Source organism: Marmota marmota, unplaced genomic scaffold (assembly GCF_001458135.2).
Source record: "Marmota marmota marmota unplaced genomic scaffold, marMar, whole genome shotgun sequence".
Lineage (NCBI taxonomy): Eukaryota > Metazoa > Chordata > Mammalia > Rodentia > Sciuridae > Marmota > Marmota marmota.
Window position 1 is genome coordinate 133144 of NW_026000057.1, and position 138708 is coordinate 271851.

At 41.8% G+C, this 138708-nt stretch overlaps 2 protein-coding genes and 1 non-coding gene across 3 annotated transcripts in view; 1 reads left to right on the top strand and 2 right to left on the bottom strand.

The window, feature by feature from the left end:
• Ucp1 (uncoupling protein 1) overlaps positions 1–798 on the bottom strand; it is an 8496-nt gene extending 7698 nt beyond the window's left edge. Inside the window, exons 1-2 of the mRNA XM_015484401.2 lie at positions 442–798; positions 1–121 (exon numbers count right to left, since the gene is read on the bottom strand). The exon at positions 1–121 is cut by the window's left edge and continues 78 nt beyond it. Coding sequence (XP_015339887.1) covers positions 1–121; positions 442–567 — 247 coding nt within the window. The 5' untranslated portion in view covers positions 568–798. The remainder of the gene's footprint in view (positions 122–441) is intronic.
• A 6585-nt stretch (positions 799–7383) lies between these two features.
• On the top strand, positions 7384–7489 carry LOC125619858. The gene has a single exon (XR_007351449.1). It is a non-coding gene; the product is annotated as a U6 spliceosomal RNA (small nuclear RNA).
• A 20400-nt stretch (positions 7490–27889) lies between these two features.
• On the bottom strand, positions 27890–108865 carry Tbc1d9 (TBC1 domain family member 9). The gene is made up of 23 exons (XM_048813850.1): positions 108817–108865; positions 104714–104801; positions 104352–104356; positions 90257–90367; positions 78441–78559; positions 69958–70186; positions 69292–69553; positions 66804–67011; positions 61507–61713; positions 60176–60346; positions 59476–59626; positions 54066–54280; positions 52149–52266; positions 50746–51031; positions 50344–50473; positions 41967–42065; positions 41754–41822; positions 38285–38525; positions 34912–34977; positions 33995–34081; positions 31059–31133; positions 30863–30966; positions 27890–30000 (listed from the first exon to the last, which is right to left on the bottom strand). The coding sequence occupies exons 1-23, from the start codon at positions 108863–108865 to the stop codon at positions 29284–29286; spliced, it is 3807 nt and encodes a 1268-aa protein (XP_048669807.1). The 3' UTR covers positions 27890–29283.
• Between the last annotated feature and the right edge of the window lie 29843 nt (positions 108866–138708).

Below are 138708 nucleotides of genomic sequence, written 5' to 3' on the forward strand. Positions count from 1 at the left end.
GCAATCCCGCAGGCAACCCACTGTACAGTTTCATGGGCCCTTCGGTTTTTGCCAGGGTGGTGATTGTTCCCAGGACACCTTTATACTTAATACCACTGGAGACTGGGAATTCGCCTTGGATCTGGAAATGAGAAAAGTACAGGTTAGGGTTAGTACTTTGGTGCTTAGAACTCTTAGGGCCCCCAACTTTTGGGGGGTTTGGCAGTAGTTATGGTCAACCCATCATCCTTGACCTTGGTTCAACTAGTCCCTGGAAAAGTTTCAGTTTCCCATCCCAAAGCATCCAATCCCAGACAGCCAAGCCGCTCTCCAAGGCTGCCACCATCCTTCCCTTATTGAAAGGGTGGTTGAGCCCAAACATTGCATCAAAGGGACACACACCATATCGGGCGATCCTCTCTCTGCCCCGAGACCCCCAGCCATCCGCCTCTGGCTCGCTACCTGTAGCCGGACTTTGGCGGTGTCCAGCGGGAAGGTGATCACATCCGCCAAGCAGGCTGACACTCCGGCTGAGACGATCTTGATGCCCATGGTCGGGTGCACGTCGGAGGCTGTGGGGCTCACCATCCTCACTCAGAAAGCGGGGCCAGGCGCCTGGCAAGAGCGAAAGGCTCCAACCTCCAAGGTGGAAGTTCTTTTCCCTCCCGGCCTGGGCAGCGAGCCCACTCTCTGACTTCTGGGACAGCCACCACCAGGGAGGTGGCAGTCCAGAGGTGACGGCTGCAGGCGGAGCGCAGTGGTGCAACCCAGCCCGAGCGTCTCCCCCCCGACGTTCGCGCCAGGGTGACCCGCTGCGCCCAGGCCGGGAGGGAAAAGAACTTCCACCTTGGAGGTTGGAGCCTTTCGCTCTTGCCAGGCGCCTGGCCCCGCTTTCTGAGTGAGNCCCAGGCCGACCCGCGGTGGCATATATAGCCGGGAAGACCTGGGCGGGGGGACCGGCAGGGGCGTGCTCTGGATGCCGGTACCTCCCACACCATCCTCGCCCAGCGCCTGCCCAGCCGCCCTTCAATCACTAAATCCTTGGCCTGGGACCCCACCGTCTGCGCCAAGCTCCGGACGTCACCCCGAAAGCGCATCTGCGACAAGCAGACATCCCCTTCCTCGCAGTAGGCGCACGGCACCCTCTATCACTCTCCTGCTGGGACCCTCGGCTGGGGAGGGGAGCAGGTGGGAGATCCCCCAGCGAGCGCGATCTCAGAGCTCCTGCTAAAAGGTCCCCGCCAAGCCTCCTAGAAGAGACAAGTGGCCGGCGCTGGCGGCATTCCTCATACTCCCTGGGCTCCTTGCTGGCACCTGGCAACGTTTTCTGCTTCCATTTCTCTCCATTTATTTTCACCATTCTCTTTCCTTCCCGACACTTTCCCATCACCAAAATCAGACTTGGAAAAAAAACATCCACGTAAAGACCAAGCTTTCAAAAAATAAATAAATAAATAAAATGTTTGATTACTTTTTGTAGGGAAAAGTCCAATGAGATTATAGACGCCCTAGAACGCGGTCAGCAAGTTGCTACAGCACTGTACAAAATGAGCTATCCCTTGCTCCTTGTAGGTACATTTCTTAGGGGACACAGTGGAAGGGACACAAGCAATAGGCAGGTGGCTTGGCTCCAGGTGCAGCTCTACCACCTTACCAGCTCCGAGACCCTGGGAAAGTCATCTTTACTCCGACTCTTGTTCCCTACTGTATAAAATGTGGTTCCAGAGCTGCCCAAGGTCTGAATCCTGCTAACTATAGTGATAACTCAAATACCCTAATGTGTGTTTTTGTGGCAGAAGATTTTCATACCTCTACCATTGTGCAAGGATTTATTTATATTTTGAAAACATCTGAAAATGCCCCTTAAAAAATGTAAGTGGGAAACCACAGGAAACAGGAGAAAGAAAGAGGGCAGGAAAAAAGATCAGGCCGCCATCTTTCAAGACCTCTCAAGATAAGATCCCATGGATATTACCATCATCCATAGTGAGTCCTGGGTCCTGCTGGTACTCAACACTGAATGCAACCCAAAAAGAGTGAATGGAAGTTGGAGTCATCAGAGGAGAGCAATTAAGACACGAAGCTCCTAAAGAATAATTCTCAAATCCTCTATAAGAAAAGGGGTGTGTTCTCTGCAAGAACCCAGTTTTATTTTTTGTTATTGTTGTTCGGTTTGGTTTGGTTTGGTACCAGGGATATAAAGCCAGGGGTGTTTAACCCCTGAGCCACATCCTCAGTCCTTTTTTATTTTTTATTTTGAGACAGTCTCACTAGATTGCTAAGGCTGCCTTTGAACTGGCCATCTTCCTGCCTCAGCCTCCTGAGTCACTGGGATCACCGTGTGCGCCACCTTGCCTGGCAAGAACCCAGTTCTAAGCAATTTCCAAGGGAGGGCACACTCCGAGGGCTTGCCTGAGGAAGGCCATGTGCACCAATGGGTGGACTCACAATAAATAAGAGAAAGAAGACAGAGAGGTTTCTCCTCTACAAAGACCTGTTGAAATAAAGAGCCACTAAGGCAAATGAAGATGCATGCGTGAAGATGTACAGCAGGGTATACAGGGAGGAGTGTATTCTGGTGGCCTGATGGACTGGGAAGTCAGTCATGGAGAGAAAGGAGGGGGAAGACAAAAAGTTGGAAAGAGATGCGCCCATAGAAGTCAAATGAGGAGCAGATCCTGAAAATCTATTGTAATTGTAGATTTATATTGTCACCTCATACCTGTGAAATGCTTGTAAAATGCTCTCACATAAATGTCACTTTTCATCTAATAGACAATACAGTTTTATGAAAGTTTAGATGTGGAATCAAAGATTTTTCAAAAGTAAATTGTTTAATGGGTAGCAGGTTCTGTGATGTAGCAAACTTATTGTCATAAGGCAGCTGGGAAGGGAAGGTGATCTTCATTTTTTTTTTTTAGTTGTAGTTGGGCACAATACCTTTGTTTTAATTATTTATTTTTTTATGTGGTGCTGAGGATGGAACCCAGGGCCTCATACATGCTAGGCGAGTCTTTTATCTCTGAGCCACAGTCCCAGCCCAGGGTAGGTGATTTTAGAGGCAAGGAGATGAAAACAACATTTAAAATCTTGAAATTATTTGGAAAGAATGGTGTTGTTACATGTGTAGCAGCTACTACAGGAAGTTGCCTATAATTTGCTAAGAGAGTGAGAACTTGAAGTTGGGGAGGTACTTGGGAGTTAGTGACATGGACGTGTTGAAAGGGGTGCACTTGCATGGGACTAGGAAAAGGGGACAAGGACCCCACCATAGAGGAACCCAGAGTTCTCCGAGAAGAATGGCATCCCAAAGGCACAGTTAGGATAAGAAACAGTAGCTTTCCCAGTACTGGAATCTGGATCTGAGATATATAATTAAAGAAAGGTTGAGTCTTGACCAGTGTTAAGTTTGGGATAAGTGTCAAAGGAACAAAACAAAGAAAATTCTATTAGATTTGGTTCTAACATTCTTTGTGACCTTAAGGGACCCATTGTTGTGGAGTTAAGCCAAGCAGAGATTGGGTGTATCCAATATACTCTAACTAAATGTATGAGGGGCATTACTCCTTAGTCACTCCAGGGACCCTCAAAACAAACTAGTTAGTCCCCAACTCTCACCTGTACCCTACTCCTGAATCTTTCATGGTGGTTCTATATGGAATGGTTTTTAAAAATATAATTGCAAATTCACAACATTCTTCTTATAAAAAAATGAGGGTCCATGTCCCTTCTTCTTGCCTCTGGCAGGTTTGTGAGTCCTTTGACCAATGGAATAAGACAACACCAAAGCTGTGTGGTTTCCAAGGTTGGGTCATAAAAGTCTTTGCAGCTTCTGCTTTATTCAGTGGGACACTTGCTCTCAGAGCCCTGGGTCACCATGTATGAAATCAAACTTCCCACCAGGCATATGGTACACTTCTATAATCCCAGCTATTAGGGAGCCTGTTTGCAAGTTTGAGTTCAGCCTGGGTAACTTAGCAAGGCCCTGTCTCAAAATAAAAAATAAAAAGAGCTGGAGATGTAGCTCAACAGTAAAGCACTCCAGATTCAATTCCCAGTACCATGTGGGGATGGGAATTAAACTTTTTTGAGGTCATCTTGCTGAAGAGGCCCCATGTAGGTATTTCTGTCCCTTCCAACCAAGGCACCAGACATTTAAGAGCAGGTATCTTGAACCCCACCAGATAAGCCCATCTGCCAGCTCATTACCACTAAGTCATCTCTGTCAATGCCAGCAGAACAGAAGAACCACCCAGTCAAACCCTGCCCAAGTTCATGAATACATGAGATGAAATCAAATGGTGTTGTCTTAAGGTAGGACAGGGTGAGTAGAACAGCAACTTCATTTATTTGGGGAGCTGGGAGGGCATGAGCTCTCTCTGCCCCTTCCTTCAACCCTACCATCATGATGAGGAACTGGATGATATGGTAGGTGCCGAGTCTTTAGGGTCACCGGCCTTCTGTGACACTGCAAAGGAATCTTAAATGAAGTCCCAGTACAATTGTAAGGAAGAAACAGAGTGCACCAAAAGTTGTTTTGGCTTGCATAAAACATGTGCTGGTCTATTTTAAAGGCAAAGTATGATAAACTAAAGGAGAAGGAGAGAGGATGACTACTAAAAGGGGTGTGTGTCAGAGACACAGTTAAAAATATTAAAAAATAGATCATGATACAGAACACATGAGGACAGGTCGGGAGAGAGGACCCGAGACAGGATGAAGAGGTTAATTTGCTTGAAAATGTAAAGAAGAATGACTGCATGACCTTCTGGGATATTGATACTGGGCTAGACTTCTCCAGGAGACAGCATCAGTGGAGCTCCGTGGTGACTGGGGACTGGGATGTGCCAGGTACAATGCTGGCTATGAAGGATCAAGGAGAAGTAGAACTGAAAACCTAGGCAAGGAGACCCTTCCAGGTCACAGAAGTTCAAGACAAAGGACGGTTGTGGATTCCCTGGAGCAGACTGACCTCACTGCCTCCGGGAGGTGCAGGGAAGTAGGAGAAAGTTTGTCTCAGGTTGGAGAGAATAGTAGGGGAGAGGGTGGCATCCTAAAGGGTCAGATTTCTGCTGTTCTGGCACAAGAAGTGGAGAGGTAAAGAAGTGCAGTGTGAGCAAGGGTCACCGGCCTTCTGTGACGCTGCAAAGGGGTGGCAGCAAATTCCGAATGGACTCGATTCCCAGTCCTTCTTTTAAAATTTGGAACATGAACAAGTGCATTTGCTCAAACTGTGGTGGGTCAATCAGGAGCCACTGGACAAAATGTGTTCATCTTAAATCCAAAAGCAAGACAAGCCATTTTTTGATTGATTTTATATTTTTAAAAACATGACAGCGGAATGTACTACAATTCTTATTACACATATAGAGCACAGTTTTTCATATCTTTGTATATAAAGTATGTTCACGCCAATTCATGTCTTCATACCTGTTTTGGTGTTTTTTTTACATTACAATTCTTATTACACATATATACCACAATTTTTCATATCTCTGTTTGTATATAAAGTATGTTGACACCCAATCGTGTCTTCATACATGTACTTTGGATAATGATGTCCATCACATCCAACATCCTTGCTAATCCCCTGCCCCCTTCCTTTCCCTCCCACCCCTCTGCCCTATCTAGAGTTTGTCTATTCCTCCCATACTCCCCTTCCCTACCCCACTATGAATCAGCCTCTTTATATCAGAGAAAACATTTGGTATTTGGTTTGGGGGGGATTGACTAACTTCACTTAGCATTATATTCTCCAACGCCATCCATTTACCTGCAAATGTCGTGATTTTATTCTCTTTTATTGCTAAGTAAAATTCCATTGTGTATATATGCCACATTTTTCTATCTATTCATCCACTGAAGGGCATCTAGACAAAACAAGCCTTTGTATCTGAACTGTGTTCAATGCTCTCCTCAGCCAAAGGTAGGTTGTATCATAGTGTAGTTATGCAGATGAATGATCAAATGGCAGAAGGAACGATTTATAAAGGAGGAAAAACAAACTTAAAAAACACATGCAAAAGATAAATTTGATACAACTAACAAAAAAATGTGCATCTTTCATCTAGTAAATTAATACCTTGTCCTTATCAATATAATAACTATTGTAACATTTATACATAGTATAAATTTGGAGTTAATATTACAAATATAATTAAATAACTTGTGAATGTTATAATTAAAAATTATGAATCTTAAACAGATAATAAGTATAACATCAATGCTGTATTAATGGTGGCTTTATAAATGACACAATTCTTTTGAAACCCATTGGTAGTATGCATTGAGTTAAGAAAACATCTAAGTTCTTTGATTCAGTAATACAGCTTCTGAATTTCTACCCTAAAATAATTCACCCAAATATAAAATCAGTGTATACAGAATGATGCATATCACACTTTAACATTTTTAAACTGCGATATGCATCATTCTGTATACACTTGGAATCTATATGTGCATATCTGGGATTGTCTGAAAAGCTGTGCATTATTGATGGTCCATAAGTGTCCTCTATTTGGAATTAATGTGAAACTGGGAAAGGAGACTGCTCTTAGTGATAGAGAAAGAGTAGGGAGAAGACAAGATTGGGTTTTCCTGATCTAGCTCATCCCAGAGACAGGGGGACTCCCGAACTGTGATAAGGAGAATATTCCATTTCTGTTCTGGTTAAGGTGGCAGATGGCCTACTATTTGAGAGAACAAAGGCCCTATGTTCAAATTCTGAGATACTGACTAGATAAGAATGATCAAATTACTTTATTCCACTGAACTTCAAATTGTTTGCTGTTTTGATGCAACAGCAAACAATATTCCTGCACCATTAGGTTGTTCTCATTAATAAGTCACTCTTTGAGGAAAGCACCTGATGTACTTATATACATGGGGTACATAACTCTCATAAAACATGAAGTATTATTTCATAAACTTAACACTTCTGTAACATCACCCACATGATACACTCTGTTCTAAGGACTGTACAGAATTTAACACACTTAGTTCTCATTGCAGCCTCGAGTTGCATACTCTTGTTATCCCCACTTTACAGGAAACTCAGAGGCTCAGAGAGGGTGGGTGATTTCTCCTAGGTCACATAACCAGGAAATGGCACAGAGGGTCTACAAACCTCTAGATTCAGCTCCTATGTGATATCCAATGTGTGTGGCCTGATACTTTCCCATGATGTGAAGGTATATAAGGACTAGCTACCCTAGTAATTATTTAGGTAAGTCAAATCAAAAGTTTTTAAAGAATCACATGGAACATGTATTTTTTACTTGGTTTGTTGATATTATTAGGGGACTTTCAAAGACATCCATAAACATAATGCCACTTGTAGCTTAAACAGAACTTTTTTCATCTTTGGTAGCACCTGGTGGAAGAGATTTAGAGAAATGAGATTCAGTGCCAGCTTTGACAGCACATATATTCAGATTGGAACAATACAGAGAAAATTAGCATGGCCTTGTTCAAGGATGACACATGAATTCATGAAGCAGTCTGTATTTTTATTTTTACCACAACTCATATTTCCTTGAGCTTGCTAATGGTGCTTTGTGCCTTTCCTTAACTCCCACAAACCCTGTATAACCTTGGTAATGACCCTAAGGGCTGAGGAAGTTCCTGGAACCTGATATAATAGTTAAATTCCTACTTTAGAAATGCTTGACTTTCATAAAATAGCAACACCAAGAAAAATCTTTCAGTTATGCTGTGTATTATAACTTAGAGGCAGTTCCTGGGTTCGTTTGCAAGTTAATATGAGGGCGTATACAAGCTGTAGTCAGCAACTTACGAAGCTGCATTTGTTAACTGAATTAGGCAAGTATAGATCTTTATGTAAATTAGTGCTTTATAATACATATGATTGTAGTTGCTGTTCAGAACTACAATTAAATTATATGATTGTATTTAGAAAAGACAAATGAGATTTGTAAAAATGGAGACCAGTGAGGGGACCAGAGAATGAAAAGGAAAAAAATGACTCAGAACAGGACATGACAGTCCTCGGACCCTGAAAGGCATGTCTGATGCACAGGCTGGATTTGTTCTGCTGAGGTCCCTTCCCACCCTGAGATCCTATGAGCCTACGGTGCTATAGTCCAATCAGGGACAGTTATTATCTAGGCAAAGCAGGACAGGCTCCTGGATCTCTCTATGGAGAGCTCCCAGGAGCCACATGAAGGTGAAATGGGGACATTCCAGCTTCGAGTCAGCCTTGCAGCTCCTGGTGCTCAGTGGCTGCTCAGTCCCTGTTTGAACAAGGACACAGTTGCCAGGTTAGAGGTCACAGACCCACTCCAGGGCTCTCCTTCCAATCTCTAGTCCCTCCTTGCTAATCTCCCAGACAAGTGGACACTGTGGAGTGGTGTGAAAGGTGAAGGATTGCAGCCCAAGTGTGAACGTGACAGACACTGGGGGAAGGAGCAGAGATGAACTGAGGTGACTTTGGAAGAGTTCCTTAGAGTGTCTGTGCTTGTTGGCTGATTTCAGGCAGTGTACGGAAGTTGGGGGACAAGCCAGGAGACCGTCTCTGCTGGGACCCTGCCTCTGTGAAGAAACCCTCATGTGGCCATGGATTATTCCAGAGTGTCTAGGAAAGATGAGGTACAGACACCAGGAAAAAGATGGATTTGATTTCCTCTACAGCACAGTGGAGAGGGAATAAGGAAGAAACCACTACCTCTCACAGTTTTAACTTGCTGCTTGAGCATGTTAGCTAGAGGGCAGGTGACAGGGAACCTCCTAAAGGGGACCCAGAGTCTCCACATCTGAGATGCCCAGGGTGCCGTGGTTGAAGGAGGGAAAAACCACTGAGGAAGTGTGTATTCACGCCTCACAGTGTGCCCATACGTTTGTATGCTTAAAATTCCATGAGAGTGCTAGGCGCTGTGGCGCATGCCTGTAATCCCAGTGGCTTAGAGGATTGGGAATTCAAAGCCAGCCTTAGCAACTTAGCGAGGCCCTGTCTCTAAATAAAAAAATTAAAATGGCTGGGGATGTGGCTCAGTGGTTAAGTGCCCCTGGGTTCATTCCCTGATAGAAAAAAAAAATTCTATAAGAGCTTTTTCTTGTGAATTTCTTTATATGATGAAAATGATGATTTGGAAACACAAATATGATGATTTAAATGTCTGACTCTCACAGATAAGAATGAAGCTTTTTTTTTTTCCTATTATTGTCTAAAATCTGTAGAATGATCTTTTGATGGCTCTCAGGAGGCTTTCTTTGCCTGACAGAATGTCATAATAAAACAGATCACTTAGAAAACATTCTTTGGCATTATGTTTTGGGGTCACCGATCTTTTGGGGTGTTCCTCTTTGTTAAGATCCTTTGCTAAAAACACCCTTGTTTGCCATTTCTTGGTAGAGCACAAAGGGGATTTGTATTGGAGGCATCTCTCCATTGAGCAGACATCCTTGAACTCTTTGTTTATTCAATGAGTGCCTAATCACACATACCTTTACTGAGTACCCCCGGCAACCATTGTGCTAAAGTCCCGGGGGATGCACACCTGAACAGAGGGTTGCAATCCCATAAGGTAAGTGCAGTGTTAAACATGTACCCAGGTGTTTGGGGGTCAAAGAGGAGGAGTACTGTGAGCATTTAGGAGGTGTTTTAGTCAGCTTTTACCACTCTGTGACCAAAAGACCTGACGAGAACAACTTAGGGGAGGAAAAGTTTATTTTGGCTCCTGGTTTCAGGGGTTCAGTCCATGGTCAACGGACTCCACAGCTCTGGGCCTGAGGTGACACAGAACATCATGGTAGAAGGCCCAGTGGAGGAAGGCTGCTCGCTTGATGGCAACAAGAAAGCAGTGAGAGAGAGAGAGAAGGACCAAGGTGCCACAGGGAGGTTGAACCCTTCCAGAGCACGGCCCCAGGAACCCGCCTCCTCCAGTCACGTCTCACCTGCCTGCAGTTACCACCCAGTCAGTCCGTTCAATCTAGGATGGGATGACCCGTTACAGTGCTCATAACCCAATTATTTTACCTCGGAATATTGCTGCATTAGCAGGAGCTTTCGGGGGAGGGAACCTCATACTCAAACCATAATAGAAAGCTTCCCAAGAAAGTTACAGATGGACCCAAACATTGAAGACTGAGTGGGAGTTACCCAGGCAGGGGACAGGGCAGAGAAGTGGGGAGAACCGTGTTGCCTGACAGCTGTGACGGCACAGCCAAGATGTGGAGCCAGGGAGGGGCCTGGTGAGTCTGGATACCCAGACGCACATTGGTGATTCCGGAACAGAGCAGACAAGGCAGGAGAAAGCAGGAGTTAGGCTGGAGTCAGAAAATTCCAGAGAATTGATCCTGTTATCTCATAAATAACAAGGAGGTGTTTAGGGGTAAGCCACAAAGTGAACTTTATGTTTTTGGCAGATTTTTGGGTGTGAGGAGGGAGAGCTTGAGGGCCCTGAGAGGGAATCTGCCCGTGCCTCTCTCCTAGCCTCTGGTAGATCACTGGTCATCTCTGGAGATCTTTGGCTTGAAAATGTACCACCCCATCTTTGCCTTCGTCTTCCCATGGTGTGTGTGTGCGTGTGTGTGTGTGTGTACGTGTGCACAAATTTCCCCTTTCAATTAGGGGACCAGTCAAACTGGATTAGGACCCACTCTAATGAGCTCATCTTAGTTTCACTAATTATATCTGCTATAAGCCACATTCTAAAATACTGGAGATTATGACTGCAACATATGAATTTGAAAGGGGGGGACACAACTCAACCCTTAACAGGTGACAGAAACAAATTGCAGAGGCTTATTTATTTATTTAGCAAGCTTTGAGTCTGCATAGGTTCCTCTTTGGGAAATGAATAAACAGAGAAACAGAGAAAGAAGACATATAGTGGCTAACAGATCTTTTTTCTGGAACTGGAAGAAAATGTAAGAGAAATTGAGTGACCTGTTTAAAATGAAGAAGAAGATGAGATTTTTTTAAACAAAAGCAGAAAGTCAAGGGCGATCCTGTAAAGGTGAAAATTCAGAGGAGGAGATGGCAGAGAAGTTGAGAGAACAGGGACCTGGAGACAAGGAAGAAACCCGGGGAACTCAAAATGTCGACGGCCACATAGAAATCCGAGGGGGTGAAAGAGATGAGCAGACCCTTGTGTAGAGCCACTTAGTATCTTGAAAAGTTATTGTAAGAGTTCTTTCCTCCCTATATTTTCTTCTTTTCCTTCATCTCTTTCAAACAGATAACTGGTTCCCCAACCTCCCTGTTTTAGGAGATAGAGGGTAGGATGGAAAGACATGTTTCCTGAAAAAACTCTATTCCTAGCTTTTGTTTTCCCATAATCCTAGAAAGGGAGTTAATCTTTTTAATCAACATGTACTATTTCTATACATTAGTGGGGTGCAGCATACTACATTAACACCTTGTGTGCTGATCAAATCCACCCTCCCTTTAACCAACCTGCCCTTTCCTAAGCTCTAGAAATCACTATTCCACACTCAGGTTAACTCCCCTCCCCTGCCCATTTTAAACTTCCACACATGAGAAAGAATACATGGTACTTGTCTTACTGTGTCTGACTTATTTCATTTAATTATGTCTTCCAGTTCTATTCATTTTACTGCAAATGACAGGATTCCCATACTTTTCACAGTGGAACAACATTCCATTGTGTGTATGGATCACATCTTCCATATCCATTCATCCACTGAAGGGCAGCTGGGTCGATTTCATATCTTAGCTATTATGAATACTGCCACAATAAATATGGGCAGATATGTATCTCTTTGATATGGCTGATTTCATTTCCTTTGATTATACCCCCAAGGGGGGGGGTAGCTGGATCCATCGTTAGGTCTATATTGAGTTGTTATGAGGAACATCCTTATTGTTTTCCATAATGGCTGTATGCACTAATTTGCATTCCCACCAACAATGTATGAGAGTTTCTTTTCCCTCTACACCCTCCCCCAAAGTTATATTTTACTTTTTTAACAATACCTATTTTTTTTTTTTTTTGGTACCAGGAACTGAACCCAGGAGCACTTAACCACTGAGCCACATCCCCAGCCCTTGTTTATATTTTATTTAGAGACAGAGTCTTGCTGAATGTTTTAACGGCCTCACTAAGTTGCTGAGGCTGGCTTGGAACTCAGGATCCTCCTGCCTTAGCCTTCTGAGCCACTGGGATTACAGGAGTGGGCTACTGTGCCCGGCAACAATAGCCATTCTAACTGGGGTGAGATGGCATCTCACTGTGGTTTTGGTTTGCATTCCCTGTGGCATGCCCCTGAAGGGATGGGCTGTTTAAAGAGCTTCCTTCCACCCTTGACGCTGTAAGATCTACAGCATGACCTGGGGAGGAGGAAGTCCAATGAAAACTAAAACTAAATTTTCTACCAGGCCTTCAGAAATGAGCTCTGAATCAGAAATTAAGTAGCACCTCTGCCTTTGCCAATGTCTCAGAGGCGGGAATGGAATTTAAATCAGCTATTGGAGAAAACCTCCCAAATGTATAGAACATTGGACAAGAAAATAAAACTGATCAGAGGAATGGTAGTTATGGAAAAGTCAGCCACAAGATATGCAAAGCTCAGAATAGCATCCTCAAGACATTGGGTATAAAGCAGGTCAGGGCAGACTAATCAAAATTAAAAGCTAAAGAAGCTGGACAAGGCACCCTGCCACCGGCTCCTAGACTCTTTCTGAATGTGGCTCCAGCAGGCAGGGTCTCCCCGAGCTGGGCCAGTTGCTAAGGAACTTGGTCACCAGGTGATCCAGGACAGGTGCACTGGCTTTGGGGCACTGCGCTAGACGCCAGCTCCTGTCAAGCATCCTGTCCCTGCACCTCGGAACCAGGCGCCTCCACCTCCATCTCTCGTTGGGCAAGTGGGAGAGCAAGGACCCTCTTGTGCCCAGCCCTCCAGCCCACGCCCGCCACGTTGTGCACCCCAGAGCTCTGCCCCAGAAACCCTCCACGTTGAGAACCTACAGATCCAGGAGCGGAGCCCAGAAGCGTTGGGGCGTTAATATCCACAGCTTCCAGGCATGTGAATACTGAAATGCACAAAGTAAGAGAATAAGCAGCACCAAACAGAGGGAGTCCGAATGACCCAAACAATGCTATCTGGTATTAGACCATGCTAGAGAAGACAGCAAACAGGAAACAAAGCAATGCAATATGATTCCCTCTTTTTTCAGCAGGACTTCTGAAACTTAAAGGCAGGAGAATGCCTTTCCTGACAGAACTGCATTTCTTAGCACTAGAGCTATCAAGCAGCAGTGGCCGGATGCCAGCTCCTGGTTTCTTGAGATTATACTCAGGAAAAAAAAGAAACTCTTCATGATAGATGAGAAAATCCTATCAGAATATTATACAATATTATGCATTGTAATAACATTCATCAATTTTTAACTTTAAATACATCCACTGCTAAAGAGACTGGGGTATAAATACACAATGGAATATTACTCAGCCTTAAAGAAGAATGAAATTATGGCATTTGCTGGTAAATGGATGGAAATGGAGAGTATTATGCTAAGTGAAATAAGGCAATCCCAAAGAACCAAAGGCCAAATGTTTCTCTGATATGTGGATGCTAATTCATAATGGGGAATAGAGGTAGTTTGGACTAGACAGAGGGGAGTGAAGGGAGGGGAGGAGGAATGAGGGTAGGAATGATAGTAGAATTAATTGGACATTATTACCCTATGTGCATATATGATCACATGACCTGTGTGACTCTACATCAGGTGCAACCAGCTGAATGAGCAGTTATACTCCATTTACGTATGATGTGTCAAAATGCATTCTACTGTCATGTATAACTAATTAGAACCAATAAAATATACTTAAAATATATTTAAAAATAATAAAGAAATACATCCATTGTGCTGGGTGCAGTGGTGCACACCTGTAATCTCAGCAGCAAGGGAGGCTGAGGCAGGAAATTGCAAGTTCAAGGCCAGCCTTGGCAATTTAGCGAGGCCCTAGCAACTTAAGTGAAATCCTGTCTCACAATAAAAAATACAAACAAGAAGTGCTGGGGATGTGGCTCAGTGGTAGAGAACCCCTGGGCTCAATCCCCAGTACAACAACAACAACAACAAAAATCCATTACATTCTTTCAAGAATTTGTATATTTATGTGGTAAGTTATTAGTTTTCTATTCAAATTATGTCTTTTATTTAAACCTTTCACGTTGGTAAATTGTTTGCTTTTCTACCTAAATTTATCCCAGATCCACTAAGTTTACTTGTCTTGCAGTTCCTACATTTGTTTTAGAAGCTCCACTACATACTGAAGTCTGAATTTGAGCTTAAACTTTTCCATATTTTTCTATTAGGTGGCGACTCTCACAGGTCTGGCTTCTACAAGGAAAAAAGGCCAAGGGCCAAACTAGCGTATCCAGTGTTCTGTCTGGCTGGGAGAAGCTGTTACTCTGGCACAGATGGTCAGGATGGTACTGGGGAAGGCAGCCCTCTGCTTGCCATCTCTGGACCTTGAATGGGCTACTCAAAAGAGCCCTTGACTTGGAAGGCTTCCTCATCACTAGGTAAGAGCCCCACAGTCTCTGCCCAGTTCATTGCTTTGTTCGGGAGTCTCTTTCCCTGTTTCAGACTCAGTGTGTTCTCTTTTGTTCTGCTTAAGCATGTGCATCTGTGTTCCCAGTTTTCAATATTTCAGACTCTACCAGGGAGAGATGGGAATTTTTCTACTAGAGGGGTGCATGGAGCCCATTCATGCTGGGAGAACACTACTGAAGCCGATGTTGCTGTGCCTTCTCTCTGTGTAAGTAAAGCATCACTCCATCCAGGGCTGGACTGCCGTGTGTTCTCCTTGTCTACTCTGACGGCAAGATCCTCCCCTGGGGTCACTAACCTGTGCGAGGTGTTCTACTCCCTGGGATTGATAACTGGTGCACAGAATCTTACCAGGTAGTTTCCAGTATGAATGAACCTTGCCTTTTTTCTGCGATGATGCTGTGGATTGAACCCAGGGCCTGACATATGCTGGGCAAGGCCTCTACCACTGAGCTACACCCCCAGCCCCTTATTTTCATTTTGGACATAATTCTATGCTGTGTTCTTGCCCTAGTTTACCTAGTTTATCATTTAAAAAAAAACTGGACACTACACTATTTTAATAATAACCTTTTTTCTATACTACAGTGCAAATTTCAACCTGTATCAAGACGAACATCATGTATATATTGTGTATGGGTATGTATACATATATATAATCAATTTTCTTATTTTTATAGTTTACTAGTTTAGTTATAAAAAGCTCAGTTTTAAGAGGCCAAGTATCACATGTGAATATACTTATGAGTGGTCAGTATAGCTTTATTTAAAAAATTGTGTGTTATTGAATGAATGGAAAAACTTTGATAAAACACAATCTATTAGTTACTTGCCATGATAAAACAAAGCAAGAGCTTGTTACATCAAAATAGTGGGGGGGGGGCAAGTTTATATACTTTATGTTCAAAGATTTTAAAAATTCTAGAATATCCTGAGAATGATGGTTCAAAGCATTTTAAATGTTGATTTAGGATTGAGAGTACAGCTTAGTGGTAGAACACATGCTCAGCAAGCACCAGACTCTGGGTTCATTCTCTAGCAACACACACGCACACACACACACACACACACACACAGAACAACACAGCAATTTGATAAAATGGTATTTTTAAAAAAGAAGACATAGTACATAGAAAAGGGTAGTATAGCACAGGCTGTATTCCTTAAACCCATATTAGATTATCAGTGTCTAGAAATTAGGGTGTCTGGGAAAATTCACTGGTGAATGGATAAACAAACCATGGCACAGTTGTACCTGGATGAAATCCTACTCACAATAAAAAGGAATGATGTGCTGATTATGTGCAGCTACACAGATGGCTTATGAATGAATGATGCTAAGTCAAAGCAGCTAGACTCAAAAGGCTACACAGGGTGAGCACATTTACATAACATTTGGGGAAAGGCACTGGATAGAGGAAGACAGTTGATCATTGGTTTCCAGGGGGAGGGGAAGGGTTTTAATAAGAAGGGCTTGAATGAGGAGGGTTGGAGGACGTGGATTTCCAGTGGCTCATCATTATGGCGATGGTGGTTACATAATTCTATGAAGATACCATATGGTAGAGTTCATAGAACTATACACCAAAGAGACTGTTTTCACCATATGTGAAAAAAAGAAAGTTCAATGATAAACCAACCCTCAAATCAATTGTCAGATTGAGAACAAAATTAAAGAGACTTCTAGGACTCTGAATGATTCGACTATTGTCTACTTGTTGTAATTTGAAATGTGGGGAAAAAATAACATTGCAGACAGAGGGATATCTCTTTTTAACATCATTCACAAAATTACATGAAAAAGCTGACAATAAAAGTACTAGAGAAAATATAAAAGATTACTTTTATCGACCTGGAATAGGAAAAGCATATTAGAATCACACAAAATTGGTAAAAAGAAACAAGAAACTTCCGATCTATTTTGCTAGGTCACAACGTAAAACTTCTGAGAGTTAACCACGAATGCAGCTAAAATCGACTCAGTCAGCGATGCTTTCCACACCCCACCGCATCACGCAGGTACCTTTCTCTCCTGGGTGTTCTTTCTCACCTGCGTTGCACTCGCAGGCTGCGTCCCCTGCTTGGAAGGGCTTTCTCTCCTCGGGTTTGGCCAACTCCTCTTCACCCCTGAGACTCAGAGGAAGTATCACCTCCTCCAGTTCATCCTCCCTTGTGCAGTCCCCCGGCGGTGAGGTACCTTTCAGAGATTCCAGGTTCCCTGCACATATCCCCCACATGGCTCTTCCCATTTTTTGGGTGATTGTTTATTTGTGCACGTGTATCCTTGGGGGACTAGGAGAGTTTCAGCACCCAGATGCTACATCACTGTCTCCTTCCGCCTTACACCTGCCAGGCACACACAAGCACAACCCAAGTTTCAAATGAGCTAATTTGGTCCCATTCAAGCTAAGTAATTTGATTGGGACTTCTTAACAACTCAACAAAGTCCCTCTCTCCCTTAGATAACCTGTTCTTTCCAAATTTGCCCTTAGTAACTGGTAGTGACTATGTAGTTGACTATGTAGAGACAGTTGGCTTCAGTCTCTTAAGTGGATTGATTCACTTGATTTCATTGGTTATTTATGAACCCCAGATCTCTGGCTTGCCTACATTGTCATATATGGCCTGGCCTATAATCAACTAAATGATTTAGGTCTTTTGACTTCAGCCAGTCTTTTAAGTGTTAACCAAAACTTTGGCCAGCACAAATCAGTTTTTTTTCCCATGATTTTGAGGGCTCTGACCTGGAAACAGGCAGAGTTGCTAATATTAGAGAAATATATGAAGTGTAGAGCTTTTATATTATTGTGGCTATCATAAAAAAAGCAGAAAAATAATAAAAAGAAGCTTAAAAAGGTGGGAGAAGATATTTGTAATATTTGCTATCTCTTCTGGGCCTGAAAATACCGCTTACCTCCTCTCAGGCTCTTGGGATGGACATTTACAGTAGCCCTCCTCCCACCTGCCCTCCTGTCCCCAGGGCTGGTTCAGGCCCCACTACAGGTTGGCTGTCCTGGAGGCTGGATTCTAAAACTTTGCATAAAGTCAACAGGTGTGATAATTTGGAGTGGTCTGCTGCTTTCATTCCCCTCTTGGGTGTGAAACTGTATCCACCCCCATCCCTCTTTTTAGAGACTATGATTGTAAGTTCATTTAGAACAGGTTTTTGTTAACTCAGTTTTCCTTCCTATTTCACCCTTTTGAATATGATTTAGGAACTCCATCATATGTCTTTTGCTTAACAAATACTTTCAACACTCAATATGCTTCAAAAACTGTTCTAGGCCCTATAGATAAAGCAGTTTACTTGCCCTCCCCAAATTATATTAGGATTAAAGTAGAGGGGGGAAAAAGATAGTAAACAAGTAAGTAAATTGACAATATTTTAGGTAATAATCAATGCTATGTAGAAAAATAATGCAGAATAAGGGATGGAGAGTGACTGTCAGCTGTCATTTTGATGCACTACTCAGAACAAGTGTCACTAATAAGATGGCACTTGAGCAGAAACCAGAATGAAGTAAAAGAACAAACCTGAATCTAATTCAGGAGGTGATCACAAGTGTAGAACTGAACAGAGAGATGGGCTCCGAGAAGGGAATGACCACACAGGGATTCCAGGTGTATTACTGAGCACCTCCATGCCTTTTCCTTCCTCCCCTCGCACCTCGCCTATCTGTGAGGGTCCTTTCTTCTCTGGGTGGTTATTGATTGCTAAGCTGAGCTGAGGAGTACAAAATGAAGGGTCTGAAACCTGCAAGCACTACTTCCCTTCCAAGGCCAGGCAAATCTCTAGGATTCAGAGGCTGAGGTTCCAGAAATGGAGTGTCAATGACATGGGAGCTGGAGTATTACAGGGCCATGAACATGGCAGACAGGAAGATTTGAATTGGAATCCTCGCTGTACAATTTGCTCACTACATCAAACTAGGCAACTTCCTAACTTTCTTTTTTTTTTTAATAAATAATAATAATAAACACTTCCCTTCAGCTTTGTTATAAGACGAATAAATCACAGATTGCATGTAAAGCCCTTGCTGTGCAGTGTATCCACGCTAAATGGAAGCTGTTGTTATTGCTTCAGGTAAAAGATAAGGGCTCACTCAACTGCAAATCAGTTTGCTAGAACTTGAATGGGAACAAGGGCAAAGAGCAGAGGAAGACAAGACGGAGATGAATGATTAGTGACCAGTGAGGTCTTTGACCGTGCCCCTCCAGGACAAACTGAAGTCCAGTAGGACTCAAGTACCAAGAAGAGTTAGGGGATCATGGCCCTTCACTCCTGCCCCCCAGGAAACCTGCAGAAGGCCCAGGTTTTCTCAAAGGCTTCCTGGTTACGATCTGACTGCCTCCTGGGACTGACCTTGCTGGGCCTAGGCCCAGCCACCAGGCTGCCTGACCTTGAGGGCTGGCTTTCCAATCCAAGACAGGATTGAAGACAGAGAGCTAGTCAGCCATTTCTGAATCTCTTTAGGGAGGGCAAGAAATGGGAGGCCATTTACGCAGGCTCCAAATGATGTGGCAACTGTGGCTAAGTTTAAAAAATCCTTTGGGATTTCTACTTGAATTTGCTAAATAAGCACTATCAGTATTGACTTGAAGAAAGGGTCAAAAATCTTTGTTTCACACAGAATGGTTTGCACTATTATGTGAGAAAACCACTCTTTTCTCAATGCTCTTCATTGTAGCCTTTGTTGTAAGTCGAATGTGATCAGTCTGTCCGTCTCACCTGTGCCACTCACATGTTGCCAGAATCATCATGGCTTTAAAATAAAGTTTTGGTACTTCTATAACTCCACTAAGATTGCTTTGGTTCTTCTAGATCCTTTGCATTTCCCATTAATTTTAGAACCAGGTTTCATTTCCACTAAAATAAGGCAAAACAAAATTAACATTTACTATAGGTTTGCTTGGAAAGCTGAGCCAAATGTCTTTATAATATTCAGTCTTCCAATCCATGAATATGAAATTTGCTTTCATTAGTTTTTCCCTCTTTACATTTCTTCAACAATATTTTATAATTATCAGTAAAGAGGTCTTCACACACATCTTGTTGGATTTATTTTGAGGTAAATCATGAATTCTGATGCTACTGAAAATGACTTCTAAATTTTCTGTCCATCCTCTCTCCTCCTCTTCTGGGTCTGCAATAATGTATTTCACACCTCTCCCCTAAGCCTCATTTATTTTATACTGTTTTCTGTGTTCTCTATATTGTAGACCTTTCTCCCTAAGTTCACATTTATTTGATACTGTTTTCAGTATCTTTTATTCCATTTTTTTTCTTTCTCTGTTTCTGTCTGGACATTTCTATTGACTTTTCTTTTTAGCTCATCAACTTTTTTTTGGGGGGGTGCATCTAACTTTCTGTACAATTTATTATCTGAGTTTTTAACTTTAGTTATTATTTTATCTGCTATGGAATTTTAATTCACATCTTACTCTCATAAAATTCTTCATCTTAAACAAATTAAATACAAACTTTTAAAAGCCTGTGTCACAAACGTCAATATCCGATCGTCTTTGGGTTTGATCCCATTGTGTTTTTCCCTAGTCTTGCACCAAGGTATGCTTAGTGACTTTTAAATTTAATGCCAGGTATTATATATGAAAAATGGCAGAGGCTCTGGGTGATGGTATCATCATCCAGAGAGGATCTACCTTCTTTTTGACACTCGGTGAAAGTAGACAGAGATCTCCCTGACAGAGGTTGAACTTGTTCCTGGGTGTCAGTCTTGATAAAGACTCTGTGTGGGGTCACACTCTTGGGATACAGACTAGCAGGAGCTCCAGCCAGCAGCCTGGGGTGTTGGCATCACCTCCTTGTCTGGCCCTGAGACCTCATTCTTACCTCCCTGGTCTGGTGAGAAGTTGAGGTCAACCTCTTGCTCGTGTGCTGCCTGGGAATCAGCAAACCCCCAGAAGGGAGAGGGGCCCTCAATATGCTTCAAGCCTCTTCATTTGCCCTCCATCCATGACATGAGCTCCATCTGTCCTCTGTGCCTTATCATTCTCAAACTCTGATTTTTGTCTGTTTAGCCTCAAGAGACTGTCCAAATATCTGATCAGCATCTTTGCCTCTTCATTTGACATACTAAGCTCTTTCCCCTGAACTGACAAATAATTGGAGAATTTCTTAACAGAGAAAGCTGAGCCAAATGACGTGGTCACCTCCACACACAATTTGTCCAGGACCTGGATCCCTGAAGTCCTTGCTTCCTTAATGACTTTCTTATGCAAGGGGGTTTTATTCAGTGTTTTGGTATCTTATCCAACTTTTCCAGTTGTTTTTGCAATAATGCTCATCTGCCACAGTACAGGTCGATTTAACTTATAGTAGCTCACTAATAATTATAAAATTGTTTTATACTGGAAATCCCTAAGGATATCAAAGGATCTAAAACAGGTAGAGTATTTGCTTTCACACACATCTCCTAAATTTTCTTTGTTTCTTCTTCTTTTTTTTTTTTTTTGGCATCTATGAGACACCCTGGACCAGTCTCTTAAAAGTGACTGGGTTGCACTGTACTCTGCAGCCATAAGTTTACACCTTAGTGCCTTTTGTGCAGACTGAGCAGTGTTTGCTACCAGCTAAAAACTAAGGGGACTGTCTTTAGTGTAAATAGTGAGAAGCAGCAGAGAAGTTCGTGTTTCCATGATCCAATGGATTCTAATGCTTCCTGGGGACATGGTGGCCTGTGGCTATAGCAAAAGCCTCTGTCCCCCATCTGTCTAGCCTGTGCTAGGGAAAATTACTCAGGACACACCTTCTGAGAGGAAAAACTGCTGAGTATCTTTTGTCAGGGCTGGGTAGAAATATTGGCCATCAAGCAGAGTTGTAGCAAAAGATTGCTGGGTTTGCTTTTTATTCTATAAAATTCAAGTAGAGTTTAAACACCCAGAGTCTCAGTTCCTCTCTTGGAAAAATTAGGCACTTGGGGGCTGGGGCCGTAGCTCAGTGGTAGAGTACTTGCCTTGCACGTGTGAGGCACTGAATTCGATCCTCAGTACCACATAAAAATAAATAAATAAATAAGATAAAAAAGCTTCAAAAAGTTTTCAAAATAATTAGGGATTTTGGACCGAGTAATTTTTGATATCTTTTAAAACATAAAAATGATAGTCTGTAAATGGGGGTTTTTCTGTACTGTGGGTGTAGAACCTCATTGTCTCAGTTACCTCCTGTCAGAGGAGGATTCAGAGCTCAGAATTCTGACTATTTGGATCTGTTACTCCAGTTACTTGGGCCCACACAGGGCAGACTGGAAGGTGGGGAATCCTCTGTCACCCATCAGCTCTTCCCAAGTGCCTGAGGTCGCTTGGATGGGCAAAGTGGGGCTACTGCAGCCGCATGGGTGCCGGGAGAAAGGCCCTGATGAGGACAGAGGGGCAGCTTCTAGAAGAAGGAGGGGTTCCAGTTAAGCCATGGCCCAAAACCATCCATCAGCATGGGTTAACAGAAGGGATGTGTTCTGGTGTCCAGAAAATAAAACCCGCATGTTCCAAGAGGAGTCTAGCCTTGACCTGTTCTGCTCTCCGTAGGACTTTCCAGGGTAACATAGGACCCAGTCGGAAGGGCACAGGAGTGGGAAGTATTAAAATGCTTGTCCTCAGCAGGCATCGTATGGCTCTTCTCTGTCCTGCTGCCCTGGTGGACCTGGCTCACTGATCATGGCACCTTTTGTTGGCGATTCCAGAGAATGCCCCAGAGTCACCCACAAAATACACAAGTTAGGACTTGGCATAGGAAATGAAACCCCTCGTAGGCTTCAGCTGGGTTTGGGGCAATGTAATGCCATTAGGGGTGTTAGAACCATTGATTAGACACCTGGAGGCCTACAGTGTTAGCTTAGGACCAGCCGTGGAGCCAGACAGCCCCTCTGTCCCTCGCTCCACCCTACCTACGTATAGTGTTATGGTCAACTCTTATGGTCAAATATAAATTGATTTCATACTAACGGGTAGCAGCCTCCATCATTGCCTATCTCACCGGGTAGCCTGTGCGTAGGGATGTGAAATTCCAGTTTACGCACCAGAGCACCACGTGTCAGGCAACTCACAGGCACCTTCTGCCTTGGGTGCCCAGGTCTAGGACTCATGGATCTGCTCTCAGGAGGACGGGAGGAAGGCTGTGCAGGCCCAGGAGGGGCTCAGGGCTGTCCAGGCAGGGACCATGGGCTTCTAGGTTCAGGCGAGTGTTGAATGAGAGAAGCCCAGCTCCCCTGATGGCCATCTCCTTGGTCCTTCAGGAGTGGCTGTGTAGTGGTATTCTGCCGCAGCCTTGCTGGCTGGGCAAATTAACGGGGTGGGTGTGGGGGGGGTGACGTGGAACTTGTGTAGATTGATACAGCAGAAGTGGGAGCCGTTTATTGTAGGACCGGAGGGGTATATATACATTCCACACAGCTTATCTTAATTAACATAAACTAGATACAGCAGTCAACCAATAAGGAATCTCCACACTTAATGGCTCACTGGCGTTACTTCACAAACCACTCCCTCTGGCAAAATGCCAGGCGCCGTCTTGACTTGTTTACAGACCCTAACAGTATTCCTTCCTTTCCTCTTCTGGATCAAAGGGTTCACTAAAATCTTGGGCCTGCTTTGCAATTCACAAAAGTTTCAATGGCCCCTGCCTTTAGGAGAGGAGGAGAGAAAGAAGAGAGTCAGGAGTCCATTTAGACAGGAGAGTGTGTGGGAGGATGTTTTCCTCTCCCCAGGGGCTCCAGAGAGCTGCGCTCTGCCTTGCTGACATCCCCACCACACTCCCACTCCTGGTGTTCTTCAAGCTCTCAGGTGAGAGACTTGAGACAGGGCCACAGTAGCTCTTTCCATTCCAAGCTCCTTATCTGTGGATGGGGAGGGAGGCCCAGGAAACACATGGGAGGTAAGCCAGCGCTATTACCTGCTGACACAGGCTCAGCTCACAGTGTCCCTCACATATCTCAATACCTCGGATGTCACATCCAAAGGTGACCTTCAGAGACCCCCTCAGAGGGTACAAGCCTCCTTTACTCCTGATGATTTTGAAATCCATTTTCCTCAGTGAGCTCACTGGGTCTTCTTCTCACATGTTTCTTGCTTTCTCCCTCTCTCTCCCTCTCTCTTTTTATCTATCTATCTATCCAAGTTTGGGGAAGAAAACAATCCCTCTTTCTTTGCTGGTGGTGCCGCCTTTGAGCTTTTAGTAGAAGGCTCAGACTGCATCCATTCCTCAGTCAGGGCCCAGGCTATATTAATTTTAAGGTCACACACTTGAACCCTTCAGTGGTTGTTTCATTTCATTGAGATCCTTCGGACATTCATTTCAGTTTCTTCATTCAAACCTTGAATTTTTTTTTTTTAATTCAGATCTTGAATATTTTTAAGGGAGCTTTTCAAAGAGCAACAGAATTGGCCTCCTCTGTAGAAGAAAGAAAGTGTGTCATCCAATCGAGTGCCCTGAGAGTGGAAGATCTTTCCAAGGTTGAAGGGTGACCTGATCTTTTCTGTGCATGATCGTGGAGCAAATGGAGAAAAACTGGCCTCCAGCCCACGTTCCTCCGAGAGCTTGTGATTGGCAGGGGAGGCCACCAGGGAGTCGCTGGGGTCCTGGCCAGCACCCTGAAGGGAGGGTGGCAGACATGGCTGGCTGTGGAGGAGGGCTCTGTGACCCCTGAGACAGCCTGTGCTGGCAGAAACTTGGCTCTGGCAGGACTAGGAGGGGATTTTGCCAGCTTAAGGCCATGAACTCAAGGGGAAATTACATTTTAAGCAGAAACAAAATTTTGTGAAAATATTCGATACTAGGTAACATGTGTGTCAGGAAAGACACCTTCTCCCTCTTGGTTCCTCTTCTTTTCCTCCATTGGTTTCCTGTGTTGGTCACAGAGTAAACGCTCCTTAGAGTTGCATGGAACAATTGTTTTGGCCAAAATCTTTGATAATGTCATTTTTGTTACCCTTGAATTCATAGCTCTGCCCTATTTTCTGCCCCAATTGTCTCTAGCATGAAGGGGCAATCTGTGCTTTTAGTTTTGATCAGACAAATAAAACTTGAGTGAGAATATATGCAATGTGGGCTTCAGATTAGGAGGTGACCATCCTTAGCCCAACACTGCCCCCTAATGGGATACAGTGACCTAGATGTTAGTGGGATAAAATAGAAGAGATGGTAATGAGGTTCTGTGGGATGCCACGGGAAGGGTGGGACCTATCAACAGACAATGACTGGATGCAAAGTGATGGAAAAAGAGGAGCAGAGAAGATGATGAGAAGGTGGGTGGGACTTAGTAACTGGAGGTGTGTCCTAAGCAACTTGTGTTCAGGAAGAGAGAGCACGGACTGCATTTGCTCAGTGTTATTGCTGCCATTGGCCACACAACAAATGAAATGGCTCAGGAGGGGAGCCTGATCTGGGAGAGCATTGCGGAGTCAGGAATAGAGAGAGTGGCACTGAACTCATGGAAGTGGGTGAGCTCATTGCAGGCAAGACCTGAGAGCGCAGGGCAGATACCTGTGGTGTTGTCACTGAAGGTTGGGCTAAGAATGAAGCCAGGAAAGTCAGTGGAGGATTTGTCAATATAATATTTCTTTTTCTTTTCTTTCTCTCTTTTATTTATTTGTTTGTTTATTTATTTATTTATTTATTTACTGGTACCAGGGATTGAACTCAGAGGCGGTTAACCACTAAGCCATACCCCCAGCCCTTTTTATTTCATATTTTGAGGAAGGGCCTTGCTAAGTTGCTGAGGCTGGAGTTGAACTTGAGATCGTCTTGCCTCAGCCTCTTGAGTTGCTGGGATGACAGGCATGTGTTATTGCATCTAGTTGTATTTGTCAATATTTCAAAGATATTGGCATCACAGAGACCAGGTGAGGGAGGAGAGGATTTTAATAAGGGAGAGTCAATAGAACTAAATTCTGCAGAAAGAAGAAATAAGTTAATTAGTAGCCAAGGCTGGGTGTGTGGCCCTGTGAGCTTGTGTAGCTCAGTGAGGCCCTGGGTTCCACCCCAGCACTACAAAAATAACAGCCACCACCACTAAAGAATCAGAATTCACTGGATCCGGCAGCAGGGAGCTACTGGTATCCTCAACAAGAGTGGTTTCAGTGCAGTGGCAAGTCCAACAGTCTTGCTGACCTGAGCCAAGGTTAGACCACAGTTGAAGAAACTCATGTAGAGGACTCTTGCATGGTGTTCTATTGCCTTATTGAACACAGTTAGATAAGGCAGTAACTACTGGATAACAGAGTGAAGAGATTGAGAACATATTCTCACTATCTGATGCCAATAAATCTACTGTGAAGATGGTGTGGAAGATAAAGGAGGATAAGTGTGCTGATTTCTTTTCTCCCAGCAAGAGGATAGAGGAAGGGAGGTTGCAGGTTCACGTGGGAAGTTGTTGTGGCGGGGCTCAGAGTTGACGGTGGCAATTGATGGCTCCAACCATTCCTGTAAACTCACCATCTGTTTCCAGTGAAGAGGGTGAACATGTGGGGTTTGGGGTTTTGAAGAGACTAGTAAAAAAAATTAAAATGTTTTGGGGAGTAGGAGGAGTGGATATGGATCAGGGATTGTTGATTGGCATTCAGGACTCATCAGAGGAGAAAAAGACATAAAATTGAAGCATGAATCTATAATGTGAAATTTCTTCCCCTGGCTCTCTACTAATCAGCAGTCCAGATGTGAGTGAAGAAGGCAGATGTTTCTAACAATTCATTAGGGGGTTATGGAGTGGCCAATGTGGGTGGTAGCCACACAGGATCAGGGAAATTGTATTGAGTTGGGAAGATAGTGGGTGAAGGGATAACCAGACAATCAAGCTGAACAGGAGCATCAGTGAGAGACCTCACAGAGAAGATAAAATAACTAAGTGTCCTGTGCAGGAGTCCTGAGATCTGGGAGTGACCCAGTTGGAAAGTTATGCATCATATTTCTCAGATACAATAGCGATAGGTAATAGATAATAGATGGTAATAAACCATCTGTCCAACACCTAAGGTCATAGGGATTCAGGAGATAAAGATTGGAGTCTTTGCTGAATTCTTTTCTTTCTTTCTTTCTTTTTTTTTGGTACAGGGGATTGAACCTAAAGGCATTTAACCACTGAGCCATATCCCGAGGAGCCCATAATCCCAACAACTCCAGAGGCTGAGGCACAAGGATTAAAAGTTCAAAGCCAGCCTCAGCAATTTAGCGAGGCCCTGTCTCATAAAAAGGGCTGGGGATGTGGCTCAGCGATTAAGCACCCCTGGGCACAATTCCTTGTACTAAAAAAGAAGGAAAAAAAAAAAAAGCCAAAGAACTTAAATGTTATATGGAGGAGTCATTGTAAAGCAGAAGCTAGAGTGAAATACTTGGATTCTTGGCACTCACCCCATCACTTCCTTTTCTTCTCAAGTTGGAAGGTGATGCTGGAACAAAAGAGCCTTCTTACAAGATAGGCAATGAAGAATGCACCATCAGAGCCCTTCCCTGGAGGTAGGAGAGGTCAGGTGGCGCTGGCCCCTCCCCTTGGGCTTCCCTGTTGAATTCAGGAAGTGGAGCTGCACTAAGACAAGGCTTCAGTCAGGCGTCCCCGCCAAGGCTACTCTGCTAAGATCTAGGGGTCCCTGAGAATGTCTTAAGCCTAGAAGGCAAGAAGCAGAACTCTAGCCACCCTTCCTAGAGAAGTTTGGCCTGAAGAGATCAGGCTGTAGAGGTGCCCTCTGCCTGCTGCCAGGGTTCCTGGCCTGTGTCACCTTGGGGGGAGGCTGTGTTGCCTGGGGCTGCTTGTGGTACTTCTACATGACTTATCCCCTTCCTGGCCAGACTCAGGTGCGAGGTGGTGCTGGAGGGATTGTGTCCCCACCCCTGTTCTGGGCACCCTCATTTCCCTCACTGTGGTCTGTTCTCTTTCCCTGTCAGGAGCTGTCCCTTTAAGTGCTCCTATGTGAAAGCTCCCCAATATTCCACTGCCCAAGGCTCTGGAGGTGGAGGCTCAAGTCCACTGGGGTGGGACACTGAGCTCACATCTGCAGTGTAACCATCTTGGAGTCAAATCAAATAAATGGCTAGATACTTGATTAAACTGACCAAATGGTTACTAATTAAACTGATACTTGATTAAACTGACCAAATTAGTGTACTAATCAGGATTAAATAGAAAAATTTCCAACCTGTTCTTACTTACCTGGGACAACTATTTTAAATCAGATGATAGAACACACTTCTTTTCCTTATTTCACATGCACTCATTAAAATGACACACGTTTTATTTCTTATCTCAAAATATTTGCCTATAAATATTAACTTAGTCAAACTGGTTGCCTAATAAAATTTTCCCTACCAACTTGTCAAAGAAATAACATCATTGCCTTAGGCAGGAACTCAAGCACAAAGATAAAAAGCCATATCTGAAGTATTTTATTTCTTCACATTTATCCTATTTGAGGTTAACTCTACATCATTTGACAGTTTAAAAATCGTTCTGTAAACAAAATAAAAAATTACAGCAGCAACAGCTAAAACGAGGACACAAGGTATAATAAAATAAAGGAATGTGTTGAAAGGAATATTCAGAAAAAGCAAAGGAAATGTGAACATGATTTTGAATTCATCAAGAAGGAGAAAAACCTCCCAACATCTGTAAAAAATGAAACCATAACAACAATAAAAAAAGAAGCAAGAATTCAAAGTGCAGGTGTGCTAGTTTTCATTTCCACATCCATTCAGGAAATAGAGCATACTATTCTTTTATATAAGGTGACAAGCCCTGTTTCAAAACATCTAGTTACATTACCTTGCAGGATTTTTTTTTTCAGTTTACATGATCTCTACATCGATTTAACAAAAAGATGGTCATATGCCATACACAGTACAACTTCTGGAATCTATGGAGAGTATGGAAATGGTACAGTCCATTGTTTTGGGTTTTTTTTTTTTTTTGCTTTATTTGCATAACAAGAAGCTAAAAATCCAGTATCAGAAGCATCAGTATTTCTACTCTTTCAAAAACAGAATGAAACAAAATGAAAAAGCCCATCCTGAGTTCTCTCCTCTCTGCTGCCACATGAACATTTTCTGTAACAAAAGACTGTTCCCTTTCCATGGATTTTGGCCAGATGACATAAATAATCAGAACCATTTGTTAATGTAAAATTGGTCTGGTATTTGTATCAAGTACTAGTGCCCTTGCCACCATGTAAAAAAATCAGTTACACTTCCATTATTGTTTGGAACCCCAAATGTTTTCCCCTTAATGGGGAACATCTGTTGGATGTGGTTTTTGAATAGAGGATTTTTAGGAAATATATTTCAAATCTTGAAAAATATTCTTAATATTTGCTAGAGTGGTGCAGGATATCCCCAGCCAACAAGACCTTCGCCAAGAACAGCTGCGTGTTTGTGGCATTTCCTTTTTCTTACAGTTCTAATTTTATTTAAAAGTCCGAATACAGAAATGACTGCTGCCTTATTTAGCATTAAACAGCACTATTTTTTTTAAACCATGTGTACAGTTCAACAGCAAGATTAATAAGTTATAACACACGTCACTGACAGATTCATCTGTTTTGGGGGGAATTCACTGAATAAGCGGTATTCTGGGAACCCCCCCTCCCCCAGCAAGAGAGTACAGTGTCTACATTGAGGTGTTTAGATATTTCGCCACAGTTTTTACTGTATCACATTATGAAAACACTAGGCTTCGAGCCAGATACTAACAAATATTTAATTTAAAAGGAAAAGAGACCCCCACACAGAACATAGGTCAGTCGCTCCCCTCCGCTGCGCAGGCGCCCAGTCAGCCCGACAGGGCAGAGATTTCGTAGTCACTGGCCGAGGTGAGGGGCTTGCCCATCATCCGGATGTTTTTTGCACTGGTGATCCTGGCCATCATGCACACGGGCTTGTCAAAGTACTTGACCAGGGCGGGCTCGGTGAGCAGCGAGGCGAGGAACTGCTCGAAGGTGATGGCCCAGTCCCGGTCCACGCTGGTGCTCCGGGGCAGCGCCGACGTGCCCTGGCCGCTGCGCACCAGCACCGTGTCCTCCCCGATGTCCTCACAGTGCAGCTTGTCCTCCTCGTGCGAGCCGGCACTCAGCACCGAGTAGGAGGACATGGAGCTGTCGTCCTTGGTGTCGTCGTCGGAGATCAGCATGGAGGAGCAGGCCCCGTTGTCGCGGGGCGAGGAGTCCTCCAGCTTAATGTCCTCCATCTGACCGCCCAGGGAGTGCTCCTCACCGTCGCCGGCCAGGCTGGCGGCCAGCGGCTCCGCGGACTCCACCACGTAGGGCGGCCCGGGCCCCTTCTTGGGGAAGAGCACGCCCGGGATGCCCTGGTGGCAGGGTGGCCCGCCGCCTGTGCCCTCCTTGGCCGGCGGGGTGATGAAGAGCTTGCCCACCTCCCCGATCTCCAGCAGGAGGCTGGTCACCGCCGCCGTGGCGTGGTACAGCTCCTGCTCGTTAGGGTCCTCGCTGAACATGTTGTACATTGTCTTGCAAAGCTCGATAAACTGTCCCTGGAAAGCGATCAGGAAGGACCCCAAGAAAGTGAAATCTGGTGGGTGGGGCGCCCAGAGACAGGACTGGTACCCCATTAAGCCAAGACTCCAGAGATCCCCAGAAAGTTCCCCCCGGAGGAGGAGGATGGGTACGACGTTTCTAGTCTCTTTATGGGAGTTTTCATTTTTTTTTTTTTAATTTGAAAGTTTCAACATCCATGAAAGTGGAACTAATAAGTAATAACCATCTATCCAACACCTAATGAGGAGATTGACTATGTCATGCTTTTGCTTCGCTGCCCCCTTGTCTTCCCTGTTGACATCTCAAAGAAACCCTAGACTTAGCTCTCTTCACACTTCCACACTTTAGAATTCATCTCCATTTTTCCAAGGTTAGCTCCCAGGTCCTCTCCCAGGACACTCCCCTCATCTCCCCAGGCAGAAGCAATGCCCCTAGCAGATGATTATCTGTCCTGCTTTTAGGAAACAGCGTTTTCATCCTGTTATAATTACTTACATCTTTTTTTTTTTTCTCCCTCATTACACTTTAGCTTTCTAAGGAAAACCTGTGTCAGACATCTTTATATCTGAGCACAGCAATATGAAAACAGCAGGGGTTTTTCTTCTGAGACTCTCAGGGTATTTTTTAATGATTGAGATGAGATGTGTGTAGTCTCAAAATTGAGTATTTTGGGGTTCAAATTTTCTCTGAGGAGATCATTTTCTTACAACTGAGCATATTTTTGGTGCATAAAAAGTAGATCCAAACAGATACTAATCAAATGCCCCCAGGTTACCATTATCTTTGAAGGGTGTTTATTCTACATTGATGATGTATGACCGGAAAAAACAGCTTCAGGATTAGAAAGTAAGAACTTACCTGATTTAATTTGGGTAAATCTTTTGCATTCTTTGATTTAGACTTATTTTCTGGAGTCCAGAGTCTCAAGTAATTACGATTTTCTTGAGAATTTGCTCTCTTCCCTGAAACCCAAATGTGAAAAGGTAAGTGTTTGCAGGTCAAGAAACAAGGGCTCGCTTGGCAAGAAGGGAAACACAGACGAGAAAACATGTACCTTTGTCCGGCTTCAGACTCACTGTAACAAAGCCATCATCAGCACTGTGTTTGCTTCTGCTATCCAATCCAACAACTTCCAAGAAACATCCAGAAGAAAAAATGTTGTGTTATACAATATTTCCGTGTTATGGAAAACAGACTTCTAGTAGGGCTGTCTGATTTAGCAAATAAAACAAATAACAAAACCAGCACACCCCGTAAAATTTGAACTTCAGATGAACAATGAATACTTTGTTGTAGTAGTTGTTGTTTTGGTATAAGTATATCCCTAATATTACATGGGGCATACTTACACTAAAAATAAATTACTTCTTGAAATTATAATTTTTCTGAAGGTCTCATATTTTATTTGACAGTCCCATTTCTAAGTGAAGGACTCCCCCAGATTTCTTGCTCACAGCTGGGGTTCTGTGTACAACTAAAAACTAAAGAGTTGAAGCTCCACAGTCTTTGGAATTTAATAAAGATGGTGCTTACTCCCATGAATGTGCTTTCTTTCCCTTCTCTGTGCTATTATCCTCTTAACTTTGTAGGTAGAAAATTGATTTTATCTTTGCCAGGCCCCGCAAAAGACCAGGAACTCACTGTTCCAAGGAAATTAAAATCTATGTTCATAGACGAAAGATACTTTTTTCTAAACTGTTATGTGCCATAAAATATTTCAAGATTTATAATTTGGCATTTCAAAAATATGACTTTTAAGGAACCCACTTGAAATTGTTTTCCGTTTTCTTCTTAAAACAGCAAATTATAGGGCACGTAAGAACTTCAAAAGGCAGAGGCAGTGGTCCTCAGATGAAGACTCAGTTTGCCATCTGCAGGATGTGTGGACTGCAGCACCTCTCTGGCCAGCCCAGAGGAGGCCGGTTGGCCAGGTAGGTGACCTTCACAGTAAGTGAGGTCAGACTATCCTCAGCAACTGTTCAGACAAAGTGAGGATAATGTAGTATGTGTCACCAGGAAATTCCTCTCCTCTGAATGTCGAAAATAATTTAATAAAAAAGTAGATATAAAAAAATATTTAATGTATGTAAGCCCATGAAGCAGATATCATGTAGACATTTCAAAATCATGCTTTCAGAGAATTTTTAGTGGAACTATCATTCTCACTGGATTTTTAGTCAGAAAAGCAGGACACAAAGCTCTATGTGTATAATTGATGATAACACACACATATACACACACACACAGTTTTTCAGACATTTAAAAACAACAACAGAGGCTGGGGATATAGCTTAGTTGGTAGAGTGCTTACCCCGCATGCACAAGGCCCTGGGTTCAATCCCCAGCACCACACACACACAAAACAACAACAACAAAAATTGTATAGGTCATTTGATGTGTGTGTATGTATGTGTGTGTATACCTGACTACGTATATTATGTGAAAAATACTGAAAAGAAATGTTTTAATATATTAAATGCTACCTTTGTGTGGTTAGAATTTTAAGACATCTTTAGCTTATCTTACATGTTCTATCTACCGTCTTACAATTTTCAGAGCAAAGCAATAGTGCTTTTGGAATGGGGAAAAAAAAAAACATTCTTTAAAAAGAATCTTTTGAGGCTATAAAATGCTATCAGCATGTGACCATTCCTGAAGCATTTCCCAAACAAGAGATTCCTTTCCAGAAATATGTATCCACTAAGAAAGATATAGCTAACATTTTGTAGTCAGAATATTATGGCTAACGATACTAAAAATATTGTAGATGTGTGAAGGCACTATGGGAAAAGCCTTCCTACATTATCTCCTTGGGTCCTCATGCACCTAATGTGACAATGATCCTCTCCATTTTCACACAGGGAAACTGAGGCTCAGAGATGCAGAACTGCCTGCACTGGCCTAAATAAGTGTCCGGATGTCTCCCCTCAACTTGTCAGTCCTAAGAGAAGTGAGTCTGGCTCAACCTCTCTATCCACTCACTTAGGTGCTTGCAGTTTAAGGGCAGGTCTAAGTTGTGCTTATTCTGGGATGGCAAGATTTAAGAGGCCAAAGAACTCAGGAACAACCTGATGTTTACTTTCAGACTTAGAAGAAGGGATGAAGCTGAGCAAGGAATTAGGCAGACGTCCAGTAGCAAGCTGAGGAACGGTGCTTGGACTCACCCAAGACAAGACAGCACAGAAGTGAATACACGCATTTGGAGATATATACAATGAGCTGCATCTCGCACACATAGGCCTAATAATCACACAGAGGAGAGGTTGGCACATTTCCTCTGTGAAGGGTCAAATAGTAAAATACAGTCATCCTTGGTTTCTGTGGGGCACTAAGGATACCCTCGTTGATACCAAATTCCACAGATGCTCATCTCTTATGTACAATGGCACAGTATTTGCATTAACCTATGTGCACCTCCGGTATACTCTGAATCACCATTAGAGACCTAAAATACCTAATAGTGTAAATGTTATGAAAAATGTTAATACTGTACTGTTTAGAAAATAATGACAGGAAAAAAGGTCTGTCCATGTTCAGTATAGATGCATTTTTTTCAGAATATGTAATATGCATTTGGTTGAATCTGTGGCTACAGAACCAGTGGACACAGAAAGCTGACTGTATTTCAGTCTTTGCAGGCCATATGGTCTGCTTAATTCTGCCACTAGAGCATTAAGACAGCCATAGGGAAAGTGTAAGTGAATGAGCACGGCTGTGTTCCAGTAAAACTTTATTTGTAGGCCCTAAAATTTAAATTTTATAGACTTTTCACATGGCAAGAAATACTTTATTCTTGGTTTAAAAATCCACTTAAAATATAAAAATATTCTTGGTTTATGTGCTATACGAAATAGACAGTGAGTGGGATTTTGCTGACGGACTATGACATCTGCACCTTCTTAACTGACTAGCTTCCAAGGCAAGTCTGTTTCTAAGCACAGAGGGCTCTGTAAAGAGAAGTAGAGTACTCTTGGTGAAAGGGTCTCCTACCATGTGTACACTCCGGAGTGACATCTTCAAAGAAGTACTGAGTTGCTTCAAAGGCAGAATCCGGCTCATCTTGATCAGAGGATGGCTCTGCAGAAGGAGGAAACAACTGTCATACTGTAGTGACATGACTCAATCAAAGTGTGCTTGAACTACGTGAGAAAGTGATGGGGAGAATGAAAAGCTAAAGTTACAAGAGTGGGGTGGAGGCCCATTACTGGGGGCCTGGGAGACCCTACCATCTCTAAAACCTTAGTGGAAATCACTCCATTTCTAACCCTATCTTCCTTTTTAAACAGCCTCATACCAAACTCTATGTTTTCCTTTTTATAAAAAAATCCCCAAATTTCATGGCATCATGCTTTATAAACCAATTTTAGGTCACTGTATATTATAAACAAAATCCCCAAATCTAAAGTTTTCCCTGTCTCTATCCTCAGTGCCAGTCTCTATTTTGTACTTCTGGTATTTGCTTAGATACATCCCAGCGGAGAACAGCCTTGTTTAACACTGAACTCAAAAGTTCACTATGGTGTCCACTTGTGCCTGCCAATGTGAAGAGGGGTCCCCTGAGACAGGCTCCCAGCACCTCCCAGTGTCATCTTCTCTCTCACATTCCTGGTTCCCCAAAGGTGACCCCATTTCTCTCGCAGATGCTCGTGCTGTTTTCTATTAGCACAACTCATACGTCAGACCATGGTCAAGCACAAGCTGATTCAGGAACTCACATCATCTGTCTCAGTGTGTCCACAGTGACCAATGAATGATTTTGCATACCAAAAAGAGGCAGAGTTGACACCAAAGGAAAAAAAAAAAAGAAAAAGAAAACCTGTGTGGTGTGTGTTTGGGGATGGGGTGGGGGTGGATTTCAGGCCAGATCCTGGTTTCTGGCACGTATGCTGTCTGTGTAGCTCACTTACCAGGCAAGACGTGCATCTTGTACAGAAGTCTGAGTTTCTCTGTGAGGTCCCCATGGCATGCGGCACCTAGAAGTCACATAAGTACCAGGGTGAACCAGGTTGTGTGTGCTAGTGATCCTCCCAAGCATTGTGCTCCAGGGGAAAGTCCACTTTGTAATACAAAGTGGAACCAAGACACTGTGTGACAACAAGTCTGTCCAGGACATATTTGGGTTAGGAGCTCTGGAACCAGGAGTCTTATTTTCAAATCCTTTGTACCTACTATGTGCTGTGGGAGAGTTAGCATTTCTGTACCTCAGTTCCCTTCTGTGAGGTAAGATCATAAAAGAAGATTCTACCCATGATCTTGACATCAGGCCTCCATGAAACACAAGGACTATGGGTGTTACACACATAGAGCACTTTGAATAGTGCCTGACATGTAGTAAGTACGGTTATTGATGAGGAAATTCGTGTAACTGGATCTCTACATCCTAAATAACCACGAGAATTCAGAAATAAACGCACAATAAGTTTGAGATTGCTTCACATTACTTATTTTAGAAATCCTTTTTAGTCATTTCTGAGTTCTCCTAAAAGTTTCTTCATTTTAATTTAGTTTGATGTATTTGCTGCTATGTCGTTATAGTTTCAATCTCAAGAATCCTTTCTTTTTTTCTTTAAAGTTCACATTTATTCCTGGAATTTGAAAATCCTTAATATATATTCTCAGAGTGCCTAAAGATGATCAGATTTGGAAAAAGAAGAGGAGGAATCCTATATCTTGGCAGAAAGGGACATGAAAGGTTGCCTGGGCCAACCTTCCACTTATCCTGGGGCTCTCCTGTCCCCACCCAGGGGAGGGTGCAGTCTCGCCTCTGCTAGACAGTCACAGAGAGCTGCTCCTTACAGCCAGAGGCGTCCAGTCCCAGGTGCACTCTCTCAACACTGAAAGTCCCTCTGCAACTTTTACTTTAGTCTAAATTCCTCTAACCTGTGGTCTCACTATAAGGTCCATGAACCCCATAAAACGTGACATTTTGTGATTATGTACATGTGTCACTTTTTGGGAAGACAATGCCCATAAATTTGTGTCAGATCCTAGAAGATGCATGACTGGAAAATGGCTCAGAACCACTTCACTTCCCCGTGGTCCCCTTGCTAAAGCCAAACAGAACAGACCCATGGCCTCTTCTAGGCAGTGATATTTCAGGTCTTCAGGGAAGCTATTCTGTCCTAAGCTATGGTTTCTGAGCAATTTATGTTCCCAGGTCAGGCATCTCCAACATTTCTGACTTTCTCATCTGACCCAGTTTGTATACTCTTTCCTTTTTTTTTTGTAGTGGGGATGTCTAGAAGTGCTCAACCACTGAGCCACATTCCCAGTCCTTTTCAGAGACAGGGTCTCTTTAAGTTGCTTAGGTCCTTGCTAAATCGCAGAGTTGCCCTTAAACTTGTAATCCTCCTGCCTCGGCCTCCTGAGCCACTGGGATGACAGGCATGTGCCACCAAGCCTGACTCTCCTCTGTCTTCTTACCACATCCTCTTTCTATGTCAACTCTCAATCATTATTTCCCTGGACAGTTTCTAGAAGATATTTCCCTTTGTTATCTCAGTAGTAAAAGGATGAGCTTTGGAAACAGGTGGGCCTTACTTTACCCCTGGGGCCAGTATGTCCTAACTGTGCCTCTTGGTCCAGCTTCATAACAGATTTCTTACTGATCGCCTGAAAATCAATGTCTCAGCAAATTACTTTTCTGAACTCTCATTTCATCAGCTGAAAAATGGGAACAATAACAGTAAGTAGACGGGAATGCTGTGGCTGAATGTCTCTAAAAGTCCCGAATGTCTCTAAAAGTCCCGTGTTGATACTTGAGCTTCAGTGTGATGGTGTCAGGAATATGGGGCTTCTGGGGTATGATTAGGGCCTAAGGAATTGGATGAATGGGATCAGCATCCTCAGAGAAGAGGTCTGAAGGAGGCTGTTTGTGCTTCTAGCATGCAAGGACACACAGAAGGAGCCACCTATGAGAGGAACAGTCTCTCCACAGAAACTAACTATGCCGCTGCATTGATCTTAGATTTCCTGGTCTCCAGAATGTAAGCAATAAATTTCTGTTGTTTATGTATTCCCTGGTCTAATTTACTTTGTTACAGGAGCCTAAGACAGGTAATCAAGCATAATAGTAACAGTACAAACCATGCCTCTAGGCTGCCTGGATTCAAACACCAAGTTTGTATCTGTGTCCCTGTAAGCAAATTAAAAACACATAAACCATTGGAGCATCGCCTGACACAGAGTAAATCCTGCATGACTGGTAGCCGCCTTCATCATTATTAATTCAAAGGGCTGTTGTTTGGATTAAGTGACACAGTTCAAGTTCCAAAGCTTCAGAACCGTTCCTGTCCTTGGCAGAGGTGAATTCCTCCAAGTCCCACCATAGGCACATGGAAAGAGCTTTCCAACGTGGACATCATTTAAACATCTAAGGCAACATTGCCATTTCAAAAACTCTCCACTTCCCCTGACCTTTGTACCTCCTAGATATTACTGTTCCAGAGTTAGGGTGCTCTTTAGAATCCTTGCTGGCTGCCTGCCTGCCCTTTCATCTTTCCTTGGGCTTATCATTTAAAGTATGTGGCCCACGGTCCTGGGCTGGCACAATTAGGGCTAAAGAGTTCTGACTCCATCCTGACAACCTGACATAGTGCCTGCTACACCCACCGCCTCACATCAGCTGGGCCAAGCATTTTTGCCCAGTTATAAATGCAGCAAGAATCCAATAAGAAAAAAGCAGTAAGGAGCCAGGCAAGAGGCTGGCGGACAGCAGCAGCTCAGGAGCTGCTGGTGAGGTGGAGGGCGTGGGCGTGTGTCCTCCATCCCCGGGAAGTGGAGACCAACGACTTCCATTCAGCCTGCAGTGATCTTGTGTTTCTTCAGCCCTTTATTAAAAACACTGTGAAATATTCTTAAGAAATTATATGTCATAAAATTGTGGATGATTGCATATTATATCAAATCAATGATAGTCTTTTGTCAAAGACAAGTTATACCACCTAGACATTACTTTTTCCTGGTCACCCTACCATGGGTGAGGTCACAGAGACTACGTTAACGTTTCTTGCCTTGTGCATTCTCTGACATGGTGTTTTGAACTTGGGCTGACAGCTGCCTAATGAAGAAAATGAATTATCCATATACTAGAGCCCTAACTAGAAACACGTTTTACAATCAGTTTGCAAGCCATGTACGTGCTTCTCTGTCCTCAAGACCCAACCTGCAGGGGTCGTGCAGGGTTGCGACCCAGAGAACAGCATAGAGGGACCCTGGGGTTCTTCCTCCATCATCTCTGTCCCATCCCAACTCAGACTTGCAATAAGAGCCCATCCTTACTTAGCCCAGAGACAAACTCTCGGAAGTTGATCAGGGAGTCGCCATTTTCATCTAAGAGCTGGAACAAGCGGGAGGCCAACACGTCAGAGTGAGTGCCACACGCCCAGGGAAAGAGAAGGGCGAACATCCCCTTGAACTGCTCGAAGTCGATGCGGTACTGCTCCAGGTAAGGCAGGCTGGGGTCATGCCGGTCCAGCGCGTTGCTGCTCCCGCCCCAGTAGCAGCTGGTCAGATGTTCTGCCTGAGAAAGAATGAGCGGGATGATTACCTTCTGCTACTGTGGCCCCCAAACACTTAACTATCACCACAGTCACACCGTCGTCCATCCGCAAGTGTGGTCTCCTGGCCTCACGCCTCTGCAGACACCTCCCGAAAAATGCCTAGTATAGAAGGGCTAGGTAGAACCACTCCCAGATCCTGCCCTGGAGAACCAGGCAGCCTCTTCAGGCACCAGGTCACTGGTGACTCTGGGAGAAGTATGAATGATCTATGCTAGGAAGGTGACCGAGATAAGTCTGTGGTAGAAATGTCTGGAAGGAGGGCCACCCCCACACAGACATTAACAGTCTGCTCTAGGTGGGGAGGCCAGAGGAGCATGAAGAGGAGGACTCTATTTTTACTTTATTCCCCAGTGTACTGTCTGGGCATCTCACCATGAGCAAATGCAATAGAATAAAACTCTTCCACAGCAGACGGCTCCCTGCCCAGAGGTTCTGAAGAGCGGGGGAATTCCATTGTGAGCATGAGTACTTCAATTCTGCACTCAGAAAAGGTGCTCGGAAGACCAATGTCTAAAGCAACCACCATTATTTACTGGGAACTGTAGCTAAAAATCTAGAAGGGAGTGGTGAGCAGAATCAGCCGGTTTTTTTTTTTTTTTTTTTTTTTTGCAATGCAGCTCCAGCAGATGGCAGACAAAAGGAAGCAGTGTCAAGGTCCCCCAGGGCCTTAGACTACCTTCCTGGCTACAGGGTGGAAGCACCACGTGATGGGGGTGGGCGGAGATACAGAGGCGCCAGCAGCCTGCTGGTTTGAGCCATACTCTGAACTATCCTGGGGGGAGCCCAGGAAGCCCCTGTGGATCAAATAGCCCCTTTCTGCTCAGCTGCATCACTGATAAGGGTGCTCAAAGCATTTCCCCCTAAGAGAGCCCCTGGGCTATTCTGAGCCAGGTCTGAACACAGTGTTGGTGCTTACAAGGGACCCAAAACAATCAGGAGGAAACAGCCTGCAAAGATCCTCTTCTCTCCTCATTCAGGGATGAGACCCCTCTGACACCACTTGGGGACTAAGGGCATGGAGATTGGAACAGAAGGGACAATATGGAAAGTGTACAAGAAAGACCAAAACAAAAGGCCCCAAACCACATAGTCTATCAAATCTGTATCAGGTGCAGCCATTTACCCAGGTTTTATCCCAAAGTTAAGCAGTGAGCTCCTTGGAAAAATGAAACATTCCTTTTTATTTGCAGGAAAACACCCAGAAATGGCTTTTTGTTGATGGGGGCGGTATTGGGGGTTGAAATCAGGGGCACTCCACCACTAAGCCACATCCCCGGCCCTATTTTGCATTTTATTTGGAGACAGGGTCTCAGTGAGTTGCTTAGCGCCTCACTTTTGCTGAGGCTGGCTTTGAACTCTCGATCCTCCTGTCTCAGCCTCCTGAGCTGCTGGGATTATAAGCATGTGTCACTGTGCCTGGCCAGAAATGGCTTTTCTCAGAACTAAAAAATCTGGCAGAGTCCCTGGCATACCACAATGCTCAATAAATGTTTGTGAAATGATTCTAAGCTAATTAAAATGTGTTGAAGACTCAAGAAAGCTTCATAACTGATTTTTTTTTTTTTTTAATTCCACAGTGCTGGGGCCAAGGGTCTCAGGTTCTCTTCAGGAGTGATACAGACCTAGGGAATTTGGGTTGGTCACTGTGCCTCCAGGGCAGGGGTTGTGAGCATGAGAAAAGCTTGCTTTCTTCAGGCAATAGTCTCAGGGTCAGATGACACACACCTAAAGGTGCACAGAGCAGAGTGCAGTAGCCCAGGGGAGAAGTGGCTTCCACGATCTCAGGATCTGGGACAGCCCCTGGCTCTTCTCTTCTTCCTGGCTGTCCTACAGCATCTTTCTACGGTCAAAACCTCTTGTCTGTTTGCCTCCAGGGGCTACTTCCACTCTTCCCTCCAGTGAAGCAGATTTCTTCAGCATCCCTTTACAATCTGACCTCCACTGGATCATTATATTTCCCTTATGAAACAGGGACCCCTTGATTTGGATAACCAGTTTACACTGAGCAATTAGCTACAGGTGCTTAACAGGTATAAAATTTTACTGAGCTGGTGCAGGATCCGTCACCCTCAGGTGCTGATCAGAGGTTGATGGGGGCATGCGGTCTACTCTGTTGGTAATGCCGCTGTAGCCTATCCTAATCGGCTGTGAAACTAGAGTCTCTCCATCTCTCCTGGCCTCTGTGTCCTCTCAGAAGAATTCAGGGACTCTAACATATTGATTATTAATTATTAATTTATATAGGTATTTGATACACACCTTTAGCACACTTTCTAGGGGAGGATACTTTACCAGGCACCAGGGAAACAAATATTTAATAAGACACTGGCGCCCTCTAGTGGCTAACAGGCAGGAAGGAATGTTAGAACTTTCTCTCCAAAGTCAACAATATCTAGAAGGATTGGTGTTTGGCCCTGCTGCTATTTCTTCCTCTGTGTTTTCTCCTGTGCCATCTTTGCATTGCTCTAAGTAGCCAGATTTAGTTCTGACAGTCAACTACAGATGGTGATAAAACTGGTATCTGCATCAAAGACAGTTTTTAAATATTTTCCCCTATCCATTTCCTATGATGTTAATAATAATGTTTATGACAAAACCTTTTTTTTTTCTAGAAGAAAAATATTTACATTAATTGAGTTATTAACATAGTATTTTCTTTCAAGGATCAAGGATGTGCTAGGTCCTGGATTCAGTCCCCAGCAGTGGGGGGTGGGTAAGAAAGTAGGGCTCAATACTAAAATTAAAATCCAAGAATTTAATCCATGATCCTTTTCCTGAAGCATTTAAACAAATTTGTTCTAGTTATAGATAAATTATCTTTTTAAAGGGCACTTTATAGGTTAATATAGGAAATTATAAATTTTGAGAATTTTAGGCAGATTTACTCTCATTCTTCTGACAAGTGTTAGAAGGCAAATAACCTTTTTGCTTGTCAAACAAAACAGTGATGGTATCATCTGGAGAGGAAAGAGCTAAGACATTAGCTTATGCTGGTGAGGAGAATCTGTTTATTTTCTTTTTCCGACTAAGTGGTCTGGTTTTGCACTCTTAGCTGTACCTTGCCACGTAGGCATATGAAGACTCATACCACCCCTTAATGAGTTAAGAGCAGAATCAAGAACTCACTGAATCATTAAAGCAAACTCCTCCATTCCTTTGGGCAGGCCTGGGTCTACTTTGAAACTCACCTTGAAGAGAGCATAAAGCTCTTCCAGCTCGTCAATGGTGAAGGAAGTTTCCGTCACAATGGTTCGTACCTATAAAAAAGAAAGAGCATGGTGAATTTCCCCAAAAGTGTCATACTGGGAAAGCCCCTAACCTCCTTCCTCCAAGTTCTATGAGCTGGCAGGAGCAGGAGCAAGGGTGGGGACAGCAGGCCCTGCTGCTGGCGCAGGACTCACCACGTTGCGCTTGGTCGTGTCCTCTAGCGTCTGGATCACTTTCAGTCTCTGTTTGAATCTCATCTGTTCAATTAAGTCTGCCCGAATGGTTCCAAATTTCTGCAAAGGAGCAATATCAGTGTTTCTGAAAAAAATCTGCTGCAGCACCGAGTATCATGTGGGCAAGTTGGCTGACACATTTGTGACACAAGGACAATTGACTTGTCACATGCCAGGCAACTGGACTACACTTCTATTGACCATTTAAAGCTGTTTGGTGACTCCAAAGAGATATCTGGAAATTCTCATGCATGTGACCAGCTGAATGACGTTTCTAAGTCAAACGTGTCTTCCATAAGTCAACAAATCACCAAGAAGATGATGAGCGAGCCATCTCTTCAGGTAAAATGCCTACCACTACCTGCAAGTTTGTTGAACTGTTTCAAAAGCCACAGTGAGTCTTCCTATCTGAAGGCAGAGAAAGAACATGTAAGATTTTACATCTCTTAGAAATGCAAAAGGAAAACAAACACACAAACTGCTTAAAGCCTGAGGCTCCACCCACAGAATCAATGGCTACAAGGGTTAAATACACTGGATGGATAAAAGCTACAGACAATACCAAGCGTTGACAAGAATAAGGTGCAACCGATATGCTCAGATACTGCTGGTTGGTTGGTGTATGAAGTGGTACATCCGTTCTGGAAATCTGTCTGGCAGCATCTGAACAGATGTATTCCTATAACCCAGAAATCCCATTTCTAAGTATGTTCCCAAAGAAGGTATCATAGGTCAGAAAGAATTCATATAAAGGGCTCGCAGGCCTTGGGATTTTATGTGTGTGAGATGTAAAGCCACAGAAGCTTTAAGCAGGGTAGTAGTATTCTCTCTCTCTCTCTCTCTCTCACCAGCTAACTATGTGACTAGACAGTTTAGTGGAGTCTTCTGATGCTCTGTAAAGTGAAACTCCAAAGCTGTTCTTGTAGAACTGTACAGTAACTAAATCCACATGGCTGTTCCTCAACAGGAACTGAATGCTGCTATTTGTCAGACAGGACGGTTCTCGGCGCCAGGTCTCTGCAACTCGTCACAGACAGAACACAATGGCCCCAAGTTCTTCTGGAGCAAATGTCCCCATCTAAGAGGAAGCTGTGGATTCTGAGGTTCAGGCTGGCTATTCCTGGAATATGTCTAAAGAAAAGCAAGTGAGATCAATATGGAGGGGCTTGTCCGCCACACCCCACTTCTGGAGGAGCTCTGACAGAATGAAATGCTAAAAAACAGGCAAATAAAAGTGGCTTGGCTTACCCTGAGGCCAAGAATAAAGACAAAGGTCTGGACACAATGCTGTCCCCCTGGCTTTGCACACCTAGGTTCCATGCAAAGAATGAAGGCACCAATGTGACGGAGATATTTTCCCCAATCAGCTGAATTTAGTGCTGGTGGTGTGCATATTAAAATTACTTTAATTTTCTAAAACCTCCCTTTCCTTAAGTAATAAACAAAACCATCCACCTTCGTTTGTATCCCTTCTCCTACTCAATTGTTTTTTTATCTGAAGAATGGTTCTGTGGCTTGTTTTCTAATCTAACTTCCTACGTCTCGATGTGCAGAGAGGCTGTTTTCCATGCAGGCAGGACTTCCTTCTTGCCTCCTGGCCCCTGGTTATTGACACCAACAGCAGGTAGGCAGCCCTGTTCCTGCCACCTCACCGACCCTGTGTGCAGAGGTCCCCCCCAACTCCAGGGACTTGGAGCAACAGCAAGTGGATCAGATAGAGGAATGAGGTGGAGACGAGTCCTCTCAGGTTGTGTTCTCTGGTTTCTGCCACCCCCACCATCATTTCTTCAATGTCAAAGTTTCTCGCCACCCCAATGCTGGCATCAGACCCAGGGCCTCAGGCATGCCAGACCAGTGCTCTGCCACTGAGCTGCATGCCCAGCCTAGCCACCATATCACCCCTTCCCATGCTGCGTAGTCAATTTGTGATTTAGGTTATCCTTGAAAAACAGGGACAGAATGAAAACAGATGCGCATCTTAAACAGAGACCATAGAGCCAAATGCAATCAAGTTCAACAGGCTCCTTCTTTCTAAATCTTCAGAGAGGACAGGAAATATCCAAATGTTACAGCTTACAAAAATAAAAACTTAGGCCATAGGTCACCGAATGATCTCAACAAGTTTGTCTATCACAGGAAATTTACTGAAACAAAAGAAGGCATTGTTTCTTTCTTTTTTCTTTTTTTTTAGAAAGAGAGAGAGAGAGAGAGAGAGAGAGAGAATTTTTTAATATTTATTTTTTTTTAGTTTTCGGCGGACACAACATCTTTGTTTGTATGTGGTGCTGAGGATCGAACCCAGGCCACACGAGTGCCAGGGGAGCGCGCTACCGCTTGAGCCACATCCCCAGCCCCGAAGGCATTGTTTCTGATATCCAAAGGCCTATGGTTTATTTCTGTTTTTAAAAAAGATGAGGTCACCAGGTGCAGTGGGGCACGCCTGTCATCCCAGTGGTTTGGGAGGTAGAGGCAAAAGGATTGTAAGTTTGAGGCCCAGCCTCAACAACTTAGTGAGGCTCTGTCTTAAAAAACAAAAAGGGCTAGGGATAGAACTCAGTAGTAATGTGCCTGGGGTTCAATCCCCAGGAACAAAGAGAAAAAAAGGGAGAGACAAAGACGTTCAAATTAGGCTAAAAAATGCCTTTAAGTGCTTCTTAATTTGTGAGGTACACAGAACAGGGCTCACTACTGTTAGCTGGGGGCTGAGCATCATCCCCCTAGAGAGCCCTTTCTATAATCAGAAAATCTCCAAACACCTTGTCCTGCAAGGGTCTCCACCTTGGAAGAGTGGACGGGAAGGGGAGAATCGATGGAGAGTGAGTGTAAGCTCCAGGAAGCAGAGACCAGGCTCCAGGAGAGGGATTCTCAGTGCACCTGGAGGAGGCTCCCCCAGACCCAAGGCATGCCAGGGTGGGGGCGTCTGTCTGCACATGTGGACTCCAGTGCTGGCGGGAGCCGATGCTCAGGAGTAGAGAAGAAGGTCAGGAGGAGGAGACAAGGGGCAGCAGGGACTTGAGGTGAAGTGAAGGCTTCGCTTTTGGGATCTTCATGTTCTAGAGCAGGCTGCCCTCTCCAGGGCACTCAGAGTTTTCGAGAAGTCGCAACTTGTGACTATATTCATAATAAGGAATGATCTCATGGTGCTTGGCCAGCAGGCAGGTTTACATTTCATATATTTTAATCATTTGTATATTTTATTTAAAAATCTATCACATGCTATTTCTATATTATATTTTACGCCCCTCAAGGTACCAAATCTCTTGAGGTCTTTTGCCTATAGAAAGGGCTAGAGAAGAAGTTCTCGGGTTATCACAGAAGGTAAATATGGATATTACACAGCTATTTTAATCAGTTTCAATGTAAAACATCCTGAATGTGTTGACTGACTCTTGGTTGTAGCTTCAACAAGCTTCTAATACATAAGAAAGAAGGAAAAGCATGCTAGAGACAGACAGGCTGGGATCTGAATCCTAGTTCTACCTACTGGAAACCCTTGAGCTAAAGTTCTATTATCTCTAAAAGGGATAAATGACATCATCCTATCCTCAGCCTTGTGGCCATTAATTCTGATAAGATCTGAAAAACTGATGTCCTGAATTATTATATTTTGGCTTGGAATTTATTTTTATTTTTTTATTGTTTTTTTTTTTTTATGGTGCTGGGGATTGAACTCACCAGAAAATTAGGGAAAATATTCCTTCTTCCTTGGGTTGGTGTAAGAATTCATGTCCTACCCAGGTAAAGCCACTACCATGGTAGCTGTTATTCCTAATATTGTTGACAAGAGGTAGAAGGGGGAACACCCATTTTTGCATCTGATAAAACCTGCTGATTACAATTTGCAACTAATAGTCCACTCACTTAACTTATATCCTTTTTTTAAAGGTTAAACAAACTTTTAAAAATTAAACTAGAAAGTCACAGTCATAGATTAGCAAAAAACATGTCAGTTGCCAAATATCTGATAGAGATGGATCAGGAAGGGCTTGTAAGTGACACAACACATTCTCTGGAGTTGTCTTTAACACACTCCAGGAGAAATCTAAAAAGGAAGTTGATGAAACAAAGATCAGGACAACAGGACAGGGGATGTGACTCAGTGGTAGGGCGCTTGCCTGGCCCACACGAGGTCCAGCACCGTCCCCAGCACCACAGGAACAATCAGGAAAATGTTGAGGACTATTGGGACTGAGTGATGGGCTACTGGAAATGTATTATACTAGCTTTTTAACTTGTACTGTGATGGGAAATATCTATATGATAAAAACAAGGAATGAAAAAAAAATTCACACTGGGGCTGGGCATGATGGTTGGCATGAGACAGGCACTTATAAAATCCCAACTAAAGAACTTCTAGCCAGATGTGGTAACTACAATCCCAGTGGCTCAGGAGGCTGAGGCAGGAGGATCTCAAGTTTAAAGCCAGCCTCAGTAAAATTGAGGTGCTAAGCACCTGTCTCTAAATAAAATACAAATAGGGCTGGGGATGTGGCTCAGTGTTCGAGTGCCCCCGAGTTCAATCCCCAGTACACCCCCCACCAAAAAAAAAAAAAAAACATTCTGAATAAATTAATAGAAAATGGCTATTTCCTGCGTCTGTTGGGTCTTCCTTTAAGACAATTACAGTACCTCTTTTGCTTGCCCACTCCTTCCAATTTGTTGCACAGGAAGCAGAAACAATGAACTTGAAGAAAAACTCTCTTCAGTCTCCCGTGGCTGTTGCCAATCCATTAGTGGTTTCAAGACTCCCCATATGCACAGCCACAATTCCATCTCCATTCTAATTCAGCACAAACTCCCTGGCTTTAATGCTAAGGAGACTTGGATCCTGGCCCTGACACTTTCCAGCTGGTGATTTGGAACAATTAGATCAACCTTTCTTAACTTATATAATCATTTCTTGCATTTGTTTCTTTAAACCTGGGAGGGCTGTCTAAGATGTAACCAGTCCCCTGCCCCACAGAGCAGGCTCTCAGCTAGGGGCAGCTCAGTGATCACTGACAACCAGACACACACTGCACCTTCCTGACTGCCTGTCTGTCTGCACAGGCTGCTTTCTGCACAGACACATCCCCAGATGCTCAACAGATTAAACCTGCCAGGCAGGGCACTTGAACATCCAGAACCTCTGTGATGGCTGTGTGTCTGCGGAAACATCTGGAAGAGTCACCTTAGAGCCTCTGTCTATAAGTTAAAACTTCAAGACTGCAGCTCTGTCTGCTTCTCACTCTCAGGGCTCACACAAAAGAAAACTAGAGCCTCAAGTCACCCAAATAATCTTTTCCACAGGAGCTTGAGAGGTCTGACAGACAGATGTCATCCATGTGGCATCTGTCACCACCTCTACCTACCTGGCTGATCAATACCAGACCAACCAGCAGCAACCTGGGGAGCGTGTGTGCCAGATCTCAAAATATGAGTGTGCTTTCAGCATTTCTTGCCTATTTTTCAACATTCATGCTAATTACCCCAAAGAACAGAAGGAAATTCGTTGCATACCTCAGAACACTCAGGTGTCCTGCCTTAGCCTTAGATGTGGCTCCGTGCCCTGTCTAGCCCAGTGAACCTCAATGCTCAGGGATATTTCCGATCTTGTGGGGAACTTAAAAAAAAAAATACTTATTCTTGGGCTTCATGCCAGAAATTCAGATTTAACTGACCTGGGATGGAGCCTGGCAATTTGTGTTTTTAAAAGCTTGGCTTCTGAAAAGTTTTAAAGTGGTTTAATGCACAGGCAGTACCCAAAGCCAACCATCTGACAGGAGGGGGAAAGAAGATGGGCAAGTTCATCTAGAAGACGCAGAGAGCCACTGGAAATGAGCAGGGCCGGCCATTTCAGCAGAGAAAACAAAAAATCAGGCACCGCACACAGCAAGGCCGGGTAGTGTAGGTGGTGACTTAAAGGAGAAGGCAGTCTTCCCAGGCAGAGGAAGGAGAGCACCGCGCTGCTCTACCCTGCAGGAGGGCGTCTGGCAGCCCAAGGTCACCTCAGGGACCAGCCAGACAGGAGGTAAACGAGAACAGCCCTTGCCTTTCCCTCAGTCTGTCACTGCGGCATGAGGCTAGCTTTTCTGCTGAATTTCCACATATCAACCTCCTTTATTACTCCGGTCCAGAATTCTAACAGCACATGTTCAGGTGATGCCTTTAGAAAAGTACCCCACAGCCACAATAGCCTATGGCCTGCGACCATATGGACTCTTTTTCTGAATGAATAAATCATCTAAAATCTCTGATTTAGTACTATCCACAAGTCCACTAGTCCCGGGACAATGATTCTTTTAAAACACTTTAGGATAATAACCAGTCTTGAAGACAGTGAAGTGAAACAGTGATCCTCAATCTCTACGAGTGGAATAGAAATCGGACAACCTTTGTAGAAAGTGGATGGTGTGCAGCAGAAGCTTGGAAATCGTGTTCATTTTTTGATCTACTGCAGCAAATTCATTTCTAGGATCCTAGGAAAATAATCAGAGATGTGGTATTTGTGTATAAGTTTACCACCAAAGGCTATATCATGCTGAACATTTGGAAGAAACCAAAGTAAATGTCCATTGAAAGAGGGGGACCAGTTAAATAAATTTTGTTAACTCATTAAAGCATAGTACAGATAATTTATTAAAAGCATGCCTCCTAACAAAATCTAATGTATTAGGGAATTTCTTTATTTGTCTGTCTGTCTCTCTCTCTCTTTCTTTCTATCAGGGATTGAATCCAGGGGCACCACTAGGCCTCATTTCCAGCCCCTTTTATTTTTTATTTGAGAGACAGGGTCTCACTTAGAATCTTGCTAAGTTGCTGAGCCTGGCTTCGAACTGGAATCTTCCTGCCTCAGCCTCCTGAGCCACTGGGATTATAGGTGTGTGTCATCTTGTCTTTTTTAAGGTGAAAAACAGAAATGTGACAAAGTAGCATTTAGTAGGACCTCATTTTTTAAGCATATGTTGCAAATATAAAAACAGACTTAAGGAAAATATGGTAAAATGCTCATAAGATAGTTATTTTCTTTCTTCATAGTCGTCTACGATTTCTACAATATGCTTGCATTTATGATTTTAACATGTAACTAAAATGTCATCAATAAACATGATGGAGTCTGAATGAAAATTTAAGAAGTGAATTATCAGTCTTTCTCCCATATTGGATTAAAGACATACATTTCTGAAAAGCTCTCTATATCCACACCAGTTTTAATTTTTGACTCAAAGAGAGACTTTCTACCTCACTCAAAGCTTCACAATTTCTCTTGTATCCAGTGTGTTGCTAGCTGGAATACAGAATCACCAAGCACAATCCCAAAACATCTATAGAAAGCAGAATATAATTCTTTCTCTTACTTGATAATCATTTCTGCAGAAATTTGAAACCAGCAAGTGTTATGGGCACTGAATCCTTGGGGCACCCAAACCACTAGTTGCTAAGGAGGCAGGTGGCACTGTGGTGCCGCTACCCCAGAAGTTTGTTTGTTTTATTCTGGAATTCGGTTAGTTCTATGGAGTTCAGAGTATACTAAACCAGAAGGCTCCTCCCTCATCCAGCCCATGCAACCCTGGAGGAATACTCGAACTCTGGTCCACTCCGGCCTGATGAAGGGTATTTTAAGAGTCTCAGACTATCTACTCCAGAGGAATCTAAGTACTTAGCACTGAACAGGAAATGAACTGAATCTCAGATGCTGCTATTAGACCAGGCTTCATGGTGGGCATAGCAAAGAACCAAAGGCCCAGAGCCTGTCATGCCATTTGCTGCCAAGGTATTAGACCCTAGGAATTCTACGCCCACTCCGTGTCCATCTCCAGAGACCCAATTCAGACCCTGTCAGCTAGCGGGTAGCTACTCAATTCCGACATCTAGCTCTCACAGCATAAAAGGAAGCAGGTAAGCCAGTGGTTAAGGCTGTGGTTCCAATACTTTTGTTCCCTCCAAAACTGGTGCTGAAACTTATTCCCCAGTGTGACAGGGCTGGGAGGTGGGGCCTCATGGGAGCTGGTTAGCTGGCCTCGTGGATTAACTGCTAATAAAACCTCTTGCAGGAGTGTGCTCTCCACTCTGCTCTTCTGCCAGGTGAGGACGTGGCGCTCCTCCCTTCTGGAATACGAGGTACCATCTTGGAAGTAGGAAGGCAGGGCCCTAACCTGCACCTTGGTGTTGGACTTCCCAGCCTCCGGAATGATGAGGAATGCATTTCTGTTCTTTATAAATTATCCATCTGTGGTGTCTAGCGATGGCAGCAGAAGACAGGCTAAGACAGGATAGCAATGGTGCAGGGACCCACATCAGCTTTGCCCTCCCGGCAACCTCGGGCACCATTCACCATCAGGCAGGAAGCAAGGCCCACCTCGTAGGACGTTCCAATGAGTCTGAAGATGTCTACCGCAGGGTAAGGCTCCACGTCGTCGCTGAGCAGGGAGTGGAGGTGAGGGATGGGGGGCAGCGTGCTGTCCTTGTTGGTCACGCTGTCCAAGTACCTGGAGAAGAAGCAAACCCATGTCACTGGAGACTGGCTGGGATTGTCCCACTACGGTTCCTCACTCCCGTTCCACAAACAGCAGTTTAGAACAGGAAGAAATTCCCTTCGCTTCAAAAGAAAAGCCCTATGGAAATAAATCCTCAGCCACAGAGATTTTATGATTATCATCAAGGCCATTAAGACTCAGGAAATGAGGGAGCAAGAGAGAAAGCACAGGGAAGAAGGCCAGAGAGGGTTTCCAAGGCAGGACGCGGCACAGCAGCACAGTACCTTCCCAGGACGGTCATGGCCTCGCCGTCGTCCTTGCAGCTCAACAGTTTGTCCACGTTGGCATCCAGCACGGCCAGGGCCAACTGGAATATCACTTTGATTCCTTCATAGAAGAAACAGTCCACGACCACCACTGCGCTCTCGAAGGGCATCACGCTGAGGAAGAGGGTGAGGAACCAAGACAGGGAGATGGTGGAGATCACACCCAGGTCCTGCATGCAGTCGTACAGCTGCGGCACGTAGTCCCGGGCCAGCTCCTCGAAGACACCCTGGTCCACCAGTGCGCCTGAGGGGGTGACACCAAAGGGCACAGGTCGACCAGCTGTACCTTCTCACCAGAGAACCCACACAAGTGGCTTCCCTGTGACAACCCGATTCATAACCATTCTGCCAGGACTGTGTCACTAGACCAAGTGTCAACGGAGCTCAGTCTCCAGGGTAAGTCTGGCTGCATCTTCTCCTTGCTGTTTTCCTTCCATGAATGAGCACTAACGTGATGACTCTAAGGGTTGTTGGAAAAACTTTACAAAATTTTCATGACACATGCTTAGCTGTTGTGTTGGTAGCACAACATTTGCTTAGGAATGAAATACACATCCAGGATGCTCCAAGTGTACCCCTAAGTAGTTTACTCAGTAAACTCTTCTTTATTTAAAAAATACTCTTTGGACGCATGCTCCTCACATATGACATCACTTTAAAAAAACAGGTGTATTTTTAAAACTTAAAGCTGCACACACTCACAAATGACTGACTGACATTTTTAGAGACTATTTTCCGTAAGTCATATTAGTGTACAAAAATCTAGAAATACAGACAGAACACAAGAGGGTAACATAAAGCATATGTTGTACTATACCAGGAATGAAGAGCTTGTCCTGCTAAAGTTAATGTCTGATACATGAAGGGGTTAGAAGGAGGCAATAATTCAATGGTTGTTTGCTTTGCATGAAACCAGTTCTGAAATATGCCTTAGGAATTCAGCTTTGGATAAGACTTTACATGCTGTGTTTCCCACCCCAGATAACATTTTTTGAATATCTCTGCTTTCCATAGGCTCCATCTTCTTTATTAAAGAGCACACAGACAGACATTTCAGTGGAAATCTATTTTTCCACTAATGGTCATGAGCCCTTGGGGTAGCTCTCACATATTATGCAGTGACACCACATCAAGTGTTTCCTAAGATAACATCTGTGACAGCAATATGTGCCACACATCCATGGGATTTTTTTTTTTTTTCCTTAAAACCTATATTTACTTAAGCTCTTTCATTTCCATCTTGGAAAACTGGAGTAGTCTGAAACTGCTGGCTAGTGACTAGAAGTGGAGCATTGGCTGTTATGACTCTAAAACCATTGTCCCCATGAGTTTCAGGCTGAGAGGGTAACACACCCACATACCGACAACCCTGGTGTTATAGTAATCCGGAAGCATCCGCTCACACAAAGCAACCAGCAGCCAGAAAGCCTCCTCCTCTTTGGCATAAAGAAGTAGCACTGAGGTGACAATATTCATGGCCTAGTGGAATGAAAGACAAAGTCATCAAATACATTTCGAAGACATCAAATAGATATTAAAATACAAGCAATTTTGTTAACCTAAAAAAAGATTATTGAGTTATTCTCATAGGGGCCATCAAACTCTCTGAAAAATTCCAGATGAAATTCTGAGGCTTTGCAGGACACATAGGGGCGCTGTCTGTATTCTGGGTTTTGTTTTCTTTTATGATCCTTTAAAAATGTAAAAACCATTAGTTCTTGAGCCAGTACCTCATCAGGGGATTGTTAGCACAAATATTCACCAGAATCCCTACCATAAAACATGTACAGGCAAACTCTCCTTTCAAAAACTTTGCCCCAAAGCTATCTGACAAAGCTTTCAACCTGTAAAAATCTCTCAGTGTTCTTAATCCTTAATTCAATGAGGTAAATATTTCCTTTTTAACCTTCTGTAACAGTTTCTATAACCAAGTACACATAGCTCCAGGCTCTCCTCAGAGAATAATGAAACCTTTCAAAGTTAAAGCCCTGGCCCATTATTTCCATCTGGATAAAGATGGTCCTGATAAGTAACTGTGATTTAAATTCTAAAGTCACCTGACTTTCTTAGAAGATATTATCAGAGAGCTCATAACCACTCAACAGCTAAACTACCTTAATAGTCCTCTTAATTAAAAAAGGAAGATCAAAAGATAGATGCAAATTCTATTCTATTAAAAGCTTTCTAACTACTTTGCTTTTTTTGATCTTCTGGAAACCCTGGAGTCTGTTCATCAGACTTCCTCAATGAAAATTTCTCTTTTGGTATAATGGGCTCTTTCTTGCAAGTCTTACTCAATATTTTCCCGAGTGAAATCATTATTAAAATTCCACTTGAGAATTAACCTGTCAACTCTAGTCCATGGCTGTGGTTATAGTCAATTCCTCAGTCATTCAGTCAAAATTGTTTTTTCCAGGTTCCATCCTGTAACAGGCTCTGGTATAGGAATTGAAGGAGGGGGATGGGAGACACTGCTTAGACAAGCCTTCCAGGGCATAAATGCTGGTATGAGAGAGAAAACACTAAGATATAAAGGGTAATTAATCAATCTGGGGGTATGTTTAAATTTAATGTTATTTTAAAAAGTTAAATAATGTGGTAAATGGAGAGAGAGGGGGAGTGTGTGTGTAGGAGGGAGACAGATGTATGGATGTAAGAGCAGGAGTTCAGCCTCCTTTAGCCCTAAAATGGGTGGTCCAGGAGGCCTCCATGATGATGTAGTCTTCCAATCTAAGGTCACATTATCTGGAAGCCTCCCAAGTGGTCACTTAGGTTCCAGTACAGGAAATGATTTTAGCGTGTGGGCAACATTTTGCCTTCTCTTTTTGTCATACTGAGTAAAACCAAATTGATTCTAATGTGTATTCAAGTACAACTCTAGCGTACACACGCTGTAATTTCCAAGGACGTTACAGTTTAAGAGGAACATGTGGCAATATATAGGGAAGGGATGTGTGTTTAGGATGCTGAGGGTAGACCCAGGGAGTGAGCTAGACCTTGGCTGACCCACAAAGGGCATCATGTCTGGCTCCTGTCTCTGGTAGTAGGCCTTGACCCAGGGTGACTTTGCTCCTCGGGGGACATTGGCAACGTCAAGAGACAATTTTGACTGTCACAACTGGGAGGTTTTATTGGCATCGAGTGGGTAGGGGCCAGGCATGTCATTAACATTAAAGCACAGGACAGCCCCCCCAGGAAGAGATTAGGTTGCCAACTGCACTGAGACTGAGGAGCCTTGGAGCAATATTTTCTTCTGTATAAACTCTCTGTGCACTTACCTGGCAATACCCTATATTGGGATTTCGAAATGCATAAGCTGTTAAGACCCTCCTCAGAGCAGCAATGCCCATTTCATTCTGGAAAGCTGGGTGCTCCGGAAGAGAGCGATGTAAGTCCCTCTCAATCTCCTCCGTGGCGAGGTTGTACTTCCCCATGGACTTCTCCACTAGGTCTTCATAGTACCCAGGATGTGTGGCTTTTTCGTTGATAGCACCTGGGCGAACACATAACAGATACAATATCCAAAAAGCGGAAGCCCTGCCTTGCTCTGTAAATTAATACTTTATGATTTATATCGTTGTAATTGTTGTCTAGTCAGCTAAACCTCTTCATTTTTCTGTCACTCATAGAAAATTGGCAAAAAAGATGAAATCATGTGAAAATATTAATCAGATGAAAAATGTGGTATATTTCTATCATGGATAGCCTAAGGTTGATGTCCTCTTTCAGCCCCAGAGCAAGGTGGCTGCATAAAAACCCCTTCAGGTAGAAGTTTGCAGGCTATAAACCTGTGCTCCAAGGAACTTCCACAATTTCAAGTGGCTGCTTAAGAGAAGAGGGGCAGTGACCAGAGTAAGCCAGGCTGAGTCCTCCTCTCACCACCCACTTTAACCACTGTAATAACCTGATAAAAGCTTTGCTTTTATTTCATGGGGGTTTTATTACAATTTTACTTGAAAATAAAGATGTCTCTCAAATTAAGTTTGAACACTATTTGCTAAAGGGCTAGCTATAAAGGACTTCGCATATGGAAGAGCAGGAAAGGCTGTAGTATACTTGGAGGGATTTTTGAAGTTGCAATCAGTGGTGAGGGTGTTCTTAGTAGTGATGAGCCTATTACCTGTGGGAGTTCTGCAGGAGAGGGATGGGACTTGGGCTATATAATCACCAGTTTAAGATGTTTGTATTAAGATTCTTGAAGACAGAAAAACTCTGTATGCAAATAGCTAAATTTAAATCTAGATATAAATTTATATTGCTGTTGGGGAAAATGGATTTTATCATGCTGAAGAATGAAATTGGACCCTTACCTCACACCATATACCACAACCAGAAGCACAAATGGACTAAAGACTTAAAGAAGAAGACCTGAAACCATAACACTGCTAGAAGAAAACAGGAGAAGTGCTTCTCAAAATTGGTCAGAGAAATTATTTTGGATATGACACCAATCACAACTCAAAGGCACAAGCACCAAAAGCAATAGAATAGACAAGTAAGATTATATGAAATTCTGCACATCAAAGGAAACGATCAGCAGAGAGCAAAGGCAATCCACAGGATGGGAGAAAACTTTTTCATATCAAATATCTGATAAGGAGTAAATATCCAAAATATAAAAAGATACAAGGAACTAATACAACTAATAGTTCACTCAACTAACAGTAAACAACAACAACAACAAAAATCCAATTAAAAATGAGCAAAGGAAATGAACAGACCTTCTTCAAAGAAGACAAATATCCAACATATATGTGAAAAGATGCTCAATATCACTAATGCTCAGGAGATGTAAATAAAAATTGTTGTAGAAAACATACAAATGAATTCATTGAGGCTCCAGGATATATGAGCAATACTAAAAAAATGAATTGCATATCTATATGCTAGCAGTAACCAATCTTAAAATGAAAGTGAGTAAACAATTGCATTTATAATATGAGCAAAGAGAAAATAAATATTCAGAATAAATACAATGTACCTTGCAAGCTATAAAAGATTGCTGGAGGATATTAACAAAGACAAAGTGAATAGAAAGATACCCCATGTCCATAGCTTAGAAGACTTAATATTGTTAAGACAGATAAACTATCCAAACCTATGTACAGATTCAACACAATATCTACCAAACTCCCAGCTGCCCTTTTGGTAAAAATTAACTAGTTGATACTGAAATTTGCAGAAAAATTTAAGGGCCCCCCAAATGACCGAATCAATGTTGAAAAAGAACAAAGTTGGAGGACTCACACTTCTTGATTTTAAAACTTACTACAAAGTTATAGAAATCAAGACTATGTGGTTCTGGCCTATAAACCCATCAATAGGCCAACTGAGACTCCAAAAATGAACCCTCTCCTTAATGGTCTATTAATTTTTGACAAGGGTTCTAAGCCAATTCATCAGGGAAAAGCAGAGGTTTTCCAACAAATGACCAAGAGAAAACTGGCTACCCATATGGAAAAGAATGAATTTAGATCATTACCTCACATGACATAAATATTAAAATGAATGAATCACAAAAACTGTAAGTCTTAGTAGAAAATATGGGCTGGCGTAAATCTTCAGCATATGAAAACAGAGTGATATAAGAAAAAAAACATAAATTGAACTTCACCTAACTTAGAAATTTTGTGTTTCAAAGGGCACCATCTAGACAGTGAAAAGTCAGCCAAAGGAATGGGAAATTTTGAAAATCTGATAATGGATTTGTGTTATAAAACGTGCTTAAAAACTCTTAGCACTCAATTAATAAAAAACAACCTAATTAAAAGTGGGCAAAAGATCTAAGTAGATCTTTCTGCAAAGAAGATATACAAATGGCCACCAAGCACATGAAGACATGCTCAACATCATTAGCCATCAAAACCACAGTGACAAATCACTCAACATCTAGGGTGACTACAATAGAATAGAAAAGAGCAAGTGTTGGTGAAGATGTGGAAAAATTGGAACCCTTATCCATTGCTGGTGGGATTGTGAAAAGGTGCAGCTGATTTGGAAAATGGCCTGGCAGTTCCTTAAAAGGTTAAAAACAGATCAGACAAACCAGAAATTCCACTCCAGGTACATACTCAAAAGAAATGAAAATACACATCCCACCCCCAAACTTACATTATTCACAGGAGACAAAAGTGCAAACCACCTCAATGTTCAGTAACTGACAAATGGCTGAACAAAGTGAATTACAACCGTATGAGGGGGCAACATTTGGTTGGAGAAGCAATGAAACACTGATACATGCTCCAACACAGGTGAACCTTGAAAGCATTACGCCAAGAGAAAGAAGTCAGTCACTAAGAACTATTGCAGGATTCCATTTATACGAAATGCCCCGAGTAGATAAATCTATAGAAATAAAAAGGAGTTTAGTGGTTGCCTACAGCTGGCTGCCTACAGCTTGGGGAGAAATGGAGAATGACTGAGAAAACATGGGGTGGCAGGAGGGGTTGACGACAGAGTTCTAAAATTAACCGTGCTGACCACAATTCTGTGAATATCTTAAAATCATTGAATTGTATACTTCGTTGAATTGTGAGTTGTATCTCAATAAGGCTTTTATTAAAAACCAAAAATATAAGTCATATATAAAAACAGGGTAAACATTCACAGTTCACCCTTTAGAATATAGAGTCCCCAACCCAATGGCTCGCCCAGATGGTCACGAAGAGAGCCAATCTGTCGTTCACACAGGCCCTGGGAGGGGAGCCTGGCTGACGGTAAATAACCTTGGCTTTTGCTCTGTTCTCATGGGGCTGTGCTGCACTGAGTCCAAGTCCTGGTGTAGTAGCCTTCAGGGTCATGGGAGGGAGCTGGGTCTCAAGGTGGGCTCACCTACTAGAAGCTGGGTTCCATGTGAACCCCACACTGGATGGATGGGAACATGAGCAATATGTAAACATGTCACTCTCTGGTCACACACTGCCCTCACTGTTAAAGGAGACACTGTATATAACCCACCCTGACTCTATCTCTGCAACAGGGCTGTGTAGGATTCCTGGGGCTTGTTCACTTTCATCTGAGATGTGGCTGAAAATAACTTCTAATTTGAATAGGGAGGATGAAAATGGACTTTTTCATTTACTCTGTGAGTGACCAGTTCACCCAACTCAAGGAAGACAGGAGTAGACTGTGTAGTGAGGCTCTTGGCTTCATTTGTAATTAGAGGTGAGTTGACTCAAATTAGGGCTTTTAAGTAATAAGGGGGGAGGGCTGCAGCTGGTCTACTTAAGGAAAATGAAAACGACAAGTAAATGAGGACAGAACAAACCCATTTCACACGAAATAGACAAAGTCAATGATTTTTTCAGGATTCTGTTGCCTTATTGCCCAGACATTTCTAGATCTCACTGTGTGACATTTTACCACTTACATGCACTTCAAGAAATACTTGTAAAAATTTCAAGGCTTTCCTGTAAGTCTGAAAACGATTCTTTTCACTTTAATGTCATTTTCTAAATTAAAGGGTTTAATAATGGTCAAAACACCTCAGGTTCAGATAAAATGATTCACATAAGCTTATTTAGAATGACTACTTTTAAGGCGTCAAATCAGATAAGAGCAACTGATTTCTATGATAAAGTAAAGGTTTGTGGAATTTGAAGGCATGCCCTGGTGTTTGAGATAGAAAAGATCCCTGGGATACTCTGGATGCTCAGGATGACAAGAAGTAGTGGCAGGTTAGCCTGAAAGATTAAAATATTAAAATGGAAAATTCCAGAAATTAATAATTCCTAAGATTTAAATAACTTTTATTATACAATATTGTTATACTCTGTTCTATTTCATTATTAGTTATTGTTTGTTAGTCTCTTACTGTGCCTAATTTGTAAGTTAAATTTATCATAGGTATGTGTTTGTAGGAAAATACATGGTAGACAGGGTTTGATACTACCTGTGGTTTCAGGCAGCCAGTGGGGGCCTGGGAGTATATGCCCTGAAGACAAGGAGAAATACTATCCAAGGCATATATAGGAAGCCACCTTCGTGGCCTCAGTGACAACCAAAGACCTCAGGAGGAGGCAAAAATCAAGAATGGGGTTTTCACCAGGTGTGGTGGCACATGTCTATAATCCCAGGAGCTTGGGAGGCTGAGGCAGGAGATTGGCCAGTTCAACACCAGCCTTAGCAACTTAGCAAGACCCTAAGCAACTCAGTGAGACCTTGTCTCTAAATAAAATATAAAAAAGGGCTGGGGATGTGGCTCAGTCGGTAGGCACCTCAGGATCAATTCTGGTATCCCACCCCAAAAAAGAATGGGGCTTTCTCATCCCTCCACTCTTTCTCTATTTTCCAGCCCAGTGAGGGCTCTCAAAAGAGGTACTTTCAAACATTCTCCGTGAAGTCAACACAGCCAGGAGAGAGGAGATTCCCCTGAATCACAAAACGCTGTACTCTGGCACATCCGGTTCTCTTTTTCCTACAAAGTCTCACTGAAGAAATGGAAGAGACTGAGGACTCAGGGGACAGTGGCACCAGCATCTATCTGGGCTGCTTACCTTGGGTCCTGGATTTTGATGAAGAGTAAAAGATTTTGACAGAATTCACAGATTCTGGTGGGCAAATGAGCTTTAGTTCTGAATTGGAGGTTTGCCTATTTGAAAGAACCCCTGGTGCAGGACGGAAGGTGGAGGGGAAGCCCGGGTGCCCTGGACTCAGATGCCCATGCTCCAGCCCCTGCCTAGGTCGTACCTGAGAGCAGCAGCCACAGCTCGCCCCGCATGCTCTCGGGGATGCCCTTCAACACCAGCTCCCGGGTTTTTTCTGTGCGGTACATGCAGATCCCCTGCCCATACTCAGCAAAGTGAATCTTCCAGGCTTGCTCTTTCAAGAACTCTTTGGCCTGAAAGACACAAGGAATGTTATTACATCCCCAAAGTACTGCGAGGCTGGTAAGGAGAGTCGAGATGGAAGGTCAGAACAGTTTCCCTATTGAGCGGGGTGGTCAAGTTCTGGGCAGAGCACGTGGGAACAAAGAACTCAAGATTTTTCTGGAATCCTCCCCCAATTCCACACATCCATCACAGATGGCAGTTCTGCCTCAAAGCTCTCTGACCCAGTCAGAATCCCACTTCCCCAAGATGGGTCAGTAGGATGCCAATCATATTTTTAGTTTTATTTCTATTCCTCCAAGTGAAAGTGAATGCATGTTTTTAAAATGTGTGCTGAGAAAGCGCGTACTTATTTGTTGGCTGATTTACACAGTAGTTAAAATAAAAAGAGTTAAAATGATTCTTGTCTCCTCCCTTAAAGCTGCTCTGAAACCTAACAGCATATTTAGATAAAAACTGCTTCACCATTTACACAGACATTTATGAGTTTATTTACATTAAAAACTATTTTTAATGGTCATGTTCTACCACAGTTTTGAGGAAGAGCAAAGAGTGCCCACCAATTTGGGGTTGAATTCCTCAGGAGACCGCCGCCGGTACATGGTCATCAGGGTCTGTGTGGCTGTGGGGACGCTGTTGCCATTCAGGTTGAACTGGCGTTCTCCGTCCGCATCGGAGCTGGTGCTTCTCTGGGGGCTGGAGGAAACGAGGCTGCTGGGCCGAGAGTACACCTGTTCATGAGGAGCAGAACAAGACATTGGAGGAATTTGGGCACAGAACCTACGTCCGCCGGGTCCTCTGAGTAGCTATCAGTAACTCCACCATGTTTTCCTGATGTTTCTTGCTACAGGAAGGACCGGGAGAAAGGCAGCAAGTTAACATCTTGTCAGGGATCAGACAGTGGCTGGGGTCATAGGCTGCAGCATTTCAATGCTCAAAGTTGGTTTCCTTTGTATTTTTTAAAATATTTTTTTGATTTTAGTTGTAGATGAACACAATACCTTCATTCTATTTATTTATTTATTTGTATGTGGTGCTGAGGATGGAACCCAGTGCCTCCCATGTGCTAGACAAGCACTCAACCACTGAGCGACAGCCTCAGCCCCTTCCTTTGTACTTTAAATGCATTTTTGGTAACAGAGTCTGGCTATTTGTCTCTCTGATTTGCATATATGATGATGCATGTGCTCTACTCCCAACAATACAGAGGGCTGAGGCAAGAGGATCACAAGTTCAAGGCCAACCCAGGCAGCTTGGTGAGACACTATCTCAAAAATAAAATAAAAAGGGCCGGGGACGTAGCTCAGTGGTAGAGCACCCCTGCCATCCATTCCCAGTAGCACACACGCATGCGCATGTACTCACACATACACAAAAAACCAACATAAGTAAACTGGGTAGGCAAGGACGGGGTTTTACATGTGACTTTACCATGTTTAAAACTTGTTTTAACAAGCAGTACCTTGCTCAGTAATTTACCTAGTCCCATGTCTTCTCAGTGCTCTATTTTCCTGGATGTGGGTCCAGGGCCTAATTCAATAGGGACGATGCAATTTGTATTTTATTGTAATAAAATCATCATGATGATGCTGAATTTCAGACATGAGACTTTATTTACTGACTTCTGTACCATTCCAAACCATGTCACTCTGTGGGCAAGAGTCACTTGCTATGTAACAGATAAATCACTTAATAATACCAGCAACTGTAGAAAAAGAGGTTTAAACCAAACTTCTTGAGTTTACCCAAGAGCCTGCTGAGATACTGACTGAGAGCAGGTGGCTTATCTTAGAATAGCTACAGAGATTGCAGAACTGAAAAAATAGGAAGCGAACACTCTTGGGCACAGGAATAGGGCAAACCCCAACACCTGCAGGTATTTTCTACAGACCTCATCGTCTGAACTGTTGTAGCTTCCGGCAAACTCTTTGTCCAAGTATATTTTGGAAGTCGTCTGCTGCAGGAAATCTGAGATTCTTTGCACTAGAAAGTCTCTATCTTTCAAATTGGCAAATAGGAAGGTCATCCTGTTCCTGGTGCTGATGGACAGAGGACTCGGGAGCACACTAGAGCTGTCGGCCTTCTCCACAATGGTCACCTAAAAAGAAACACGAAGCACAGAGCACTACTTTCCAGGAATCACCCCACAGCAGCCCACAAGTAGTGCTACAAGAGGAACACAGCCCTCTCACCACTCTGTGGAAACCACCCATATTTTCTGGAGCAAACTGAGATTCTTTGTCTCTTTTCCAATAAAATAAAATAGCTCAAAGCAAATCTAACTGGAATTTAGAGCAGAAACTAGAATAATCTTGCTGATCTTTCAAAATCAGTGGTTCTAAACTGGGAATGATTCTACTCTTTCCCACACACCCTGGAGACATCAGGCAATATCTGAAGGCATTTTTGGTTGTTGCAAATGGGAAGGTGACAACCATCTAGTAGGTAGAGGCTAAGGAAGCTGCTGAACGTCCAGCAGTACACAGGGCAGTGCCCAACACGAAGTCTGGCCCTAAATGTCACTAGTGCCAAGATGGGTCACTTGGCTGTAAATGAATTTCATTAAAATCTCAGGGAGTCATGAGAGCTAGGACTCTTAGCTGTCACACTACTCAGAGGACATGGAAAAAAACTGGTACTGGTTCCTTGTATCAAGCTTAATGTTAGGGAGGTTTTCAAGACCCCCATCAATCTTTCAATAAATGGATCACTGACCTGTAGCTTTGCATCCAATTTTCAAGGATCTATTCCTGGACAGACATGATATAAACAGTTTAACTGCAATGCTATTTGCACTAGCAGATTGTGTGTGTGTGTGTGTTCACAGGTGTGCATGAGTCTATGTGCACACATGTGTGTGACCACTGAAGTCACCCACAGCGGAAGAAAAGAAGGAAAGAGAAACATCTGTTTTAGCTTTGAACTGAAAACATATATTGGTGGTTTTTAGTAGGATTTACATAAAACTGGAAGCAAGGATAAATGCAGTAAAACTATTTCTTTAGCACATTAGGAAAAACTTCAAGGTGAGCTCTAAATGGTTTATTTATAAGAGCTCTGATTATGTACCTACAGCTAGGTCTCTTCTCCCCTCTTCTTTTCTATCTGAAGGCAGTCTAGACAGAGTTAACTTTAATCCACATATTGGCATTTTCATATGAAATATATCTTTTCCAAACAATACTTTAAAAACCCTTTCTTCTGCTCCAACCTAGGAAATATATTAAAGTACCTTAAAAAGTTGCATGGCCTCAAGTGCTGTGCATTATATGTGATATATATTAGATAACATGCATGTGATATATCAATATAGTTACATATCATGTATAAATGTAAATATCTGTTTTAAAGGAATCCGAGTTGCACCTGCAGGATTTTTTTTGTTGTTGTGTTTTGTTCTAATATAAAAAACTTCTAGAAAAACGGAGAAAAGAACCTTTTTTCTTATGAAAAGGATTTTCCCTCAACACTTGAAAAATGTTTATTTTAAAACTTCTGCTGGTTATTTGGGTCATCAGGCGTCTAGAACTAAATGGCAGAGGCCAAAGGATTAAAGGTTCAAATTTTGTGTCTCAAACAGACAGGGACATGGCTTTTGATAAAGTCAAATGGAAAGCGTCTTCTCATTTACCAGAATCATGACCACGGAAACAGGAAACTCCTACATAAAACATGGGAATGCTCACGTGGGTTATGAGACATTTTTCATTGACAAATGAGTTCTAGTAAAATCTATTCCATGAGCTTTGCCCCGCTGAGTAAAGGAAGCCAGCTGCCTCAGCATTTTCTACACTATAATGAGACATTTTCATTACCAACTGGGCTTATAAAACAGACTGGAACTCAATCAAGTCTTGGTGGCTCCTGATGAACATTTATGAGGCAATTTGTGTTGGGGAGACACTTCATCTGGACTCTCTAAGTGACGATAAGGAGGAGCCTCATCAGATTCCTGTAGCCTCCTGCTTCCACTACCCCAACAATTAATTCAAAAATCTACAGCCCACATGATTCTGCATAAATCTTCACCCTCTGTCAGTATGGCCTAACTGAATTCCATGTGTAGAAGTCTGCAGCCCAAGGGGGTGTCACATTCCACAGAGGCTCCTGCTGCTCCCTCAGCACAACTGGGCCCCAAAGGGCACCTGCTCCTGTGAGAACACTCTACTCAAACACCCACTGCTTTTCTAACGTTATCATTACCCACAGGTAATAAAACTTACATTAAGGCCTCTGCCTCCTCCATTAGTTGAGGTTTGGGGATTCACCATTAACATCCCTCAGCGATTCATTGGGTCAAAGGGAAGCACTGAGATCCTACCAGGCAAATTTCTTTAAAACTACACCTTCCAACCACTTCATGCTTCAGGTCTAAACCCCACCTCTGCAGACTGTCTTTGCTCTGATATACCCTGAATTGTGACTGAATGATCTCTGCCCTACTAGGGAAAACCAGCAAGCCAAAGAGAGGTGGAGAACAGCAGCAAGAGGTCTCTCAATCCTCCAGGGCTCTACTATTGTTTTCTAAATCTCACTCCAGTACAAACAGAGCTGGCTGGACCCAATACCCAGGGGCGCTGATCAGAAGCAAGGCAGATGTCTGGATACAGGCTTCAGGACCTCTTTGCACCTCTGGATAAACAGAGTGGTAACATGCTCAGAGTCTCAAATGACCCATCTGCAGTACATTCTTAATCCTGGAGTGGACGTCCTAGCCATTCCAGGTTGGTCGGCTTTGATACACTCAGTAACACTGGGTGAAGAAACTTACACACAGAATGAGATGAACAAAGTTATGCCTACTAATGGGCTATGGTAGAGACCATGAAAGAGGTTAAATTTGCTAGAAAAATTATGAAGCTATGTTCACAACCCCATGTAAGGACAACTAACTGATCTCTCCACTCCAGTAACTTATCCTGGCCTCAAAATGTGTTCAACACTAGTTTTGCTGACCCAGAATAAGAAGAACCAAATTTGTCAATTGTTTAACATTTTGCATTCTTTTTTTGGGGGGGGTGGAGTACCAGAGATTTAACTAAGCAGCACTCAAGCACTGAGCCACATCCCCAGCCCTATTTTGTATTTTATCTAGAGACAGGTTCTTACTGAGTGGCTTAGCACCTCGCTTTTGCTGAGGCAGGCTTTGAACTCACGATCCTGATCCTCCTGTCTCAGCCTCCTGAGCTGCTGGGATTACAGGCATGTGCCACCACGCCCAGCTGCATTCTTTTTGATCTGTTTAGCTTCTAGGAATTTGTAACTTGTAACTTAAGAAAAGTTTACATATTAATTTAGGTAAAAGAATATATCAATAATGTATATATGCAGTCATTAAAAATTACATCATAGAAGAATATTTAATTTTTAGGAAATGGTTTGAGATATATTTACTGTTAAAGGTCATAAATAAAAGTAAAAATTCCATATAACATGTTTTAGATCTGAGTTATAAGGCATTCACACAGCAATGCATAGAAAAAGCCTAGAAAGCTGTGTACTGTGCACAGTTAGTTAAGGTGATTGTCTTTAAATGGTGAAACTAGGGGTAAATTTTGTTTTCTTTTTATTTGTTTGTACTTTTGAAAAATTTCTGTGATAACAATACATTACTCTTAAAATAAAAAAGAAAAAATAACTCTAGGGGCATTTGCTTACTTAATTTTTAAAAGATATACAAGATAGAGAAACTTTAATCCTTCACTATAGGGAAGCTTTTCTTTCATTCTTGTTTTTTTTTTTTTTTTTGTTGTTGTTGTTGTTGTTGTTTTGTACCAGAAATTAACCCCTGAGCCACATCCCCAACCTTTTCTATTTTTTATTTTGAGACAGGATCTTGCTAAGTTGCTTTAGGGCCCCCCTAATTTGCTGAGGCTAGCTTTGAACTGAGCCACTGGGATTATAGGCATGTGCTACCACACCTGGCCTATTATGGGAAATCTTGACAAAGAGGCAATCTCCATTAAATGTTCAAAACTTTTGATTACCTTATCTTCCAGGAGAGGATCAGGTTAGGTTGGAAGTTGCCAGAAACTTGAGGGCTGCCAGCTCCTGTGTTTCCCAACCCCTGACATATAACTAGAAGTCCTTCTCAACTCAAACCTCACAGCCAACCCTCCAGATGACTATGGGACTAACCTCCTATCCCAGGCAGGATGAAATCCAGCTCCAAACCAGAGCAAGTATAATATCTTTTGGACTTTCCTGGACATGAGAACTGGCCTGGAAATTTCTTGAAATACAGATTGCAAAATCTGTAGAGATTCAGAGTCAGTGGATCTGGGGTGGACTGGGGAATCTGCTGCTAACCAGCAGCCTGGTAGTTCTAATGTAGGCTCCTGGTAGATCAGGTGGGAACAAACACTTGGCCTTCTAACCCACCCACCCACTTGCTCCTTTTGACCAGGCTGCCCATGGCCACAAGCCAGGCTATTCAGAACTGTATTTTCTTGTTTTTGTGTCTGATGCCTTGATATCTTTGGGTCTTTCTGACACCTGAGAGATCACCCTCACTCAGTGCTGGCCAATTGCTAGAAAATTGTTTTTTTCAAGCAAGCAAACCATCCAGAGCCCACACCCCAACCACCTCCTTTTTTTCTAGTGCTTATAGTCAGGGCCACTATTGTCCTGCCCAACTCACCCTAGGGCCAGGAATTAGACAACTCCTGACAACCACTATGCCTCAGAGCCCACAAAACTGTGCAGACTACACAATCCTAAGTCTGTCCAGCTGGTTTTTCCCCTCACAAAACACAATAAAGGCTCTTGCCCATGAGTTCCCTTATTCCTTCTGCCTCTTGACCCATCTGGTCCCTCCTATGTGGCCCTGAATGGCGTGGCCTTTCCTCTTGGGATCTGTGAATACAACAAGCAGTCTTTCCAGTAGCAGTCATCCCTTGATCTGTAGGCCTCTCCATTTTTGAATGATGATAAAACCCTTATTATTTCTGGAAGATGAGACCTCACAGGTCCTAGAGACACTTCCAACTGGGAAAACTGAAAGGGTGGCAAATGCCACCAGTGAATTAAGAATATTCACAACGTTAAAAACCAACCAACTACTGATTTAAAAAAATGCAAAACAACAACAAACAAATTGAAAAGCAAACCAAAAAACAACTCCTGGTTTACCCAGAGAAGCACATTATAAACGAACGTCCTAATGCATCCTTTCTTGCTGAAACTTACCTCTCGGAGTGGGATTATGAGGCTGCATAGGTTTTCCTCCTTGCTGGTGAAGCAGATGTAATTTGTGGAGACAAACATTTGGCCCAAAATGTGCATTTTGTTAAACGGAGTCCAGAGGGTGCAGTCTGTGTGGCCATCTAATTTTTCATCTTTGGGCAGCCGGAATAGGGCCCGGTATCTCTCACTCTTGGCCCTGGCATCGAGATCACTGGGAAGCAACAGTTAATTATAATTCACCTGAGACAAGAAAGAGGTTTCAATACCTTCTAAACAACACTGCAGTGGACGCTCCCTCAGCCTACCCGTCCCCTCCTTGACCTACCTATCCCCTGTTGTCACTCCGCTCTTCAGCTTTACGTTGGTGTTAATTCTAACTTAAGGACCCCAAAGCACAATAAAGTTATTTTACTATATTTAGGTCCCTTGCAGAGCCATTTGACAATCAATACCTGTAAATGTCAAAGAACCTTGGGAAAACAAAGCCTGAATAAAAAATTCATTCTGTCTAAAGAATGCAATAATTTTGAAAGAGGCTGTTAGAATTACTTATACCTGGAGCACTTTGGGGGACTTTGTCCTTTAAGAAAAGACTTAAAGAGAATGCAAACAGCCCCACGCCACATATCTGCTGGGTGTTGCTCTTTATCCTAATTGAACAACAGAACTACATGAAGAGACCAGGGCACAGCCCAGCTCTTGGGCAACTATGGCTTCCAACCTCGGCTGGGTCCTCTCTTGGCTACTCCCTAACGAGCGCCTTTTCCTGTCCATCATGTCATTTGTTTAAACCTTTCCCCTCGTGTCTACCCTCCTCCTCCCCGCCAGCCTATTTCCAGCTTCACAGAGCAAAGAGGGACTGACTGGGTGCAAAGCTTCCTTCAGTTCCCTCCCTTCTGTCCCCAGGATGACCTCCACCCTCACCAACTCTCTTTCTTCCTGTTTTAAAAGAAGAGGACACGACACACATAAGCACAACTTCCACACTCTACAAGATGCCACTTTTTACATGACTCATATTCTTACAGCCTTATCCCTATCTCCCTCCTGTCCCCCGACCTACCCTCACCAGCAACTTTCCCATCTGCCTCCTTCCTTCAATCCTAATGTTCAACTCTTTTCCATTCTAAATAAATAAATAAGCAAGACCCATCTCTTCATAACTGAATTTCTTGACAAAGCAGTCTATATTTGCCCAGTTGCCTTTCCCTGCCGTTCACCTGCTGCCCAGCTCACTGCTGGTGGTGACATCTGCCCTCTACCACTGTGTCAACACATCTCAAATCACCAAGGACATCTTCATAATAACAACCTCCTTGCAGACTCCAACTTCCACCAATGATGTCCAATTTTGCAGCGCTAGGGATTAAAGCCAGGGACATTCTACCACCGAACCACATCCCCAACCCCTTTTATTTTCTGAGACAGGGTTTCACTAAGTTGTTGAGGCTGGCCTCAAACCTGCCATCCTCCTGCCTCCTGCCTATCTTACTGGACTGATCTCCTAGTGCATGTCCTGAAGGCAACTCTACTCAATGTCATCAAGCTCAGCTACTCTGTCCCCAGGGCCTACTCTTCCTTCTGTCATTCCCCGTCTCAGGGAAGGGCAATTCCAGGCAGACAGTCCCACTTTGGAAGACATCAGCGTCTAATTCCCCCTCTCCCTAGTTTAACCCCACATCCAGCCTTCCAGGCTTTTCTGTAGCCTCTCCTCACCCCCTGCCTGTCCACTCCTAGCCATGTGACTGAATTACTTCCTTCTGTGCTTTTCTCTGCACACCATGTCCCTTCCTCTGTCTGAAATTTCCATCCTACTCCTCGCCTGGGGAACTTCTGCTACCATTTTTCAGAGCTGCTATGATTTGGAAAAGAGATGTCCCCCAAAAGCAAATGTTCAGAGGTGAAATTATCTGTAGCTTAATTAGTGGATTAATCCACTCATATGGATTAATTGGGTGTTGGAGGTGGGTCCCTGGGAACATGACTTTGGGATTTATATTTTGTCCCTGGTGAGAAGAACTCCCTCTGCTTCCTGCTTACCACGTCCTGAGCTGCCTTCCTCCACCACGCCCTTCTGCCACCATGTTCTGCTTCATCTTTGGCCCAGAGCAATGGAGTTGGCCATCTGTGGCCTGAGACCTCTGAGACTATGAGCCAAAATAAACTTTTTTCTTCCTCTAATATTGTTGTTAGGTCTTTTGGTCACAGTGACCACAAAGCAGAGTAAAACAAGAGCCATCTGGGTAGAGCTAACCACCCCCTGTGTGTGTGGGCCTAGGCCCCTCTGTCCATAGGACCCAAAGAGTTCCCATTACATTGTGTGGGAGCTGGGCACAGTCATCTCTTTCTAAAGTGGAAGTCTTTCTCAGTATTGTTTCCACACCCAGAAAAGTGTTCTAACCCTGGAAGCTGTTCACAGAAGGTTCAAGTTAACAAATGTATGGTTTCTCGGTCCTGCGGACAGAGAGACTCAAAGTCCCTTGCCACCTACCGTTTCAGGGCAGACACCTTTTTGGGAGATTTCTTCTTCAGTTTGGGCAGGGATCGATCTTGCTCAAAGCCTTCGTTGTCTAAGAGTTGCCTCATAGCTATGTTGGCAAGCTGCTCCATCAGCTTGAACGTCTCGTTGATATTGAGGAACACGGAGAAGAAATGTTCGCTGGAGCGTGTGCTCACTTTGATCCCGTCGGGCAAGAGCAGCGTGGCGTTCTTCTCAAGCTGAGTGATGTCCACCCACCGGATTACCAGCTTGGCTGAGCACAGGGAACAAGGCTGGGTCAACACCGGGCTCCAGGAAATCCTTCCAAGGTACTGACTGCTATCTCTCAACCCCTGAACTCCTCTGAGTTCCTGACTGCCTTGTTTGTTGGTTTTAAGAGTCAAATTGGGGCCACTTAAATTCTGAGATCAGAATTATCATGGATTTTCATCCATGTTTATTAAATTAATTATGCCTTTTGTGAACCTTTATTACTTAATGACAAAATTTCTTTAATACTGAATTGAAAATAAATGGATTCACTTGTTAAATATTCAAAAAAGGAAGTGTTGACTCGGTTATAGCTCTGGATTTTTGATATTTTGATTTGGTTTATGAGTACACCGAAAGCCTTAGTAGACTTTCCAAAGATTCCCTCTGAAATTCTAGACCACTCACCTTCCTTCCCCATAAGGAAAGAGTAGAAGCACAGGTGGTTAATACTGAGGTACATCCAACCCTGCCGGGGGACCTTCCCCTTCCAGTAGCTGCAAGAGTAATAGTTGACAAGCTTCTCTTCTTCAGGCATGCCAAACAGCCTATGGAATTTCACGATGGCCTCTTTAAACTTTTCTGTGTCATCGTCTTCCTTGATGTCATTGATTTTGTTATACTCTGCAATGATGCCCTAATCAGGAATAAAACACAAAGCATACAACCAGTATCAATATGACAAGCTGTACATAATAGAAACAAAGAAAGATTTCTAAGATCAGCATTTTTAAAAAATCACAAACCCTGTCCAAAGGTAACCCCCTAAATTTCAAGCCAATTAACAAGTGGCATTTGCATACTAAAAGAACAATAGAGATTTTATTATGTTTATGGGAGCCAATTATTTTCAAGTCACTCAGAATGCAGCTCATCATTTTAGTTTACAAATGGGGAGGTGTAAACATTTTGCCAGTTGTGTTGTGTTTACTAGAGCTTATCATGACAGAGTCTTCCCAAGTGCCAACTCCTACCTTTCTGAAAATCAACAAAAATCATTATGAGAGACAAGAAAGGAAAGAAAGACCAAATGCACGTCACTTAGACGCACAGGGCCATGGACTCCCTATCTCAGGACCGTTTATAACATCAGGGACCCTAGAGAAAAGGAACAAACTGTCACTGGAGCAAAAAAGGGGTGAATGTGAGAGCAAAAATGATACTAGACAGAATGTGTTGACAGCTGGACAGGAGATCAAGCATTTGCATAGCAAGTGACTGGCATACTCCATTGTTTCATTATTATAGCAGCTTACTATGCTATTTCATTGTTACTCAATTCCTTTGTAATTCTTTGAAAACTGGTTTCTACATTTTCTAATAGAAAATGCTCCCCTGAATCCCACCTTTCTCTTTGCAATGTCAGATCCCCCACCCCTCTTCCTTGTCTCTGCCTCAAGGCAGCCTGGGAATGCACATACCGGAGAGCACGACTCATATTTCTGTGATCTTGGGCCACCTCTTAATTCTCCTTGACATGATGCAACCCTCCTGAATCCCTAGGATGGAAAGTTGCACCTGCCTCATTGTCCCTAGAATTCCTGCCTTTGGGTTCTTACACTTCTAGTATATCCTTCATGTGCCCTACAAATCTATCTTCTTAAAACTAATTTTGACTAAGAAATTCTGATGATCAAAATCCTGACTGTTTCCCCACCAGTTAGCCTGAAACTCTAGGCCTTGTACAGTTTGGGTCTGTTTTAGTCAGCTTTTTCGCTGCTGTGTCTAAAAGATTTGATGAGAACAATTTTAGAAGAGGCAAAGTTTATTCAGGGGCTCACGGTTTCAGAGGTCTCAGTCCACAGAAAGCCAGTTCTGTTCCTCGGGGGCTCAAGGTGAGGCAGAACATCATGGTAGAAGAGTGTGGCAGAGGAAAGCGGCTCACGTAAGGATAAGGAAGCAGAGAAGAGAGACTCCACTTGCCAGATACAAAATGTACAGCCCAAAGGTATGTCCCCAATGCACCACCTCCTCCAGCCACACCTTACCCATGTTCAGTTACCACTCAGTTAATGTCATCAGTGGGCTAATTCACAAACCTAAACCTAATATCCAAACCCTAACAGAAATCAACCAACACTGAACCTTTTCAAATTTCATTGTACTACATCTGACCACAGTTTTGCATTAGCAACTCTGCCCCAGCCAGCCTTGAGGCATCTTCCAGGCCTGGACATGTGTTTGCTCACCTTCTGGCTTTTGATCCTGCCATTCTGTGTGCCTAAATTCTAGAATGAGGCTGTTCTGTTTCATTAATCCTACCACACCCCAAAGTCTGGTTTAATTCATTCCCACCTCCATGTGCACCTTCTCCCAACCATGATTCCTTTTCCCCATATTAAGTACTGTCAATTTTCTCTGCATTGGGTTGAAAATATGTCCTGAATTTTATTTCTAATACCAGATCCTCCTACACACCCCAACTTCTGTTACCAGAAGTTTTGTTCATGAATGATGGTAGGAGAGGGGGCTTTGGTTTTCCAAAATCTCCATCATGTTCAGTTCTAGTAAAAGTAAGAACATAAACAACAACCCTAACAGCAAACAGTGGACCTTTGCCAAGAGCCCCACAAGTCTCCAACCTCTTCTTCTAACAGAACCCTGCCCTCCCCCACCCCCACAGGCCCACCAAGCAGCCCAGGAATGAATGTGATGGCTTCCCAACTCCCTCCTATCATGACTTTCTGCCCACTGATTCTGGAAGGCCACTTTCTGAAAAACAGACCTGACCATAACATTCCCACCTTAAAAACTTCCCTAGACCATGGGTGAAAGAGAAGACAGGTCCACACCAAATCTCTTCCTATAAAATCTCCATTGGCCAGAGTCAACCTTTCTAGGTTTTGCAGAAATAAGCAAGTTCCCTGTGACATTAAACTGATCTTCAATGAGGTCCACATTCTCACCTCTAGGCTTTCTTAATTTATATGTTGGTGGGAAAAAAATTGCTTATATGTCCTTTCTATCACGAATTATGAATCCCCCAAATGATAGTGTCTTGAACATTTTTTATCACCGGTATCTAGCATATAAGAATATTCAATAAATTATCAAATGAGAACATGTCATATTTCCAAATTAAAATGTCACTTATGGGGTCACAGTTGGTTTTGATGTATAGTTCAGAGTTGCAGATTTCTAAATCTAAAATTGTTTCAGAGTTGACTGTGCTTAGGAAGGTACACACCAAGCTGTGGGCTCCTGGTCTGTCATCACCCAGGATGACAGTGTGGCTGGCATTATCAACGGCGATGACATTCCTAGGAAATATCTAAAATAGGATTGTTTTCTGTCATTACTTTTGATACTATTCCACCGACAGAGCAGAGATGTTGAGCTCTATGGAGACCAGGAGAGAACATTTCTGGACCCAGGCCTCCCAGGGTTGAGCAGGCGTTAGCAGAGGGATGTGTTAGGGACCAGAAAGAGCTAGAGGCAACATGCAGGCATCAGACCTCTGGGTGGGGAGAAGCCGGTTCAGAACGGAGGATGAAAAAGCTATTCCCAGTTGGCAAATACACCTCCAGCCTATGTGACATTTCAAAGTTGTCAATGCCTTTGAAGGCAGATCTAAAATAATACAAGAATGAAAGAGAAATAAATGAATGAGTTATTAAAGGTGACAAGTGAAAGCCCACCAATAGAAAGCAGCAGTCGGGTCCCCAGGCAATCCCAACAGCCAATCAGCTCAGAGTAAGCCTGCAGCCCTCAAGTGGGCTTAGGTTTGCTCTTCTTTTGGACCACCCTGGTGGAGGTCTTACCCAAAGTCCAAATAGGGAAGATGTTAGAAGAGAATGATGCCCAACAGACTAAATGACACCCCTATGTTTTTTGAGTGGAAAAACACTGAGTCAGACTATGCTATCGTAAGATGGGTGAAATACCACCTTTCCAGAATGCTCATTAAAATTTCAAAAAGAAAATGTTTCAAAGTATGAAATGATCGACAAAAACATGAAACTGAGTAAATATCACTCTGAAACACTCCAGGGCCTAATAAACTTGTATCAGTATACCAGGTTTTGCCAACAAATTTCATCATAAGGCTAATTAACAGGCCCCACATCTAACTCTCACACCTTTACAAAAAGACAGGGTCCAGAATGCAGAACCTATAGTTTGCTCTATCTTTTCAACCAGGAGGACTGGATGATGAAACAAAAGGATATCTTCTCCCCATAAGTTCTCTGGATTCCATAGAATATAAAATTGGTCCCTCCGGTTCTAGGCAATAGCACCTTGTAACTTTGGAAAATTAATGCAATCAAAGTGTATGTGATGCCCGATGCTAATTTAAATATGCAAAATGATATGGACAAGGATTTTACAAAAAGAGGAAAATCAACTTAGCAAACATGAAAAAATATTCACCTCATAATCAAAGACAGAAATTTTTAAAAATTAAGATATTAAAACTATAAAATAAGTGAAACAACTATAATCCTGAAAAGTAAGCAATGCATAATCACACAGGGATTCTAATATATTGAGAATATCTATTTAGGTCCACTATGTTTTAACTACTTAACCCAATAATCCTCATTTTATAATCTATTCCAAAGAGAGAGGAAAACACAAAAACCTGTGGGGAAAACTGTGAACAAAATGTTAACTGCATTTTTCATTTATACCTATCCTCCACCATTAGAAGCTATTAAGGAGACTACTGGAAAGAGAAGAACTGTAAAAGCAATTATGGAGTCATATCCAGTTATTGATAAAACAATTAAAATTATATAACAATATGGAAGGTATCAGTAAAAGAAAAACGAGTGGATTGCCAAATTATATGTACACTGAGACTGCTATTAGGATTCATAGGCATAGCAGAAGTCTAGAAAGAAATACACAAAACAGTATGTGTGGTGTTTGGATTATAGTTGCCTCTGTAGTATTCCACTGGTAATTTATAAAAGTTAATTAGATCACAAAACAAATAAGTCTGTTGGTTCCCTTAATTAGTGGATACTCTGTGAAAATGTAAACCATTCATTTGCACATGAACGACATTCTTTTATACATAATGGCAGTAACAGTAATTCCCTCCTCATAATTGATTTTAGGGGAATTAAATCTGACATTTTTGGTGTAATGCAATTAGTAAAAAGAATGGCAACTTGACGTAGTTTGGCTTGATTGACTGACTCATTCATTCATTCGTGCTCATAACTACTGTCTTCTAAGCTTTGGTTTCTTCCTACAGCTCTTTCTTTGTGCCAGCTTCCTAAGGGTGATGACATTTGAGGGAGGGCTGTGACAGGTGACAGACAACCTCCAGTGAGTGACCCTGGATGGAGATGCTGCTCCAAGTCTCTGTGTTTTTCTCACACCAGTGGGTGACCCCTTTCATCCAGACCCTCCTTCATGAGCAAATTAGGAGTTCTCAGACACTCCACTTACGTTATTTCAGAAATTCAGATACATGACTTAGAAATAAACTGCTGATAAGACTTGGGTTCCATCAATCAGCTCTCAATTATTCAAAATTTGCTTTTGGTTTTAGTTTGGTTTGGTGCAGAAGCTGCCACATTCTAGGAGATGGCCCTAAAAGGAATCATCTTCAAACTGATCCTTTCCAATATGTCCTCCTGTCCCAGTTTTACCTTTAACATTGCTCTTCTAATCTCTCTAATAAGGGGGGTGTAGAAACTTAAACCGCAAATCCTGTAGGTGGGCATAAAGATTCCTCCAGAGGGGCAGGTGGAATGGAGGCAGAGGCTGGTGTTCCTACCTGGGCCTTTTTCTATGGTCCAGTTCAAGTTCAGCTCTCTCCTTTAAAAACATCAGACCCAAAGGAGAAATCAAAGTTCAATGTATTTTTAAAATTCTTTTTCTGATTATAAAATTACTACATGTTTATGGGAAGTTTAGCAAAGTATAAGAATTAAAATAAAACTGAACATATTGGGAAACTTTATAGGAACCGTCAGACCACTTTCTAGAATTCCACTTTCCGCGGGTATAAAGGCGTTTAAACTATGCCTACAAATCCTGATGCTATGATAGAATCAACTTCTGATCTTGACCAGATAAAAACTCACAACTTTGTAAGGCAAAATTATCATGAGTGAAGTCCAGAAGACATATGATAAACCAAGGGAAAATGTCTACAACATGTATCACCAAAAAAAGGCAGATGGCTTTTGCATACTAAGAATTGTAACATATTAAAGAAAGATAAAACCAAAAGCCCTGTAGAAAACCTGGCAACAGGTATGAACAGACATTTATAGAGATACAGAACTGCCTTTTGACATATGAAAAGTTGATCAATTTTTCATAAATGAGACAAATAGAAATTGAAATAACATGAAATACTATTTCTTCCTCATCAGATTAGCAGAACTCCAAAAACTTGATAATGCACATTGTTGGTGAAGCTATGGGAAAAGAGGCACCCCTTTGCCATTTGGGATTTAAAAATGTACAATTCTTGTGAAGAAATTTGGTAGTGTTTTTGCAAAACAGCACAGACATTTGCCCTTTAATATGGCAATACTACTTCTACAAGCTCATCCTAAAAATACAATCCCGATAATACAAAAATATGTTCACATGAAAATAAATAAATAAATAAATATATATGGAGGAATATTTAGAGTTGCAAAATACTGGAAAGAACCTAAATGTCCAAGTACAGTGCTTGGTGAAGTTAGCTATGGTACACACTTAATAGGTAATTGTAAAAATAATGAGGAACTAAAAAAAATGTGGGATCCTGGATTGGATCATGGAAAGAAAACAAGGACATGGAATTTTAAAAACTGGTACAAATCCAAATAAAACTGTTACTAACATTGTACCAATGTTCATTTCTTATTTTGATAAGTATCCTAATTATGTAAGATGTTAACATTAGGTGAAGCTTGATCGAGTGTGTAAGGGGATTCTTTGTACAGTCTTTGCATTCTTTATAATTATAAACAATATTTCAAAATAAAAAATAGAACTACAAAGATGTTTTGTTTTGCTGTTCAAAAAGCACGTGAGAGAATTCTATGAATTGATGTGGCATATTAACAGGAGATTTTAAGTGATGAAAACAAAATAAAAAGCAGCCTGTATATGGAATACATTTTGATAACAATGGAGTTTGTGAAGTCTTACATATAAGAATTAAAGGTCAGTAAGCAAAATGTTCCTATTAGCTTTTTTCTTTCTTTTTTTTTTTTTTTTTTTTTTTTTTGGTATGGGGATTGAACTCAGGGGCACTCGGCCAACTGAGCCACATCCCCAGCCCTATTTTGTATTTTACATAGAGACAGGGTCTCACTGAGTTGCTTAGTGCCTTGCTTTTGCTGAGGCTGGCTTTGAACTTGCAATCCTCCTGTCTCAGCCTCTTGAGCTGCTGGAATTACAGGTGTGTGCCATCACAAGAAAGGATAAACCAGATCAAAGGATAAACCAGATCACAATGGCACTGATTCACTATGGGGAGTTGGGGGAAAACAGGGTAACATACAGATACAGAACAAAGTAATGCTTTTTGACTTTCGGAAACATTAATACTCCCTTAACAATGTTAAGGAGGAGGAGGAATTGAAAATTGAAAGCAAACTGAAACATATAGGACAGGGAAGACACAAAATAGGCCTGGATCATCCTACATTACCACAGGTCGGGACATATTTAAAAAAAAATAGTGGAGAATGTCACAATGACAAAAAGGCATTTGTAGTATGTATCCATAGATAAATTTGGGATTGTGAGAGTACCAAACTAATTAGGTCCAATAATGAAACATACACAATTGAGACACCCAGCAGTCCACATCAATAATGCAGAGATACATAAATGAAGGGAGGCTCTTGCTTATGGTAGAATAGCAATTGCCCACTGGTAAACGTGGCTGAGGGCTGGGCTGGAAAAACATCATTTCCTAAAATCATCATTTTGCAAACCATCATGGCAAAAATGGATTCAGACCAAAAAAATCATCAATGGATGCTAAATCCAGATGAATATTTTGATAAGGAGTGGAATCTTTGTGGAGTCCTAACATGTTCTTCTACAGAAAATTATTTATTATTTGCAAGAATAAAAGTAGTAACTCCACAGTGGAGAAAACGGATAGCACCTGACTGGGTTCACAGCTCCACTGAGGAGCAGGTGAGTATCACTACTAGAGAAGTTGAAGCCTTGGGTAGGACACAGGATCACTAACGTGGCACCCCTTCAGGAGTGCACAGTGCAAACTGAATTGTAAGGAAATAACTAAGGAAACCCCAAACTAAAAGTGTTCTATTAATAAAACCAGAACAGTACAACTTTAAAACCATTTATGTCATAGAACCTAAGACAAGGCTGTGTCTGAAGGATGCTAAAGAAACTAAAGTGCAATAGTTTCCTAGACAACATCCTGTCCTGGAATGGAAAACAAACAAACAAACAAAAACCCACCACCAACAAACCTACAAAGAGCATAATTGGGCCATTTAGAATTAGCGGGAAAAAAACACCATTAATAACAAACCCCACAAAGAGCATAACTGGGCCATTTAGAATTAGAATATATGCCAAATAGTATAGTATTAACGTTAAATTAACTTGTAAAGTTAACTAATGAAATTGATAATGGTAGTGCTCTTGTTTTGTAAAATATCCCTATTCAGAAGAAAACTTCCCTCAAATTGAGTGAACAGGTGAATAAAGCAAATTAGGCAAAATATCAACAACAGGTGAACCCAATAAGGGGTACATAAGTGTGTTTTCAGGCAATTCTTATTTTTACAATACTTCTGTGAATTTGAAGTTAGTTCCACTTAAAAAGTTGTGGTGTGTGTGTGTGTGTGTGTGTATGTGGTGCTGGGGACTGAACCCAGGGCCTCCTGTATGCACTGAGTCACATCGCCAGCCCAGTGTTTTGTTGTTGTTGTTCCCCAATCCACTACCTGTATTTTTCCTCTCACAAATGTGGTGATATCATTCTCGTTTTCGAAGATGGAGAGCGTCTGCAGTAGATTCTGCTCCAGCCATTCCCAATGTTCAGTGATTTCCTTTCTGGAGCCACCTGGATAAATGTAAAATGATGATAATGAACGTCAAGTTCTGTGCCTTTTTTTTTTGGTATCAAGGTTTGAACCCAGGAGTTCTTAACCAGTGAACTACATCCCCAGCCCTTTTCAATTTTTTTATTTTGAGCTAGGGTCTCACAAAGTTGCTTAAGGCCTCACTAAGTTGCTAAGACTGGCTTTGAACTCAAAATCCTCCTGCCTCAGCCTCCCGGGCCACTGGCGTGCACCACCACATTCACCAAGATATTTTAAAACCCAAGCTCACTTTATCACGACTTGACACCACCAAAGGAGACTATCACTGCACATGTTTCACTTCCAATGCTACCTGTCCTCCAGAGGAAAGAGGTGAGACCGTGAAGAATATGGAAACTCAAGAGGAAGCAGGGCTCATTAGTGAAGTCTGATCAGGTGGGTCCAAAACTTTTAGGACCCCGTTTAGAGTGGATGACAGCAACGTGATCTACACTCATTTTTCTGCACTGGGAGTTGACCACTTCTCTCTCCTCCCTTCCAGAATTTTCACTTTACAGGGCCCCATAGATCTTGTTATGCTACGAGGTTTCCGTTGTTCAGCTGCAACACTGAGAGCTGTGGTATATGAGCCAGTGGACATGTGATGAACCACCTCCTCTGATGGGCAAAATTACCCTCACTTCAATTATGAATGAGATGTGGAAATGGACCATCTCAGGGAACAGCAGCCGGCCCTCACTAGCACAGCTACATCTCAGTTTTTAATAAGGAGCATTTATCACCTCACCTAAAGACCTCCAGATTTAAGCAGCCCAGGCCTTGTAACACACAGAAAGACACTCTGCTTTCTGCTCACACTACGGGTGTCATCACAGGGATACTGTCAGGATATAGCTAGAAGACACTAGAATAAATTCCTTTTGTGATTGATAATGATCTCGTGGGAAAAAGTTTTTGTGAAATAAATTATACTTGTCCTATGTATAAATTATATGCACTACTCATTCCAAAACTTGAGAATGATTTTGTGATTCCATTGATTTACCCTTTGGCCATCTCCTGATTCCGAGTTATCTTTTGATTGGTTTCTCCAAAGTATCCTTTTTCTCTGTTGTTTGTCACTAGCAATTCAAGATATCTCAGAATTTCAGTCTCACTCCTGATAAAGAAAGAAAGGCAGAAGACACAAATGTATCTGCAATTATATTCAAAACTCTGGTTGCAGAACTCAACTCTCATAGAGAATGAGAGGTACGCCCGAAGGGCTTCAGACCCACTGTGTAAGGAAAGGCTAAACAGAAAAAAAACAAAGTTCACTTTCTTTTACTTTAAGATTAAAAACCAACATAGCCTCCATAGGATGCTCATGGGGCTGGGGACATAGCTTAGTGGTGAAGCATTTGCCTAGCATGTGCAAGGCCCTGGATTTGATACCCCAGCTTCACAAAAATGAATGAATTAATTAAAATTAAAATAAAGAAGTATTTAGAAGGGATGCATACGTAAAGAATAGAAATCAGATTTCTTAGTGGAGAGCTGTCCTGTGAAAACACTAAAGAATGAAATTGTCTTCTTCGTGGGTTCTTTTCACAGCTCACTCATTTGAGGTCATAGTCAAGCACATGTAAAAGCAATAGGAAAACTCTTTACTATATCATAGCAAGATATGGCTGGCTTCCAGCCAGTTGAATGACTATAGACAGTTTGCTTAATTTCTGTCTCAAATTCTTTACAAGGAAAATGGACACACATTGAAATAATAAAAATTCTTACCCACTTTAAATTAATGTTGTGAAAATCACAAGGGAAAATGTCTTATAGACATAATTTGGAAAGTAGAAAATACTTTTCAAGGGTCTATTTGGAATATTTAGGAAATGAGTCAATTTGGGGGAGTCTGCCAGAGAGAGAGCTTGAAAACATTTTATAGTTAAAAATTTAAATCCTAATTATAAAATTTTCTAAAAGTACTGGCCCTTCCTTGTCTGCAGAGGCCACTGTCATCATGAGCCATGATACACGGCAGATTCCAAGGGCCCTGTCCAGAAGGCGTTGGTGATCTGCCTTCCATCCGCTGTTTGTCTGTGCTGTTGGCACTGACTGATGTACTGCACCTTAGGACAGAGGCACTCCTGGGGACCCGCAGAACTGCTGAATGTCTCCAGAGCCACCGGGCATGATTCCCAGCCTCTGATTTGCCTCTCCTCTGCTCCTGTTGTACATCAGTCAGAGATGAGCCTTCCAGAGGCGGAGCCTCAGCTCAGCCATGGCGGTCTGGCTCTTGACTGGTATCTCGTAATGCTCTGCTCACTACCAGGTCATCAGAACACTGACTTTACTTTTAGATTCCCTGTTCCACTGATCACAGAATCCAACCCAAGCATCTCACATCAAACTCAACAATCCTTGGTTGTCATGAGTAGAAAAGTCCGTCAGTTGCAAACCTGGGCAGAACAGGCGCGTCCTCAGGTTTGCTCATGCTACCTTCAAAGTTTCCTTTGTGCACACGGCCAGGTATGTGCATCTGCGCTACACACAGTCAGAGCAGAAATGGTGCATGCAGGCAGGTGCTCCTTCAACAAACATTTGCTCATACTTACATGACATTACATGACAATCCACATGGCTGATGTGTCTTCCCCACCCATATACAAATACAGTCATGCATGCCTTAATTATGGGGATGCTTTGAGAAATGCATCATCAGGCAATTTTGTCATTGCATGAACAACGTAGTATGGACTTATGTAAACCTAGATGGTCTCGCCTACTACATATTTAGGCTATGGTCTAGCCTACTGCTCTTAAACTACAAGCCTTTACATCATGTTACTGTACTGAATATTGTTGGTAACAGTCACCCAGTGGTAAGTATTTCTGTATTTAAACAGGTTGGTTTACACCAGCATCACCACAAATAATATGAGTAACACACTGCATGGAGATGTTGCCATAGCTACTTTAGTAGGTGACAAAAATTTTTCAGCTCCATTTTAATCTTAGGAGACCACTGTTTTATGTGGTGCATGACAAATGCCATCCAAGATTCTTGCAGGGAAGTTCAGGTTTACTATCACCATTGTTTCCCAGCCACATGTCCCCCAGGACTGCCTGCCTTCCACTGTTCATCATCCCCATGATGCCCACCCTCTACCACCCAATGACATTTTCACCCGTGGCTCTTTCTCTACTGCTCACCTCTGGAGAGGTAATACCCACATTTTGGTCTCGCTGACCACTCCTGGCCCCCGCTTCCATGGCTGTCGCTTGGCTGTTTCTCTTCTGTCCTACACCTCCTGCTGTTTCTCCCACATCTGTCAGCATCAAGCAAGAAGGCGGGCCCTGCAGGGTCCCATGAGTTCAGTGGTGCTTACTGTCTATAGGTCTCAACTCCTCAGCCTAGTCAGTGCTTCAAGATTGCTTCTGTGCTACCAAAGAGGGTTTCTGGCTACAATCAAAGGTAAGATTCCGAGAGTTCCAGAAGTCTGGATTTCAGAAAAGAGAGAACTTAGTATGTTATTATATGAAGTGAACCTCATCACTATTTGAGGAAAGAAAACAACAAATGCCATCAGCCAATGGTAGCTACAGGAACTAAACTATAGATCCATACCCGGTGGATACTTTCCAAGGGGAATAATATGCAAGTAACTTTTACATTTATATTAAGTGCATAAATGCACCATATTCCCTAACCACTTTCCTAAATGAATAATAAATGAGGAATAATAAATAAGAAGAATACTTGAGGACCAGTGTCTGGCCCCAGATATGGAGACAAGGAATATGAGGATACCTGTAAGGTAGGACTGGATTCACTCCCCCACCGTATAAGACGAACCGCCAAGATCTAATCCAGGAAAAACACATTTCTGGAAGGATGTGCCCATATCTGTCCACTTTTCATCTCAGAACAAAAGGTATAAGTTATCTCTCAGAGACAATAAAGCAGATGTCTCTGAACAGTTTGGGAGCAATTATCATTTTTTTCTGGACCATTCTTAATAATCAGCAAGAGGCCAAAGGAAACATGCCTGAACACAAAATGTGCCTCAAAAGTATATAAGCACAGCGCTGCAAGAACCAAAGTCCCAGAACTCTTTGATACTGTTATTTTTTTTCTTTCTTTTTTAAAATTTTAATTTGTGGTATTGTTGTGTTCGTTCAAAGTGAGATAATGTGAAGCTATTTTGCCGGGAGTCTGAAAGGGACTGGTTTATTTACCCAGCCGTTCATGCAAAATTTGTTAAGAGTTCAGAAAAGAAAGGAAGGGCTTGGCTGTTGATTTTCTGGCTCCATTTATAGATATAGAGCAGGAAAAACAAGCCGACACACTGTGCAATCAGCTGGGATGACAAAGGAATTTGGGGTCAGGCATGAGAATCCTTCAGGAAACCCCAGCCAGAGAGCTCCACTGTGACAAAAACTAGATCAGAACCTGATGGGTTTGTGTTATTTAAACATTAATTTCTGAAAAATAAGAATCTCTCTCATTTAGGACAATTTTTTAGACTATCAACCACAGGTCCTCTGCAGGTGTCTGGGCAAATTTTAAATACTATCTATGATGACGGAAAATACTATGTCATTCTAGTCTAATTTCTCGTCAGGTTTGAAATATATTTTGAAATACATGAAGTCTACTTGAAATTAAAAGAAACAGTCAAATAGACCCACAAATCTTTTTTTTTTTTTTAATCATATCTGGCCTCTGAGGAGTAAGAACAAAAGTTTAAGGGCTCCAATGACGGAAATTTCTCACTAATCAGGAGTGTGTGCATACATGAGTTCAGGTGTATATTTGTAAGTACACACAAAAACAAAAACCACCCACAACACAGTAGAAGACAAAACAAAACTTTAAAGACAACTAAACCTTCTAGAGATTAAAAAGCAACCAAGATAGTATTGTGAGATCCAGAACAGGCTGTGTGGATCACTGAGCTGATCCAGGCCTCAAAATTACTCAAATAAAGGGAACCAAGTGAAAAAAAATTGTCTATTTTATGGTCTTGTCCAAATAGAAATAGAGCCTCAAAGATTAAAATTTAGAAGTTTAAATGCCAAGTGAAGGTAAGAGCAATACCCAGTACGCTGTTACAATTATATAGCCTGTAACTACAAAACCGCGCAAAGAAGAAAGTACAAACTTGTATTTGGAGAGGGCAAAAGAAAAATCCCTCCAGTGTTTTGGTTTGAAACAGTTTTAAAAACAAAAGGGAAATCCACTTTTTCAAAATCCCCACCTAATTAAACACATGGTTATAAGCACTTTAATAAGATAGCACTAAGGCCAGATGCCACACTTTATAACACACAGCACAGTCATACAGCAACCCTGAGAGTTGTGGTCTTTTTTACAGACAGAGAAACGGAGGTTTTCACAATTTTATAAACTAAATCTAGACTTTGTAGGTTCAAAACCTGTGCTCTTATTTGCTCCACTTCACTGCCTCCTCACATATTTTATAAGTGTGGTGAGTATGAACAGAGGCTGGAGAAGGAGACAGGCTATCAGAGAGATAATATAACAAAATACCTCAGACCACAGATGTGGATGTCACCAGGTACACCAGGTTTCAAATCTCTGCAGGACCACACATTAACCTTGGGACCTTCGGTAAATGACTTAACTTCCTCTGTGCCTCATATTTTTCATCTGTAATATGTAGGCAACAGCTGAGACCACATGGTTTGTGCTAGATGCTAAGTAGATAATACACACAAAATCCATAGCATAAACCTAGAATATACAAAGCCCTGAACCGGTACTTTTGCTGCTACCACCACAATCAGCAAAACAGAGACCTCATCTTGAAATACGATGCAGAAAATATTTTGAAATTCTGATGTTAGGACACAAAGAAAAGAGCTGCTTAACTATTGCCTAACACACATGCAGTGGAAACCTCTGTGCCCTGACGCCCTGATGTCTGGATTGCAGTGTCCACACTACCTCACTAGAGTGTGGACAGAACACCTTCTGAGTGAAGATGGTGCACTCTTTATATAACTCTGGTCTTAATCTCCTCTGGGTCATAACTGCTCATCGCTCCATAATCACTGAGAAAACAGAGCCCCAGTAACTTATCCGACACTGGCAGGAGGAGTCCGAAGCTGACATTCTTATTTTACTTAAGGGCCCTCTCCTAACTCAGTGATGGGAATGTAATGACCATTTTCCTGGTAGGCAATCAGTCTAGCCATATTAAATACATACATATTCTTTGACTCATCGTTATCTGCTTGTATAAATTTATCCTAAGGTCATATGCGCAAAGATTTTGCTAAAGAGGATATTCTCTAAGGTTGTTCAAAATGCTTAACAGCAGAGGAAAAAAACCTAGATGTTCAATACAACATATTGATTAGATAAATTACATTATATGCACAATAAAAAAGTATCCACCTATTAAATTGATGTTATAGAAATATGTTGTTGACATAAAAAGTATTCTCAATATATTAGTTTTCATCCTATTTCATAAATTCTAAATTTTATAAACAAATAGCTCATATATTTACATGTTATGCATATATAGTATATACATAGAATGTGTACATATATATTAGGCTATTAAGTCTGGAAAGTGATAATTTATGATGTGCTATTATGGTTTTCTCTTTTTATTCTTTTTACTTATCTGTATTTTCTAATTTTCACAATGAACATGTATTACTTAAAGGAACAAAAGCAAATTTTTTTTCTTTTCTTTTTTTAAGTTGCTGTTACCAAGGATTAGAAAAAAAAATCCTTGAGATATACAGACCAAGAAAGTATTATTAAAAATACTTCAACCAGATGAATGAGAAGTTATATTCCATTTATGTATGATGTGTCAAGATGCATTCTACTGTCATGTATAACTAATTAGAACAAATGAAAAAGAGAGAATAGAAATCCTATAACCTTCACGTTACGTCTATATCATGTGGAAAGTAACTAAATTACCCAACATTTTCTCTATCTACTGTAGAGAAACAGCAAGAACAGGCCAATTAGCAATCTTTAATTAAAGTCTGGGTCTTATCAGCTCCAGTCTAAAGGAATGTTTAATCATAAAAGCCAGCATGGCGCCACTTAGAAAGTCATGGGGTGGGAGGGGGAGACCTGAGAACTTGGCTGGAGCTCCACCTAATTAGTTAAAGCTAGGAAGGCTAACTTGGGCACATTCACTTTCCCTCTGTATCCTCCTGAAATAAGTGGGGTGGACAAGGGGATGATTGATGTGTCTCTCAGTTCTGAAACTGAATGACTGGCTAGGACCAAATGAGATTCTGGAATGGTAGAGAAAAGGAAATCTAAGTCAATGGGAAGCCATATTAAGGCACTGTTCAGGGCTATTATCAAACTACAGAGTCCATATTGCCCGGGGCCAGCTGATTATTATACTGGCAGTAAGCTACTCTAGGTCCCAAAGATTCCTATGAATCACGTCTAAGGCAAATCAGACAACTAGGATTTACAGTTAAGACTGCTGCTGATTTACAAAAAGTGGTCAATGTTATAACATGGATGGTCGCAGCCCCTTTAATTTAACTGACACTAATGACACTTAAGGTACAAGACATAGGCCAAGATCTTATACTATGATGGGTTCTAGGGCAGTGAATCATACTGCCCAATCTTCTGCTGAAGTTCCTCTTCAGCAACAATTCATGAAATTCAAGACAATTAAAAAGCTGTCAACATATTTTCCTACTAAATAGTATTAATTTTGTTGTTGATGAAAAAATAACATTCAAGTTGCAAGCAGAAAAGTCAGCAAATTCGAGAAATCCTTTTAAGGTAGCCGCTTTTGCTCTTAAAATTTTGTCATGAAAGGAAGCCAGTCATTTGGGGTTTAAATGCTGAATCAGAAATCGTTAAGAAAAAACAGTTAATGGGTGAATGGGACTTTCATAAAGGTTGTCACTTCCGGGAGTCTTCCATAAGGAAATTCTGGAGCTACCTCTATGGGTAATCGATACATACAAAAGCAAAAATCCATTCCGGGCTTATTATAATGAGATCATGCAGTTGTGACAGGCAATACCGGGGAAATGAAAGCACATCTCTTTGAGGCATATTTTATGCCATCAGCAGTCACAGCCGAGTGTTCCCTAGTCTTGGCTTGGCAAACAATTCAGAACTAAATCCGCTTTGTAACTCCGGGTTCTACCCCACCTGAGCATTCACAGGAAGGTCTACTTGACAGAATGACAAAGCCTCAGAAACAGACTGAGGAACAGCAATGTCAGGCAGTGACATAAATGTCAATGACAAGAAAGGCGACAGATGAGGAGGCACAGGGAGAAGAGACACAGAGGCACATGTAGCTCCTCCTATCACCAGATGCTGATAGGAAGACCAGGGTCCTGGAGGGCTGCAATGAGAGCCAGGGGTCGGAGACGCCCCTCTCCCCACCATCTCAAAACCACCCAGGGCCCAAGTGATGGGATTGCTGGAGCTGAGAAGGGGGCACACCCTCATCAAGGCAGGGGTCTCAGGGGCTCCATGACCTTTCATGTCCCTGGGTTGCACTTCTTTTTTTTTTTTTTGAGAGAGAGAATTTTTTAATATATATTTTTTAGTTGGTGGACACAACATCTTTGTTTTGTATGTGGTGCTGAGGATCGAACCCGGGACGCACGCATGCCAGGTAAGCGCGCTACCGCTTGAGCCACATCCCCAGCCCTGCACTTCTTCACTTGCTGCCTGCAGTGTCTACTTTAACACTTTCTAGACTGTTCACCCACTAAATGCAAAACTTTCCCAACCACCTACCATAGCTTCTGGTATCCCTTTGTGCTAAGTGGACCTGCAGCTGGATGCCACCTGTGAACCTTGGTACACCAGTAAGTCTGTCTTCTTCAGAGTCCCAGTTTCCTTCTTCCTGTATCCTTTACCCCCTTCTTCGCTCATTCACATCCTTCACGTCTAGGCAGTTTTCTCCAATGCCTTAAATCCCAAAGCTATTCTTTCATTCACAGAAATGTGCGAATGACAAGGAATATGTCCAACTGTCTCTCCTGAGGCTGTTTGCATCTTAGCTAGGATACTTTTAAAAGAATATAGCTATGATGTTAGAATTTCAGGTACTACTAAATCCTTGAAGGAGTAATACTAGGTCACTGAGCCTTCCATCAGCCTGAAATCACACCCAGATACTTCCCCTATTTGCATAGAAGGCTGGCCTAGAATCCTGTGTTTAGCTGGGTATTCAGTAATCAAATAGAACTCTTATTCACCTAAGGCTGCAAGTGAGTATTTGCTTATATTCTCTTGAGAATTGATTTTAAATGAGCAGAGATCATCTAATTGCCTTCCTATCTTTAGATTCTAGCAAGTTACTTCTTTAAAAAGCAGAGATCAACTTAAAAAATGAATGAAGTCAACTTAAAGAACTTAAGGACTTAAAGAACTTAAAGTCAAACTAAAGTAGCATTGGATTGCAACCCAGGGTGAAAATGTAAATACCCATGAGTCTATAGTGACATCAATAATTGAATAAATTAATAATGAAGGGAGAAAACAGAACTTCCGTGCAGAAGAATAAATAAATTACCTAGATAATCTATCCTCAAGACCCCCATCCCTTAAGGATGGACCATGTGTAGTGACTTTCTCCCAAAGAGTGCAGTTACAAAAGCAAAGAAGAGAGTGACATTACAGTGGAAAAACCAGAAGGACACCAGTTCTTGCAGGTGATCAGGGACTTTCATGGCCATAAATCATGTTGATAATATGTACTCATGACACAATAAGATGAAAATGGCATTTTATCTCTAGAATCTTCCCCATAAAAACCCATCACCCCAGTATAATGACAAGGAATAATAATAATAATGACAAGAAAAACATCAAAGGAACTTTCTACAATACATCTAACCAACATTCCTCCAAAAAATCCTAAACATGGAAGTCTAGAAAATTTTATGAGTCAAGAGGAACCTGAGAGTATGAAAACCAAATGTGATATGGAATAATGGTAGAGCCCTGGGACAGAAAAAAACATTAGGAAAAACAAGAAAATCTGAATAAGCAATGGATTCTATCTTATACTAATGTTCAATATTGGTTTACTAATTGTAACAAATATAGCATACTAAGATATCAATGAAAGTAGAAAAAAAAGAGAGACAGAAAGTAGAAGCTATGTATGTGGGGGTTACACAGGAGGTCTCTGAATAATCTGTCCAACTTTCCTCTAAATCAAACTATCTGTTCAATTATGTAAAACTAAAGTCCATTAATATAAAAAACCTAGGGGAAGCAAAAAAATGAAGCATTCAGTACCTATGGTGATTTTTCTGCATTTAAAAGAAAACTACCTGCAAACAAATCACTTTAAAAAAATCTGGTCATTTTGCATTAGAAGTTCTTGTGAGACACTGAGATTCTATCTCACTCCAGTCAGAATGCCAATTACCAAGAATACAAGTAACAATAAATTTTGGTGAGGATGTGGGGAAAAGGTTCACTCATACATTACTGGTGGGACTGCAAATTGGTGCAACCACTCTGGAAAGCAGTTTGGAGATTCCTTAGAAAACTTGGAATGGAACCACCATTTGACCCAGTTATCCCACTCCTTGGTTTATACCCAAAGGACTTAAAATTAACATACTACAGTGACACAGCCACATCAATGTTTACAGCAGCTCAATTCACAATAGCTAAACTATGGAACCAACCTAGGTTCCCTTTCACAGATGAATGAATAAAGAAAATGTGGAAATATATATATAATGGAATATGACTTGCCATAAAGAAGAATGAAATTATGGCATTTGCTAATAAATGGATGGAACTGGAGATTGTCATACTAAGTAAAATAAGCCAATCCCTAAAAACCAAAGGCTGAATGTTCTCTGATATGCAGATGCTGACTCACATAAGGGGGGAAGAGAAGAAGAGAAATTCATTGGATTAGACAAAAGGAAATGAAGGGAAGGGAGGGGGGTGGGAATAGGAAAGACAATAGAAAGAATTGGACATCACTTTCCTATGTTCATTTAGGAATATGCGATTTGTGTGACTCCACATCATGTACAACCAGAAGAATGGGATCCTAATTAGAATAAGTTACACCCCATGTATGTACAATACATCAAAACACATTCTAGTTTCATGTGTATCTAAAAAGAACAAATAAATAAAAAGAAAAAAATTTTGCAAGAGATCCAATAACAGCAGGGCTGTTTGCTGCCATTATAAACACAATGTAGTATCCATATTCTCATCAGGAGTAATAAATTATCTTTACTGACAGGAGATACTGTGTGCTACAACAGACTAAGTATTACTCAGTACACCCAAGCACCCCACACATTCCTCTTCATTTCCCAGCTTCCCCTGCAGTTAGGCTGGGCCCACATGACCAATTCTAATCAATGGAGAGTAAGCAGAAGGGTCTGTGCCACTTCTGGGCTAAGGAAGTTCATGTTCAAGCCTTCTCCTCCTTGCAAGCTGAACCTGGAGGACTCGTGTTCCACAGGGTGTCACTACAGATGGAGGACACTATGTGATCCAAATAAGACTTCCTCAGAATGAGCAGGTTTATTGGGTTAAGCCATTAAGACTGGTGTGGGGGGGGTTCTTGTGCTCAAATAGCTAAAGTTCATTCCCTGAAATACCAGTGATTGCATTCACAGGTACGTGTTCCTTCCCTTCTGGCAGAAAGCTGTTGGTTTAAAGCTTTCTGTAAACTTGTGTCTCACCAAATACTACTTACCACAGGCGATGGTCCAATAGACCAGAGAGTCCGGAGTCTGGTACAGGATTCGGTAAGGAGCAACCCGGGCACTGGAGTCCAACACAACATCAAGGGTACCCACCAGGAGGCCTGTGGATGAAGAAACAGGGAACAGGTAAGAATTTCCTCAGGACTTTCCCCAAATCCCTAAGGCAGTGGGAACATGCCCGTTCTGCTGGATCTCCCAGCAGCCCATCTCCCATTTCACTGGCTTTGATAAAACTTTCCTCTTGGACATGGTGGTGCTAGCTCTCCATTACTTGTTTTAACAACCTCTAAGAGAAATTGCCACAACGTGGAAAACAGTGGGTTTCAAACCACTAAGGCTAACAAAGCTCCTAGAACAGTTCCTGGCATATGGTGGCACTTAAAAATGCCTATTAATAAAAAATAAGTAGTAAACACTTATTATGCTGGGTTCCTTGCTTTATCCATCGTATGCTTGGTATGTATTATCTGTCCCCTTTTCAGCCATGAAATAAATTCTTCCTCTGAGTAAGTGGGGAGCTGTGCATGGACATCTGACTCACTGTGCCAGGCTGCCCCAACTACTTCTTGAATCTGCACAACTTTCCTTTTGCATTGAAAAACGATTCAGCTCAGCCAGCACTAGGTTTCTACTATGGACAGGACAAACCGTGTGGGCCTAGAGCAGAATGAATAAGCTGGAGTCCCTAGAGCATCTGTAATCTAGGAGAAAAAGCCACACAGTGTTTTCATGCTGTGTTTAGCAGTGAAAAAAAGATGTGAAACCAAGACACTTTCTTCTTTCCAAGGCAGTTTTTGCCCTTTGTGATATCCATCACTATAACCACAGATAACGGGAGCCTTCCCCGTACTCTGAAATGATGCAGTCGTGAGACTGAGGCTCAAGACCTGCATTTTTTTTGCAGTACAAAGCTGACTTCTTTGTTGGGAGCCTCCATGATTCACCTCTCTGGAGCCGGCCAGGTCTTTAGGGAGACCTACTCACATTTGCCAAATCCCAGAAAAGCCTGATTATTCAGCAACTGAGGTTAGCCATTTCCTTGTGAGAAATACAAATGCCAGGTACGCTCTTTTAAGAAGAGACAATATTTTCTCTTTCCAGGATGGAAGTTGACAAGAAAAAGGAAATTAAGAGCAAAAGGCTTCCTGGTGCCCAAAGCAGGAAGGCACCTGTAAGGAGAAGGCTGCCCAGACGCATCTGACTGGTACCCAGTTAGCGCAGCCGCAGCAGCCACCACCCTGCTCCTCAGACAGCAGCCCTTTCAGTAGTGTAAGCCAAGCTGTCAGATTCGGTGGTGACAGCAAAAGGATTCTGACAGCTTCAAAGTGGGAGCTGTCATCAGTGCAAATTTCTCTTTTAACACCTTTCATCCAGTATCTCACCTAAGAAGGTGGTTCTCTCCCATCCACAGTGAGTCTGCATCAGACACCAAAGATGTACGCCCTATTCTAAAACACGGACACACAACACACACACACAAACACACACACACATACACACACACATTCTGCAAGGTTTAATAAATAGATCTTTTACTTGGCAGGACAAGTCAGAAGATTTTTGCTATGGTGTTGATAAGTGGCCCCCAAAGGCCACGCCCCCAAGGCGTGGTCCTCAGGGTGGTAGGTGTTCTCTTAAGAGGTGGTGGAAACTTTAATAGGTGGGGGCTATTGGGAGGTTTTTAGGTTATTAGGTCAGTGTGGATTATGGGACCCCGGTCCCTTCCTCTTCCCTCCTTCCTCCTGGCAGTTTGCCCTGCCACACTCCCCGCCATTGCCATCTGGCACCTCCAACAAGGCAAGGGGTCAGCCCAATCTTGGCGTACCTCCAACTAAATAAAACTTTCCTCTTATAAGTTAATTATCTCACGTATTTTGCTGCAGTAACATCAAGCTGGCCAAAACCACACCCATAATTTAACTGTCCATAATTAGTCTAAAGCTGCATAGAACCCAGCATAGCATAGGGTGTGGATTCAGGAGGAACGACTAGGAATGCAGAAGAGTTGAATAACCTTGGGACATTACACGTTCATTTCCAAAGCCTGGATTTTATCAATTGCAAAATGGAGAAATACAATGTCACAGGATTGGTTTTGAAGACGGAGAATACAGGAGTCAGTGCAATGAGGCTGGGTGGAAGGAGGGGTTTGGAATGCGGGGCCAGGCTCCTGACTAGAGCCTGCCGAGACTCTCCTTAATTTAATTTTACTTTTACTTTGATTGTAGGATGACTCATTCGGGATGACTTGGGGATGCAGTGAGAGTGGCCAATGCTGGGAGAGAGACATTCAAGGCTTGCGGATTCCCTTGTTCTATCACCACCCAAACTAAACATCCCACCTCAATGCCCCAAGCGCAGGCTTCTGCTGAAGTTCTATTGAGCAAGAACCACAAGTTCTTCTGCAAATGTCACCACCAGTATCTCTGGATGTGCCATTCTGTGGGAGTACCACGGAGACTCACTTCCCTGCACTCTGGGAGCCAGGGGTGGCGTCAAGAGCCATGGATCAGTCACCTCGTTCAGAAAGCTCAGTTCCAGCTCTGACTCTGTCACAATCAATTCTGTGGAGGGGAGCAGCCATTTAACTTCTCACTACTTTGAATTCCTCAGTTGGACAAGAAACAGAGCATTTGCCTTCCTGAACTAGGGCCATTCATCAAGACGCCTAAGTGAGGTAGACCACAGGGAAGTCCTATGATTGTCCTTGGTCTTTATCAAGGGCAAAGCATCCATTAAGACTCCCTCCAAACCACAGTGACCATTAGTGAACCTGAGCACACCAGAAAAAAAGAAAAAATAAAAAAATAGACTTTTGCTAAAGTGGAAAAATAATTCACTTGCTTGGGTCTGTATAAAAAATATATCAAAAATAAAATTCTCAGAGTATGCAGTTTCTCAAGGGCAGAGATTTCTACATAATGTGCCACACATGTGTATTTTTGTTCGCTTTATTGTGACTCAGATTTACTCTGATAATCTCTAATTCTTTTCATTATCTATAGAGGAAGAGTATGTTATCAAGAAAATCAGAAAATAGTACTGGCTGGGAAAACTGGATTTCCTCTTGTTAAACAGAAATCAACTACATGTTAACTAGAAATGCAGATCCATCACTCGTGATAACCGGGTGTTAGTAAAACTTCTTTCTTCTTGAATCAAAAGAAGACATAAGATACCAAAACTTCCAGAAGTATCATATGTTGGTTCTCAGGCACAGACTTCAGTCTGGGGTCAGGGAACAGTAGTCAAGAATCAGCCTAGGTGGTTTGATAAACCTCTGAAAGAGAGTCATTGTAGACAGAGAGACTCTTCCAAGGGCACACAAAGTTCACTGAGCAGAGTAGAGGGCAGAGGCAGCCCTGGCTCTGCCACTGCCCGACTCTAAGACCCAGCCTCCTAGAGGCTCAATGTCTGTATTTTTACTGGTTCACTCAACTTCTATACCCTCTAACACAAAAGAAGAAAGGCCTCTGGAAGAGTCCAACCCTAGCCACATATCTTGATCACCACAAGTGGCCCCAATTAAAATCCATCTCCAACATCCATCATTCTAGTTAAGGAAATATCTGTGTCAATCAGAGATAAAGAAAAGTGATTTGCTTAATGTAGAGTCCCTTGGGGTGAGGTGCCAGTCCCCAGCCCTGAGTGTCCATGACAACGGGCACCTCCAACTTTCACTAACATTTCAATGAAAACTTAACAGATGTCCATACTTACTACAGGGTCCATATTAAAATATTTCAAAGTAAGTTACAGGCACTATAATATTGGGATACTCATATTAGACTATTTAAAAGTCTGTGTGTGTAAACATTTAAGGCATTGGATATCCATACAGAAAACTATGAGCTGAGCTGTGGGTTGGCCAGTCAAGTCCATAAATACACGACATCCCAGAATCCTCAGGCCTGTAATGTCTTTGTCACCATGACCAGACTTTCCTCTCCGTTTGGAACACAGTGCTTCTTTGCCCATTCTTGACTCTTGCTACTTCAAATGGAAAACTCCTAATTATTTAATGCTACCTCTTGCCAACTGTATTCTCCATTCCAGCTCTTTTTCTATAATGGTCAATACATTTATTTAAAATTACTAGCACATATTGTTTTGTCTTCTCTCCAGACTGGGAACTCCTTTGACAGCAGCATCTGATCCACTCTTGGACCTAGAGGACTTGCACTTTCCATAGAGGTCAGTAAGCATCGAACATGTGTTTGATGAATAAACAAGTCAGTATTTTTTTGAAAAAGTCAACATAATAAATTACTCTTGTGTTGCAGAAACTCTACAGATGCAAGACTCTAGAAAGAGAAAAGACTCCTATACTTATCCTCTACCCATACAGGATACCAGAAGATGGGAAATCATCTGGTCTAGAGAATCCAAAAAAACAAAAGCAGTAATCTGAATTCTCTTAGAAGTCTTATTTCTCATAGCTCCGAAATAGCTGTCAAAATACTGAACCTCTTCATCATTCCCCACACAAAGCACTGTTTTAACAGCTGTTCTAGTCAGCTATTTCTGGAGTTAAACAATCTTTGATCGCCTGAGATAACTAAATCAAATTATGGCCCTCAAAATAACTCTTGTCTGAATCTACCTATTATATTAGCTCGGGAGCATCTTGTAATGCAAAAGAGCTATTTTCAAGGACGGTCAGAACACACACCCACAAGTGGCACATTTAGACCTCCCATGTGGCTGTTTGCACTAGAGGGGGTGTCAAGCATGCAGTCATCTCCACACCTGGAGCGCAGGCTGGGACTGGTATAGGCTGGCAGGCCCACAGCACAGCACAGAGGCCCCCACTGCCCTTCTGGGAGCCAGTAAGGGTCAGAAGAATGCTGGGGACTTAAAAAGGTGCTCAAGAAAACCATCAATCCACATACTGATGATCTCGGATAATTTAAGGTCATGCTGGACAGGATCTGAAGATCATTTGTCCCTACTCCTTCAGTCATGGAGCCAGTTAGAGATGAGGTCAGGATCTAAGAAGTCCCCAGCACAGTGGGCAGGGGAGCAGGCTAGTCCTTGGCTCATGCATTGCCTGGTTCTTAATCTCTCAGTTCCACCATTTCCTGGAAGTGCCTGATATGTACTAAATACTATTATTATTTAAATATTAAATATTTTAAAAATATTATTATCAATATCTAAAATGATAGGAAAGAATAGGATATTATAGAGTACAGGTACCTTCACTCCAGTGTTAACACTTTGTCTTATCTGCTTCAGAGCCGTATTTTACAAGGAAGATAATATACCAGACACAGGAAAGGTCCCTTTGTATTCCCACAATGCTAATTCCCTCTATTAACCATTCTCAAAATGTACTATATTCCTCCCATCCAGGTCATTCTCCGTTTACTGCCCATGTGCATGTACTAAGGCTGATGGATATTTTAAAGTTTATATGAATGACAGAGTAGATATTACACAACTTATTTGTGCAATAAGGTTTGTTAAAATTTACTTGTGAATCTGATTAATTCACTTTTCACGTACTGCCATATTTCACAAAATAAATGTAATGCAACTTATTCATTTTTTTCCAGTAAAGAACATTTGAATTTATCCCAATTTTTTGTTGTATAGACTGTAATTAGATTCTAGATGCATGAATCCTTAAGTATATGAGCACAGTTCTTTAGAACAGAGTTGCAGGGCCCTAGGGTGAGTGAATTTTGAAACCTTATTAGATATTACAAAACTTCTTTCCAAACTGGCTGTGCTCATTTACATCCTGACCAGGAAAGTCATCCCCAACATTTATTGTTACTAGATTTAAAAATTTTAACCAACCTCAAGGGTGAAAAATGTATCTATTTTTTGTTTAAATTTGCATTTCTCCAATTATTAATATTTTGAATTATTAATGCCCTGTCTACTGGCCGCCATTCCAGTTTCCTTCTCTGTGCATTGGATGTCTTTTGTGTTGACATTTGCTAACAAGGTACAGATTAGACATTCAGAGTTTACCATTTTAGAGGCCTTCACTCATATGTACACTAGATTTTGGTTCATTTCAGCAAATATTCACGATCTCTCTAAGGCCAGAGAAGCAGAATACTTAAGATTTACTTCTTTATATATTATCTACATAAATCCAAACAATTTGGATCAGCACATGCAGCTCCTGAGCCTCTCTCCTGTGTCTGGTGAGCCACCTGGGCCAATACAAGGTTCCCCTAGGTCACCCGGCTTCACCTTGTTCTGCTTATGGCTCCCTGAGATGTAACTGATACACTCCCTGGAAATCTTAGCATTTACGTGGGCTACATGATACTCAGTAGAAGTAATTACACAAAACATCCAGAAACTGCCGCCAACAGCCATTCAAACTACACCATAAATTTTCTACTTCGTTTAACAAGACATGTTTGTTTTAAATGCCTTCAAGGCTTCACAGTGTTTCATCTGATCTAAAATGTCCTTTCTTCTTCTTCTTTTTTTCTTCTTGACAAACTTCTTCTATTTCCCTAAATACCCAGGTCCAGGCTCAGCTTGCTGATGTGTTTGGCTTTTTTCTGGCTTTCTCCCTCTGCCCTCAACACTAACCCCCAATCTCCTGACAATTAACTAAATGTTCCCTTTTCTGACTCTGCGAGTCAGTTTGCACTTGATGTTATTTAATCAGCACATGGTTTCCCACTTGAAAACTTAAAAACTACTGTTTTCTCCCACGAGACTGTGAGTTCCTGGAGGGCCACACTGCCTGGGAATTCCCAAAGCTCTTAGTGGCGGGCAGCACATTATGCTGAATAATTATGACATGGACCACAAGGTGTTCAATTTGATGGACGTAAGGAGAAACCAGGAATTGCTGCCAGAGCTTATTCATCTTTCTACCACAGTTCCCAGTATAACACGGGTAGCAAATTTGCTGAAAATTTAAACTGTCGAAGAATTTCATCATCAAAGGAGACCCAGACTTAACGAGGCCAGGAAACCCCATCTCAGACAATGAGCTCAGACTCATCTAGAACTTCTACCATAAGAAGTCAATTTCTCTAATTTCCAAAGTAATTATCGCTCAAGTTTGAGATTTTTCATTAATTTGGATCAAATGCAGGGTATTTAGGGAAAAGAAAAGTCTTCCTATTCCCCTACTTTAGGAAATTAGTCTAGAGATTAGGAATTGGTGCCAAAAAATCAAAAAAAACTCAAAGATTTAATTACCTAGTTGAATACTTGTGCTCAACACAGATTGGTGAACATTGTTTGCACACCACCCTGGCCAGCGGCCCCGGGAGAGGTAAAGGAAAGAGTCTCATGGGCAGCTGTGAAGAACGAAGACATTGCCAGATGAGGGTCATCAGCACCATAATGGTAAGTGAGCCTGGGCTCCTAGTATCACTGTGAACAATGTGAGGTACGCATGGGCTAGCGCTGGACAGCCACTTTATGTAAGAAAGGAATACAGGCCGTAACTGTTCTCTTTAAGAAAGTGGGGGATTTGGAAGGCCTGATGGGGAGGAGGCTGTTGACAGGAGATGGGGCCAATGGTCTTCTGTTTCACAACCTCAAAGAGTCCTATAGTCAGTCTCAAGTCTAGGTACTACTGGACACGAGGGAAACAAATTTAAAAGATATAGAGAGACACATAACAAATCCCAAGATGAGGATTCTACCTTCCGCCCAGAGTCTGGAGTATTTTGTAAACATGGTGTATTCTCCCACTCCTTCCTAAGTATCTTCAGGTAAAAGTGGTTTCTCAACAAGCCTACTCTGAAATGTTGATATAAACGGGCCAGCCACAAGTCTTTCCTCTCAAGGTCAATAGCTGCTTCTCATGACAGCATTCCAGATGTACCTCTATCATGGGCCTTCAAGATGGGAGGAGCCAGTCATGTCACACATAGGGGGTGTGTGATGGGAAGATGAGTTAATGAGAAGTCTAGTAGCAGAGCAAGTATATCACTGTCTGTCAATTAGGCAGTGCTTCTCAAATTACTTATGCTTAAGGATCAGTTTTGGTATGTTTTTAAGATTCTAATTTATTGCATACTGATATTTATATGAAATAGAATGCATATTAAATGCTAAAGAATATATAAGTACTATAAAAAAGACATGAAAATACAAGCCTCCAACCATTTTATTATTAAATCCAACAGACAAAGTGCTCCAGATTTCTAGATGCTTAATCTCAATTTCTGTTCTTGGCTGGAGGCAGAAGAGTAACAAAGAGTTCAAAAACCTGCACTTTAAATAGCACTAAACTAGGAAAAGGGAGGTTCAAGGGCAATCTTTTTCTCAGAATTCTGTTTATTAGAATCAGAGTAATTTTAAAGAACAAATTCAATTCTAAATCTTTTGAGAAAAAAATTATTGTTTTCACAATTCAAACTAAAATGAAAATCAACATTTCTCAGTTGAAGGCCAATATATGTGAATGGGGGCAACATGAAGCTTTTATTGTGTCTTCAACCCAAGACGCTGGTTCAAGGGTGTAGAGCATGGGATCCGGTGTATCAAGTGACTCATCTCTACAAAGAGGGGAGCAGGCTAGAGGGAGCAGAGCACCTGCTCTGTAACTCGGGATCTCGGGGTCTTTGACTTTTCGTGTTTTCAGAAGCAATCAGAAAGGGAAAAGTCAGTAGTAGGATAGAAGGAAGTCATGACTTTCATATTTTCTACCTCCAAACCTAAAGCACAGGCTGGTTTAAACATAAACAAACAGAGCAAAACGCTGAAATCAGAAGAGCATTTAATCTGCAGAGCCTTTGTGCTGCCGGCAATGAACATGTGCAGCTCTAATCTCCCAAGCACCTTGGGCCAAGTCTTCCAGGAGCTGCTCCAATTCACCCTGCAGGGCAGGCTCTTAAAGTCACACACGCCCGGCCTGGCTCGCCTCTACAGGGGAGAAACCGAAAGGGATTTTTCCTTCCTTTTGGGGCAGTGTCTTAGAACATACAAATCTCTCCCAGTGTAATACCTTTCTCGACACCCCTGTCAATACTAGCTATAATTTGTGGGTCCAAAATGAAAATATAGCTCCCTTTGTTTAACAACAACAAAAAAATCCTTAAGAGTTTTGAGATGGCGATACTGGACACAAAACCAAGCATAAGATGCACCCTTAGGAAGCTGGCCCTGAACCCCAGCAGTGTGCTAGTGAATTCATTTCACAAACTAGCTTGTTGTTCTCAGACTTGCATCCAGGATTCAAGTCCTTTCTGATATAGATCAATAAGGACAATGCAACCAACTTATTTCAAAGACACTCCAAGCACCTGCATGATCCAACTCCCCAAACAAGCCCTCAACCCTGTAAGGAAGACAGCTGCTGTTTGGTTAGATTTATGGCTACTTTCATTTACTACTAGTACCTAGAAGGTAAATTGTTGTCTAGAGGCAAGCCAGAAAGTGAAAGTCAGGGACAGGGGGCCATTTCAGATCACCTCCAGGACACTTGGCTGCAATGCTACTGGGACCCCCTTCTACACAGATGGGCCATATCTGTCTGAGCCACTGGCCCAGCATGACCATCAACCCTTCTTCTAACTCATGCATCCTCCTATTTGGTACATCTGTGAATAACTGAGAGTATTTATAAGCTAAAGAGAAACTCCACGGGGCTGGGGATATGGCTCAAGCGGTGGCACGCTCGCCTGACATGCGCGGGGCGCTGGGTTTGATCCCGAGCACCACATACAAATAAAATAAAGATGTTGTGCCCACCGAAAACTAGAAAATAAATATTAAAAAATTCTCTCTCTCTTTCTCTCTCTCTTTAAAAAAAAAAAGAAACTCCACAATGAAAAATTATGAAATAGAAACACTGATGACATGATGAATTTAAAATTACATTTAGAATGTAACTTAATTCTAAATTTAAAATTACATTTTGAAAAATAACTCTAGAACAACTATAATAAATTATAGTGCATCTACATAATGATACTTAGACATTTAAAATCATGTTCTCAAATAATTATTTAATGCCACGTGAAAGGCATCTAGTATGTTATGTGAAAGAAAGATAGCACATAACTAATTTTTGTTTTGTATAATCCCAATTGTCAAAGAAAGTATAATCTAACCTATATTACAAATTATAATAAAATTTTTAATGTTATAAAATTAAAATATATTTAAAATTGTAAAATAAAAACAGATATGAGTATTAGTGGGTCAGATAATTTTACTTTCTTCTTTATGCTCTTCTGTTTTCAAAAATTTCTCAAATGTGCATTAGGACTTTTGTAATGAGAAAACAAAAGAAATTTTTTAAAAAGTACTTCCACCCTTATGCTTTGGAGAGATCATGCCATCAAGTAAACAGGTACTGTGCTTATAATGCTGCTGCTACTCCATTACAGATAACCTTGGGTGTGAATCTTGTTGCTAGGATACGACACAGGAAGGGTTGGTACCTCAATGAGCATCACTACAGAAACAGATGCTGATGGAGAAAGGCCTGGGCTTTGCATTTAAGCTCTTTTTAAAAGTTTGTTTTTCTTCTGTTGTACAAAGTTCATGGATGCTAGTGTTGGTACATATTCTCACACAGCACTGTTCTTCTTAACCCACTCGTAGGCACTGATGTTTAAGTAAAAATGTTATAATGTCAAAAGCTGCAAAAATTAAATCCATCAAATCTGTTTCACCAGGTTCATCACTGAATGCTCATTAAATGTAAGAACCTATGATGTCAATGTTTGCTGTGTATAAACAAGGCAAAGAAAGAGGCTACCTACCTCTGCTTCTATCAACTTAGGAAACATCTGGAAGGATATGCACTGATACTGGTAACCTTTGGGGATGACATTGATATGGGAGAAATCGGACTTTTTTTGACTATTAGAACTACATTTTAAAAGTAATTATTATACTGATGGAACTGTACTTTATAGTCACAATTTTATAAAATGCACATGTAAAGTAATAATAAAATACATAATATAGGAATAACAACACATTATAATGAAGAGCCTACTGTAAGAGGCTGATGATGAAACTATGTAACCAATCCTTTTATTCTAAGAATTGGTAACCGTCTGGGCTGTGGTTGTAGCTCAGTGGTAGAGCACTTGCCCTGCATGTGTGAGGCACTGAGTTTGATCCTCAGCACATAGAAATAAATAAAGAAAATAAAGACAGTGTGTCCATCTACAACTAAAAAAAAAAAAAAGAATTGGTAATCCTTAATGTGTGTGTGGAGGGGGAAGCTAGAGGGAGACAGGTAACATATGAACAGGGCTGCCTTTGACCAGAGACGACAACCAGGGCAAACTCAGGATTAAACTGTGGCCTAAAGTGAGAAGATGAGGCAGAACCATCATGTACGCCTCAAGAATCTGAGCTGAGGAATGTGAAAAGTCAGGTAGCCACAGAAGCAGAAGGTGAAAGGACTCCACAAAGAAGAGATCACAGCAAGCAAGCAGGACTCCACCGCAGTAGAAGCACAGAGCAGGGGCTGAGCAAGACAGAGAGAAGGAGCAAAAAGGTGGAAGGAAGCCAACAAGCAGATCCCGTGGCAACCTAGGAGCCAGAGAGTGGGGAGAAAGCCACTTCCATACAGTGTTTGGCTTCCGGTCAGCTTTCCAAACCTGGGTCCAGTTCCGCATATCCTGGCAACAAGACCCAGCTACTTGAATTCAAGATAACTTTAAGGAGTGCCCCACTAAAGCCCTTACCAGCCCCATGACTGCATCCAGATGGGCTCTTGGACCACATGGTCCCTCCCACACTACAGCAAGTCAAGTGTGATATACCAAGGTGCCCAGGCACTAACAGCAGTTTAATAATATGCTTTCTAGCCTCACATCCAGATACTCTAAAACAGATAAAAATAGCAGCTAAAGAAGTGTAATTAAAATAATTGTGCTATTTACAGGGGACAGACACAGTAGCAGCTTGGCTTGATTGGGGGCGGTTAGGTACAACCTCTTCACTTTGAGGACCTCCAACTTCCTCTGCATGCCTCCCAAGAATTCCAGTTCTAGCTGAGCCTCAAGCCACTTGGACAAACTGAGCGCTATTTCCCAGAGAAATTTCAGTTTGCAATGATTAAGTGATTTCTTTTAAAAGGAAACAGAGCTGGGAGAACCTGAAAATCAAGAGAAGACCATGTACCGATGCTGAGAGAAAACAAGGAAGTCTGCCAAAGGTGGTCTGATTGCAAAGATAGGCATCTGGTAACCAGGATACACCTTCATCTTGTCAAGTGTCTATTGTAGCATTATATTTTTCAACATATGTATATAACCTGCACATGTGACTCCCTTATGGAATACATTAGACCTGATGGAGACTTCCTCAGAAGTAGTTCAGAGTGGCTTAGAAAGAACTTTTGAAAAGTTTTCACAATGGATGGAAAGAAAGGATCACTGACAATAATAACAACAGTGTGATACTGGGGTGCGGGTGCACTTCTTTGCAAAGTGATTTCAAAATCATTTCCAAGAAACTATTTTGTTTTTCATGATATAAAACTGTCACAATAGACACAGAGCAGTCTGACACCAGGTTTCACTTGTTACATATGCCTTCAACTAGAGACTGGAGAGCAAAAATGAGAGGTAGAGAAAATTATCTTTCATATTATTGTTTTATTTAGGAATGGGAAATTTAAAGTAACAAAGGACTTGCTAAATTGCTTTCACCTGGAATTATGTCTGCATCACCAAGCTCCCTCTTCTTTAAGGAAAAATCATATTCACCATCCCTTGGAATTTACAAGAGAATGTTAAGATTTGGATATGAGATGCCCCCCGCCCCCGCAAAAAAAAAACTGTGTTAATGCAGGAGGTGAAATGATTAGATTATAAAAGCCATAGTCTGATCAGTGGATTAGTCTATTTGAGGGATTAATAATTCAGATGGATTACTGGGTGGTAACTATGAGCAGGTGGGGCACAGGTGGAGGAAGTAGGTCACTGGGGGCTTGCCTTGAGAATTATCTTTTTGTTCCTGGCTTCTCTCTTTCTCTCTCTGACTCCTGGCTGCCATGGATTGAGAAACCTTCCTCCACCATGCCCTTCTGCCATAGTGTTCTGCTCCACCTTAGGCCCAGAGCGATGGACTTAGTCACCCATGGACTGGACCTTTGAAACCATGAGCCCAAAATAAACTTTCCCTCCTCCAAGTTGTTCTTGTTGGCTATTTTGATCACAACGATGAAAAGCTGACTAACACAGAGGGATTGGTTTCAGGGTTCCCAAGGATACCAAAATCCACTGATGCTCAAGTCCCTTCAGGAAAATGGTGCAGTATTTGCATATAAACATATGCACATCTTCCCACAGATGCTTTAAATCATCTCTAGATTACTTATAACACCTAACACAATGCCAGTGCTACATAAGTGGTTGTTATAACATATTGTTTAAGTAATGATGACAAGAAAAATAAGTCGAAGGGGTTGGGGTTGTGGCTCAGTGGTAGAGCACTTGGCTAGCATGTGTGAGGCACTGGGTTCGATTCTCAAATAAAGGTCCAGCAACATCTAAAGAAAAAAATTTTTTAAGTCTATAAAATACTATTTTCCTGTCAATATTTTTTATGTATAGCTGGTTGAAACTTATGCCAAGGGCCCATTACAATACACTATGCTTGTTTGAAGCATGTTCATTTAAACTGGATTTATAGTAGTTCGGACTTTAAAAACATAACTTTCAATATGTGGTCCCAATCTATCTTTGGATTTGGTGAAATACAATGATGCAATAAAAGAGTAAGATTACATTAAAATAAATATTATAAAATTTTTAAAAAGACAATTACTTGCAAGAGTTCCTTTTATGTCAGTGTTTTTCAACCAGCATCCTCTTTGAATAAACGTAAGAGTCTCACTTTCTCTCTCAGATCCTGTTAAGGCACCCAAAATAAGAGTCAGAAAATAAGCCTCTGCTCCCTGAACTAGAAGATGCAGACAGAAGATTCTGCCCCACTTTTCTAACATCTGCACTGAGAGGAGATGCACAGAGACAAGAGAGAAAAATAGGGAGGGATAACTAAAGGTCCAAATAGTTCACTATTTGGTTGCTTCTTTAAGCCCTATGGGCCTTCCTGATTGACAGCCACTGCATAAATGGTTAAAGAATGCCCACAATTCTTCTTTGATGGTCTGTTCACCAGCCCTCATTCTTTCAGACATGACCTGACTTTCCCTTTGTGACAATATTTTATTATGACCATTAATTTAATGCATCCTTTGTCAGTCTAGCTGTGGACACAGCAAACCTTCCCCTTCAGCCCAACACCAGCAACGGTGGCCTTGGGCATATCGGCACAGCATTTGCTGGCTTTGATGCCTCCCCATGGCCGGTTGAGGGCCAGGCCCTCCCTGAAATCTAGATGACAGGTCCCTCTTGACATGAAGACTGTGCCATTCAGAGAAGTGTGTGTGCCTTGTGCTCTCAGAGGTGTCCAGTGGGTGAAACACTGCAGTCATGCCAGGTGTTCTCAAGTGCTGCCATCTCATCCTCTGAGTCTACAGGCCGCCACTGCCTACCAGTGCTCCAGGAAACGGTGCAGGCTGGCAGCACACCTCTTCTCTCAGCCCTTGGGGCAGCTGGCAGTTCCCTGGTGGGCCCGGCAAATACTACCATTTTCTAATTGTGCTATGGTGTGAAAACAGGTGTGAGCTATGTAGTGTAGACATGACAAAACATAGAAAACCTTTCAGAAAATAGTGCTTTATACTGCATTTCTACAACTTCAATTTCAATGCATACTGACAGTGTCCATCAGATATTATGTCATTTTCCCATAGTTTGCCTATAAAGCCACTGTAAGAGAGCTTTGCTTTATTTAAATGCATACATGTTACATTTTTCCTCTTTTAAGAATAAAAAGTAAATTTAGTATGCACATCAAGAGGTAACCCACATATGTGACCTTTGCCTAATCTTTCCTTCTCTTTGTGCAAGTTCTTAGAAAGCTCTTTTTAGGACAGAACAATTCTCCCTTTGTCAAAGTGTTAGGATCTCCGGTCTTCATGCTCACTTCTCTAAATGAGCCCTGGAAAAACTGAGCCTGATGGGCTGGGGATGTGGCTCAAGCGGTAGCGCGCTCGCCTGGCATGCGTGCGGCCCGGGTTCGATCCTCAGCACCACATACAAACAGATGTTGTGTCCACCGAAAACTAAAAAATAAATATTAAAAAAAAATTCTCTCTCTCTCTTAAAAAAAAAAAAAAGAAAAAAAGAAAAACTGAGCCTGAAACAGGCTGAATTATCCATACCAGAGTCTCTGACCTCTTGGCTTCCCCCAGATAGGTCAATGAATGAGCAACGAGGATTGGACATTCTCCAAATGAGCAAGTCACATGGTTAGGAAATCACCAATGTTCCTATTTTCCAATAATTTCAAAAAAGATCATCAGGGAAACTCCTTTAAAAACCAGGCTGTTTTAACTTAAATAAACAATCCCAACAATCCAAAGAAAACACTTAGATGTTTGCACTGATCAATGTCTTTACTGGGCACAGGAACATTTCTAACAGGGCAGTGCCAACTCATGTGGTGTGCGAAGAAATTCAAGGTGGATTCAAGTTCCCATTTTCCTCACTTGCAAGCTGTGTGACTTTAGTTAAGTCACCTAGCCCCTGTTAGCCATGGTTTCCTGCCACTAAGTCAGGTATCATTTATCTTCCCTACCCATTTCCCAGGGTTGATGGGTAAATCGGATGACGCATTATGTATGTTAGTGCACCATAAACTATAGATTATCGTGTTCATGTCACAGTACTAGGATTTCTTTTGGGAATAATATTTAATTTGAGGGCAAGGCCGGAGCTTCTGATCATACGTTTCCACCTTACAGAGAAGGAGACAGAGTGTTAGATGAAAAAGTGCTTGCTAAGGGTATATTCTGGATCTTTTTTTGGGGGGGGGCGGGTACCGGGGATTGAACTCAGGGGCATTTGAACACTGAGCCACAGTCCCAGCCCTATTTTGTATTTTATTTAGAGAAAGGGTCTCACTGAGTTGCTTAGTGCCTTGGTTTTGCTGAGGTTGGCTTTGAACTTGCAATCTTCCTGCCTCAACCTTCCAAGCCACTGGAATTACACACAGAGGTTAACGGGGTCTAGAAGAGGGAAAGGAAGCATGAGAGTCCATCCTCACCATGAGACTAAGAGGTGGAGAGGACCCTTTTCTGGGCATGGGAAACATAATTTCTCTCTGCCATCTTTGAGAAGACCAGGACCTGGGTGGCAGGACAGAACAGCAACCATTGTGGTCACCTACATCCCATCAGCTTCTCACACAGGAAAAGGCAAGGGATGCTCAGCACCAAGTGGAGGGAGGTGACCCAATCCCAGTGCAGGGCTGGGGTAGCAATGAGGGCCACTCCAGGGAAGGGCCAAATCTCTGTGTTATCATTTCTATTAGGGGAAGGCTTCTTAATCCGACCTGTCCCTGAAGGACCAGCCTCTCTGAACAGCTGGTTTCCAAGGTGACTCCTGGGCTTCTAACCACAGAGACAGGTTCAGATTGAGTAAGTTTAGCAGTCTCTGTTTGTATGCCTGGAGGTGACCATGTGATCCTTGTCCTTGGAACTACAGAAAGGTGTATGCACCAAAGTGGGGCCCTGTGGCCCAATCAGCAGCTCAGCTCCTCTCCTAGCACCTCACCAAGGTCAGTATCCTCACCCTTCAAAGGAAGTTTCCAGACTTATTATGCTGACATTTAAGTGGTAGCAGATAACTGGACCCAAAGGGCAAGGAAAACCCTGGAGATCCTCAAAGTCTGAGTGTTCAGGGGTGGTCTGGGGAACAAGGTCCCCATTTACACTAGCATCTCTGGTTGATGTCATTATGAGAAGGAAGAAATTAAATTAAAATGTACCCTCTATGCCAAGCTATAATTTCAATTAACCCTTAAAACAATAACCAAAATCACCGGTAATGGCTCCCACCAGCAACCATACACCAAATGCTGTCCTAATTATTTCACGTGCATTTTCTGATTTAATCCTCAAAATACATATGGCATACATACATTTGACAGAGGAGAACACTGGGCTGAGAGAAACATAGTGACGTGGCCAGTGGTCATGGAGCTACAGCGGCAGCTCAAGTCTGTGGGCCCAGCAGGAGGCCTCCAAAGCCCAAGTCACATCTGCACATCAGCTGCTGGGATAACTTCCTTCAGGGAGCTGAGGATGCTCGAAGGGAAACAGCACAAATAAGAAGGGGAATAACAGGACTTTCTCTAGCTTCCAGAAAATTCAACTGTATTTCAGTCCTTTTCTGCTTTAGACCCTACAACTTTCTTCCCACTTCTGTTTTTTAATAGGTGATCTATAAAATTTTCAGTCTTCTCCTTGGCCTCTACTTGTGTAACTGTTAGAAACTTTATAAAATAGTGATGTTTCACTCACAATTGGCATGACCTTGGAAACTGTGAGCTGGTGCTTGAATCCATAGCTGGTGCTATGGTCTGGGCACGTCCCCTGGAATAACCCCCAAAGTCATACAGTAATGATATTTGCAGGTAGGACCTTTTGGAGGGTGGGATCCCCAATGATGGTGTTAGATTAAAGGAAGAGAGACCTCAGCTAGCACGTTTGCTCTGTCTGGAGGTGAAATACCCTCTGCCAAGTTATGACATAGCAAAAAAGGCTCTCACCAGATGCCAAAGCTATGCTCTCAGTCTTCTTATCTTCCAGAACTATGAGCTAAAGAATCCTGTTCTTTATAAATTACCCAGTGTCCATTATTTATGTTATAGGAACAGAAAATAAAACTAATCGAGCTGGGATGTTTTGGGTCCAGCTTTAGCCAGGCTCTGAGCCTTCAATGGTCCAAAGAATTCCAACACCCTCTTCATCTTCCTAAATTCCAGAGTGAAGTAACATGAAACCCTGGCACTTGTCCAGGCTCTGGTTTGTGAGAGAGTACCTGAGGAATTCCCATCTTCCCGCTGCTCTTATTAATAACAGATTATTTTGACCCAGTGTCTTCCAATCCTTCTCCAGAGGCCTGTCCTTATACCATTCCCAACTCCCCATTTCTCCTGAGCACCTAGTCCTTCTCTGCTTACTAACATCTGCCCGTCTCTGCCCAGACCTTAGCCAAATGCTGTCTGCTAAACTCCTGCTAGAAAACATGTCCTAGTTCCGTTCTCCCATCAACAACCCCAGGATTCCCTCAAGGGTTGGAGTCTGGTTTTCAATCAATGAAACTAGTAACTGGTGCCCAGGCCATAGCAGCAGGCGTCTTTCAGGAGGGAGAAAAGGTTTCTCAGGCCGAGCTGATGCACTAGATTCACATGGCAGGAAAGTAGGAAAGGGGTGTGTCTGAGAAGTTCTTCTGATCCCTTTCCACTCATTCATCTGCCATAAATCAAGGAGGGGGGAAAAACAAAAAAGCTCAGAAACAAAGAAGCAGCAGTGGCACTGTAAACTGCATCCCAGTGTGGCTGCTGAGACCCTCTCCCTCAGCCTTTCCACCTGGTCCTACCAACAGACAGGTGAGTCACTGTCTGAACAAAGTCCAGACCATGAATATTTTTATTTAATCTGAATGCAGGTCAGATATCTAAACATGATAATTCACTTATTGTTCAATCATTTGTTTATTGAAACATTTACCGAGTGACTTGACCGTTTCCAGCATGGTGTGAATCCATGGCAATGCCATGCTGATCTTCAGAACCTTTGGTCGAGTGCAGAGTAACTAGTCTGATAAACAACGCAGGAAAGATAGCACCATGACCCAGAGCTCATGATAATTCTCACAAGTGATTCTATTCTAAACTTTCTTTTTACTCTTCAATTATTATTAAAACAACAAAAGCACCATTTTCTGGTGGAGAGGACCCTTTGCTGGGCATGGGAAAAATAATTTCTCTCTGCCATCTTTAAGAAGACCAGGATCTGGGTGGGAAGACAGAACAGGCACACAGCAACCATTGCGCTCACCTACATTCTATCAGCTTCCTACATAGGAAAAGGCAAGGGCTGCTCAGCACCAGGTGGAGGGAGGTGACCCAATCCCAGTGCAGAGCTGGGGCAGCAATGAGGGCCACTTTGGGGAATGGCCAGTTCTGTGTTATCATTTCTACTAGGGGGAGGCTTCTTAATCCGACCTGTCCCTGGAGGACCAGCCTTTCCGCACAGTTGGTGTACACCACATGCTGATGTTATGGTTTGTCTTTTGCATTTCTGTCTGTTTTGTTTTTCATTTTACCTTGAAGATTCCTTTTGGCTATGTTGTCTGAGGTGTCACCCATCTCCTCCTGGACAAACCTCTAATCTCTGTCATCTTTCCTTCTCGGGACACTGGATTCCACCAGCAATTCTCCTCTCTTTTCATTGAGATACATAGCTCATTACTCTTTGGGGTTCTCTCTCAACACCTCTCACGTCCTCTCCCCTGCCCCCTCCTTTCTCCCTCTTATTTCTTTCAACCTTCTTAGAAGGGGATGAACTTAACCTTTTCTTAGACTACCCATTGAGTTATAAGATGAAAATCCATGTACCCACTTGTTTGAGTGCTCCTAAAGAAAGGCTTTACTGAATCTGCGGGGATTATAGAATCTTGGATCTCAAACTCTAAAACCTCCTAGTCATTACACTCTGTGTGTCCTGTAATTCTCAGATTCTCTTCTCAGGACCCTGGGTGGCTTGCGTAAATGAAAAGGATGTCCATCTACCATGATTTATAGCCACTATATGTTTTCAAACTAGATGATCAAACTGTCACTGTCTTTGAAGGGTTTAATAGAAGATGGCATATCCAATGACCTGGTATCCAACAAACTGATTTATTTCACTACTTCCCAGTCCTTGTCATAGCTTCCTTCCAATCTGGACAGGTTCTCAGAATTATGGAAATAAAATTTTAATGCTTATGCTTCACAAAAATGCCAAGCTTAAAGACTAAAGTGTTACTTCTCTGCTACTGAGGTAGGTAGTAATGCTTTCTGAATAAATTTGATATATTAGCAGACTCAAAAATAACAAATGGTGGTATATTTGTGAAATGGGACAGAAGAGGCCTGGTTAATTCAAGGTCACTGCAGTTTCCCAGGACAGATGGTCATTTCTACTCTACCCTCTCTTCTCTCTTACCTCCCAGAGCCTCAAAAAGTGCCAAGAGAAACACGATACAGGTAAACGTCAGAGTTGGGCTGTTAATAGTTCAAGACGCAACTGAAATATCCTTGTCCACTCCCTGAAGATTTGCCATAGACAAGAAAGGCGCGGGTTGAACCACATAAGCTCCCACGCCACACAGCTGTATCCAGCCCAGGCTTGCGGCTGCCATTTTTTTCAGTGGCAACCTAATCAGCCAGGTGAGTAAGAGCTTTTGAAAGGTTCTTTCAGAATTCTCCTTGAACCTTGGAGTGGTGAGGCTAACAATAACTCGCAATCCAAAAACCATTAAAAATACAGGCTAGGCACAGTGGCACATGCCTGTAATCAGGCTAGGCACAGTGGCACACGCCTATAATCTCAGCTACCCAAAGGCTGAGGCAAGGGGATTCCAAGTTTGAAGCCAGTCTCAGCAACTGAGACCCTGTGTCAAAATATAAAGGGCCAGGGCTAGGGTTGTGGCTTAGCTGTGGAGTGCCCCTGGGTTCAATCCAAGAACCACAACAACAAAAACAAAGCAAAACAAACCAATAGGCAAAAACACCCTGAACTTAAAAGATAAACTGGAAAAAAAGACTTGCACTTCAGATGCCAGACAAAGGGCTCATGTGCCCGACACGTGAACAATTCCTACATGTTTGTAAGAGAAGGAGCAACCATCAACAGAAGTTAAAGGAAGAGCATAAACAGACAATTTACAGAAAAGGAAATACAAATAGCTCCCAAACACGAAAAATGTTTAGCATCACTTAGAAGAAAAATGCAAATTAAAAATACCCTGAGATACCATTTTCCCTTGTCAGAATGGCAACTATCCAAAGTGTGGTCACACATTCTGTTTAGCGTGCCTGGGAAAATAAGCATTCCTCACACATCATTTGTGTGTGTGTGTGTGTGCAACTTGGTAAAACCCCCAGGGAGGGCAGTTTGGCAACAACCACCAAAATTCCAAATGCATATACCCATGGCCCTCCAATTTCACTTGGGGTTTATCCCACGGACACATCTGCTTAGCCAATGACATGAGTTCAAAGCCATTTTTATGTATTTTAACTGCTGCATTGTAATTATCCATAACGGTGGGATTCATTCAAACATGCACACAATATCATCAATTCCACTTCCCGATACCTCCCTTTTGTCCCCCCTCTTCCCTCCCTGTGGTCTCTTCCTCTACTGGTTTCCCTTCCATTTTTATGAGACAAGGTCATTTATTGCAGCACCAGTTTTACAGTAAAAGTTTGAAAACAATATAAAGTCCATTAACAGCAGGGTGGTTAAATAATGACAACATTGTCCTATAATCGAATAACAACCACCATAAAAAGTGAAAAAAAAAAAGACATTTATGTTTTGATACATGAAGATACATTGTTCATTTAAAAAAAACATGATGCAGAAAAACCTTTCTGTACAGAATATTGGGGGGTGGGGCTGGGGTAGAACTTGATATTGGTACTTGCTGGTACATGTAAAATGCATCTTGGGAGAATGGAAACACTGGTGAACAAGACAGGGTGATAAATGAGTGGCTGGGTAATGAAACTGAGTGATTTTATACTGCATACACTTAGAATGTTGGATATATTGGTATATTTGGATTTTTGAACTATGTGAATGCACTATCATCCAAAACTTATTTAGATTTTAAAAAGTGTCTTTGTGACTGTACCAGAGGTGTTCTTTGTGTAAAATATTAATAAACCATTAACAAACCTCAAAAGTTGGGGGAGACTTCACAAGAGTTGTGAACACTTATCATTTGCAGTTGCTTCCTTCCTAATCTTTTCCCAAATGTGACCTGTGGACCTTGAAGGCAGAATCATTCTCACAAAATCTTTCAGTACCACTTCTTAAAATGGTGTTACTTGACTCCACACCAACATAAAACCAAGCACAAATTTAGTATGCTCTAAGCACACTTGCAATTATATATTGTACTGCAAAATAAATTTAACACCTTAAATGCAGGAGAATTAGAAAGTCAATATAGGTCTGAAATAACCACATTAACTTCTTGTGAAAGATGAAGTGGTACTGCCGAAACTAAATGGTCACTTGGATCAGGAATACTGTAGAAAGCAATTAACATAGCCCAAGTTCCCTTGAATTCAGCATACTGTATTTTGTTATGTGATAGCTACTCTACTACAGTTTTTTGTCTATAAAATTCAGGAAATTCTCACTTAGAGCACTCTGAAACCATCAGAGTGCTCTAAGTGAAAATTAAAAAAAAAAAAAAAAACATTTTTTTCCTCTCTCTTAGCAAAGAGGAAGAGCTTCATTAGAAAGTGAATGGTGAAGATAAACATTCTCAGAACAGAGAACATTCTCTAGAGTGAAATATACCTCTAGGGCTAAAGGTCGGAGTCCTTATTAGCTTACATGATTAGGTAGAATGTGTATGATCCAAAGGGCTGGACTTCCCTCAGAATTAGGAAGTATTAAGCAAGATCATGTTTTCCCATTAGGGGGTTGGTCTGGCAAAGCTTTTCAGCTTACATCACATGGTCAATTTGATGATCAAGCCAGAGGATCTTGGTCTAATCAAATGTTAGCCTCTAGCTTCAGAGAGACAAGGGTCTCTTTCTACCCCTTAGGCTCCTTTGCCCAGCTCATGGCTCAGAGTCCAGGAGCCGTCTGAACTTCTTTTGCCCCAATGTACATACTCCAGTTGCCTCTGCCATTTCCTCAGTGGCTCATAACCACTCACATGGAACCAACACAATCATAAATCAAAGTGCTAACTCAACTCAAATTGGGTGTCAGCAGTCAATCTTAAGGTGATCCTTCTGACCACACAGAACACACCTGAATTAAGGTTGTGTCTGTATTAACACCATAATAAAAATGAAAAATACCAAAGTTTAAAATTATAGGGAGAACCTAGACTCTGAGTTTGTGCAGACCCCCCAAAATTTAGAGCCTATAGGGCAAAACACAGCTGGAATTAGTTAACACCTAACTGGCTATCATTAGTTTGAAAGGCAGTAAGGGTTTCTATTCATTGTCCAAGTGGAAGACTCTTGGCCATGACTTTCATTCTTCCGAGGGGTCAGATCCTTCGGCTCCTGAGGATCTTCACCTTTGATTTCTCCCTTACGTCACAGGCCCAAGCCCCTTTCCTGTATCCATTCCAGGTTCTCAAACCCCAGCCTGAGACAGAGCTTCAAATTGCACATAGCCTAGGATGGGAGTGTGACCATTCTGTGACAGTACCCCAATTTGGCACAAATTTTTCTCCACTGAGGGCACATGTACTTTAATGTGCATTCAAAGCCTCTGTCTCTCTGACTCTTAGCAAAACCAATAAAGTGATCTTTGTGCTCAACATCTGTGCAGATTCCTGCTGAATCAAGTACCTCAGTCAGAGGGAGAGGCCCCATGTTTTTCAATGTGATAAGCATCCGATATCTGGTGAACAAATGAGGAAGTGAGCGAAGGGATGAATGAGCAACAAACTAGCCAGAGAATTAAAAAGGCAAAATGAGGCCAGGCAAGACAGCATGTGCCTGTGATTCCATTGGCTCAGGAGGCTGAAGCAGGAAGATCAGGAGTTCAAAGCCGGCCTCAGCAACTTATCGAAGCCCTTAGCAACTCAGTGAGAACCTGTCTCTAAATAAAATATAAAAAAGGCCTGGGAATGTGGCTCAGTGGGTAAAGCACCCCCTGGTTCAATCCAAAAACAAAGGCAAAAATGAAGGCTACGCCTGAGAGCGTGGTCAGCCTGATCTTGGTATATCTACTATTTCTCTTTAATTGCACTGAAGCAGATTAGTTTACTCTAAAACATTTCTCCACAGAATAAAAAATAATGATGCAACAGGGTTTTGGTTTTGGTTTTGATTTTCGTATTCCCTTATAAAAACTCCCTTGTGCAATTATTTTTATTTGGATCTGGTCAAGCGCTGTTTTGAAGGAAAAAAAAAAAGATAAAAAAAAACTCAGTCTGCCAGAAAAAGATGAGTTTTCAGCACATTCATCTTAAAGCATTTGCAGGAACAATATAAGGAGTAATTCTGATATTTGGCCTATTGCCAAGGCTAAAGCTAAAACCACTAGATCTCACTGGCCTCAAGTTAATAAGAATGTAAGGTGGTAAACACACTTCCACCCAGGGCAATGTGTTCAGAGATTTGTAAAGGTCACTGGCTACATACTTCACACACATTCTTTTGATACCATGTTCAGCATTAGTCAGGAATGTTGGCCATATTCCAATATAAGGGGAGAATAAATAGACTTCTCCAATTCTAGCAGTGTCTGAGTTACATCAAGAATTTTTTTTAAACTATAAAATGGAAGAAATACTGCTTATAAAGCTTTGAACTCATTTAAAGTTAGCCAATTTAGAAAAGGTTGAAATCTACTTCCTTTGATGAAAAATTAGGCAAATGGTATGTGAAAAAAAATTTAGTCCTGTTCTGGGGCCCATGTGAAATCCTTTGGGCAATGTTTTATTTTCCTTTCTATTCTTAATTCTTACTCCTTCCCCCTTTTTGGATTTTCTATCCGGATTTTTTTTTTCTCCGTCCTCATTTACCTCAGCTACATAACTGCTATTAATTGGTTATCCTCTCTCTTGGTTGATATTCAAGGTCTTACATCACAACAAGATAAAACCACCTTAACTGGGTTTCAGAATTTGATGTTCTCATAAACACAGTGTGGGTCAAGATGTGCATTAGCTGATTTGGTACTCATAAAATGTTAATGATACGCATGGTTTGAATAAATGCCCAAAGTATTAACGAGTTTTAACTGATGTTGGAAGATTCTGATGACATGAAAATGAGATCACATTTACCCATGTTCTCAAGGTTTAACTCGTCCATCACAATAGCAAAGAGCCCAACAAAGACACTAGGGTAACTGCAGTCTCATATGACAGGAGGAATTCTCCTTCGTTTTGGTTTTCAAAATAAAATAAAAAATAATAATGCAGCACAGGTTGGTTGGTTTGATTTTTTTAACTTCCACATTCCCTTGTAAAAATTCCCTTGAGCAAGTACTTCATTCAGATCTGGTCAGGCACTGTTTTGAAGGGATATTACAAATGACCTCCCAGACATTTTCTTGTGATCTCTATGAGGCCCCAAATCTCAACATATTTAGCAAGTGGCAGGAACTAGGTTCTCCCCACATAGACTCCTGGCTAAATAGGCAGAAAAAACTTCACCTGTGTGTTATGTAGCTATGCATCGCCATGACAAAATACCTTGGATAATCAACTTATGAGGAGGAGAGATTTATTTTGGATCATTGCTTCAGAGGTCTCAGCTCATGGTTACTCGGCCCTGTTGCCTTTGGAGTTGTGGCAAGAGAGTACACCATGGTGGGAGCACATAGTGGGGTTAGGAAAAAAATAGAGAAGAGGGCCAGTCCTCTTTCCCATTCAAGGCACACCTCCAATGACCTAACTTCCACCCTCTACACCCCACCTTTTAAAGTTCCCACCACCTCCCAACAGCACCACAGGAAGGCAACCAAGACTGAAATATGCACTTCATAGGGACATTAACCATCCAAACAGTAACAACCCACTTTGTCTCTTCCTAGGATTTCATTGAGATTCAAACCTTAAGTACTAGTCTGAATAAAGGCACTAAAAAGCCTTTTCTGAGAGTTTAGTCCTTGACATGACTAGTAAGCCTGCATGGGACAAGAATGAATAACTTCCTAATCAGTCCACTCTGACAATCTATAGCTTGAAGTGTTTGGTTGGTGACTCTGAGACCAAGGGCACCTGAACAATAAAAAGCCCTCCTCTTTCAATGGTCAGATCCAAGGGAAATTTGTATATCATATGAAACGTTCAGAACCCTGACAAATAATGAGTCTGACTGCAATGTCTACCTGAGATACCAAGAAACGGGACACGTATCTAAAGCCACCAATGCATGAAAATGGCAGGGAGCTGGACATCCAGGTAATGAATGCCAACAACGGATATTCTCAACCCCAAATGGAGACAGTGTGGACAGACCTAGTCACTGCTCGAACAACCACTGTCCACCCTGAATATACTGGCAGCTGCTATTCCAAGCATTTGGTGGGCAGTACTTGATTGGCAGCAATGAACTCAAGTTAAATGATACTTGTCCCTTATCCAAAGATGATTAGCCATATTCTTAGTCCATGGAGCCATTTAAAACTTGTGTTTGATGTTCTTGAAATTCAGAGGTTAAGAGGGTTAGTTACAGAGAGCCTAGACAGATTCAAGGCAGACTGCCCAGGGCACTCACCACCACCTCTAGCACTTACCGGATGAGTGATCTCAGGCTCAGTCCCCTCCTATGCCACTCAGGAATAATAGTGCTACCATTGTTGATCAAATGAGAGAACAGGTGTAGGGTACTCTCACAGTACCAGGAGTTCAGAAAGCACTCAACCGCTATTACATACGTGATTAGGATTACTAATCACTGCCAAAATCCAGAAGCTGTCCTCTGACTACTCACTAAAAAAGTTTCTGAATCCACCAAAGTGACTGATTCACAAAAGCATAAACGTTTTGCAAGCTAGCGCATGTCTTAACGGAATGAATACTTATGCTAAAACCCTACATGATCCAAAGGCAGAAACAAAACACATACACACCAAAAAAGCACCGAACATCTGCACAGTGCTTCAGGGCATCCCGATTCACTACTCATGAGATCTCTGTAAAGATCCTGAGGAGCAGATGTTTTTCTCACTTTCTACCTCTGAAAAAACTGAGGCCGGTAGAAGTCAGTCTCAAAGCCAGGTCCCCTTAACTCAAATCCTCTCTTCTTTCATCACGAGGACAAATGTTCCTTAAGCAGCACGCTGAATCCAGGAAGAAGAATGACTACTTCAAGCTTGCACTCTGGGGTCAAGGCAGCCCCAGAGAATGAGAATGAAGTCGAGGGCCACAGAGTGTGCACCCACCAACTCCTCATTTTCTAACTCTTCATGATACCAGCCAGAACTTGAGCTCTCGGTAGGTTTTGCATGCTATTCTAAACACCTTATGTTTACCAATATAAATAACCTCAATACATAGGCACTACCTTTATTCTCATTTTACAGATGGGAAAACCGAAGCTGGGAATTCAGCTTGTCCCCAATCACACCAGTCTGGAGTGAGAAGTGAGTTTCAATTTCAGACACAGAACTATTCCACACCTCTGAGCAGTCTGTGCAGGGCATCAAAGCACTGGGTGATATATCTATCCTCACCTCTGCCTGGCAGGCTGAACTTCCTGGTGGCCCAGTTTAGAAGGGACACCTTTTTATAATTGCACAAGGTTCTGGGTAGGACCTGCTTGGGTAGTGGCTCTAAAGCCATGTTCTTAACCACATGTCTATACTCTTAAACACTAGGCTGCTGTCCCTAGAGGAAGAACCAGTAGAAAACATAAACTCCACAGTGTACTGATAAATGTATGAATAATGTATAATATGTAATAGGTTCCAAGTTATTACAGGGAAATGGGATTTAGAGGTTCAGGGCAGACTATGCTTTAATCTTCTCCCGGTGACTTCCAGAACAGCAAGTCTCCATGGACATATGCCTGTCCATGTTGGAATGAAAGCCAAACATTGATAGCTATCTTTGTGCAGTTATAAATACATATAAATCTGCAAATACGTTCTACATGAACAGTTAGATACTAATGTCAGAAACCTCAAATATAATTGCAGAAGACTCTGGGGAAATCAGAATACCATTCCCAACTAGGACATTGTTACTACTTATTCACTCCCCTTCTAGAAGTTTTAAATGAAACACTGCTCAGTTCTTGCCTCATTCAGTGTATTTAATTAGCTGAAATAAAATCTGGTCTTGGTTCAGGAATATCAGACACACGATTACCAGTCAAAACCAGTTCCTCCAGGGCCATCTGTACCAAGGGTTAGGATACTCCACCAAGCCCCAGAATTCCCTCATTGTTATCAGGAAACCAGATGGCAAGCGTGATTGTTTGAATCGGTAATACTTTGAGGCTAATTTCAGGGCAATGAGTGAATAACAGGAAAAGAACATTCCTATTGATACAATTCAACCAACAACATGTATTTGAAAACTATAATGTTTTGCATCATGGTGACATACACAATACAATTGTAGTGTAAACAGCGGCTTCTGACAGTTATTTCCATAGGGCATAGAATCCCCCACTTCTCCTTCCCTGTCACTCCTAATTGTTTCCCTGACATTGGAGTCAAATGTCGGTTTCCATTTATCACCTCCTGCTCTTAGAAAACCCAAAACATTGTTTGTGGTACTATATCTCTATAAAAACAAACTGTATCCCTACCAAAGGTGGAAAAATAAAGGACAGGCTGGGAGGGCTACACTTTTCAAAATATCTGGAGAAAGACATTTCTTTGTGTGGTAAAGCATTCAAAAGTTTTGGAAAACTGACCTTTAAAATACAGGCAATATCCCTCTCTCCTCCATCCCATCCCTCCTCACTCCCCTTCAAAATAATTATTTGACTTTTAAATGCCAGGAGTTATTAAATATCCAGGAACTAATCCTTCCTTTATTTAGCTGGCATGAGGCCTAGACTTGCCCAGGAAAAACAAGTCTCTCCAAAGAAATGTCTTTGAGCATTGTGTTCTAGAGCCTTCCAGGCTTTGGATGGTTGAAAGTCTGATATTGCTGATGTCTGTTCAACTCATCAAAACACCCGACAACATTAAGCTAGACATTAGAGCCTGATGAATCACATGGGTTTATACTTCCCTCATTTACCCAAAGCCAGCGTCTTTCAGATTGTTCCCGGGCAGTATAGACAGATGGCCTCCGGGTAACAGACAGGCTTTCTCTGCTTCTCTGTTTCCATTGTCCCAGAATGGCACGAACAAACTCTTAAGAAGGTGCGGGAATCTAAAAAAACTTGAACTCCCAAGGTCCACAGATCTACCCACACTGTCTACTTAATCCCACGTGATGTACAAAGAACCCATTTAACTATATCCAAAGAAAGAAGCAACAGCCATTTTGCCTCACCTGGACTGGAAAACAAATGGGCTGGCGATGTAGTCTGACCAGTGGTTTTCTCTCCTTCCCATTGAAGGTGTGCTCCCTGGGGACAAGGCTGTTCTACTGACACACTATTCTCACTTGCTTCCTGCTGTCACAGAGCTGATGGCTGCCTAGTAGATTTCTGATACTGGCACTTCTTGTTCCAACTGGGTTGAGCATAGGAAAGATACTTGGGTAAGACAGAACTGCATCTGGGAATTTACCATGTTAAACCTGACTAGCCGCCAGGTGTGGTGGCACATGCCTGTGATCTCAGAGGCTAGGGAGACTGAGGTAGGAGGACTGCAAGTTCAAGCCAGCCTCGGCCACTTAGCAAGGCCCTAAGCAACTTAGTGAGACCCTGTTTCTAAGTAAATAAATAAACAGGCTGAGGATGTGGCTCAGTGGTTAAGTGCCCCTGGGTTCAATGCCAGGAGCATTGAAAAATAAAGTTATCAGCCCCCCTTTTTTTTTTCAGAGACCCAATATCTCATTTGCTCCTCACAATAAACACATGGTGTGGTAAGAAAACCACTCCATTTTCAGAAGGAAAACAGTCTTAAGGAAGTTAAAATCATAGTCACACATTTAGGAGACAGAATTACTAAGTCCCTTCCATTCTAGAAAGTCTTTTATCAATCACATATGTTTAAACTCTTTCCCCATAAATATAATTTACAATGAAGGATAAACAGGCTTTTATCAAACTCTGTCTGCCATAAATAATCTCAAATAAGAACACACGTTCTCTTTAACATTTATTTTGTGTTTGAAGGACATTCCCAAGGTCTTTTCAAAGATTATCCCCTAAGATTCTGCCTATATTTACTAAAGGTTTTGAAAATATGCTTTTTCATTCTTCGTAAGCATTAATTACTATGGGTCCTCTTAAGACAAAGATCTAGCTGCCTATTAAGAGTAAAGGAGGGGCTGGGGCTGTAGCTCAGGGGTATAGCACTTGCCTCACACATGTGAGGCCCTGGGTTCAATCCTCAGCACCACATAAAAATAAATAAGTGAATAAAATAAAGATATTGTACACATCTATAACTAAAAAAATATTTTTAATGAAAGAGTAAGGGAATAAAAAAGACAGTAGAATGAATCAGACATAACTTTCCTATGTTCATATGAATTCATGACTAGTGAAACTGCACATCATGTACAACCTCAAGAATGGGATTCTAATTAGAATAAGTTATACTCCATGTATGTATAATATGTCAAAATATGCTCTCCTGTCATGTATATATAAGAAGAATAGATTTTTAAAAAAGAATAAGGGAAAAACACAGTTTAGAGATAGAGCACTTACCCAGCATGGGTGAGGCCCTGGGTTCCCTCCCCAGCACCACAAATTATAACAATAATAATGAAAATACATATATAATCACACATATATATTCATCTAAAGACTTTATAAAATCCTGTGTTAATCTAAACTTTAATGAAAGTGGATAATAAGCACAATAGAAATAAAAACCTGCAAGTAGCCTTTACTTAAAGCACACACACTAGCCTGGCACAGTGGCACATGACTGTAATCCCAGCAGCTTGGGAGGCTGAGGCAGGAGGATTGCAAGTTCAAGGCCAATCTTAGCAACTTAGTGAGGCGCAACTGAGATCCTGACTTAAAATAAAAAATAAAAAGGGCTGGGGATGTGGCTCAGTGGTTAGGAGTCTCTGGGTAAAACAACACACGCAGTAAGGTTTTGTGCAGCTTAAATACCCAAGTGCACGTAATCCCTGTGCAATCCCTGAAATGAACACAAAAACAAAAGTAAGAGGTGTCTATTGCTAGATAACCAAAGTTTTTATGAGCACTAAGAAAAGGGAATGGATCATATTTCTATTAGGGTGCGACTTGAGTTGTGAAAACCACAAGGTGCTTGTGTGGGCAAACAAGGTCAGTAGAGTTCTGAAGACAATGGCTCACAAATTTACAACTCTATTACAAATCAGAAGGACTCGACTCCTCATTAAAACTCTATAGAACCAGGCATATAAAGTGGGGTCAAAGGGGGAGGGGAAACTGGGTGTTGGGGGTGAGGGGGAGCAGGCAGGGGGCCAGCTGAGCAGGCGGGAGCAGATAAACAGGTTAAAGTGGATGGACAGGTGGCAGCTTCTAGGAATCACAGGTTCCACTCCTGCAGGGCAGTGTCTGGGAAAGTAGAGGTCCAGCTGCCAAACAAAGGCCAGGAAGAAAGAAAGAGGTTCTTATCCTGTGATGAGCCTCCTGACAGCTGTTCAAGGGAGCAGTGCATGGGTCCTAGCGATGAACCCTGCTGTCCAGTCAGAAACGCACCAGATGGGGCTCAGCATCAGAAGGGTCAGCTTCAGAGTGCAGAAGGGCAAGGCCACTCACTGTTCTGCACTGCACCCCAGGTGTCTCTCCATGCTCCTATGAGGAAGGAGAGTTAACCAGGAGAGCCAGATGCCACCTGTCACAGCTCTGTGCTCTATGTTACAGAGAATCCTAGTGAGGCCCTGGGAGGAGTTCTGCAGGGAAGAGGGGCACCTCTCTCTCCACCCCCCCCACACACACACCTCTTGGGTTGTCCCCACAATAAGAAACTGAGAACTACAGTTAAAGAAGCCACATGTGGGTATTAGTACAGAGTAAGCTGGGCATGGTGGCACACACAGGTAATCCCAGCGGCTCAGGAGGCTCAGTCAGGAGGATCACAAATTTAAAGCCAGCCTCAGCAATTCAGCGAAGCCCTAAGCAACACAGCGAGACTCTGTCTCAAAATAAAAAATAAAAAGGCCTGGGGATGTGGCTCAGTGGTTAAGCACCCCTGGGTTCAATTGCTGATACCAAAAAAAAAAAAAAAAGAGTAAGAGAGAACAGAAACAATTTTATTATTGTAGTCAAAAACAGGTTACATTCCTATTGTTTAAATAATATATAGCAAACTGGACATTTCTAACTGGTTGGAAGGCCAGAAACTTACCTGGAAATGGTATAAGACTTTCTCCAATTTTTACCAATCCTGTTGCAAGCACAACAATTAATTTATAAAATACCTTTGGTGGAAAGTTCAGAGCTGAATAATACAAGACTTTAGGGTACTGGCTTCTAATGTTTTGAATCATAATCCATTTTCAGAAGCTGTAGAAAGGGGTATGCCTCAAGTCCGGAAAAAATATACTTCACTATTAAGTCTACAAATCTTATATCTACTTGCAGACCTTCTAAAATCTCCATCAGTTTAACCAATGTCTAAATTGAAAAGCAACTGAAGTATCCCAAGTTGTGTTGTTACTGGCAGCCACGCTGGGAGCCAGCATGGATCCCGGATGGACAGATTCCATTGCCCATCCACATAATAAATAAGCAAATAATGGAAATGATGAAAAAATGAATTTAATGCAATTTGTACAAAACTGGAGAGAAATAGCTAGTCTCTCTCTCCCCTGATCCTGAAGAAAGCAGCTGTTCTGTTTTACAGAAACAAAAGTCAGCAAACAGACTGATATAAATTGAGCCAGGTTACAAGCTAGCCAGAGAGCTGGCCACAATTCCTATTTGCTAGATCACAGAGTAGCCTCTCAGTTTCCATTCTCCGGATGAGAAGGTTCAGAGGGGAAACGATAACTTTTATTAGGAAGTTGAGGGGAAAGTAACAATTTGAGGCTTCAAATTTTAATTGGACCCTTTTAGGATAATGGTCCTACAAAAACTTTGATAATGTCCACAAAAGAAAAAAAAATGATACTTACAAAAAGTCTGTATGCTATGTAACACAAATGACATTAATAAAAATCAATGAGGCACATTGCATTTATATTTTTCCCCTCTTGGTAGACACTACTTTTCAGAGATTGACCATTCTCTGGATACACCTAGACATTTCTTTTCTTGGATGGATACCCCTATAAACAGGTACCTGTCTAATCTTCCTCAGGATGTGAAATTCATAATCCTGGAATGGATCCATACTGTGGTCCCCAAAAGAGCTGAACTAGAAGGCTTGAAATGTGGCAACTCTGGAAAGCTTTTTTTGGGAAGCCCAGACATGATTACAGACTTCCTCCCTGGCATGGAGCTGTATAACTGTAACCCATGACAGCTACTAGCCAGTGACACCAAAACTCAGAAAAAGGTACTGCCTGACTCTGTTAGGTCCCCTCATCTCACAAACAAGGTTTCACTTCCAAGACTGGGGCTCACTTTGCCTCAATTTCCTAGTTTACCAAAGAATGCACTCTGAGGGCCTCTTCCTCTTTTTCCTCATCTCCCCTTTTCGTCCTTCTCTCTTTCCAAACTCAGTCAAAACTGACTACAAATCCAGCCTCAGCCTGCTCCTATCAGGGTCTCCTCAGGAAAGACACTTAACTTCTCTGCGTGCTCAGTTTCCTCATCTGTTACAGAGGGTATAATAGCTAACCTACAAGGTTCTTAATGAAAATCAAATTGGTGAGGTATGAAAATTTCTTGGCAGAATGCCTGAAACACAGAAGCATTTCAGTGAATGTTATCTCTTCTGTCTCTACTCTATGCTAATTGTAACACTAATTTTTTAAAAATGTAATTGTTCATTAACAAAATAATGCCACTACAATAACAATCATGTTTTGAAATTTAGCTTTAGGACACGCAGATTTGAAAATTTATAACAAAGATGCTTCTAGAAAAAATAATGTATCCTGCATTATTCATTATAGCAGTATATATGTAAATATGATAAAAGTATCTGGTTTAAAAAAGAGTAAAATGAATTACTGATTTCGTTTTATGCCTCAATTATGGAGCCCAAATGTAAATCTGCTAAGTCCTGTTATTTTTTATTAAAGACTATCTTAGTTCCTAGGTTAGCCCCAAAATTTCAAAATTCATTTGTACTATTGAAACATATAGTTTTATTTATTAAGAAGCATCAAAGGCAAATAATCTAGGAAATAAAAAACACAACTAGGTGGGCAGAGTTCACGGTTTTTGGTTGAAGGTGTGAAAGCAGTCCAAGTCCCTCATGACCTTTGGCAAACAGCTGCTTAGCAAGTCTACAGAGAAAGGAGAGGTTTAGTCACCTCTGGGCCTATTCACCTAGCCTCACGCTCCCTGTATGCAAACACAAAAGATTCCTGTTGTTCTCATCCACAGGAAAATTTCTTTCTTTCTTTCTTTTGTTTTTTTTTTTTTAGTTTTTCACAAACATTCTTTTATTTTAAATAAATTTATTTATTCTAATTATGTATATATGACAGCAGAATGCATTTTGATTCATTGTACACAAATGGGGCACAACTTTTCATTTCTCTGGTTGTGTATGATGTAGTGTCGCACCAAATGTGCAGTCATACATGTTCCTAGGGTAATGAAGTCCATCTCATTTCACCACCTTCCTGCTCCCACCCTCTCCTTTGCCCAAAGTTCCTCCTTCTTCCTATGCCCCCTACCCCATTATCCACTTGTCAGAGAGAACATTCGGCTTTTGGGGATTGATTTATGTCACTTAGCATAATATTCTCCAAGTCATCCACAGGAAAATTCCTAATCCAGATGTCCCGGTGACAGGAGAAGCACAGTGGATCTCCTGAATGGATCCCACAGCTAGGAATCTGAGCCATCCAGGGCTCCCTGAGAGATGTTGTCAATAATCTAACAGCAAAGCTGTGAGATGCCATTTGAAGCAATCTGGAGGCCAGAGGCAACTTCGGAACGCTTTGAAAGAAATAACCAGCCTGAGCCCCTTAGAACATGCACTTGACAGGAGGGGGAACTGGCCAGAGGAAAGTGGGATAATGACTTCTTCGCGGTGGTCTGGTTTAACCGTGTTTTCCAAATACAAACTCCTGTAATACAACCATATAACACAGAGAGGGACGGACAGATGGGAAGTAGCCTCTCCTCCGTCTCCCACCCAGTCCTCTCCCAGGTGACCCCAGTTTGCCACCATCAGAGAGAAGCATTTGGGCAAGAAGAGGGAGAAAGGAGGTGGAAGAGAGGAGGGCAGGAAGGATTGCGGAGAATGGGAGGAAAACACTGACCCTCTCCACCCACGGAGTATTTAAAATGTGCTCAGGAGGGAAGGAGGGAAGGAAAAATGGGAGTAAGGAAGGAGGGAAAGGGGCACTGGGTAAGGGATAAAGGACCAAGCGAGACAGAAACGGAAGGCTGCTGGTCAAAATATCTTCTTCAAAAAGCCCCAACACTGACTTGACTTGTTAAGCTGCCTGACCATCAGACAAACATCCCTTGGCTTTAGCAGCATCCTTGTGAAAAGTGCAACATCTCTGAACGCAGAAGCCTTCAGTTACCACGCCCAGGGGTGAGTGGGGACCTGTGGCTCCTGACACCCACGGAGAACATCGGCAAGGAGGGACTCTTCACAACAGGTGCCAAAAGGTTATTAAGTGACATTTTAGACAAGAAAGTCAAACTCAGAAAAAGAACTTCACACAGTACAGGTTTGGTGACGGGAGCACTGTGATTTGAATCCAGTGGAGCCCAGCGAAGTGAGAGACCGCGAAAAAGCTATGCAAAGAGCAGCCCCGAGCTTTTCCCGTTTGCCCCTGGTGTTCCCTGCACACCACGGGGCCACCAGGCATGCATGGGCTTCCACCTCCAAGGCCCAGAGCTGGTGGCCACCATCACAGCAATGATAAGATGCCACACTCCCAATTCCTGATTTGTACACCACTACAGACCAGGTCGTCGCCAAGCCTGGGAATCCTACCATAATTTCCAACCTGACTTCATAAAGCAGGTCCTGCCTGGGCGTGAAGATGGCAAACCAGGACAGTATCTGCAGTGTTCCTAGAACACGAAATCTGCCTCAACCTCTCAAATTCCTCACATGTCTTTAGGGAAGCTTGGAGCAGTTTTTCTCTTGCCTGAGTTTTGAGAGCAGTTTTATAAATACCAAGATGTCAAAAGTCATCTCAAATCCTGCACAAATGATGCATGTTTGTTCTTATTGATTCTTTGTGGAACAAGGCAAAGTCTCAAGACAGCTTGATGTGGGGAATAAGTAAAGCTGTCTTGAAGTTGACAATAACAGGGAGGAGGAATTCCTAAATAAAGCAAGCAAAATCTGCTCTTGGCTACTCCTGCTTCTGGCTAGTAGCACTTGCTTGTTATGCAAGTTTAATAAGCCAGCCTTACACACAGATACAGATTTCCCTACATGCGCAAGTTATGACATTAAGCTCCGTTAGGGACTAAGACAAAATTCAACTGTTTTTGTATACAATGGGACAACATTTACTAATTAGTGCACCTGGTAGTTACTTAGCTAACACTCAGAAAGATGAAAGGATTTACTCTATAACAAGCACCTGTTTACCAGTTGGGGTTTCTAGAACACTGCTCTGTTGTTTTTCTCTCACCACGGGGAGACCTTTGGTTGCCAAATGAAGAGTTCCCCTACTTGTGAAGGTCTCCATCACTCTAGCTCAGATGCCATGATTCGATTCAGCCTTAATTAGTCTGCACCTATGGCCTCCATGTCTGTCCTCAGTTCTCTTAAATATATTCATTCAGCTCCGATCACTAGTCAGTAATAGCCAGAAGCAGAAATTTGCCTGTTCTTTACTTCACTTCTCTGTCAAATTAGCACTCTAAATACAGCTGGCCCTCAAGCACATTTCAGTCAGGATAGTTTGCTGAAGAAATCACACTTTTGATTTTGTGTAATGAAAATTGCCTCCATCTCTGGTGACATCCCCTACCCTGAAGCCCTTAGGTTCTAGTTCACCAGGGATCCATGAAGCTCCTAAAACTTTGTGGCAAGTTTTGAAGCTGTCATTTTTTTGCAAAGGAGTCCACAGCTTTTTAAATTTTTTTTAAAAGATTCTCATGGTGGGTGGGGTTGGGGCAGGAAAATAAGACTAACATATGCCATTACAATTAGTCTTAAAAAATACTAAATAAATACAAAATTAAATAGGCTCCCGCTTATTTGCTAGGAAACCTACAGCCAGTCACTGGATCTCTGTAAAGCCTTTGTTTTCTTTTGTATAAAACGGGGTTAATAATAGCACCTACCTTATGAATGACAAAACGATCTGAACCAATATCCACCACGGACGACATCTGTACAACTGAACAAAATGTACTTCAAAATATCAAATAATTAAAGAGACAGATTATCTCACCTGGGGGAAAGGGAAGCTGCAGAGCCCCGCCCTTGAGACAACTATTATTTTGGAAGGCATGTGTCTCTTCCAGAGGGGGGTCCTGAACCCCTGACATTCTAAATGTTCTTTTTCTTTTTTTAATGCTTTTATTAATTAGTTCATTGCATTTATACATAAGAGTTGGGCTCATTTTGACATAATCATACATGCATGGAATTTAATTTGCTCCAGTGCTTCCTCTTTCATGCTCCTCTTCCCTCCGCCATTTCTGTCCTCTCTGCTACTGGACTTCCTCCTGTTTGTTTATGCATTTGTTTTTAATTGGGTTTTATAGATACGCCTGAAGGTGGAATTCACTGTATTACATTTGCACATGTACACAGTGTCATTCTGTCAAGTTCATTCCACCTTCCTCCCTGTTCCCATCCCTCCTCCCTCTACTCCAATGATCTTCCCCCTATCTTTATGAGAGAACTGTGGACTGGACAGACCAGAACAGGAGTCAGTGCCACCAAAGAGGTAGGGAAGGAACAATTCCTTCTTTTGGGATTGGGATGCACTCTAATGTTAAGTGCAATCTTTTGTTTGTTTGTTTTTGATACTGAGGTTTGAACTCAGGGACACTCAACTACTGAGCCACATCCCAGCCGTATTTGCATTTTATTTAGAGACAGGGTCTCACTGATTTGCTTAGTGCTTTGTTTTTGCTGAGGCTGGCTTTGAACCCACGATCCATCTGTAATCTTTTTATTTTTTAATTTTTATTTATTTATTTTTTGTGGTACTAGGGATGGAACCTAGGGCCTTGTGCATGAGAGACAAGCACTCTACCAACTGAACTATAGCCCCAGCCCCCTCCTATAGTCTTAAGTAGGCAAAAACACCCAGGTTACAGCTTAGTTTTGAAATCCATCATTTAAAGTGATCTTTGTTTCCAACTGGAAACAATAAAAACTCTTTTACAGAAAATAACATCATCTTCTGCTTCAGATTGCTTCTACAAAGTAGAAATGCAATAGTCAGTACATAATCAAAAGTAAAGTCACAGGGCATAAAGGATGACCTAATAGCATGAATAAAAACTAAAGGAAATAACAGACAAAAGAAGAGATGTATATGGGTTCAAGATACTGAAGTTAATATAAAGTTATGAAGTTAAAAAAAACTACACTCACTCAAAAAATGATAACAACAAATTGAATGTTATAATAAATGTGAATTATAAAAATGAACAAATGAAAATTTTAGAATTTAAAAAAATTAAGAATTATCAAGCTTAAAAGGAGAGTAAATATAGTTGAAAAATGGTAACTTGGAACCAAAACACAAAAATCAGCAGATAGTACACATAGTACATCCAATTAGAAGATCAAATATTCATGTCATTGGAGTGTCAGGAGAAACGGAGAAAATGGTAGTGGGGATGAGATGTTTACAAAACCAATGTAAGAAAGATTAAAGAAATCATACTATTTCCACATAGCAGTTTTAAAAGTCCACAAATATCTTGACCATAATACAATGACAGAAAACAAATGTCACAGAGAAAATCTTAAAAGCCATTAAAGAGCCAGGCGCAGTGGCGCACACCTGTAATCCCAGCTGTTCTGGAGGCTGAGGCAGGAAGACTGCCAGTTTAAAATCAGCCTTGGCAACTTAGGCAGGTCCTGAGAAACTCAGTGAGACTCTGTCTCAAAATAAAAAATAAAGGGCTGGGGATGAGGCTCAGTGGTTAAGAGTTCCTGAGTCAATCTCTGGCACCAAAAAAGAAAAGAACAATTAAAGAAAAAAGACATATGACCTACAAAGTAGCTACAATTCACAGTGAGATTTTACTTATCCATGTCAATCAGAAGACAATCGGATAGTACCTTGATCATGCTTTAAAAAAAATTAACTGCCAATCATTCAGCACCAAAATATACTTCAAAAATGAAAATATTTGCAGACATGTGAAAACTGAGAAAATGTTCCACCAACAGGCTCTCACTAAAGAAAGAATAATGGATATTTTTAGACAGTAAAAAAAAATTCCAGAAAAAAAGGTCAAAGATGGAAGAAGAAAGTACAACAAAAATTGTAAATGTGTGAAAATCTAACTGAACACAGACTTTAAGAACAGCAGTAATTACACATTCTTGAGTCAAAAAGTTGTTAAGAATTAAAATATGTTATAAGAAACCAATTAATAAAATAGGTGAAAAACCAAGTCACATGTACATTGACTATCCTATTATCAGGCAAATATGTTCAAAAGGAATTAAGGAAACAAACAACTATTTATAAGACACATCCAAAAACAGGATGCATAAAGGATGAAAGTAAAAGTATAGAAAAGATACCAAACACTGAAAACAAATCAATCCTTTCTAACTATAATAATGATGTGTTAAGCAACTCTGGGAACATGGATAAATAGTTCATAATAATAAAGTGCCCATTTTTATTATTATGAAATTATATGTTACAATTATAAGTATATATACACCTAATACCTCAGCCTCAAACCATATGAAACAAAAACTTAACTCTAAGAATAGTCAAAACCATAGGTATAATTGAAAAATTAAATATAACTTCTAGCAGCAGAATAGAATAGACATTATGATTAATGTATGTACATTCCATGTACGTATTATATGTCAAAATATATTCTGCTGTCATGTATGACTAAAAAAAATAAAAATAAATCGTATGGTACTAAAAAAAATTAAAAAATAAATATAACTTCTATAACTGCAGAACCAAAAGATTAAAAAATTAGTTAAGATATGAACCACTTGATCACAAGCCCTCATCTTGATCAAATGAATATAAATAAATCATAAATCATTAACCAGCAATTGCAATATATGTGTTTTTCTCAAGCAGAATATGTTAACATTACAAAACATTAACCACAAGCAGGGTATAGAACAAGTCAATAAATTTCAGAGCACTGAAACCATATAAGATATGACTACGGTTTCTAACTGCATGTTTGAAAATTAAAAAAAATGTATCTAAATAACTTACGATTAAAAAAAAGAGAAAAGAAAATGGAAATTAGAAACTATTTTGAGTGCAATGATCATCAAGCTACTCATCAAAATTTAGTTGTGGAATGCAGATAAAGTCATGTTCAGACAGAAATGCACAGTTCTAAAATGCATTAGAAGGCTGATGATCAATTTACTAAGCACTTTATTGTTTGGTTTGGTTCTGTTTGGTTTGGTTTGGTGATGGGCATTGAACCCAAAGCTTCACACAATCTAGGCAAGTGCTCCACCACTGAGCTATACCCCCAACCCCAAAGTATCATAATTCAAGATGTGAAAAAAACTCAGCAATTTATATACAAAGAAAATATTAAAAAGAAAAAATAAAAGATAAGAACAGAAATTAATGAAATATACAACAGTAAAGAGACATATCCAGAAACTGATTGTTTAAAGACATAAAAATTTATAAATTCCTTAAAGAACAATTAAGAAAGAGAAGGTTCAAATAACCAATATCAGAAACAAAAAGGTAGCATCCCTGTACATTCCACTGACATTTAAAATATGAGGATATGATTGACAAATTTATGTTAATAGATTTGAAAATCTAGATGAAAGGATAAATCCTACAAATATATGACTTATAATTAAGAGTAAATGAAAGGTATTTCAGTTTTTTAAATTTTGCTGTACTATTCAAAAAATAGAATCCAGGATTTGAAATATTCTCACAAAGGAAACTTCAAGGTCAGACTGCCTCACTGATGAGTTCTGCCAAACACAGTAGGATGAAATAACACTGATAACACAGAGACCCTTCCAGAAAACAGAACAGAATGTACACTCTTAAGGCCAATATGACCCTGGTGTTAGAATTTGACAAGGATGTTATTAAAAAGAAAAACTTCAGGTCAATCTAAAAAAACACAAAAGTATAAATAAAGGGTTAGAAAATGATACTGAACATAAAAAAATATAGTCAAGCTGGGATATTCGACATATGTAAGTTTGGTTAAACACTTGAAAATCAGTTAAAAAGTCAACATCATATAAACAGAAAAATTACACCTCAATAAACACAGAAAAACATTTGAAAAAAAAAATCAGGATCCATATAATCAAAAATTCTTAGCCACCTAGGGATAGGAATACCCTTAAAATGAAAAATATCTACAAAAATTATCATACTTAATGAAAATACATTCAAAGTCTTTCTTCTAAGACCCAGAAATGGGCAAGGAAATGTACAATAAACGCACCAATTCACAATTGTACCTAGCATATGAAGGCAAAGAAAATTCTTAAAAAGCATAAAGGTAGGAAATAAAACTGCGAATATTATCAGATGATGTAGTTTTGTATTTAGAAAATACTAAAGAATCTACAGATAAATCACAAAAATTCATTTCCTAAGTTAGTGACATCCTGGATGTGAGGTCAATATAAAAACCAACTACTGTTTATTTCTATATCCTAGCAAAAAAGAATTATAAAAATAAGTTTTAAAAAAGACACAATATCCAACTAATGAAAAAAATGCCAAACACCTAGGAATAAATCTAGTAATATGCTACAACTTCTACACAGAAAAACTATGAAATAATATTGAAAGGTTTTTATTTCTTTGGGATGCTGAAAAGAGCCTCCTCCCACATGTGAGGCAAGTGCTCTATCACTGACTGAAACCCCGGTCCTTATTGAGAGACTTTTTCAAGGAGCTACATAAATAGAGGAGTATACCATTTTCATGGACTGGAAGACCTGACATTAAAAAGGTGACCATTTTTATAAAATTTGTTTACAGATAATGTAATTGCCGCAGTCCGGCTGCAGCAGAATAACCGGGGGGGTGACGAATAACTTGTGTACGTTGATACAGCAGGAGTGGGAGCCGTTTATTGCAGGACAGGAGCAGTATTTATACATTCCACACAGCTTATCTAATTAGCATAAACTAGATACATCAGTCAATCAATCAGGAATCTCCACACTTAATGGCTTGTTTTTGTTACTTCTCAAACCGCTCCCTCTGGCATTTTGCCAGGCACCATCCAGACTTGTTTACGAACTCTAACATTCCCCTGGCAAAATGCCAGGTGTTATTTTGACTTGTTTACAGACTCTAACATTTCCCCCTTTTGTTTAATTTAAATAACGACCATAGTGGTTTTTACAGAAACACCATAAATAACCTGATACAAACAGAAAGGGAGGATACAAAATGCCACAATACCAAGCCACTTGATGGCTCCATGCAAGAAGCCCTTGGAAAAATTATACCAGCAATGACACTGTTAGCAAAGATACCGAGTTACAATTTGTTATAGATTACAGTTTGTTGTCTCAGTCCAGGTAAAGCAGTGTCTCAATAGATTAACTCACAGTCCAGGTAAATCACAGTCCAGGTAAGTTCTGCAGGCAGCTAGCTTAAATCACAGTCCAGGTAAGTTCTGCAGGCAGCTAGCTTGATCCGAAGTCTCGTCTGTTTCTCAGCCAAAGTCTTGTCCGGTTTTCAGCAACACTGGAAATTCTTCCACCTTGGTCTTTACCGGCACTGGGACGAAGGCAGGAACTCCGGATGGCTAAAGAAAATCCTGTAGCATTCTACTAAGAAAACAACCTTCTGAACAATTTAGTACATTATCTCAAGGTTTTTTTGCATTTGAAATAAGCATTAATAGTGCTCATTACTCATCAGCTTCCAGGTGTGGGAGAACCATTGTAGCTTAGTTATTGGCATTGAAAATGACCAAACATCAGGGACACCAGTAGCGTCTTCTGCTGGCTGTAGTGCCTGGGCAGCCCCAGATGGCCCTGGGGAGTGTCCCGGACTCAAACTGCTACTGGGCACAGGGAGCAAGAGCCTGCGAGACTGTGCCTCCAGGTCAGGTCTAGATTTGGGCTCGCGGCAGTGGAAGAGCCAGCTCCCCGGCCAGGAGGCGGGGAAGGGCCAGTCGCCGCCGCCTCTTGGAAAATCCTTGCTGCGCTGTGACCGGCTTGCACACTCGGCAGCCGCCTCTCCGCTTCACGCACCCTCCGGTAACGAAAAGTATTTAGTAATAGCCTTTTGCTGCAACTTTTTTCCTGATAATCCTTCTTCTTCTGAACTTTCTTTTTCTTTCTGACTAGAGTTCCTGGGCTCTTATCAACACATGCCCTAACTATTCTTGGTTCCACTGGGGTGCCTTCTTCCCTTAGTAATTTACTTCTCACCCCTTCCATATTTTCATCACAAAGACAATACAATACACTGAGACAAAACAAGACACAAACATACTGTATCAATCTTCTCCATTTTCTCGAAATGGCCATTTTTCCTCTCGCCCTATCTGCCTAGGGACGAGCAGATTTGCTCCCGTCCTATCTATGGACGGGCAGCTTTTTTTCGTCACTTACCCCCGAGTGTCCCGGGGCTCCCCGTAACGGGCCACCATCTGCCGCAGTCCGGCTGCAGCAGAATAATCAGGGGGGGGACGAACGACTTGTGTACGTTGATACAGCAGGAGTGGGAGCCGTTTATTGCAGGACAGGAGCAGTATTTATACATTCCACACAGCTTATCTAATTAGCATAAACTAGATACATCAGTCAATCAATCAGGAATCTCCACACTTAATGGCTTGTTTTTGTTACTTCTCAAACCGCTCCCTCTGGCATTTTGCCAGTCACCATCCAGACTTGTTTACGAACTCTAACATTCCCCTGGCAAAATGCCAGGTGTTATTTTGACTTGTTTACAGACTCTAACATGTAATCTCAATCAAAATCCCAATAGTTTAAGTTTTTGTTGTTGATACTGATTTGTTTTGGTGGAACTTAATAAGATGATTTAAAAATATTATATCAATGTAAAAGTCAAAGACTATCCAAGAACAAAGAACAAGAGAACTTGATCTACTAAATATAACCTCATGTTACAAAACTATAGTGTGATACTGGTGCAAGAATATATACAACAAACAAAAGAAACAGAAAGCTCCAAACAGACCATACGCATTTGGATACTTGATTTATGGCGGTGATACACAGGATCAAATGGAAGATCATTTAAAAAAAAATGTGTTTCAATACAACTTGACTCCTGCCTCATACAATATGCAAAAATTAATTCCCAGCAAATATTAAATATAAACTTGGGAAATAAAGCTGTAAACCTTCTAGAAAATAATATAGATGAAGACATAACAGAGAAAGAAAAGACTTACTGAACACTCAGGATACAAAAAAACAGTAACATAAAGGAAACAAAACCTATAAAGGATTTGGATGTTAAAATTTTAAAAACCTGAATAGACATGCAAGAGAAGGAAGAGCCTGCCACACATTTAACCAACAAGGGGTTCATATCTAGAATATTTTTAAAAATTCTACAATTCAATAAGAAAAATATAAAAAATCCAGTTGAAAATGAGCAAGAGACTTAAACAATAATGTCACAAAATATTTCAAATGGCCAATAAACAAAAGAAAAGGAGCTCAAATTCATCAGTCAGAAAAAAAAGCAAAGTAACCTCACAACATGATATTACTACAAAACCAGCATAATGGCTAAAATCATGAAAACTGACAACGTTTGCAAAGATATGGAGTCAGGGAAACTCCCAGATGCTGCTGGTGGGAGTATATTGGTACAACTACTTTAGAAATAGTTTGGGATTATTTACTAAAGCTGACACTACATGCATCCTTATAATCTAGCAATTCGTCTTCTGGATATGAACCAAATAGAAACGTCCAGCCACAGGTACCATGAAACATGCACAAAAGTGACCAGAGCCATGTCGTCCATAATGCCCCCAAAGGGACCACCCAAAGGTTCACCAACAATACAGCAAATAAACTGGGGATTCATAAATCGTACAATATCGTGTCACAGTTTTCCATACAGCAGAAAAAAGTGAACAAACTCTAACCACAGGCCACAATATTTATGAGTATCACCAACAACACTGAGCAGAAAGGTCCAAGCACAAATATAAACTCTATGATATCATTTTATTCCTTTCTCAAAAAAAAAAAAAAAAGTCAAGCCCAACATATTGTGTTTAGGGATATATTCACTGTCAAAAAAACAAAAACAAAACAAAAAAACAAAAAACAAAAAAACAAGGAAGTGTTTGCCAAGAACATCAGGAAATGTTCACCTTTAGGGTAGGTGAAAGTGGTGATGGGGGGCTTCTGGGTCATTGGCAATATTCTAGTTTTCTTAATCCTGGTGTTGGCTGCAAAATATTTACCTTGTGATAAATTACAGCACTCTACATCATATTTTGTGCACTTTTCAGTATGCATGTGAAATCTCAGTTAAAAGGTTAAATAAAAAAGTCCACACAGGACAGAAGGCTCCATAACATCAATACCTATGCACATTGCTGGAATTGAGAATAGAATTGCTTGATTTTTAAAAAATTGGCAGCGTTCTTACTTTGGCTCCTTCTTTTGTACATTTCCTGTGCTAACATCTTACTGAGCACTAGAATGACCACACATGGCCAGTTCACACTGCACAGCTTCCTCACTTATCTGTCATCATCCGTTTCCTGATGGACACTGTTACCTTGGTCCAGATAATGCACCTTATGTAAAAGTGCTGAGATCTTCCAGAAAATCTCCAACAATTGATACCCTACTCTTGCTCATTCCTCCTCTCCTCACAGCCTCTCTCTTTCTTCTTCAGCTCTCAGCTCAAAAGTCACTTATTCAGGGAATTGTTTCTTTGCCCCCACCTCCAACCCCATCACGTTCCTCTCCTTGTGACACCTGCACTGGTCATTTTCAGTTGCCCACCCCCCACCTCCCAGGTCCATCCCTAGGAGAGGAAATCAATCCTGAAAGAGACCCCATCACTAGGATTCCCTGTCCATCTGGCTTCTAATAGGCTCTGCTGGCAAAAGTCACAGGAGAAGCTGGGAGTGTGGGAGACAAGCAGTCAGGGCCCATCCTCTCCTCTGGCTGAGGTCTGTTTGCAGGGCTGACTCCTTCCTCTGGGCTCAAGCTCCTCCTCCCTGGACTCCAGCATTAATGGACTCTGGTAACATCATCCCTGCCTCTTGTTTTTCAGGCCTGAGGTGATAACAGCTTCCCACCACTAAGCCTTTCACTGATTCTGATAAACCATCTCTCTAAATTGCCCTTACACTAAACTCTCCATTTGAACTAGACTGAGTTCTGTTTTTTTGTTTGTTTTGTTTTGTTTTGTTTTTTTGCTGGGACCCCACAGAGCAGTAATTTTATATTAATTTATGTGATGATTTCTTCAGCATCGATCTTTTAGACTGTGAGTTTCATGACACTGACACTTCAGAAATTGCCCCCCCCCAAAAAAAAAACCTGTAAATGATTTAGTAAGTTAATGAATGAATAAATGAATTCACACTAGAGTTAGAACATACTATATACATCATAAGCTGGGCATGGTGGCCCAGACCTATAATCCCAGTGGCTAGGGAAGCTGAGGAAGGAGGATCAAGTTCAAAGTCAGTCTCTGCAACTAAGCAAGGCCCTAATCAACTTAGCAAGACCCTGTCTCAAAATAAAACATAAAAAGGGCTGGGGATGTGGTTCAGTGGTTAAGTGCCCCTGGGTTCAATCCTTGGTACAAAAAAAAAAAAAAAGGCTATATACAACAATTTCTAAAATGTCACTACTACATTTGAACATGATCCTAATCTATCAGACCAAACATTTTACCTCTGTTGGCTGAAAATAAGCTTTTGTTGGCAGGAATATTTGCACTCAGGAAGATAATTTCAATTATTTCAGAAATAAGTGCAATAGTTTTGAGTTTTTAATTAAAAAAACTCATCTATCTAAAATAAGTCATCAATGACAAGACTCTAAGTGGACAAAATGAGAAATGGGTCACTACAGTAGACTGTAATGAGTTACAACTCTAAGTATCAGTAGGAATACAATAAACACCTTAAGTAGAAAAAGAAGGCTTTATATCCCTGAAGTGTTCATATCCTGTTGCAAATGACTGGGGAAAATAAATACTTAGTGGATATTAGTCAAAGAGAGTTAACCAATTGGATATGTTCTTTGTTATTATGATAAACTATCCACATTGCTGTCTGGAGTTTAAAGAAGGGCTATCTAGGCTAATCCCAGTATTAGATATGCAAGTTACACACTAAAGTTTATACTCAGATAACGCCTACAAAATGAATTGGAAAATTCTGATTCGAATTCACCAGTCAGTATTTCCATAATGGCACTAGAGTGTTACAGATTTTCTTTTAGTTGAAAAGTGCAAAAAAATCAGATTGCCTATCAGCCATCAGATGTACTAGCAAAATCTTTCAAACATATGCCAGTATATTCTGTACCACATGACTCCTGAATTTTAATCTTGAGAAATCCAGTTTATAAATATATTCACAATAAAATACATACCATATCAAGATCTTTTTTTTTTTTTTCATTTCATAGCAGGATATTGTGAAAGCAATTTACCTAGCAGGCAAACTCTGAAAAGAGTGAAATAGTCTCCAGCCTACAGAGGTCATAGGTCATTTCTTCTGTAGCCTCTTTCCTAGTTAAACTTCTGAATCTTCTGCTAACTTGTTCACTGTAAAAAGTATTCCAGTTCTGTTCACTCTAACGAGGGGAAGGGAAGGATCAATTTCTCTAGTATGAGTTCAAGGTTATTTGTAACCTCCCGCCAAGTGCTACTTAGTTTATAAAGGAAGATCTTTCTGATATGGCACTACTTGGGATATGGGTCTGATTGATACTATAATCCTGAAAATGGCATGGCTTCAGTTAGTTACATTAGTAATACCTTGTGAGGGGGTTAGAGAAGAAGTGACTGAGGTAATAATCGTATTTAGTTAAAATGCGGTAGTACAGCCAATTCTTTTTACAAAAGAACTAGATCACTCGCTTTGTTTAATGCCTAATTAGGTGCAACAAAAGAATTTGTTTTTCCTTATTCATTCTGTTCGGTCATAACTAATATAGGAAATGACCACATCAGCTCCTTACTGATTGTTTCCCTGAAAACAAAAGAGTGTTTTTATACCTGATCCTGCTATTGCCAGTAAAGACAGTGAAGTAAAAATTAACCATTCCATCTCTCTTTTCCACATGTAAAGTGATGTTTTTAAAAGGAGGGAGGGGGAGGGAATAACGTATTCAATTCATAAGGGCTGAGGCTCCCCCCGCCCCAGACTCACTCATCCTGGTTCTCATCAACATTGCCCACTAAGGGGGCGCCCAGCACGCGAAGACCCCATTGCCTGACAGGGTCAGAAAGGCAGCATCCCTCGCCCAGTCTGAGAATCCCGACTCCCGACGCCTTCCACACACCCTGGCGGGGCGGGT

Coding starts and splice junctions, on each gene's coding strand:
- Tbc1d9 (XM_048813850.1), bottom strand. CDS start 108,865: ATGGCATTGCCATGGATTCACACCATGCTGGAAACGGTCAAGTCACTC. Junction 70,187..78,440: donor TTGTGAGAGGAAAAATACAG/GTAGTGGATTGG, acceptor ATTCCTGATTAG/GGCATCATTGCAGAGTATAA. Junction 51,032..52,148: donor CTATAACACCAGGGTTGTCG/GTATGTGGGTGT, acceptor TCACCCCCTCAG/GCGCACTGGTGGACCAGGGT.